We start from the raw sequence: 119,801 nt of genomic DNA, 5'->3' as shown, positions 1-119,801 counted from the left end.
GAGCATATCAAAGACGTTTTAAAGAAAATGGCAAGTGACAATCCTGAGCAGTATGAGTAACTTGTGTAAGTACTACAACCATCTTTATGAATACGGTCGCAGATCACTATAGCCTTACGTTCTTACGTTGGCTCTGAGGTGAGGTGAGGTGAAATTGGGTTTAACGTCGTGCTTGAGAATATTTCGCTCATATGACGACGTGCATGCGTGTGTATATGTGTATGTGCGGCTGCTTGTACTAGCCCAGACTGAAGCTGGTTTTATAGTGCTAGCTCACTGAGATACCATGCCGCGGTGAAGCATTGAGTTTAAGCATATGAGTTGTCATCCAGGACTTGATTTCCCCCGTGCAGTTTGTGAGTTGAATACCCCACTCAGACACATTATACTGACTCCGGGACGACCAGTCCTTGTTGTACCCATAAATGCCGAGCGCCAGGCAGGGACCAACAAGTACCATATTTTAACGTCTTTTGGTATGACGCGTTTGGGGATGGAACCCGCGACCTTCCGCTCTCCGGGCGGACGCTCTAACCACTACACCACGGAGGCGGTCCGTTGGCTCTGAGGGTAGGGTAGGGATGAAGTTACAGGCATATTTTGGCCTGCTGATAGTATGACATCAATACGGTTACAGCACGAACACATGCACGCGTGGACACACGCTCTAGAAGCCCATTGGTGACCGATCATTGACGTATAGTCCTACTTAAGACTGTTTACAAGTCCAGAGTATCGATTAGTATAGTGGCCTCTACACACACGAGGATCAGTGCTGTGACACGGAAACATGATTTGTGGTGTAATCATTAGCTTAGTATAGTTGCAACAGCTATACAGGTCCCGCTGTCCAAACACCGTCCGCTGTCTCCATCACGTTCCAAATTGGAATGAATCTATATTAAGGATGGGTTTACCAGCTTCAGTACGCAACCCAATATTACCCAACCCTCTCTTGCCTTTATGTAAATGTGTGCGTGTAAAATTGTATGCATTACTTCTGAAAAAAGTAGGAAGACTGCCCTCAAAATCGACCGTCATATTATACAAATAGAAATTTGGGGAATAGAACAGTCGGACTTGATCGAAAAGATACAGTTGTATGCTTTTATCAGCTTTTGGGGGTACAATCAGGGGCGAAATATACCATGGTAAACGGTAAATGTGGCATATTCCCTCTGTATGTTTTAAGTTGTCTAAGAGCGATAAAATACAGGTTGAAAATACTTAATGTGTCATCATCCATATACCCCAGAAAATGTTATAATATACTGACTGACTGACTGAGTTTGGTTTTACGCCGCTTTTAGCAATATTCCAGCAACATCACGGCGGGGGACACCACAAATGGGCTTCACACAGTGTGCCCATGTGGGGATTCGAACCCGGGTCTTCGGCGTGACCAGCCAACGCTTTAACCATTAGGCTACCCCACCGCCCCGTTATAATATAATGCTCCTATATGATAGTCATGGAAACGGGTGGGATTCAAAGAATAAGTCTCGCTAAACAAATGTAGTTGTGGTTAAATTTGGTTGCAGCAAAATGCAGACATGCTTGATTTTTTAAGCCGTTTTGAACGGACCCTGAAAGACATGTATATCAACAAGTGACACGACTCATTAACTTCCTCTCGCAGTGCCAACCGTTATCTATCAAACCTAGTTTTTCCGTAGATTTAGGAAGGGTTTCGAGCAGAGCTCTCACGATATCGTTGTAACACACATGAGCTTTCCGCTGAAGTTGGCCTACATGTAGGCATTTTAAGGGAGCACAGACTCTGTAGACATTGAAAATATAGCTTTGCTGAAGGCGAATATCACGTCCAACTTGTATATCCAATCTACATAATGACATTAGAAAAAATACATGAAGGTGTATTTCTATTTCAATCCAAATGTTGACAAATATCGTACATTAATGACACGTTATTCTGACAATACTATCAGGAATTTATCTGTGTACACATTTCATGAAATGAATTTAAGAAATGTAACAATTTAGTGGATTTGTAACACATCCCAGATTATGTATCATTGACCTGTGACCTTATCAGCCTAAAAAATATTAAATAGTGATTCTACAAATACGCAGATTATGGAGATAATTCTGGTTCAGCTTCTACCGTTACCCACCAGGCGCGAAGCAAGCCAGTTTTTTCGTGTAAGCCCGATAGGTTGCAAAGCTTTATATCCAGATAGTATTGAGGGCTTGTACAACCTTACCAACAATCAAGTGTAAGCCCGGGCTTTTTTTCATAATGGTAGCTACGCCCTGACCCACCAACATAATCCCGGGATCCGAAAGTTATCTCGTGAAGCTCCAAGACTTCCGCGATGACCAATGGATCTGAATATAACAGACAGATCCCAGTGTAAGTAACATTTTACGACTGCTTCACACAGTTGTTCACTAGCATGCTTTACTTTCAAATTACAGATTGCTGGCTCCGACGAACCAAGAATATGGAAATATGGAACACAGAATATAAATACGAGAACTGCCTTTTTCTCATCCCTACTATGTTTGTTAGCAAAGAATAAACCCAAAATAAATCGATGCAGGAGGGGAAGTAATTTGGACATGGTTTTCTACAAAACATCGTTTTAGTAGATTTCAAGTCATTGATTTCATGCTGTACCATCACAGGACCTGTCGATGCAAGATTCATTTCAATAACAAGACGAATTACTCAAAGGACAACCACTGTGTTTGGAAAATGCATGCATTAATGTTCTGTTACACCCTTTCTTGGCGACCCTCTTCCAGGAACCATAGGTTGGAAATTGTCCAGTACTGATGTAATTATCAGCAGATTGTTGGAGTAAATACTTCTGAAGTAATCTGTAAACCTCTGGTACAAATCTTTTGCAGTTGTAGCCACTCTGTGATGGTATTTGAGCATCCTGGAGGTAAGTATCTTATGTGGCAGGAGTTGTTTGTTCATTGTTATCAGTTTCCCAAAGAATATCAGTTTCTTGGTGTCTATGTCAGCTTCAAGTGGTAGGAGACCGAGCAAGCCAAGGCATACATCAGTTCGGGTTCGTCTGGGGAGATCCTGGATGCACTTAACAACGTGTCTAAAGGCTCTTTCAAGAAACTTATACTCCGTATCAGTTAGTGAACACCAGAATTCACACCCATGCAATGCTTTTGGGGTCGACACAGACTTCATGCAATCAACCCCTCATGACAGAGCCCGACCACCTGATCCACTGTCGTCGCTTCCCACAATGAATAACCTGCTGTGGACTTATTCTAACAAGAGTCGTCAAGAATACCTGCACAGCGGTTTGATTAGAACGGTCGGATTATTTGACAACGGTCGGATGAGAACACGCTTTTGTAGGGAGAGTAGACAATGCGTTTTGGACAACGATGAAAACATGAGATTAATATTGTGACGGAGCATCCGGGAAAACACCTGAAAGACGACGAAGGACAATCCATGCAGGATAACAATAGCTCATGTACAAGATGAACGTTTGTGTATGTATGCATAGACGGATCCAGAGTGGGGGTGCAGGGGTGCGCACCCCACCCCTATTGTTCTGAAAATTATCAAATGACCATTGAAACTCTCATGAAAACGGGTGAAAATGAACTGTAGTAGTTCGCGTTCAACTGATTGCGAGTGGTGTTGTGATCCCGAGATATTCGTTACTGTTTATGCTCGTTTCTTATATAACGCAATCAAATGCATCTAATACAACGGTATGATAGTTCCGATCAAGAAAACGACACAGAGCGGAATGGAATCGTCCTAGGGTATGTTTCTGTATTCTGATTTTGGCTGGGGTACGTTTCTGTATTCCTGGGTACACATCTGTAGTACAACCCCTTAAGCCCAACTATACTATGGTATTACAAAATATGTGTATGCAGTTTACAGAACATTGTGACTGTTTATATTTCGAACGTTTTGGCAATGAAATATCTGCTCAAATTTCTGCTCAAAGAACTAGGGAAAAGAGCTCACGACAGGGGATGTAGGTTCAAACCTTCATGCAATGTTCAATAGACATAGTTAAATATATTTAAACCCCAAAACAATTCCTTTTTCGTCTGTCAATGCACGTAGATAACGCTGATTGCATTACGTGACCAACACCACGGGGATCAGTAATGGAGAAGACCAGTGACGTCACCACTATCACGATGGTCAAGTAATAATGTCAGAACCACCTCGGAGGCAGACATCGTTACAGTCTAAAGATGGCCGTTTACACCGATAAGACGCCCAGACTTCACCGCGTGTAATGTGTCATGCTCACCCTCTCAGTGGTTGATGGCCAACTGACAGCTGCAATCTGGCAGAGAGTTCTCCAAGCGATACACTCTTACTTACTTGTGCGGTAATGAAACTCACCCGAAGGCAGCTAGGGTTTTGCCATGCGATTATCATTTCCCATTCGTGCACCGTCTGTAGTCAGATGCTGATATGCCACTGCTGGGTCAAGATGCAACTTGTTTGGAAGTAAGCCAATGTGAGCGGCAGGAGATGATATCACACTCTACATCTCTAATTAGTTACAAATCATAATATTCGTAACGCCTATCTCTACATTACCCTTTTGGAAAGACTCTTCAAGGTGTTCTTTGGTTCAAGGTTCCTGTTCGAAAACCAAAACAGACATGAACAGCCTTTCGTAGCGAATAAACTTATATTGAATGTCTCAGATGAAAATATTAAACTTTTGGGGTTAAATTGTTTTATGCTCAACACAATTCTTTCTTGTTGTGCCAATTACACGGCATTTATTATCATCTGCTTGAACATGGTCTTGGCGACGACGTGAAGAACTATGAGAGACATAATGTATAGAGAACGGGTGATTCTTCCCTTCCCGCTTCTATTCATAAAACGTTTTACATAAACTGACGTACAAAAGAAAGTACACACCCGGTGCTTTTGGATTACTTTCCAAATAGCGATGTAAATGTTTTGAAAAGAGTTTTTACAGTGATATATAAGTCACAGACTTTCCTAATATGTTGCCCAAACACCCCAGATATCGTGCCCAATTGCGCAGTTGCCAGTCAACATCACAACGCTTTTCAAATGATCCCAAAACACCAGATATGTACTTTCTACAGTTTATGTAGTGTTGAGTTGAGTTGAGTTGGGTTTTGCGTCACATCGGCATTATTCCAGCCATATAGTGACGAGAACAAGTTTGCATTAATAAACATTGTAAGTACATACTCGGAATGAGTTTTATTTCAAAAACATATATTCATTACATTGTCATTAAAAAGCAGAAAAAGTCATAGCATCAAATTTAAAGGCAGGCAATTTGTTAGTCACATTTAACAGTTACAATTTATGATAGTTACATTTCACAGTTACAATTTATGATACAGATCAGTTTCCCTCAGGTAGTTCACTATGAGATGAGCGCTCACGCGGGAGAACAGATATTTTAGGTATGTTGCATCATAATGTGAGTCCCTTGCAGACGATAAGTCCACGCATTCAAGCAGAATATGCTTGATGGTGAAAACCTCATCGCAAGAGACACACGTGGGGGGTCCATCCCCATCCGTTTTCAGCAGATAGTCATGAGTAAATCGACTGTGGCCAATACGACATCGTCGTAAAATTACCTCATCACGTCTTGACTGAACACCCAAGTAGGTGACTTTCCTTATGTTTCCAAAATTCGAGGTATAAGTACAATTTGTATCCTATGAAAATGTCAAGTATAAAGTTAAGGAATAGGTGAGGTATTGGTTTGAAGTTGATAGACTGTTACGCAAATGACTGCCAGTTACTGTTTTTGACACATATGAGAATGCACCAGACCGTTTGGCTTTGAAACTGCTGAAAGGACACATTTAATCAAAGGTGATTACCTTTCCTCCATGAATACATTTATGTATAGGTGTAACACTGATATTAATAAGAAAGTAAGATATTAATGTCAGAGGAAACTTGAAATGTGAAAATGATACACTGATAGACAGACATCAATCACACTGTACCAAAACCTATGATCTGAAGAGTGAATCCTCTGCTTTAACCTTTATTCCACAATTGGCAAGTTCCGTTTTACAAATTGTAACGTCAAGGTTGGGTATGTATAGCCACATCAAGAACCGTAATTAGAGCCCACCAGAATGGGTATAGTCGCATCAAGAACCGTAATTAGCCCACAAGCATGGGTATAGCTACATCAAGAACCGTAATTAGAGCCCACCAGCATGGGTATAGTCGCATCAAGAACCGTAAATAGCCCACCAGCATGGGTATAGCCACATCAAGAACCGTAATTAGAGCCCACCATCATGGGTATAGTCGCATCAAGAACCGTAATTACAGCCCACCAGCCTGGGTATAGTCGCATCAAGAACCGTAATTGGCCCACCAGGATGGGTATAGTCGCATCAAGAACCGTAATTGGCCCACCAGGATGGGCATAGTCGCATCAAAAACCGTAATTACAGCCCGCCAGCATGGGTACAGTCGCATCAAGAACCATAATTGGCCCACCAGGACGGGTATAGTCGCATCAAGAACCGTATTTACCCCACCAGCATGGGTATAGTCGCATCAAGAACCGTAATTGGTCCACCAGGATGGGTATTGTCGCATCGAAAAACGTAATTGGACCACCAGGATGGGTATAGTCGCATCAAGAACCGTAATTGGTCCACCAGGATGGGTATTGTCGCATCGAAAAACGTAATTGGCCCACCAGGATGGGTATAGTTGCATCAAGAACCGTAATTAGCCCACCAGGATGGGTATAGTTGCATCAAAAAACGTAATGAGAGCCGATCAACCTGGGTATAGCCACATCAAGAACCGTATTTAGAGCCCACCAGAATACGTATAGTCGCATCAAGTACCGTCATTTAAGCCCACCAGCATAGATATAGTCGCATCACGTACCGTCATTAATTAGAGGCCACCAGAATAGGTCTAGCCGCATCAAGAACCGTATTTAGAGCCCAACAGCATGGGTATAGTCGCATCAAGTACAGTCATCAGAGCCCACCAGCATGGGTATATCCGCATCAAGAATCGTATTGAGAGCCCACCAGCATGGGTATAGTTGCATCAAGTACCATCATCAGAGCCCACCAGCATGGATATAGTTGCATCAAAAACTGTAATTACAGCCCACCAGCATGGGTACACCTGCATCAAGAACCTATTTAGAGCCCACCAGCATGGGTATAGTCGCATCAAAAACCGTAATTAGAACCCACCACCATGGGTATAGTCGCATCAAGAACCGTAATTAGAACCCACCACCATGGGTATAGTCGCATCAAGAACCGTGATAAGAGCCCAACAGCATGGGTATATCCGCATCAAGAATCGTATTTAGAGCCCATCAGAATGGGTACACCTGCATCAAGAACCGTAATTAGAGCCCACCAGCATGGGTATATCCTCATCAAGAATCGTATTGAGAGCCCACCAGTATGGGTATAGTCGCATCAAAGAACCGTCATTTAGAGCCCACCAGCATCGATATAGTCGCATCAAAAACTGTAAATACAGCCCATCAGAATGGGTACACCTGCATCAAGAACCTATTTAGAGCCCACCAGCATGGGTATAGCTGCATCAAGAACCTATTTAGAGCCCACCAGCATGGGTATAGTCGCATCAAGAACCGTAATTAGAGCCCACCAGCATGGGTATAGTCGCATCAAGAACCGTAATTAGAACCCACCAGCATGGGTATAGTCGCATCAAGAACCGTAATTAGAGCCCACCAGCATGGGTATAGCCGCATCAAGAACCGTAATTAGAGCCCACCAGCATGGGTATAGTCGCATCAAGAACCGTAATTAGAGCCCACCAGCATGGGTATAGTCGCATCAAGAACCGTAATTAGAGCCCACCAGCATGGGTATAGTCGCATCAAGAACCGTAATTAGAGCCCACCAGCATGGGTATAGTCGCATCAAGAACCGTAATTACAGCCCGCCAGCATGGGTATAGTCGCATCAAGAACCGTAATTGGCCCACCAGGATGGGTATAGTCGCATCAAGAACCGTATTTACCCCACCAGCATGGGTATAGTCGCATCAAGAACCGTAATTGGTCCACCAGGATGGGTATTGTCGCATCGAAAAACGTAATTGGACCACCAGGATGGGTATAGTCGCATCAAGAACCGTAATTGGTCCACCAGGATGGGTATTGTCGCATCGAAAAACGTAATTGGCCCACCAGGATGGGTATAGTCGCATCAAGAACCGTAATTAGCCCACCAGGATGGGTATAGTTGCATCAAAAACCATAATTAGAGCCCACCAGCATGGGTATAGCCACACCAAGAACCGTATTTAGAGCCCACCAGAATACGTATAGTCGCATCAAGTACCGTCATTAGAGCCCACCAGCATAGATATAGTCGCATCACGAACCGTCATTAATTAGAGGCCACCAGAATAGGTCTAGCCGCATCAAGAACCGTATTTAGAGCCCACCAGCATGGGTATAGTCGCATCAAGTACAGTCATCAGAGCCCACCAGCATGGGTATATCCGCATCAAGAATCGTATTGAGAGCCCACCAGCATGGGTATAGTTGCATCAAGTACCATCATCAGAGCCCACCAGCATGGATATAGTTGCATCAAGAACCGTAATTACAGCCCACCAGCATGGGTATACCTGCATCAAGAACCTATTTAGAGCCCACCAGCATGGGTATAGTCGCATCAAGAACCGTAATTAGAGCCCACCAGCATGGGTATAGTCGCATCAAGAACCGTAATTAGAACCCACCAGCATGGGTATAGTCGCATCAAGAACCGTGATTAGAGCCCACCAGCATGGGTATATCCGCATCAAGAACCGTATTTAGAGCCCACCAGAATGGGTACACCTGCATCAAGAACCGTAATTAGAGCCCACCAGCATGGGTATATCCTCATCAAGAATCGTATTGAGAGCCCACCAGTATGGGTATAGTCGCATCAAGTACCGTCATCAGAGCCCACCAGCATCGATATAGTCGCATCAAAAACTGTAAATACAGCCCATCAGAATGGGTACACCTGCATCAAGAACCTATTTATAGCCCACCAGCATGGGTATAGCTGCATCAAGAACCTATTTAGAGCCCACCAGCATGGGTATAGTCGCATCAAAAACCGTAATTAGAACCCACCACCATGGGTATAGTCGCATCAAGAACCGTAATTAGAACCCACCACCATGGGTATAGTCGCATCAAGAACCGTGATAAGAGCCCAACAGCATGGGTATATCCGCATCAAGAATCGTATTTAGAGCCCATCAGAATGGGTACACCTGCATCAAGAACCGTAATTAGAGCCCACCAGCATGGGTATATCCTCATCAAGAATCGTATTGAGAGCCCACCAGTATGGGTATAGTCGCATCAAGTACCGTCATCAGAGCCCACCAGCACCGATATAGTCGCATAACTGTAAATACAGCCCACCAGCATGGGTATAGCATGGGTATAGCTGCATCAAGAACCGTAATTAGAGCCCACCAGCATGGGTATAGCTGCATCCGTGTTTAGAACCCACCACCATGGGTATGGTCGGGAACCCATAGTAAGCTGCATCAAGAACCGTATTTAGAGCCCACCAGCATGGGTATAGCTGCATCAAGAACCGTAATTAGAGCCCACCAGCATGGGTATAGCTGCATCAAGAACCGTAATTAGAGCCCACCAGCATGGGTATAGCTGCATCAAGAACCATCAATGGGACCTGTAACCTAGACCCCACCAGCATGGGTATAATTAGAGCCCACCAGCATGGGCATCAAGAACCGTAATTAGAGCCCACCAGCATGGGTATAGCCGCATCAAGAACCGTAATTAGAGCCCACCAGCATGGGTATAGCTGCATCAAGAACCGTAATTAGAGCCCACCAGCATTGGGATAGCTGCATCAAGAACCGTAATTAGAGCCCACCAGCATTGGGTATAGCTGCATCAAGAACCGTAATTAGAGTCCACCAGCATTGGTATAGTCGCATCAAGAACCGTCATCAGAGCCCACCAGAATAGGTATAGCCGCATCAAGAACTGTAATTACAGCCCACCAGCATCGGTACAGCTGTATCAAGAACTGTATTTAGACCCCACCAGCATGGGTATTGCTGCATCTACAACTGTAATTACAGCCCACCAGCATCGGTACAGCTGTATCAAGAACTGTATTTAGACCCCACCAGAATAGGTATAGCCGCATCAAGAACTGTAATTACAGCCCACCAGCATCGGTACAGCTGTATCAAGAACTGTATTTAGACCCCACCAGCATGGGTATTGCTGCATCTACAACTGTAATTACAGCCCACCAGCATCGGTACAGCTGTATCAAGAACTGTATTTAAAGCCCACCAGAACAGGTATAGCTGCATCTACTACCGTAATTAAAACCCACGGTACAGCTGTATCAAGAACTGTATTTAGAGCCCACCAGAATAGGTATAGCCGCATCAAGAACGTACCGTCATGGGAGCGAAGCTTATGCTGGAACCTACGACCTGTAGATACAAGTGATCTGCAAGTGGCTAAGTGACCAGCAGAAAAATTAAACCCACTAACAGACAAAAATGTCCTTCCAAATTGCACATACAACGTAAGCATTTCCAGTTGTCCATCACACAGGTGAGGACAGGTGAAATAGACGATACATCTGGTCTTTCTTTACAACTTACATTTTACCTGAAATAGCATACGTTTGCTTGCACAATAAATGAATCTGAAAACATCACAACTTGAGCTCCACGAACAAATACAAAAATGCAATCTTACCAAAATGGGCAAATACAAAATATGATTAATGTGTTATTAAATGTAAGCCAACTATTTTAAGACACGGAAGGTACATTCAGTATACACTAGCTAATACATTTTGGTCATCCGTACATATATGTCTTAATAACGGAGTGACAGTATAATAATATAATTTCTGTTATTTTCTCCTCGTGCCATCACTCAGGTATAGTTCGTAAATCATAAAACAGAATTTAAAAGAATAACTCATTAGCTGCAATGATAAATAGTTGACGATGAATTCGATGCGTCCACCAAAGCAAAAGCTGAGTGCAGAGTTACAAAACAAACCAACAAACAAACCTTAGCAAAAGCCGAACTTGAAATTTTCAATCCAAAAAGCCTTTCCACTTATCACGAGATGTCAGTAATTGAATGAAGCGGACCATGAATATCTTCTAAATTATCAGCCTCGCTTGAAAACGTGCGTCTCATTTTCTAACCCACCACATCAGGTTTATATCTCTCGCTATGCGGGTTTTCTGGCAGGATAAACAACGAAAGTGCAAATGTACACCATATGCATATGTAAAACCTGTTCTAACAAAGAAGCATATGTTCTCCTTTCTAACACCAACTTCAACCTTCACCCAGATTCCTAACGTAATCCAATACCCCATTAGGGCCTACATATGCCTTACATTAGGAAAATACACTACAAGTGAATTTTGCAAGGTTGCACTTAAGTGAAGAGTGTGTTGCCTACTTTTATGATAATGATTATATGAAGTATATGTTAAGATACAATTCAGTAATTACAGCGGGGGATTTCTAACGACCTTGACCCAGGCTATATATACATGTATAGTCTCTGTTATGTGGTGATTTACAGGTCTGCTTCATTCATCACAGAGGTTTGTCTTCGGGCTCACCGAGTTTTACTGTACCACTTTATAAGCCAAACATCACGTGTTGTCTCTCACGCAGACGCTGGGGTCTCTTAGTGGCACGCTTTCTTGTAAATGTACATGTACATATAATTAATGTCCTCACCACACGGGTACAATGTGTACAATGCTCGGTAGTATAACACTCACTCACTCACTCACTCACTCACTCACTCACTCAATCGCTCACTCACTCACTCACTCACTCAATCACTCACTCACTCACTCACTCACTCACTCACTCACTCACTCGGCCCGTGAAGATCCGGGGTAGATGAGTCTTCAGCAACCCACGCTTGCCACAAAAGGCGACTATGCTTGTCGTAAGAGGCGACTAACGGGATCGGGTGGTCAGGCTCGCTGACTTGGTTGACACATGTAATCGGTTCCCAATTGCGCAGATCGATGCTCATGCTGTTGATCACTGGATTGTCTCGTCCAGACTCGATTATTTAGAGACCGCCGCCATATAGCTGGAATATTGTTGAGTGCGGCGTAAAACTAAACTCACTCACTCACTCACTCACTCACTCACAAAGCAATACATTTAAGTCTAACCTTACCTGAATAATATTTATGTTCAGCTTGTGACTATTAAACATGCCCTAACCCTACATGCAGATAATCAAAACAATGCTAAACTTTAGAAAAGAAATATTTCATTACAACCTCGTCGGTCCGTGTTTATTCTTTACCTGGTGAAGGTCAGTCACATTCTGGCTACCGTGATACAAGTGGACTATCGTTGATCGTAATGAGACGGCTCTTAATTGGAGCCCCTTCTTGAATGTGTGTCAATATGGTTTTATTAAGAGCCGACAAAGTAGGGTTTTCTGTATCAGCTTGGCAGGGTGGTGATTTGTGATTCCACAGGTTATCAGTCTGGTTCGCCTGGCTCCGAGTTAATCTTTAACTGACTCATCAATTGTCGAGATACCGCCACCACTAACATGTCACTCGCTGAACCCATCCAGGACGATTCGTAAAAGCACATCGTAAAAATCATGGACTTTATGGCTGTAGAGGGAGACTTGTGTTGCACGAACTAGTTGCTCTTACCAGTACAGTTGCATGTGTTTTCAACGTCGACATGTATACTGCCGGTAACTGTATATGCAACAGATGGTAAACTTGTATATTGTTGAATTTCAAAACATTATACGGTATGTAATTCAATATGCGTTGCTCTTTATTGACACGTGCACATATAAACAACTTACTTTTGATGCAAAATTACTTGCACTAATATCCATATTTCATACTTTCATTTTCACCAGTGCTGCATATTGAAACCATGGTATGAATACCTAACTGGGAGAGACGGTAGAGTGTGTTGTATATGTAAGTCAATATATTACACATTGTTTACAAGAGCGCCGGAAAGCAAGTTTGGATTCAACAAGGCACGGCTGAACTGCGCACGATGTGATCAATAACATCTGTTTAAGTGTCTGTATATACCTCGACGTACATATTGTCTTAAAAGTCCATAAATATCCAGAACGAGTCTTGAGCCAAGTGTATAGACGATATGGTAAAGGAAAGAAGAAAATGCGGAGAAATATAAGAAGATACGTCAGACTGAATAAAAGCATCTCTCTCTCACACACACACACACACCATACAAGTCTCACACGCACACCACACACAGACTGTCTCTACCGTACCGCACACATACTCTCACACACGCACACCACTCACACACACAACACACACAGACTCTCACATACACAACACACAGACTCTCTCTCACTCACACACCACACACATACTCTCTCACAACACACACTCTCTCACACACACACACACACACAGACAGACTCTCTCACACACACCACACAGACTCTCTCAAACACACACAACACACACACAGACTCTCACACATACACACAACACACACAGACTCTCTCTTTCTCTCTCTATTACTCTCACACTTGGACTTTCTCTCTCCTCACACACACACACACACACACAAAAATCAACGCAAGCACATATAAATACGTACATTTTCAAATTCGAATATACATTTTCGAAGCTAATTTGCAATACGTCAATCTGTCCGACCACGAATCACACACACTCAAACATATTTGCGGTTCCACCCAATACCTAACCAACCCGAACGTCTCCGTGGTAGTCACCCAACTAACCCAAACACCCCTCACTAATGACTTGCTTGATACCACGTGACTGTCACTACTGACGTCACTGCATGCAGTATTTACGTTTCCCCTAGATGCATATTTAACCTACATGACACTGTGCCAGTCATCGAGTAATGTCCTGACACTGGAACAACTAAAAGTACAGGAAATTCGGTCAACTGGCAATCATATCGGATAATAGTGCTGTTTGTGTGCTTCAAACACTGGGCTCAACTGCAGCGAATGTGAAATGGTGCCATGATAAAATAGAATGATGCTTGTCCTTTAAACATCATCTACCTTCCAGCATCCCAACACCCTCACCACAGGACGTTGTCTCCACCCACAACACACGATGTTGTCTCCACCATCACCCCACGACGTTGTCTCCACCATCACCTCACGGCGTTGTCTCCACCCACACCCTCAACACACGACGTTGTCTCCACCCACAACACACGACGTTATCTCCACCGTCAACACATGACGTTTTCGCCATCCACACCACGCGACGTAGTCTCCACCCTCAACACATGACGTTATTTCCACTCACAACACACGTCGTTGTCTCAACCCTCAAAACACGACGTTATCACCACCCTCAAGAGACGACTTTGTTTCCACCCACAACACACGAAGTTGTCTTCACCCTCAACACATGACGTTATCTCTACCCACAACAAACAACGTTACCTCCACCCTCAACACATGACGTTATACACCCACAACATACGACTTTGTCACCACCATCAACACATGACGTTGTCTCCACCATCACCTCACGACGTGATCTCCACCCTCAACACACGACGTTATCCACCCGCAACACACGACGTTGTTTCCACCCTCAACACATGACGTTGTCTCCACCATCACCTCACGACGTGATCTCCACCCTCAACACACGACGTTATCTCCACCCGCAACACACGACGTTGTTTCCACCCTCAACACATGACGTTGTCTCCACCATCACCACACGACGTTATCTCCACCCACAACTCACGACGTTATCTCCCAACACATGACGCAACTCTCCACGACGTCAACACCCGACGTTGTCCACCCACACCACACGACTCCACCCTCAACACATGACGTTATTTACGTTTCCATCCACACCACACGTTGTCTCAAACCACCTCACCAAACACGATTCCCGTTAACACCACGACTTTGTTTCCACCCCAACACACGAAGTTGTCTTCACCCTCAACACATGACGTTATCTCTACCCACAACAAACAACGTTACTCCTCCACCCTCAACCCTCACATGACGTTATACACCCACAACATACGACTTTTGTCACCCACCAGTTGTCAACACATGACGTTGTCTCCACCATCACCTCACGACGTGATCTCCACCCTCAACACACGACGTTATCTCCACCCGCAACACACGACGTTGTTTCCACCCTCAACACATGACGTTGTCTCCACCATCACCTCACGACGTGATCTCCACCCTCAACACACGACGTTATCTCCACCCGCAACACACGACGTTGTTTCCACCCTCAACACATGACGTTGTCTCCACCATCACCTCACGACGTTATCTCCACCCGCAACTCACGACGTCATCTCCACCCACAACACACGACGTTATCTCCACCGTCAACACATGACGTTTTCGCCATCCACACCACGCGACGTAGTCTCCACCCTCAACACATGACGTTATTTCCACTCACAACACACGTCGTTGTCTCACAACGTCGTTGTCTCAACCCTTAAACACGACGTTATCACCACCCTCAAGAGACGACTTTGTTTCCACCCACAACACACGAAGTTGTCTTCACCCTCAACACATGACGTTATCTCTACCCACAACAAACAACGTTACCTCCACCCTCAACACATGACGTTATACACCCACAACATACGACTTTGTCACTACCATCAACACATGACGTTGTCTCCACCATCACCTCACGACGTGATCTCCACCCTCAACACACGACGTTATCTCCACCCGCAACACACGACGTTGTTTCCACCCTCAACACATGACGTTGTCTCCACCATCACCTCGCGACGTTATCTCCACCCGCAACTCACGACGTCATCTCCACCCACAACACATGACGTTATCTCCACCGTCAACACTTGACGTTGTCGCCACCCACACCACGCGACGTAGTCTCCACCCTCAACACATGACGTTATTTCCACTCACAACACACGTCGTTGTCTCAACCCTCAAAACACGACGTTAACACCACCCTCAAGAGACGACTTTGTTTCCACCCACAACACACGAAGTTGTCTTCACCCTCAACACATGACGTTATCTCTACCCACAACAAACAACGTTACCTCCACCCTCAACACATGACGTTATACACCCACAACATACGACTTTGTCACCACCCTAAACACATGACGTTGTCTCCACCATCACCTCACGACGTGATCTCCACCCTCAACACACGACGTTATCTCCACCCGCAACACACGACGTTGTTTCCACCCTCAACACATGACGTTGTCTCCACCATCACCTCACGACGTTATCTCCACCCGCAACACACGACGTTGTTTCCACCCTCAACACATGACGTTGTCTCCACCATCACCTCACGACGTTATCTCCACCCGCAACTCACGACGTCATCTCCAGACACAACACACGACGTGATCTCCACCCGCAACTCACGACGTCATCTCCAGACACAACACACGACGTTGTCTCCACCATCACCTCACGACGTTGTCTCCACCCTCATCACACGACGTTATCTCCACCCGCAACTCACGACGTTGTTTCCACCCTCAACACATGACGTTGTCTCCACCGTCAACACATGACGTTGTCGCCATCCACACCACGCGACGTAGTCTCCACCCTCAACATATGACGTTATTTCCACTCACAACACACGTCGTTGTCTCCACCCTCAAAACACGACGTTATCACCACCCTCAAGAGACGACTTTGTTTCCACCCACAACACACGAAGTTGTCTTCACCCTCAACACATGACGTTATCTCTACCCACAACAAACAACGTTACCTCCACCCTCAACACATGACGTTATACACCCACAACATACGACGTTGTCTCTACCCTCAACACACGACGTTGTCTCTACCCTCAACACATGACGTTGTCTCCACCCTCAATACACGACGTTGTCTCCACCCACAACACATGACGTTGTCTCCACCCTCAATACACGACGTTGTCTCCACCCTCAACACATGAAGTTATCTCCACCCACAACGCACGTCACTGCATCCACCCTCAACACCCGACGTTATCTACACACACTAACCGACGTAGTCTCCACCCTCAACACATGACGTTATCTCTACTTATAACACGTCATTGTCTCCACCCTCAACACCCGACCTTATCTCCACCCACAACACACGTCATTGTCTCCACCCTCAACACCCGACCTTATCTCCACCCACAACACACGTCATTGTCTCTACCCTCAACACACGACGTTGTCTCCACCCTCAACACACGACGTTGTCTCCACTCTCAACACATGACGTTATCTCTACCCACAACAAACAACGTTACCTCCACCATCAACACACGTCGTGGTCTCCACCATCAACACATGATGTTATGTCAACCCACAACACGCGGCATTGTCTCCACCCTCAACACATGACGTGATCTTCACCCACAACACACGGCATTGCCTCCACCTCAACGCTCGACGTTGTCTCTACCCACAACACACGACGTTGTCTCCACCCTCAACACACGACGTTGTCTCCACCCTCTACCCATGACGTTGTCTCCACCCTCAACATATGGCATTGTCTCCACCCTCAACACATGACGTTGTCTCTTCCCCCTACCAATGACGTTATCTCCACTCACAACACACGATATTGTTGCCACCCACAACAAACGACGTTGTCTCCACCCACAACGTTGTCTCCACCCTCAACACACGACGTTGTCTCCAGCCTCAACACACGGCATTGTCTCCACTCTCAACACACGACGTTGTCCCCACCCTCAACACACGGCATTGTCTCCACTCTCAACACACGACGTTGTCTCCACCCTCAACACACGGCATTGACTCCTTCCTCAACACACAACGTTGTCTCCACTACCCACACCGCTGCTCTGACAAACATGTTATTTATTAACGTCGACGAATACCCATCATTTTTGGATAACACGTTTCCGCTCCATCGAGAGCTTCCTGTCCTGACGAAAACAGAAGTGTTTACACGAGCATTGGTTTCCTGTGTTGCGAAACAACGGGTTCCTGCACTTCCAGAGCGAGAGCGTCTATACAATATGAATTCTCATGACTTTCATAAAATTGATATGACGCCCGTGCCAGTGAAATAATACCAGTATTGCCCATTATTTCACAATATATAATCTATTTCAGATTCCTGACAGAACAATTAGAGGGAAACCAGTGGTGAGGAATGTGAGTTGTTTTAGTGACGCACAGGCAAATTTTACAAACTGGGTAATTTTTAATCACGTGGATGATAAATCAACGTATTACTCACTCCTGAAGAGATCTCCCGTTTAATAACAATAAACCTATATTAGGGACCCGTTCAAAAGTTCCATGACGCATAATATTCTTATTTCCTTACGGTAAGGGATGTGTGTGTGCGTGCGTGCTTGCGTTGCGTGCGTGCGTGCGTGCGTGCGTGCGTGCGTGCGTGCGTGCGTGCGTGCGTGTGTGTGTGTGTGAAGTTTTCCAACCAGAATATACAGAATGGTATTTAAGCATGTCTGTCTTCATGACAGTGTGGTTTTGAGTTTTACATGGAATTTAACATTTCTCTCAGCAATAAACTTTTGAACTTGTCCCTTTCACAGAGTTTAAAAACATCACGGGACGGGATTACTTTTGGCCCCTCGGATGAAAAATAACGGTGTAATATAACGGTATGAATACGGTTTCGTTTAACGATTTGTATACAGAACAGGGCGGTTAACAGGAACTGGTTGCCACGCACAGATATAAACAGTGGAGACAGGATAGGCCATCATTCGGTTAGTTATAGACTGGTAAAGATCCGGGTTAGAATTGGTCTTAAGTAACCCATCCTTGTCGTAAGGGCTACTAACGGGATCGGGTGGTCAGACTCGCTGACTTGGCTGACACATGTCATCGTATCCCATTTGCGTAGGTCGATGCTTGTGATGTTAATCACTGGATTGTCTGGTCCAGAACCGATTATTTACAGACCGCCGTCATATTGTTGGAATATTGCCGAGTGCGGCGTTATGAGCGTGTATATTTGCGTCAGTGTGTATCGTTTTGTCTTTTTTCCTCTGCGGAATAGAACTGGCTAGACTTGAGTTTGTTTTCAGAAAATATATTACACAATCAAGGTGCAGAACTAGGCATTGGCGGATCCAAAGGGGTGTCAGGGGGTTCGAGTCCTCCCTTTTCAAAATGACTAAAGACCACATTGAAGTTAATGTTTTGCATTGGCAGAGCCAGGGGTGGTTCGGTTCCAACCCACCCCCAGCCCCACCCCCCTCCTGTGAATATTCCTGGATCCGCCTATGCTACGGTTTCACCCAAATGATCCGTTCCCTACATCCTTCTGGCGTCCATCTGTCGCTAATCTGACACACGGCCCGATATAACGGAAATAGTGCTCTATCTCCTTGGAATACGTAGATGAAGCGTATCGTTATCCTACATAAGCCTCTCATAGTGTCTGAACACAGATCAGTCGTACAAGCGAATATTAGGACGCCGGGTAACGCTGAACTCGTTATTAGGCCAATATTAGGGACTTGATGTTAGGTTGCCTTTGTATTCAGTAGTATCAGGCTATCTTCTTATAGTCGACTTCTCGATATTTAGACCAACGCAGGAGAATTTAATATATATACGCTTTTTGTTCAAACGTCATCAACACCGTGAATGGGTATAATCAACTCTTACACATGTGAGCGTGTACGAGAACATCGTGACCTAGCCAGCATGTACGCCCAGAGACCACAAAATAACTGCGTTGGGAGGAACGCATAAAACGTTCTAGGAAAGAAGAGAAACAAATGTACAGACCCTCGCCTTTAGGCGACAACAACTTGCAACATGATCACACATTCTAAGGAATGATTTCACACCCGAGATCCGCTAATTAAAACTTGTTTAATCCGGACGCTTAATTACTAATACCAGGATAGTCCGGATTGACGGTGTGTGCTGCATTAATTAGTCTGTGTACAACGTTAGCTTTTCGGCAGGTTACCTGAACAAATCAAACAGTTAGCTTAAAACATTGCAGAATTAAAATACGTTTAACCTATGTCATTCGACATCGTCAGACTGTTTACAATGAATAATGACTCTCCCCCACCCCGCAAAGGGAGAGATAACTAGCGCTATCTAGCTGTTGTTTACATCGTGTCATACGTTGGTATCGTAGTTGTTACAAGTATGGGACAACCTATTGTAATCTGCTAGGCGTTATCACTCCACACAAGCAATGATTACAATGGATGAAATTAAGCTACTCACTGTCATAGATACAGACTAAGGTGACGATGGGTCAATATACTAGACACACGAAGGGTTGACTTACGATCCTATCGCAAATAAAGTCAAGCAAATTAGAGCTATATTTTACACAGAACATATGAAGTGAAATCGTAATCGTAAACACGAGTCACATAGGTAAGCATGAACCACCGGGCCCCCAAGTAGATACACCTATTGAAAACAGGATTTGACACCACAATTACAAACGTTAGGGACCGTTCATAATTTTATTTTATTTTAATTTTGTTCGTGTGTGTGTGTGTGTGTGTGTGTGTGTGTATGTGTGATATGGGAAGGGGGGCAGCTATGATTTTGTTCATGATAACATTCCCCAAATTATGCTTAAAGTTCATGTGGTGTGGGCGGGATCAATGATGTGTGTACATGACATGTGTGTGGTGTGGGGGTTACTTTCGTATATAAATTTTAGGGGTTGATTCACATTGTACATGCATCTCCATAAAAGTCATCATCACACCCTACACACCCCAACCCACCCCCAACCATAAATTATGAACGTTCCCTTATCTAAACGGGGCGGTGGGGTAGCGGGGTAGCCTAGTGGTTAAAGCGTTCGCCCGTCATGCCGATATTGCTGGGGTGTTGCTAAAAGCGGCGTAAAACCCAACTCACTCAATAATCAAAACGTCATTAGGCAGAAAGCAGTTGCCGAAACAGGGCAAACCTAATGTCCAAACGATACCTGTGGCACTTTCTATCAAATACGTCACAATCGAATAACCTGTTTCAGTCTTAGCCACCATGAAGGACGGATGTAAACTTTCTTTTGCCCGGCAGTTTACGTGATTGAAATGACCGGAAGTAGATACACTGACGGACAAAAGAAATTGTATCAACAATACGGGTAGTTGTTGTGTACTGCTCGTGAAAATACATGACCCTCATGGACTGACACATAGGGTCATATAGTCAGTTTGACGTCACTGCATTCCAGTATTTTGGAGATTATAGTTACTCTGTATGCATTGACCTGGAACGACCACGGTCACCTGGCTTTCGTCGCACACCACGCTTCATTAGAGGTCAGATTACTTGACTCGATATTCAGCGCCATTTTTTCTTGAGTATTATGTCACGTGTTACACTGATGCTAAGTCTCTGAATGAGTGAGTGAGTTTAGTTTTACGCCGCACTCAGAAATATTCCAGCTATATGGCGGCGGTCTGTAAATAATCGAGTCAGGACCAGGCAATCCAATGATCAACAGCATGAGCATCGATCTGCGCAATTGGAAACCGATGACATGTGTCAACCAAACCAGCGAGCCTGACCACCCGATCCCGTTAGTCGCCTCTTACGACAAGCATGGGTTACTGAAGGCTCATTCGAACCTTCTGCTAAGTCTCTGAAAATGTACAATTTGGATAGAAACGCATGAGTCCCAGTAAAGTAGGATATTTTCCTGGATCTGAAGGAAAACTAGACTTTGCAATATTTAGGGCTGTTGCATTACAGGTCGGGCTGAGTACAAGGGAAAGTTATATATGATTTAGCGAGTGTGAAGGCGAGTCGTGTCTGTTTGTGGGAGGATTAGGTCGTGTTCTCTATCACGATGAAGATGGTACCAGGATGTGCACATGCCAGGAGGCCAACCGGCCATTGAAAATATTGACACTATTAAAATTGACGTACTGACGTATCACCACATGAATACATGCATCACCACATGCAGGCTTTGAAGTATTGCTGCGTTTGATGCCGTACTGTTGCATGGGGTGGCTCACTGACGTAGTCTTGCCCATGGTGACGTACTGTTGCATGTGGTGACGTACTTCTGCTCGTGGTGACCACTTGCTGCATTTGATGCCGTACTGCTGCTTTTGATGATGCAATGATTTATGTGATCTTGAAACGCGTTCTGCAAGGATACACAAAACCTGTGCCGATGTGACCTTGTGTTGTAAGATCAGACAAAAGCAACAGGTTTCGTCCTGTCCGGAACCCAGATCCCAGCCCAAGGCATTACAGCGTGACCTCCAAATGGTAAACTCGTCTGGACATAACACCAGCCTGTGCATTCCTCCCGGTTGTGATAAACACACGTACGTACTCTCTACCATCCGCTCTGAAGCGCTGGAACCTGCTCTCACCAGCAACATGACTCTACCAGCAGTCTGTTCTACCATCGCTGTACGGTATACACTTGAGTCTTATAATTAGACCTTGGTGTTGAGGTCTAAAGTGATCCCCAAGAAAGGTCAATGGACCCGGATACCACTGAGGCGCTGTAGTGTGAATACGATGAAGCGGCTCACAACGTCCTGGAGTAGTTGATTGATTTGACCCTGACCACTGCCACCTATGGGGCAGGATACACTCACCTTTCCACAAACACCTGGTATCAGCATTATTTGATAGTGATTCATAAACACATGACCATGATATATGCGATGCCTATGTTTGGTATGCAGGTCTGTCTATGGTAAACAAAAGCAAACGAAGCAAACTTGTACTTCAGCTAGGAAAATATGCAATGTTAAATATGATAATCTAAGTGTAATGTATGAGGAAAGAGTAACTAAGAAACCACTGGAAATTGCCTCTGCCAGGACTCATTACCTCAACAAGGTACACATATTTAAGCAACCCTTTCTTAAGACTACCCGTGAAGGTCCGGGTTAGAATGAACCTTCAGTAACCCATGCTTGTCGTAAGAGGCAACTAACAGTATCGGGTGGTCAGGCTCGCTGACTGGATTGACACATGTCATCGGTTCCCAATTGCGTAGATCGATGTTCATGCTTTTGATCCCTGGATTGTCTGTTCCAGATCCGATTATTTACAGACCGCCGCCATATAGCTGGAATATTGCTGAGTACGGCGTAAAACTCAACTCACTCACTCACTTTCTTAAGACTAAGAGATTCCCGGAGTATCCCTTATCCCTTGAAGTATAAGAGTCTTAAGCGTGAAGTCTAATTTATAGACTTTGTAATTATTTTTCATTTTAGCATCAATTTAATGTAATAATTGTCCTCTGCTTGCTACAAACACACACACGTGTGTGTGTGTGAGAGAGAGAGTGTGTGTGTGTATGTGCGTGCGTGTTATCTTAATGACGTTGTGCAATTTGTGTTAATGTGTATTTACAATGTGTATTTTACAATCTAATTTAATTATTCCCTAGCCTGTGATACAAAACAAATTTCTCTTTGAGATAATAAAGTATTATTCTATTCTACAGTGTACCCTGTTTTCAGCGGAGATTTCTTAATAGGGTTTTTCATCGCTTTTATTGTGCATGTAGATAAGCACATGTTCTTAATATGAACTGGGGCTGTGTGGTATCCTTGTGGTTAAAGCGTTGGCTCGTCACGCCGAAGGCCCGAGTTCGATTCCCCACTTGGGTACAATGTGTGAAACCCATTTCTGGTGTCCTCCGCCGTGATATTGCTGGAATATTGTTAAAAGTGGCGCAAAACCTAAACTCACTCACTAATACGGAACCCTGTATAGCTTGATAAAGTGCTTAGCTTGTATGTGGATGGGAATACATGATAGTCGGGGGACGGGGTAAAGACTTTGTTGCTATATAATCAGGAGTGATTGTGGCGCTTTCTATATGTTGATGTCGTTTTAATATTACTATTTGGCCATACTTAAATAGTCATGCAAACATATATACCAATGGGAATACGAAATATATTCACCCATATTCAGTTACAGCCATATGCATACCAAACACGCTGTGCTCTTGGTGGCTTTGTGGAGTGTTTCGTGTGGATTCACAAGTTGAAGCTATGGCTAAAAGTTCACCAGAAATCAGTTCGAAAAAGGACTTGGTGTGAAAGGAACAAACAACAAAGCAATGTGATATAAAATTTAATTAGAATTGTATTCTAAAATTAATCAAGTTTACAATTTAATACAAATCACTACAAAGTATTGCAGTGGCAATACAGATTCAGAGGCAGTATGTTACACTAGCCGTGACAGTAGCGAGACAGAGATGGTGATATTCACCTCACTGGCAAGTTTCAACACTAGGCCTTGGCTGAGTATCCGCTAGCATGGTCGCAACACAATTGTGGTCTTCCTGTAACTTGAGATCTAATGTGATATGTGAGGCAAGAGTTCCCTTAGAAAAAGACTCCAGAAGATTCTCCAACTCCCTTGCTCAGAATGTAGTGGAAATATCTATAGGGTTGTAGTACCTTGCAGTACCTTCCAGACCTGTCTTATTACGACACAAGTCTAAATATAGAAGTGACTAGCTGCCCTTCACTGACTATCCACTCGTACAATGTATTACACTTGGAACACCGTTACACAAGAAATAACACTACATATGAAGAAATAAACTATTATTCAACTACTTGGAAATATAATCATCTGTTTCTATCCAGGGAACGTCACGCTTCGGCTGAAAGAGCTTTTTCCTTCACAATGTTCCGTGGGTTGGTCCTGGGTTCGAATCTCAGAATCCCTGATTATGACTTATATTTGGTCTCTCTGCTCAACATGAGAGATAAACAAACCCCACAAGACCCTCGTAACCTTGAACTTTCCTCCCTGATTAAATTGAAGATGTAACTGATGTAACGTGTTGATGTAACTGCTTGTTTAAGCAGTTTTAACCCTCATTGTTGGGGGCGCTGCGGTAGCCTATAGTGGTTAATGCATTCGTTCTTCACGCCAAAGACGTGGGTTCTGGTGTCCCCTGCCGTGATATTGCTGGAATATAGCGGCGTAAAACCATACTTACTCACTCACTCACTCGAGGCGGCACACGTATATTCTGCGTACTAAGACGTACAGGTAAAATCGTCCCTGTAGATGAGATCAGAGGGCGGTGCTAGATCTGTCGCACGAAGAAATACCACAGCGGACAGGTAAAACTGCTTTGAACTCAGGTGCGGTCAATTTTCCGCACTAAGTAATAGTGATATACTGATAACTGACTTGGCTGTTTATCTCAAATCCAGCATCCAATATTATTCCATGAAGGAAATGTACTTACAATAGTTTTATATGTGTTATGTGTTCAGTTGTAAGTTTCTGTATGTTTATCAAAACAAAACTGAATGTTTTCATGTGTACGCGTGACACCTCGTGACCCAGTGACCGTGTTTGCAGCGTTTACACAACTCGCACAATAACAGCGATAACGGACAACACTGGCGGCCTTGCTAAAACTCGGTGGTCACACGCCACTTCACCTTTTCACCCTAGTTTATCACTCGCAACTTAGTTCCTAGAAGACCAAACCGTATCACCTGGACTCCCCAAACCCTAACTGTGGGTTCCAGAAATTATAGATATTAAAAGCGAAGAGTTGGTGAACATTTCGAATTTGACAGTAGATATGGAACTGTTATTGTTTTTGTTTTGTTTGGTGTTTGACGCCGCGGTCATCAATATTCCAGCTCTATGGCTGTAAATAATCGAGTCTGGACCAGACAATCCAGTGATCAACAGCATGAGTCATATTACTGAGTGCTATGTTAAACCACATCGAGGAAAACCGCAGTAAAACAACAGCTCGAAACAACGCTGGTTTCTGACGCACGGATTAGGAGTCTATCGTCATCAGCTACACATATTGCGGTGTGCAGAGATAATCCTAATCCCCACCTATTCCACTCAGACCAGTACTTGTTACCCCACATGGAGCTGTATTATTCCTTAATGACAAAAAATCAGCTCACACCAGTTTAATGTGATGACTAGTGCTCAGAACGCGCAACCCTGTTTCCATATGCAACACGTGACGCCCATTCGGTGTGTCATGCAATGAATTTAGCTGAATGTGTAATGCAATACATACACAATGCATGCCATGTTGATTCTTCCATGCCTATCCCGCTAAAGGATCAACTGTCTACGTATAAAATAAACAGTGCACACAATGAAAATAATGATGTAAATTGAGAAAGAGAATACCATAAACATAAATTTTAAGGGTCTGCCTTCACCCAAATCATCCTCTGATACCTACTAGTATATTTCTGGGGTTCAACAACGATTGTTTAGAAAAATGGTTGTTTCCTCTTTCAGTCAAAGAATCATTTTGACTGATGCAGGATAAATCATTTCCAAAGCAATGATAGTTTATATACCATCTTCGTCAGGAAATTGTTTCCCGAAGCACAAGAGACCAGAGTGCCTCAAGAGCTAATTGTGTAAGGTGGGTCGATTGAGCCTGAACTTAGCTGGGCATGTTTCGTTACCCACAACACGAATGTCACTGGACAAAATAAAATTGTATTGGCTTCTGACCTGAGAACGGGTGCATGCAATCACGTTAACAGATGTGTGATATATTTGACAGGAGTAAAACCTCGTGAAATCAGGAGTACTGTGTCAAGGTCCTTTTGTTTGTTTGTTTGTTTGTTGGTTGGTTGTTTGTTTAACTCCACACTCAACAATATTCCAGCTGTATATGACGACGGCCTATAACTAATCTAGTCTGGGCCAGACAATCCCGTGATTGACATCATAAGCATCGATCTACGCAACTGGGATACGATTAAACGCACGAACTAAATCAACCACCCAATCCCGTTAGTCGCCTCTTAAGACAAGAACGGTTTACTGAAGATCAATTCTGACCTGGATATTCACGGGTTTAGTGAAGTTCCTTCATGTGTAGATACAAATCGAACAGAACATATTGTTTATATTTACACTTAAATCGCTGTTACTTGGGGCATATCAAAATGGCATATACCTATTCAAGGCAGCGTTGTTGACAAGGTCTACTGAGATACTTTCCTCCATATTACATTTACAAGACATTTACTGAGTCGCCCTCTAGATGTACGTCATATATATTAACTCACTCTGCACAAAATATACTCATGACAATAATGGTTGTCACCCCACCCCCCACCCCCACACCCCATGCAACCAACCAACCACCCACTCCACCCTCCCTCCAATTAAAAAATTGAAGGGGTGACAACCATTATTGGCATGAGTATAGTTTGTGGTTTTATCAAACTACGTAGATTATTAACATCTGAATCCATCTTCTTAACGTCTTATTGTGCACAACCCATCGCGGTATATTACATCATATTACACAACAGGACACTAAATCAATAATGACGTGCTGAGAGTAGACATTGTCGAACAGTTTAACTCTTCATGTTTGGACTATTGTTTTCTTAAGCGTGGAATATCTGCTGTTTCACACCACCTCCCACAAACTAAATATATACATAATGATGCTTTTGAAAAGTAAACAGTATATATATAAACAGCAACCAGACCATGCAAATACATTAATCCTATTCATATTCGTCATAACAGCCTACGAGTCAGGCGATGTTTGATTATATAGGTCAACAAGCACCACCCTTGTGATCGACTTATGCATACAAGCTGTAACTTGAATCAAGCCAGATCACTATCTTTTGCTGTCGACAATGGTTAACTGCGAGATAATCTTCTGTAATAATATCTGGCGTTGTTTAAGGTCAATACTAAATTTTCGCTCGGTTAGACCCAGCTACTCAATAGAATCCCCGTAACTACGCTCTGGCCACTCCCCACAAATGCTGCCATCTGATTGGCTGAAAAATGTAGTCAGAGTTGATGGGGTGAAGGTCGCGCAAGCACACGATGTATACAAACAGAAGCTGTCTAACTGGAGGCAAGTGAATGTAATAGCGCTTACCGATAGATGTAACCCTATGTAATTCATAGCGGGGACAGGCACTTATTGGTAAGTACTAACATTGTATATACCATCTGTCTAAAATATTGTTTTAATTGAATAATATTACAGGCAAACAAACAAGGACGCATGTTATATATATATATATATATATATACTTGTATATATATATATACATGTATACAACTCAATTGTTGACGTAATCCATCAAGGTGTTTATATAGAACTCCTGCTGTCAACAAGTTTCCGTTTTATTCTGATTGTCTGTTATTTGTATTTTTCACAACTGTTTCCTAATTTTATCTGTAGGAACTGAGATGGGTAGTTACATCGATATGTCACGTATAAATGCTACATATAAACAGTAATACTACATATCGTGTCCCCCCAATGATAATACGTCACCTTGATATATATTTTTGAAAATTCAAATCAGACAATGACAGCTCTGAATGTTTCATTTCTACTTCATATCTGTTCGCATATACTGTAATTGCCATGTAGGTACTTACAAGTCGGTATTCTTCTAACACACACATATACACACACACGCGCGCGCGCACACACACACACTAAACGATTTTTAAATATTTTTTTCTCTCTGTTTTGTTTTTCTTTTGTCGTTTGTTTTGTCAGAAAGGCCACACCCAACACTATTCCACTTGTATATTAGTAATCCATCTGGTCATATGGGATACGGTGACTTGCTCGCGTCGGCGGGTCTGATCATCCATCCGGTTACTCGCTGCTAACGACAAGCATGAGTTGCTGAACCAATTCTAACCAGATCTTCAAGGGCCTGCCTTAGTCACGCACACGTGACACACAGTATGTAGGCAACATCAATATTCCTGTGACGTATACTTACATACTGACTCGTGCAATGGAGTTTTCACATATTCACATTAAAGTCTACGTGAACGCTGATTGACCCTGAACAATGGTCATAATTGCTGATCCCAGCTGGCACTGGAAGGCGGATATAAACACAGCTTGTGTAACCTCCGTATATAGACCAACACCTAGTCTCAGTATGTATGTATGTATGTATGTGTGTGTGTGTGTGTGTGTGTGTGTGTGTGTGTGTGTATGTGTGTGTGCGTGCGTGCGTGCGTGCGTTATTTTGACAGCAACATGTTACTACGTTTCAATTGAAAGGGAGCACTATTGAGATGGGAGATTCCTGAATCGTATTTCGTTCGTTAAGAGTTCTAGTATTACTGTTAGAACTTGGCGGAAGGGTACTGATATAGATTCAGGGGCTATGGGAGAGCAGATTATCTCTGTACACAACGATGTCACATATCGATATGTACTAATATATCAACATTCACACCCAGTACACGCCCCGCTTTACACGCCCCGCTTTACACGCCTGCGAACATGCTGCATGTGATGTACATGGATGTAATTGAGCCAATCCCCGTCAGAATACCCTTTCAAATAGATCATATATACTTTTATTCCTCCAAGGGAGAGTTTGGTACATAAGTAATATGAAGTTTAGGTATTTATACAACAAACATTGGCATAAAAGCATGCATTACGTGAGGATTCACCAAAATAGGAAAATTTAGAATACCGCCAAAAAAGGATTAATGAATCGTTGGAGACAAACATGTAATGTATATACATGAAATGGCGGAGTCACCAGACAGTAGATACAAAAGAAAATATTCAGTTTCAGTTGCAGTGTTTCTTATCACTATAACGCACCGTTTGAACGTGCCTGTTACCCCCGTTTCCCTCCCGCGTTGAGTAACATAAAAACAAACCGCGTCAGTACTCCATTAACCGACTTCGAGGCGATAGATGGTGTTCTGACTACAGAATTATACGTCACTTATGTTTGCCCACTAGCACAAACCAGAATCCGACAGGTTACGTAACCCGAGATAACACGAGCAATGTTGTCTATATATACTATAGAGCTGGCGTTAACCAGATATTCAGAGCACGTGTTGAATCTGACGCTATTTGTCTGGCTTTACCTGATGGGTTCCCCACGGCGCTGAAACACAGATGGGGAAATGAGGAAGACTTGACTCTTCTGACAAACAGAAGCAAAGGTCATCGAAACCCGTTTGTCCAGACGCCACTGCATATGCACAGTGGTTATTTCACAGTAAGTGTGGGTTGTGTACGACAGTAGTGAATGACGCATCGTCAAGTGTAGATCCATTAGTAGAAATAAATCCGTTATCAGCGAGGTCGCAGAGCGGCGATAACCGCATTCCAAGCAGTGCACGTGTACCGATAGACTAATGCTTAGTCTCTGAATATATATAAGTTTGATAGTAACAAACAAGCCCATTTAAATTGAAAAGGAGCCCCGGGGAGACCAGAGATTCAGAACCTGAACCTGAGGAAATCTAGACTTGCTTTATTTAGGGCTTTAGCACTGCAGAGAGGGCTTAGCAGTAGAGAAAATAGTGTGGTTCAGACTAGTGTACCGAATGTAAGACGGTTGTGTCTTGGCAGGACAGAAGCTATATATCACGAGTGGTGTCAGGCAGAACTGAGGCAGTGTATCACGGAACATGCACTATGATACAACGGTCTCTTCTATACATGTCAGTTTGTTGTATAACTCACACAGCATATAGTTTATCGGCAGTCTATACATTTTCAAATCTAGACAAAACTATCCAGTGATTGACGTCCCAAGCATCGAAAATGTATATAACGCTAAACGTAAGCATGAAGGTATGTTGTCCATGTCAGGGTCTTAGCACTATATGAACACTTTGTAGTTTTTTATATAGTGCTATGACCCAGGCAGAGGAAAATATATATAGACCTTGATGCTAGTCTTCTGAGTTAGAGGCATCTGTGCATCGATCTACGGAAATGGGATACCATGACATACATAAACTCGCGACCCCGACCACCTGATCCCGTTAGTCTCTTGCGACAATTCATGGGTTGATGAAGATCAATTCTAACCCGGATCTTCACCGGGCTCTCTACATATTTAAGCTGTACATGTATAATGGACTCTGCTCTTTATTCCACAATATTTAACAAGGTATTGATAAAACTAGGCCAGGAAAACTTGCAATACAGTCACTCAAAGAATCACGTTCATGTACAAAAACGATATGTTGAACTGCATCCGTGCTATACAGCATGTCTCGGCCGTCTATTACATAGCATGACGATGTTTTATGTTGCATGGGGGTGTCTTGTCCGCTTAACAGACACACATAAATAATTTATTTGGAAGGATGTTTAGAATTGTCTGGCTTAGAAATGGAGGGAGGTGCAGCATAATATATTATCTCTCTAACGGAATCTGCTGGTCAGGCTAGCTGACTTGGTTGACACATGTCATGGTATCCAATTTGCGTAGATCGATGCTCATGCTGTTGATCACTGAATTGTCTGGTCCTCGATTATTTACAGACCGCCGCAATACAGCTGGAATATTGCTGAGTGCGGCGTAAAACAACAAACAAACAACTCTGTGCTTCATGTAAAATTTCACAGACGTTATAGAAACGTTATTAGGTTGCAAATTGTCGCGAAAAAAACACCACAAACTTGAGGTCCCAATGCAGCTAATATACCCAAGTCATATACAACAAAACAGTTGTTCTTTGTATCAGGTTAGCCACCACCAGACATGGGTGTATAGTTTTGTCTGACAGTTTACATGATTTCACGAATGTATGAAACATGCCAATATAATGATAACTACCATCTGTATTTCCTAATGAGCGAGTCAGTTCTATTTTATTCCATTACCAGCAATATTCCAGTAAAGTCGGGGCAGTCTATACATATCAAGCCTGGATTAGCAAACTAGTGGTTGATAGGATGATGACTGGGACGGAATGACTAGCTAGTAGATTCTATGGTTAAATGTTGACCATAATATATGTTATAAGTTGGAATAACTGTGTGACATTTTGTGACGGTATTTATGGCTATATCCGGCGCGTGCTGTGTCTATGGACGTGGTTATGAATGGTTATCCATATATGGACGAGCCATGTGGTGTTTATATAGATATTATTACGAACAAGTGTGTCATACGACTTATACGAAACGAGTATGAAATTTTGTATAGCGAGAGCGAGGGCAATACACAGTTTTGCATGAGTTTCGTATAAGTCGTGTGGCACACTTGCGAGAGTAATGATTTCTTTATTATCCATTTTATTCATGTACATTTGTGCAGTAAAACACGGTAAGCAGGTGTGGCTGCCCTGTTTATTGACGTCACGTTTAATTGTTTAATGGCGGCACACTGGTCACAAACGACGAAATACAGAAACAATTGTTGCTAGGCAAAAGAGATATGTGCACATGTGCACGTATGATATATGTATATGATACTGGTTGTAATACGAGTGACTGGACTGAAGCAAAGCCGACACAATGCTCCACTTACAATAGGTAAGTGCTTTGTCTGGCACCGCGTCAAACCAAGCACGGCGTTACACGGTGCATGCACATTCACACATATTATTAAATAATATGAAATACTCTACGTGTCGCGCTGACCGCTTAGTGAACAGATGACATTTAAATGACCTCGGCGAATGTGGATGCAAACAGAACGTAAGGTGATGAAGGTTACACACGTGGTATACATCATCTTCGTTGGCAACATTCTCAGTGGGTAAAACAAGCCGTGTAGCGATAATCTGTATCACGCCTGTAGTATACACACTCATACATACTACAGCAGTGTCTGTAGCAGCGCCATGCATACTCACTTAATGGCCGAGATAGCCTTGCTCCAAGGACGTACTGGGTGCTAAGTACATGCATGTATGGTAATTCTATCCTTAAAAGAGGCAAGTCCTGTTATTTATATATTTTTTAGAAATTATCATGTAAACTATTAATTATTACCTTAGAGACTTGTGCAAGTCTAGGGCCGAGATATCACAATACCTTACATCTCAGGGGATTTCCTATACAGAACTACCCTGATTTCTCTGATGCCAATAAATACATTATGGACTTTTTGTGATAATATATAAGAGAATACTTGTTTAATCTGGGTGTGATATGGTAAAAGCCCGGATAGGTAGCGTTATGAATTATAGAAATGTAATTTTACTGAAAATCAGGAACGACAACAGGTGTTCACGTAATCTGTCTCACAGTCCCTGAACCACATTATTTTCCCTACTGCCCAGCCCTGCCTGCAATGCTTATATATAAGCTTTAAATGAAGCAAGTCTAGATTTCACCAGATCCTGGTTCTCCCAACTCACAGGGGCTCCTTTTCAATTTAAATTGGTTTATTTGTTGCTATCAAAATTATATATATTCAGGGACTACGCGTTAGTCTAGTGTTCGCGTAAGGGATAGCCATTGTATTCCTGCCGGTAGCACACACAGTTTAAGACCATTGGTTAATAAAGTTGTATAGGAGATTATTATATACAAATGAAATGGATGAGATATTTCAGAAAATGTACCAATTCGGTATGCATGCAATACGATTATGTATTTACATATGGTAATTGTACATTAAGCAGGATGTCATACTGGGCGTTTTTTAACTTGGGAACATATGTAATCTACCTCATACCTTTAGTGCAGCAAGTTCAATATTATTAAAAACACACATAAGTGAGTATCATCTGTAGGAGTTCCATACACCTGAAGCTGTGGTGGTTGTAGATCCCTTCCTCCACATCGTGCTGACCCCGCTGTGACGCCCCGGTAGTCAGGCCGTCACGTGATGCGTAACGCCACCTGAATGACGTGATTGTGTAGGCCATACCACGTCAACTTTGGCTACACCGCGGTGACTATGCATAAAAGTGTACATTTAAAGAACAACGTCGTTAAATCTATTATTTGAGCTCGATCACATTAACCATGCCATCTTTCCAAGTCAACTTGAACGTTTTAAAGAAATAACGTTAATTAACGTCCATTATGACCTATAGACTATACTATTCCACTAAAACAACAGAACGAATAAACTTTGTAAGAATTTAGTTCAACCAACTTCTTACCGTGGAAGTTTAAATTGAATAGTATATTTAACGGCTGCGCAAAGTACGAGATCTGAAGTATACTGCTGGATTGTTATGTCGCTAAGTGACTGTAACTATAGGGTGTACAGTAGTGGTGTTCCGATTGATTTAAATAATCGAAGATTGGTCGCAGTGACCAAACGACCAAGCAATCGATCACATTTTTCATAATCGAACATAAACGATTTTGGAACTACTGTTTTAGTCTTTGAAATACTTGACAATGGAACATATCGTTGAAGTTGTCAGGGCCTGAAAATGTGTTTAATTCTTAGAACACTCACTTCACTAACTGACTAACCATGACTGAATATTTCATGAAGACTCCGGGAAGTTTATGTTCATGATATATTAGTCATCACTTTAAAGTAGCAAGTTGCATCATGTTATACATATCTGCAATAACAACTTGGATAGGAAAATCTGAAAAATGACGCTAACCAATTTTTGTCGATGATTGTTCGTTGGTAATGAAGCAATCATCAATTGTGAGATTTACAGTGGACTATTTAACACTTGGAATCGTGGGTGCGTTACGTCGACTTCGGGAATGCCATTTATTTGGATATCTGCACATAACGACTACTCACAAGGAGCTGATGAACAGTCGGTTCTTGCATATTACATATTACATATTACATATTGGGGCGGTGGGGTTACCTACTGGTTAACCCGTTAAATTCCTCGTCACGCCGAAGGCCCGGGTTCAATTTCCCACATGGATACAATATGTGATAATACTGGAATATTGCTAAAAGCGGCGTAAAAACTCAGTCAGTCAGTCACTCAGACCTTTTCAATTTAAATTGGTTTATTTGTTGCTATCAAAATTATATATATTCAGGGACTAAGCGTTAGTCTAGTGTTCGCGTACAAGATAGCCATGGTATTCCTGCGGGTAGCACACACAGTGTGCCAGTTTAAGACCATTGGTTAATAAAGTTGTATGGGAGATTATTATATACAAATGAAATGGACGAGACATTTCAGAAAATGTACCAATTCGGTATGTATGCAATACTATTATGTATTTATATATGGTAATTGTACATTAAGCAGGATGTCATACTGGGCGTTTTTTAACTTGGGAACATATGTAATCTACCTCATACCTTTAGTGCAGCAAGTTCAATATTATTAAAAAAACACACATAAGTGAGTATCATCTGTAGGAGTTCCATACACCTGAAGCTGTGGTGGTTGTAGATCCCTTCCTCCACATCGTGCTGACCCCGCTGTGACGTCCCGGTAGTCAGGCCGTCACGTGATACGTAACGTCACCTGAATGACGTGATTGTGTAGGCTATACCACGTCAACTTTGGCTACACCGCGGTGACTATGCATAAAAGTGTACATTTAAAGAACAACGTCGTTAAATCTATTATTTGAGCTCGATCACATTAACCATGCCATCTTTCAAAGTCAACTTGAACGTTTTAAAGAAATAACGTTAATTAACGTCCATTATGACCTGTATACTATACTATTCCACTAAAACAACAGAACGAATAAACTTTGTAAGAATTTAGTTCAACCAACTTCTTACCGTGGAAGTTTAAATTGAATAGTATATTTAACGGCTGCGCGAAGTACGAGATCTGAAGTATCTTGCTGGATTGTTATGTCGCTAAGTGACTGTAACTATAGGGTGTACAGTAGTGGTGTTCCGATTGATTTAAATAATCGAAGATTGGTCGCAGTGACCAAACGACCAAGCAATCGATCACATTTTTCATAATCGAACATAAACGATTTTGGAACTACTGTTTTAGTCTTTGAAATACTTGACAATGGAACATATCGTTGAAGTTGTCAGGGCCTGAAAATGTGTTTAATTCTTAGAACACTCACTTCACTAACTGACTAACCATGACTGAATATTTCATGAAGACTCCGGGAAGTTTATGTTCATGATATATTAGTCATCACTTTAAAGTAGCAAGTTGCATCATGTTATACATATCTGCAATAACAACTTGGATAGGAAAATCTGAAAAATGACGCTAACCAATTTTTGTCGATGATTGTTCGTTGGTAATGAAGCAATCATCAATTGTGAGATTTACAGTGGACTATTTAACACTTGGAATCGTGGGTGCGTTACGTCGACTTCGGGAATGCCATTTATTTGGATATCTGCACATAACGACTACTCACAAGGAGCTGATGAACAGTCGGTTCTTGCATATTACATATTACATATTACATATTGGGGCGGTGGGGTTACCTACTGGTTAACCCGTTAAATTCCTCGTCACGCCGAAGGCCCGGGTTCAATTTCCCACATGGATACAATATGTGATAATACTGGAATATTGCTAAAAGCGGCGTAAAACCCAACTCACTCACTCACTTACTCACTCATATTACAATTGTAAACTTTGGCATCACATAATACATATGGTTAAATGAAAGAATCTGGTGTTCTTAACTCCCTTTGTGTAGTATATACAGCGTGACGTAAGTTAGAGACTAACTGACATCACCAGCAAGGCATGTAACCTTGATTACATAACGTCCAGGTGTTCACCATGCAGGGAGGCGATTTGGGGTCAGTTGCGGTGGTGGTAGTGGCTGAGGGAGGGGATGGTGGTATAGGGAGGGGGTCCTGTGTACACTTGCCGACGTATTTACATGTCATTGTGTCGTCATTGTCGTGCATGGCTACCTTTTTAAAACTTCGTGAACAGTGTCCCCATTATGTACTGAACATTAGCTGAACAAATTATGATTTAATAGAACCCGGGTATCTGCTGGCCATATGTCACTGATGACTCGCCTCCATTATATATAGAAGACATCCGGTGTAACTGCATCTCGGGGAAAACGCTCGTGTGCTAAACCACCCATGTACGTGTCTCGCTCGAATTTCTAAGGAAAAGACAAACAGTCTGTGAGACTGGCGAGTTGACAGAATGGCTGATTGGGCATACAACGTTTAGGGGGACACTCTGACTGTAGGTCGGGGGTGGAGGATATTGAAGGAGTTTCAACCATATCTGTTTTGACAGTGTATATTATAAGTGTTGACAAAAATCAGTGATTTTCACGATATATATTTTTTCTGTCGTGGCGATCAGAATGAAGGTCTCCATATCAAGCCGTTTGTCAGTATTGTCTATATCTTGGCGTGGACCTGTTGTTGGAGGTTCCAGCCTGTGTGAGTCAAGGGAATGTTTAAGTTGGAGTCATACAAGGTCCGGTTCAGTATAGCGTATCTATTTTAGACATAACTGCGCAACTTCTCGCGGTTATCTAATTAAATCATATGATGTATTATATTGGCCGTAGCCCATCCAAAGTGAAATGCACGCATAATCATGGCAGCTGTTTAATAATTAATTATGTGAAAACAGGAAATCGATCTGTAGAATGTCCAAACTGTATGAGAGCATTCGTAGAGTTAATTGTTCTCGTCGTCTTTATGTTCATTCGTTAAAGAACTCCCCCGCTGCGATGTCTCGTTAGAACAGTGTCCCGTATTGAACCTACTGTATAAGCTGGCGGTTGGGTAGCCTAGTGGTTAAAGATTTCGTTCGTCACGCCTAAGAACCGGGTTCGATTCCCCACATGGTTTCATTGTGTGAAGCCATTTCTGGTGAACCCGCCGTGATATTGCTGGAATATTGCTAAAAGCATCGTAAAACTAAACTCACTCACTCACTCACTCCATCATAAGCGCCGTATAACGAGAAACGAGGATCTTGGGGTGATACTGTCAATCACTTGTTCATCTGACAAAGAGTTGATACAATTCCAAAAGGCGCCCTGATGTACAGCGGTAACATCACTAACTGATTCGTAAAGTAACACCCACGGAAGGTTCATTTGTTTGATATTTAACCCTGTACATATACCTGTGGTCATTGTTTCGGCCCCGCATTTCGACCCCAGGTGACCCGGGACAACCTGAAATGGTCACGTCTTAACCCCACGTGGGTCACGTGACCAGTCTTCACTGACAAAGGAAATCTGCATCAGTGACACTGGTCATGTGAATATCTGGGTGGATCATTTCATGCTATCGCATCATGATAATAGAAACTATGTACATGAACTGATAATTGCTATATATAGATATGTTCCTTAGATTACAGGAGCACACACACGCGCGCGCGGTTATAAATATGTGTGATGGTAATAATACTCGGGCGCGTTACATGATCAAAACACTGACGTCACTCATGTGGTCTTTCCTATATACATGTATATTCCAATGATATATATATTTAGAGAGAGAGAATTTCACAAATACAGAGAGAGGGAGAAATTAAAACAACAACAATTAAAACATAATTGGCAATCTCAAGGGATAGGAACATGGTAAGATCGACAATGACAAGAAATCGAAAATATTGACCGATGAGCTGGTAAATCTGCTTGTATCACCGTTGCCCATGCCTCAATCGACACGTCGAAAATGCAATGTCATTACCGCAATGCAGTCACCTGCACCGAGGAAGTAGATCCACGCAGTACGCACATGTCTATTGCCGTGCATGACTCAGCCGATAGTCGGACGACCGTCACCTGATGTGGTGCCCGACCAGGTGGCTCCGCGTAATCACAGGTATACAGCTTTTATTCATCGAGAGAGAAAACATGTTGTCAAAGAGGGCGGGTTATTTATAACTTGTGAATTATCGAAACCTGGCTTCGTCAATCAGGAAGTACATGTGTCATATGTTACGTGATGATCCAAATTAATTCGGTTCAAGTAAATTAAGCAACATGTCATCTTCTCCTATTAATTATTTACAGAGTATTTTGACTTGTAAGATATTCAGATATGACATTGTATCTATAGATACATACTTCAGTAATCTACATCAGTCGTCAAAATTATTAAAAGTCCAAATTTCAGTTTCAAAATATGCCTTCTCAAAGTCAACGGTATTGAATAAATACGATTAAAAGATTTATATAACAACGCAAGACAAATAGGTCGATGCAAGCCTTGAAATCAATAAAGCCAACTCAAACCAGTGAACTAGGAAAGTGTAACGTGGTTACTATATTTAGAACATGTTGGTATATAGACAATATTAAACCTACTTATCGGCCAATGAGATAGAAGATATGTGCACCTAGAGGTCCCTCAACTTTGGCCCTGCATCTAATTTCGAGATCAACCAATCGTGTTCCGTATAAGCGTTGGCCCTTTTTCTACAGTCTGTTTCGAAATGTTCTCAATGTAATGATTGGTAAAGAGAAACCTTTTTTTATACGATATAAGGTAGAGCTGTAACTGAATGCTACTTTAACAAACACATGTTTAAAATCACTGGCTCCATATACTTTCTTCGCCCTAAAAGGAAGTTGTAGTTATTCCGAAGAGAAAGAGCTATGAATAAATATATGACCTTTGACCGTAGTCACATGATCAGCTGATCATCTCATTTCAATATGGAGGCTTTTGCCGGGCAGTCTGACAGATCAGACCATGCCATGGTAGTGTAGACCTAAATACGCAGATGTTTTATGTCCGGAAGTAGGAACATATTGCATGAATTAGACATTATGTAATCGCCTGATCCTGTTTCTTTGACTTCTGTGGACTGTGGTAAGTTATGAAAGCTGTATTTTATTAAGACGCCATGCGACATTTCGCGGAAATTATGTTGTCTGTCAAATGGAGACATGAATTACACGTTTACCGTTACGTTTGTATTTATGGTGTATGTTCATATTTATACTCAGTTCCAACACTTTTATGTTTCGATTGGTCCTTTTAATGTAAGGGTTCCAAGTAAAACGCTGTTATAATTTTCTTTCACGAACTGTACAGTACACAGACATAGATCTTATAATCAGCGAGGCAAATTCACTCGTGGTCAATCATCAGTGATCACGATATATGTATTCGTTCTATATACTGCTATTTGCTTTCATGATGTGACAGTGTTATTCCGAAAGGTAATTCATATGTCTGTAAAGGAGCTGATATATTTGGACGTTGTTTAATCTTTTCATGTGAAGGAATGAACAAAGAAAGTGCAAAGGTCACTCGTGTCTTCATTTCTTGACAGTGGTCATGTTTACGTATTGTGCCTTTGTGCCTTTGTGTTTCACTCTTCGGACCGTGGTCAGCAGAATCACTTATGTTTGCCTCAGTCACACAGTCTGATTACTTGGAAATCTCATTAATATATTTTTATATATACACCAATGGTCACAAGGCAATACTATTAGTAATTAAAAAAGCGTAATGATGACATTTGTATTTTGGTCAAGTTCTCATGACAGTAAACATACTTTTCTATACTACACTCCACATTTTAGGAGCTTTGTTATTCTTTGTATTTTTGTTATGTTCATGTCTACAGAATAAGACAATTCTTGTTAGTGAAAATATTAACAGATTTTTAACCACTTGTTGACTAATTGAAATGTTGACCTTAGGCTGGGCATATTTTGCATACTGTTATTTCATTATGTATAGATCTATTACACATTAAAGCTTTCAAAGGCCTACATTGTCTTCAATCTAAGTTGTTAACCATAATGCTGTAAATTGATAGATGTGACTTAGTTAACATTCTAGTTTGTGCTGGAGAACCCTTGAAGGTCTGGATTAGAATTGGTTTTCAGCAACCCATGCTTGTTGAAAGAAGCGACTTTCGCAGGATAGGGTGGTCAGACTTGCTGACTTCATTGACACGCCATTGTATCCCAATAGCATAGATCGTGCGTATGCTGTTGATCACTGGATTGTCTGGTCCAAACTCGATTATTTACAAACTGTCATCATTTAGCTTGAATATTGCTGAGTGCGGCGTTGAACAACATTTAAAATGCATAAATTTATTGTGCTGTGAGACTTCGACAATGTGCATGTGATATAAATGCTATTCATCTTTTCAGAGTGTGATAGGAACTTCAACATCTGTCCTGTGTGAATAAATCTCTACAGAATGAGTCTTGGTTTTGTTGGCCGGCTGTTCTCTGGGATTAGAGGATATTACAATGAAATCAATGGTGCTACACTCACTGGTGCAATTGATGTCCTAATAGTGGAGCAAGAGGATGGAACGTATTTGTCATCACCATTCCATGTTCGTTTTGGAAAGATGGGTGTTCTGCGGTCAAGAGAGAAAGTGGTAGGGAAATAAAAAGTTTTTTCAGGATACCTGTACTTACTGCTGCTGGGCACTGTTAATACAATGTTATGTCGATTCCTGAAAAGATCAGCATCATTTGTCATTATGAGTTTTCATTAGAGTTTATAGTAATAAATTCATATGTACTGGGCAGACTATCAGCCATTAAAATACACCTGGTTTTCTCAAGTTACAAATATTTAATTTGCTTATAGCAGTAGTATTTCCATCTATGTATCTGTAAAATTGTCTCTACATGATGAATACATTTGGACTGTTAAATGAACAATTAATATGGTTTCATGTATTAATGATAATAAAGTTAAGGCAATCTTTGAAACAGGTTGATATTGAGATCAATGGTGAAGTGGTTGACCTGCATATGAAACTTGGGGAGGCAGGAGAGGCATTCTTTGTCCAACAAGTTTGTGAGCAGTCAGAGGTAAGAGAAAACTAGATGTTTCAAGTTATGTGTTGTCATGTTTCTAACCAACATGTTCTGTGGTATTCACTTATTTGTAGAACATGATTATATTTTAATAAAATGAATATGACTTTTCTGCTTGTTATAATTACTGTGGTACTATGCTAATGATGTCTGAATAACATTGTTATGTATTGAAACTGTGATTTAAGACCATTACAGAGCAGAACCAGTTACGTTTTTTTCCACAGTTATGTTCATGTCAAACATTAAATGTATTCCAAGGAGACAGCATTTTCATTCTGTGACTATGTTACCACCCTCTTCTAGGAATTCCCTGAATATCTGGCAACATCACCGATTCCCTCCTCAATGGCGCTGATGATGGATGGTGTTCAGGGACTGAAGCTCCAGGCACAGCAGTCCGATGAGGCCAAGGTCACCGAGTGGCAGCAGAGGTCACTCCATGGAGCTATTCCTGAGAACACAGAGGACGAAACGTCCATCATTCACACAATATCATTGAAAGACCTCAAGAGTGATAGCTCACATGATGAGCTGTCATCTGCGGGCAAACAGAGGCGAAAAGTTTACACAAAGAAGAAGCAAAAGTCAGGAAAAGCCTCCCCAAGAGCTCATCTAACTGGATCTGATCAAGACGGAGTTTTCGAGATGGACACATCGGAGTCCTCTGATGATGAGCTCAAGAAGCTTTCTGTCATGTCGAAGAGTCTCAGTATGCCGTTACCCCAGTCAGCAGAGGACAAACCCCACATCAAGAGCTGGAGGAAGAGTTCAACTATTGAGGCATTTATGCATCCTTTGAGTGAGCCAGAAATGGACCCTGCAGATCCTAACAGGTAAGCTTATGTTTACACTATTTACAGGGTAAACTTGCACAAAACAATCTTGATGCCATTGTGATCATATTCCCATAACCCTCCTACTGTGATATAGACTCAGGAGAATCTATTGCAAAGATAGTCTTGCAAGTGGGACCTGTACCATAGAAAGTTAGTAAAAAGTACTGGCTCTCTTCTTGCTGAACAGTAAGTAGAACTTCTATTGATAGTTTGTTCGAGAGCCAAGTACTGACTTTTGATAATGTATCAGCACATATATGTTATAGTGTTCCTGTGATTCCAAGGCAAGGTCTCTAAAACTCAAACTACAAGTAAGAAGTTGTTAATGAGGACTGGGTTGGCAACAATCGGTGACCTGGTTGACTGCATGTCATAATGACCCACGTGCATGGATTGTTGTCATACCATCAACCACTGGTTTGTGTGGACCGGATTGATTGACTGTCATTCATGGTATTATTCCAGCCCACTTCCATCACGCTGCTCGAGCCCCAAGAGTGACACTGAGGTTGATATTCAGCGTGTAGAAGACTCACAGCGGTCACTGCTGATGGAGGATAGTGGGACATGGGAGTGGGGAGCCTTTCCTACACCCCCAACATCTGAACTGAATGTTCCAAAAACTGACAGTCAGGTTAAAGAGGAGGAGGGTGAGTTAACAGTCACCACTTTCCACTATTTTACTGCTCTCAAAATGGATTCAAAACTGGTTGAGTTTAAAAAAGAGATACCTTTGCTGATAAGTGTCATGTCATAGTGACTTTGGTATTGATGTTAAATTGTGCAAACATTCTAAAATTCCAAAGGAGGTCACCATATTTTTGTGGAAATTAGAGGTTGGTCAGAATTCAGTCTTGTCACTGCCATGTATATACAGAAAGGCAAGCCATTTTTCTTGACAGTCAGTGTCGAAAGGAAGTTTTAATGTTGAAGATCTTCATTAAGTTTGGAATAGTAACCGGATTATGTTCTGACACAGTCATGAAACATGAATTTTGAAACCATTATGGTAAACAAAATTAGCAGTTGCAAATAACTGCCAAAAGAATATGAAACCCATGATAATTGTAACTATAAGCAGTAGTTTTATATTATGTTTTGTTACCATGGTTACAGCCTCTAAGCAGCAGGGTGGTGGTCTGTTCAAGTTATGGAAGAAGACGCCAGACAAGGACATAAAAAAAGCGACAAAAGAGATCTACCTGGATGAACTGACTCTAGAAGACCCAGAGATGGCCAAAATATACCTGGGTACACCTAAAGGGTAGGTACTCCTGATGGGAAAATCCTATTGGTCAGTGGTGGCACCATATAGGAGACTGGACAGTTGGTAGTTGCATGTTCTGGAGAGACATGATGAGGTGCAGTGGACCAAACAATTATGATAGTCTGTGTTGCTTTGCTTCTTTTGTTTGCTAAACACAGGTTTAAGTTTCCCTGCATAACTGTTGTTTGTTTGGACATATAAAGTTAGCCCTGGTGACTTGGTTCCAGGTTCCAGTCAATCAAGGAGAAAGAAGATGACACAGAATCTGGCCGCGGACCTTCACTGCCCCAGTCTCCACATTCTGTAGAGGGAGCCATTGGTGGACCATCGGTTAGCTTCCTTCAGTCCGAGGTTCGCCATCTTGGTCGAGTGTCACTGTCGCTCTGTGGTGGCCTTAGTGACCCCGATGGTGTCAACCTTGACAAGTTCATGCAGAAGGTTGTGACCTTTGATGACCTCAGTGAGAACCCAAATATGATCGCCAACCCTGACTTGGTGGTCAAAGTGGACGATGCGTATGTATCATTCAGCGATGATTTGAGTTTCTGGTTAATGGAATATTAAGTCATGGTTCCCTTAAAGGTCACATGCAACGTAAAACACAACTTTGCAGATTCTGATACCTTTCGGTATGGACTTACCGAAACAAATCATCAAAATGCAAATTCAACTTATGAAGTTGAAAAATAACGCGATGAAAAAAAACGTGCGAAATTGGAGTTCAAACGATTCACTAATTTTCCCCCAGCACTTGGGGGAATTCAAGTGGTTTCAAAAGCTGGGCTGCGCTCATAGCACATGCGCAGTGAAATAGGTTCGCGCAGCTTGGAAGCGGGTTGTTCGGTGAAGGCTTTGGTGTGAGCTATTTTTCTAATGTTTTGTTGATATTTCACAGGCGCGAGCTTTTTATATGTTATGACAGTAGATTACCGATTTAACTGTTTATATAATTTCATTTGTCTATTTCACCACACATTCTTCTTACCGAGTCACTTTCTCAGTTCGATACTTAAAAGCAATGTCATTATTTAGCTTTGACAGAATTTCTAACTGTGATATAGATATGTCGTTGTCACAGTCAAAACTCAATGTCTGTTTTGTTGACACCTATGTGTCTGCCTGCCTGTCTGCTAATGACAATATTCAATACACAACTTCGATCACTGACCACATGCAATTTGAACCTATCAGGCTATACACCATAAACAAAACGCATTGATTTATGGCCCGAGTTCGGTCGCTGTCACATTATGTAATTACACAGACAGGCAGGTGTGATTCTTGTACACATGACATGTTATGATGTCTGTTGACTGCAAAATGTTATACACAAAAAATGAGCATGTATTTACAAAACGCAACATCTCTATATATACACACACAAGAGGGCATCTGCAAATGAACCAGCCGTTACACTTAAGTGCACACCCACCCGCTCTGACTTGGTTCGGTATCGCGGCGACTCGTTTCTTGTAAAGTAAACCCAAGTACAAAATATTGCACTTTTGATTTGCGATTGTACGCTTATAATTTTGTTTATATGTTTTTTCATAATCAGCAATGTATATTATATGTCATGAATAAGTGATAATTCTGTTTTAATTATGTTTGATTTTTTGGTTGCATGTGACCTTTAAGCTCAGTCAATACACAGTAAAAGTTGTTTCCTCTCAAACAAATTGTGTGCTGATTTCATATAAAGGCTTACTTAAGAGCTTTTTTTGTTTGTAGGCTTTCTTGGCATTACTGTGAAATATCAAAGATAATCATTAACAGAACATTTCTACATGCCCTCCCTGTTGATGTTACCATAGTGACTCTGTATATTTCCAGATATTTCAACTGGGCAACCGCCTCGCCAATGATTTTATCACAGATGGTCTTCCGACAAGATCTACCAGAGGTACTTACTTCCATTGCCTGCTTCAGCTCACTATTAATAACTACAATTGTTTATCATTTTTATGGACCGCCTCCGTGGTGTAGTGGTTAGAGCGTCCGCCCGGAGAGCGGAAGGTCGCGGGTTCGATCCCCGACCATTATACCAAAAGACGTTAAAATATGGTACTTGTTGGTCCCTGCCTGGCGCTCGGCATTAATTGGTACAACAAGGACTGGTCGGCTCTATAATGTGTCTGAGTGGGGTATTCATGCTTCTCTGCGGCATGGTGTCTCAGTGGGCTAGCACTATAAAACCAGTTAAGTCTGGGCTAGTACAAGCAGCCGCACATCCACATACACACGCATGCACGTCGTCATATGAGCGAAATATTCTCAAGCACAACGATAAACCTAATTCACCTCACCTATCATTTTTATGGGGACAGTGGGGTAGCCTAATGGTTAAAGCGTCCTCTCGTCACACTGAAAGCCCAGGTTCTATTCCCCACATGGGTACAATGTGTGAAGCCCATTTCTGGTGTCCCCCACCATGATATTGCTGGAATATTGCTAAAAGCTGTATAAAACCATACTCACTCACTCACTCACTCACTATCATTTTTATGTGACATGAGAAGAGTGGTTAATATGAATTGATGGTTTACATGAAAGAAAATATAGTGAATGGATGTTTTTAACATGATCAAACTCATCAAAGACCTGTTTACCAGAATACCATGTGTATGATAATGTGTAAGTAGTTGTTTATGAAGTATTATCTTGTTTCAGAGTACGAGTCAAACACTGATCAAAGAGCACATGCCAAAGAAGGAGAAGAAGAAGGGTTATTCCTGGTTCTCATGGCGACGTGGTGATAGTGCTGTACCCCCCTCGTCTGCTTCCAGTGCTTCAGAGCTCAACATAGACACATCCTCCAACAAGTCTGTGAGTACTCTCTGTACATCTGCATACGTCTGCTAACATGCTGAAGCTGCCTAGAGGCCAAACAATGTCAGGTTGACATCAGGTCAATTTGTCTTCAAATAATCTTTCTGGTTTTTAGGCAGGCTGAAAGATACTTTTGAAATAAATAGTTTCATTCAAGCACAGCATGTTTTATTTCAACCTTTGTGTAATTCAGGGCTCGATTTAAGAGATGTTAACTTACTTGCACTGGGTGCAACCTAAGATAAAAACCTACTTGCACCAGCCCAATTCCAGTTGCACTGCTTTTATTGGAATATGTAATGAAAGAAATATGCTATGAATTATTTAGATGTTTTATTCAGAGGTTTACCCACTCAAAATTGACTTGCACCTGGTGCAAGTTAGACTAATAACAAGGCTGCACTTTGTAATATTAGGTTGCACCAGTGCAAGTATCAAAGCACTAAATCGAGCCCTGTAATTGTATGGTGATCTCATCCATATATCTTACAAATGATGTAGTGATATTATACTGATATTGCCTGTGTGTGACTCTTGAAGGAAAGAAATGTTCTTGTACAGATACCTCAGTGAAAATCGCTGTTGCCATGGTTACAGTTCCTGAAAGTTTACAACCAGATAGCTTCTGTTTTAAACACTGCTTTCTATATCACAATGTCAGGCTGTTGGCTGTGACTGTGAGGTGCCAGTTCCCTGAATGTAGTTTGTATATTTTGTCAGAACCTGAGTGATGTTGGCAGTCCCCCTACAAGTCCCCCTCCCAGTGTAACAAGCACTCCACGCAAGGTTAAGAAGGACAGCAATGCTGAAGGGTAGGTTCACAGAACTGTCTTATCTTTGTAACACCCACAGAATATTGCCATGTTTCCCTGGAAATGTTTTCCATTTCTTGGCAATATGGTTTCCTGGGCATTATGAAAGGTACATTCCTGAGACTGACCCATCATATTCTGACTGTATTAGTGATGTTCACTTACACCCTCAGTAGGGGCGATGGGGTAGTCTAGTGGTTAAAGCGTTGGCTCATCACGCCGAAGACCCGGGTTCGAATCCCCACATGGGTACAGTGAGTGAAGCCCATTGCTGGAATATTGCTAAAAGCAGCGTAAAACCAAACTCAGTCAGTGAGTACACCCTCAGTAGAACCTGAAGCTGAATTGATTTAGGCAGATAATGACTATTATGATCAACTCTCTGACTTCAGTCTAGAAGAGCACCACACCTCCAGTGAACCAGACACCGACCACTCAGAGAAGGACAGCATTGGCAGTCCAAAGACTAGTACTGTGGAACCCAGCATTGCCAAACCTAGTGTTGTTGAAACTAGTAGTCCCAAGAGTCTGACCCCGGGGAGCCCTCGGTCAGGGAGCGTCAGTCCTAGCTCCCGGGCCAGCAGTGTCAAGAGTGACCACAGTGGTCACAGTGTTAAGAGTGACAGTGCTTTTAGCATGAGTGCCAAGAGTGATGTGATAGCCAGTGTTAGTGCCAAGATAGAGGAACAAACTGCCAAGAATGAAGCCAAATCTGATGATGAGGAATCTTTCAGGCCTGATAAATTTAAGAAGACACTCAGGCTTTCATCAGAACAGATTGTAAGTACATGTACTTGTTTTATACTGACATGGTTCATTGTGTTTGAAGATTTGTAATGATGATAATTTTATTATAACCTTTGACTTGAGTGTAGTGACGTAGTAGGTGTCTCTACAGTTAAGACAATAGAGTTGCTTCCCTTGCTGATCATGGCTTAGATCCTGGATTCTGCCTGATCCTAATCCTTGATCTCAACACCATATTCATGCAACTGTGCAGACTTGCATCCCTAAAGCATGAAGGAATCCTTTGATCATGAGCTCTAAAGATTGTCTTTAAAAACATTCTTTGTTTGTCAGAACCATATCCATCCTCATTGGTTTCACCATAATGGTAAACGTCTGAGACATGTGTCACTGCTAGCTTTCCATCCACATATAGATAACACACCCAGATATGCCTGAAAAATCCTGTTCAGCACAGGGTTGAATATAACTTGATCACTCCAAGATTTGAATCTAACCATCTCTTTGTCACTTCAGAGCAAGCTGAAATTAAAGGAGGGTCAGAATGAAATATCCTTCTCCGTGACAACACAGTACCAAGGCACAACACGCTGTTCATCTCACATCTACCTGTGGAAATACAGTGACCACATTGTGGTGTCCGATATCGATGGAACTATCACAAAGTAAGATCAACTGGTGACACAACTACAAGTATTGCTGTAGTATCTCATCTGCGAGTTGCAGACATAACTTGTGGAATGGTCTACTATCACTTGTATATAACAATAGTGCAGTTTGTGGTATTCAGCAAAGTGTTGGAGACAATATATTCAATCAGTGATGGGCCAAATGTTGTTAGACCTCAGCCAGTGTTATTAAAGTCTTGTCAATCATAGGGGCGCTGGGTTAAAGCCTAGTGGTTAAAACGTTTGCTTGCCATGCCGAAAATCTGGCTTCGATTCCCCACATAAGTATAATGTGTAAACATTTCTGGTGTCCCCGTCAGTGATGTAGCTGGAATATTGCTAAAAGCGGCGTAAAACAGCAACTCAGTCAGTATTATGTGTAAAACCCATTTTCGGTGTCCACTGCCGTGATATTGCTGGAATATTGCTAAAAGCTGCGTAAAACTGTACTCACTCCCTCACTTGTCAATCCTAATTGTTCCAAAGGTCTTGTCACACCCTGACAGTCATTGTGCCATCATCTTCTCCCATACATGTAGTTTCTGTTGCATGAGAGACGTTTAGATCACACATGGTTTGCTTGATTACAGGTCTGATGTCCTGGGTCAGATACTGCCCATTTTAGGTCGAGACTGGTCACAGTCTGGAGTAGCATCGCTCTTCACAAGGATACAGAAGAATGGCTACAAGTTGCTGTACCTCTCTGCTCGAGCTATAGGCCAGTCCCGTATCACCAAGGAACTGCTGAGAGGCATTAAGCAAGGGGAGCTGGTTCTTCCTGAAGGGCCGCTGCTGCTCAACCCAACGTCTCTCATCAGTGCTTTCCATAGGTCAGTATGTTTTGGCAACCTGTTAGAATTTTTCGTCTGGAAAATCTTTCTCTTAGAATTGTGGATTAACAACATCCACTGTGCACCTTTTAATTGAGAACACAAAATTTGTGAAAAATTTTGGTTCCAAGGTTTGTTTGTTAATGTTGCAGTCTGTAAAATGGTGGTGGTCATGTTAATGTTAACTACAGAATCAAACCTCCAGGTTATGGTGATGTGTTGAGTCTGACCTCCCAAAGTCATTGAGTCTGACTTCCCAGAGTCATTGAGTCTGACTTCCCAAAGTCATTGAGTCTGACTTCCCAAAGTCATTGAGTCTGACTTCCCAAAGTCATTGAGTCTGACTTCCCAAAGTCATTGAGTCTGACTTCCCAAAGTCATTGAGTCTGACTTCCCAAAGTCATTGAGTCTGACTTCCCAAAGTCATTGAGTCTGACCTCCCAAAGTCATTGAGTCTGACTTCCCAAAGCCATTGAGTCTGACCTCCCAAAGGTTTTGGTTGTTTCTAGTAGCAGGCCCCATATCAGGTGTACCCTGTCGTGATGATGCAGGAATATTACTAAAACTAGTAAAAGCGGCGTAAACCAAACTCACTCACTCACTGTAGTGGCAGGCATAGGTAATCACAGTACCATAAAGGAACATGATTCTGAATGCCTCATGTACCTGCTCTACCAATGACAGATATGACTACAATGAGAACTGGTTTGTGTGCATATGTGGTATGACAGTTTGTCATTGTAACCTATTAACTAGATGTCATGCTATCGCCCACATGTTATGACACATGTCACTGCAATGATAATTTAGATCATTGCTGGGTAAGACTACAGAATACTGGATACCTTCCGCCATCTTTGAAAGCATGCAAATTTACTTAGGGTTAGGGTAAGGTTAGGGTAAAGTTTAGGGTTAGCATAAGGTTTAGGGCTAGGGTTTGGGTTAGGGTAAAGTTTAGGGCTAGGGTTAGGGTTAGGGTGACATGACAGTAAACAATAATGCTGGTAGGTATCCGGTATTCTGTAGGTGTATCCATTGCTGACAACAACACCAATCATATACACACACATACTTATACTTATACTACTTATAATACTGTCAATAGTCATTGCTTGTGTGAGAAGGGATAGTTAAGCCAAGTATTTTCTTGTTTGTTGTAGGGAGGTTATCACGAAAAAGCCTGAAGAGTTCAAGATCAGCTGTTTGAAGGATATTAATGCCCTGTTCACTCGAAGCCCGTTCTATGCAGGATTTGGCAACAAGATTAATGTAAGTTGAAATATTTTTATATAATTTTTTAATATAAATCTGACATCATATTTGAGATTCCCCTGCTATATAATGCAGATCCCTTGAGTTGAAAATGTTTTTTCATTTTTGTTTTTTTACAATGCTTGTTGTGTCAACAGGATTTCTTTTTCTTTTAGGATGTTTGGGCATACAGAGCTCTCAACATCCCCAATTTTCGTATCTTTACAATCAACCATCGTGGAGAGCTGCGTCATGAGCTGTCAAACACGTTCCAGTCATCGTAAGTTGTCATTCTTATGACTATGTAGAACAGGACCGCCTCTGTGGTCTGTTTAAATGAGTCTACACAATGCTTATATTCTGTTAAGAAATTGACACTTGAAAGATAGTTTTGGGGATCACAGAACCATGGTAATTTCACTTTAGTTAGTTGGTTCTATTGTTTCAGTTACACCCGAATGAGTGACGTCGTAGACCACTTCTTCCCCCCGGTGGAAAAGTCTCAGGCATGTCTGGAAGAATTCAGTTCTGTGAGTTTCTGGAGGGAACCACTGCCTCCCATTGATCTTGAACTGGTTGATGAAACAAAAGTAGGCAAAGGCGATGGTCGAAAAGTGGAAGCAAAGAAGGAAATCAAGAGATGACCACTAGGGACAGCCCCACTACCCAGAATGGGCTCCATGGATCGGGTTGATAGTAAGACTCGACGGTCAGTGTGGACGTTACCACTGCCTTTTATGTCCTAGTGTAGTTCATCATCATTACTTTTGTCTCTTGGACATTGTGTAGCCAGTGGATGCTGGTCATCCTTTGACCTAAAATGAACCATCAGTTTTGGTCAGCAAAATGGTGACAATGATCCCAAGTGTCTCTTCTGATGAAACAAGAACATGAAGGTGACAGACGCCCCAGGAAGCTCATCAAGGAGAGGCCGAGGATGAGTCTCATCTCCTGTCTAGCTTGAGATTGTACAAACCTCATTGGACTTGTCATACCAGTCCAGCTGAACAAATAGAAGATAACATTGTACAGCCAACCCACATCCTGATCACCTTCGATGCAAGTCAAGAAAGCCAGGTCACTGAACACTTCCAATCCCTGGGCTGTCATTTTATTGACATCCTAATTGTGTTCCTTCACCAGTTCTAGTCCGTGGTCAAGCATTTAATTGTATACTAATCAAAGTATCTGGTCCAGATTGTTAGTATAGTTTTACATAATGATGTCACTGCTTGATGTAGCATTGCACACGGTCTATGCAAAGGTGCACTTCAACGGTTGATGGAAACACACTAGACAATCAATCTTCCGGGATGTTAGAGACACATGTTAGAGATATGTTGTGAGTGATAATAGCATTACCTATAGCTGTATATACATATTCCCACACCAGTGATACAACGTTTACCCTGTGATACAAAACGTGCCAGGCTGTGACAAGCTGTCTCTTCATCTTTCAAGCATGATGAGAATGCCATCTGATCTGTATTGTTTTCTTATGCTAACACACCTAAATGATTTACTCATATCATCTTGTCAGATATGCTATGATTACCCAGATGTGGGATTCCACCACAAACATTGTTTTTAAAATTTACTAATCTAGAGTTACTTCCCTTCATGTGAAGAAGTAGCCATAACATACATGAAGCATTCCCATTTGACTGAAGGAGAGTTATCTCCCTTTGCCAAATATATTTTCCGAATGCCCTTGAGACGAACTAACAGCTGACCAATGTCATTAACAATGCAACCCTGACCAAAACAAAGTCTCCAAAGATGACCATCATACCTCATTAGAGTAATGGTTACCATGGTTACTAACATGTTACAAAATGAGTGTTGAAGCTGAGAGGCAATTGAATGATACAACCAAATGATGTATTAATTACTATATGTACATTGTAAACTTTGTAAGTCTTTAAGCCCATACAAACAAAGTATGTTCAGAAAATGTAGCAGCATAATGTCTGCCGTGAAACCATTCTCTGTTTCTATGTTTCTTCATATTCAAATCATGATATTAGCTGTCATAGCCATGTACTTAGTTCAATATATAATCATTGTTCCCATGTCAAAGCAAAGAGTCGCTTAATGTTTGAACATTATGTGGTCGATGCACCCAGAGTGACCAGACCGAGAAGTTGTGATGTAATTGCACTATTGGTGTGATGCGGCCAAAGACTGTTTTTTCAGTAACATGTCGATTGTGATACTCCATGTGACTGCTCAATGTCTGTCTTAAATGGCGCGTGGATGTTTCAGTATGAAGCACCTCCCTTGAAAATAGATCTCCCTCAGCAGTCTGAGCATGTTGAGGAAGTAAGAGTTATCCCCCCTGCAATCAGCATTGTGCTATCTGTGATTGGTGTTTCATCTCATTGCTCATGCACACGACAGCATTTCATCATAGTAGACGTTATTTTTATATCCTTGAAGTATTACAGTTGTATATGTTCATCTAACCATAGATGTAATAGATGAAGCTCCTGAGTGTAGGGATTGCCCTGTGTGGTCACTGTGGTGATGTTTCACAGCCTGCATGACTGTATCCCCAGTTGATGTGACGATATAGCAAGTGTGGTTAGCTGTATGAGGATGCTACCTGTGGGGTGATGAGAAGGATAATAAATGTCATGCTATGGTTACTTCATCCTTCTCTCATCTCTTAAGTGTTTGAAATAACCACTTTATGTGTAATATGAATGCAAGATTTACTCGATATTTGGTTAACATGCATCTAATTATCATTCATCTAATGGTAGCACTCGTCATGAATAGCTGCAAAAATGCTGATGCGGCATAAACCAATATTCACAATGCACTCTAATGGCAACTGAATAGAAGTGATCTGTAGTGAGTATATGCTGATGCTGTTGCTACAATGTCTTGCCATTCTTGTCTCCCGAAGTGATACTATGTCTGATTCATCTGTCTCAAGTTGCTGGGACTTGTGTGTGTTTACATAATTCACGCAAAGCACAGTATTTATTGTTCATCCTATTTGTGACTTGCAAGGAAAGCATGCATACATCAGTGTGTGAATCATTGAAGTTTCATTATTTTGTCCACATTATGATTTGTTCCTCATTGATAGGTAATTCTTGACATCAGTGACCTACCATCAGTGTAGTTGATTGTACACTCAGTGAGAAGCAGCTGATCTCATTTGTTAACGTGGTGGTAACCTGGTGATACTTCATTTTGTCCATGTGTAGTCCCATCTTTCATTGAGACACCATGACACCACGTCATCCTGTATAGAATTACCATCCATCACTTGATTAATCACGTTTTCTTTCTACACAAACTTGCATTTCTCCTGTGGTAGAAATTTACAGTATGTTCACTTTTCTTGTAATCCAGCTGAGACAAACTCAGTATTTTTAGCAAGAGTGTTTTTCTGACCGGATGGTTTTGTTTTCCTTTGTCTATACGTATTCACCGCTAACTGTAAATAGTGTGCTTCTAGTGCTATGTTATAACTGTGAAGGGTTTCTTAGTATGTTTGCCTTTGTAGAAATATATGCATACATATAGTGAAACCTTGTTAATCTGGATGACAACGCTAAAGTGGAATCATCTGGATTAAAGCTCCACATCATCAAGTGATGTATCAGAGCTGTAAATATATAGATTTTACCCAATCAAATCATCTGGAAGGCGAGGTTACCTGACCAACAAGGTTTCACTATAATCTTATCTGTACATATCATGAAAGTATAGATACACTATCATCTTCATAATACCTACACCTCTGTATACTGGACAGGAACCCAGGGAGTAGATGGGCTGATTCAGTGCATTTAACTGAAAAATATATTTTACATGTTCTCAAATTTGACTTGGGCATTCCTTGATTGTATTTATCTTCTGTATTTCCCAAAGGATTAGATACTTTCAGAACAGCTGATCAGTCACAATGGCGCTGTGATGTGTGGTTTGCCTGTCCTGTTTGTATAGGTGTAGGGACATTAGCAGGAACGGAGACTGAAGCCTGATAATTATCACAGTATTACTTTTCAAGTAATATTATAAAACAAAATTTTGAAATAGTGAAAACTAATAATTGAACTCACTATCCTTTCATAAGGACATGCAAGATATATTTTTATCAAAATTATTAATCATAAACATGCTAAATTTGATAAAATTTATAAAAAAGGTAAAATTAAGAAATGTTTCTAAATATCTCTTTGCTTATATTTTATTAAGGCATCACTTTTGGAAAATTGCTGCTTGCTTCTTTGTATATTATCACCCAAAATTCAAAAGAAGAGATATCAGTGTGTTCTGAAAGGGAATTCTGCATGACAGTTTAGTAAGTTTGCAAGTATGTGGAATAGCTTGATCATTTTAATTTAGGTCATGGGGTAATCACATTCCTAGGCTAGTGTATCTGGCTTGTGCAACCCGTGTTGGGTGTGCACTGCTGCACTCTTGGCATGCTGTGGACTGTGCATAATGTCCCTAGTTCTAGGGGATGCTGATTGCCTGTGTTCTCCTCTATCAACATCTCATCATGTGTATATGTGATCATCCATAAATGTGTTATTGACTATTTTGTTATTAAGTGCGACTAGAATTATCTGGTTATGATACTGTTATTTTGTTTCAGCTGATGGTGTATGTTTTATGTACCCATATGAATAAATGAACTATTATGAAGTAGTGGTTCTGTTGTGACAACGTTGAATGAATTGGGCAAGTTTTGATATTTGACCTACCGGTGGTCTGACTTACGAATCAGAGCCTTCCTGCACTGAACGATCTTAGCAACAATTATTGTAAATACTTAAGTATCCTAGTGTGTCCTCTGTCTGAGGACCCTTTAAAACAATCAGCATTTAAGGGACCAATCATAATTATTGGTTGGGGGGTTGGTGATGATGTTTTTAACGGAGGGGGGCAACCATTTTGTTCTGGGGTGGGGGTGTTCAGCAATTTTGAACACACGTACTAGGGGGTGGGTCAGCAATTTTGTACATAAAAATATGTTTAAAAGTTATGCTTAGAATTTATGGGAGGGGAGGGGGGTCATTGATTTTGTACATGATATGCAGGGGGGGTCACTTATATTGTACATAAAATTGGAGGGGGGGTCTGTCATTCACATTGTACATGCTTCTCCATAAAAATCATCATCACCCCCCCTTAGCCATAAATAATGAACAGTCCCTAAGCAAAAGTGGATTTCCGCATGTAATGTGCAATCTCTATGGTGTACAACACTCCAGTGTGTCAATGTCAGGTCACTGAACCGCCATGAGCACTGTACTGAACAATGAGTACAAGACCCTGTGTTCAGAACAATATGTCAGTGTGATGGAATTACTGCAATGTTGTAACAGATGCCATTGATGGTACACTTCAACTTTCCAAAGGTGATGCGATGTGTGTTTGATGTAAGATATCCACCTTACACCCAAACTCTTAACAATCATACCGGTTCACGATCTGCAAGTGAATAAGACTTTGGTATGGCAGATGTAAGGTTGATTGCGAGTGTCTTAGATCATCTGAGGTTGCCCTAGGCATAACTTTATGGTCGGAGACACCGTGTCAAATCAGTTTAACTGGCAGGCCTGTATATATTTTAGTCTGGTCCAGGTAAACCAAAGGTTGACTGCATGAGCAACCACCGGGAGACCCATCAGTCAGAGAGAATCCATATGTTAAACTTATTTAAGCATGGGATATTGGGGATATATTCTGACATTAGAATCCTCCCCGAAGGAATGATCTATTTCAACAAAATTTTGTCGTCATTATGTATATACAGTTCATACCAAAAGTTGACCATAAACCCACAGGCCCTCGTGTCTTTGCGAGGATTAAAGATTTTATAAAATACATACAAAAAATTGAGATGACCCCTGACTCGAAATGCATCATAGTACAATACATCATGACAAGGCCGGACACTTCTGTGCACCCTACCTGACTGTTTTGCCGATCGCTACGCTACCATTGCATACAATCGATTAAAATTTAATGTAGACATAATCATGGATGATTGGCCTAACGAGCACCACTCATGACACCTACCAATTCTTTATTGTTATTTCTGCAAGTCGATTGAAACCCGATTTTGACTCAACTATAGTGTAGTGTAGAGAAAGGGCAGGAATTTTTCTGCTCTTCTTTCAATATGGATGATAGAGATCAATAGTCATGAACTAAATATTAATTATCAATAAATATCAGAGGAATGACTGTGTGCAAACATGCAAAAAATGTTAACAACAAAATCAAAACATTTGGGAGCAGTAAATTATTTTTGAATAGAATACAAACAAAACCAGTGTTTGGAACATGATTTGAAACAGCCCATGAATACAGATGGGTTTTTTGAGCTGTGTGTGAAAACAAAAACTTAATTCATAGCAAGTTTATGCAAGATATTATTGATGACACAATTTTCATATGAAATAAAGAGTCATTCTGACTATCAATCCTTTCCGCCAACACACTGGATGGTCTGTTTTATGCTTACATTGTATCCTCACAACAGGCTCTCTGAACAAACATTTGCAAACTGAACAAGTGACTTGGTTTAGTGCCACTGTTGAACTTTATTCCAGGTATGTAACAAACCTAGTAACTTCATCAGTGTTGTTCGAACCCATGATCAGTTTCTGGTGTGTCCAAGGGCCAACTGTGATGATTGGGACGCCCGTGCCACAACAAAGTATTTGAAAGTATCAAATGAAAATAATTGGGAAAGTCACAATCACAGATGCTTACTTTCACTGTAATACAGTTGACAAAATCAGAAGGTTGTTACTGTGATTTGAAACCCTACTTATCATAGCATGTCATGGTAGAATGAAGTTCTGAGCCAAACACAAAGCAACACTAATTAGATAAATATATACAAATTTTATTTACAAATGAAAGCACAGTCATTCTGTTTTTACAGTAGTTGTACAACATGTTGGTAATATATATTATGACCTATGACTGCCCATGTACACATACAAAATATTCACATTGCACAAAGTACTGATAGTGACTATATTACAATCAACTGAAAATATCAGGATATATGGTCTGCAATCATGCACCAGACATATCATTATCTCACTGTTACACTGGTTCAAACGCTATCATATTTAGCACAGAGCTGAAAATGGCATTTACAGCTTAATGATAACACAGTCTGGCTTGTATTTATCAAGTCTAGCAAATTCTGCATTCAACAAAAAACAATGTATGCGGGGCGGATCCAGAATTTCGGAGAATGGGGGTGCACATAAATCAGGAGGTCCAAAGGTTAGGGGGAAATGCTCCTCAGGGAAATTATGGGGGGGGAGGAAAGAGGGAGAGAGAGAGAGTAACTCTGCATTAAACCATAATAGTAGTGCTCGCTGATAACTGGTCACAGTATGAGTGTGTGAAGTGGAGTGAAACATCAGCAATATTCCAGCTGAACTGGCTACCCATGAATAATCAACACTGGACCCGACGAACTGTATTAAAGCTGATACACATATCCAGTCCATGTTTGCTACTAGTACCTGCTGTAGACTTATTACTACAGAATACAGAATTCATAAACATAAAATACAGTATTGATACCCATGAAGTCTGGTCCAGACTGGATTATTTACAGGCTACTGTAATATTGCTGGAATATTGTTGAGTGCAGTTTTAAACAACAAACAAAAATAAATATTTGTTCCATATTTATGAATACAATATTCTACATTTAAACTGCAAAATACAGTATTTGTAACTGCAATGTGTACAGAAATAGCATTTTCTGTATCCATAAAAATGAAACAAAATAATCTGCTGAATTCAGATTAATAACTGAAGTGCATATATCATGTGTAACTGTTGGTTGCTCTAATTAATAACTGGAATATCTGATGATACAGCATAAAGCAGCATTCACCCACTCACTCACTCACTATGACTGAGGTATACTTAATTCATAACACAAGTCTACAAGGTCATGCATAAATTACAAGATCAATACATTTCAAATCACATGATCAAAGGTCATATTCCAACATCATCTTAACATCATCTTAACATGTTACACTGTACAAGTACACACTATTGACGTAAGTATGATGCAAAATGACATGTCCTGTCCCTTATGACAAGCACAAACTCAAGTTTGGCACAAAAGATTTACTGGCAGCCTGACAAAGCAATACACCTTTGTATTGCCATAGGAGGCTCATCTGCACAAAGCTGTCTCAGCAATCAGAACTCAACTTCTTTCAGTGGCGGTACCACTGCTTTGTGCATGTAGGCCTGTGTTTACTGTTGGACATACAGCAACACAGTATCCCCATTCCACAGTTGATTCACAGCACTACAAATCTTCATCAATATAAGAATGATGTAAAGATGTATGGAAAGCTTACCAATGTGCTTACCGGTATTTACATAAATGTAATATGGTGTCTCCTCCGAAACTGGTGTTGTGATATGAAGAAATGAAAACTACTTCCAATAAAGATTTTGGTATATCACAACCTTTGTATCCTAGCAAGAACTGTATATGTATTGCCCTTTACGTCTAACCCATTGATCAGATACAAGAAATAATTAAATCTGCATTGTGCAAAATGACGAACATTGAAAACTTTGAGCACATATTCTATTGAAAAAGAATAATGTTTGTCTACAGAGACAGAACTGTCTGAAGTAGCAAGAAACTGTACAGTGAAGACCTAGTAAATATTCTCTAATTGTAACATTGTTTCCATTTTTGAACTATATTACTTGATTTGGAAGATGTCATAAAAGCATATCTTAGTCTTCATTGATAGGACCCTGCCCCTGGATGCTGAAAGTAACTCAAGTCTAAATAAAAACTGCTTAAATCTGTCATTTTCATCTGAAGATCCCAGAGCCTGCACACTGGAAACACTATCACATATACTATATACAAAATAAGTTGAATAACACCCTGGCTCTTTCACATTACTGTTGATAATTACATCATGACAGAATAATCATAGACTAATACAAAACAAACACACGTTTAACTTTTGAGTAGAAAATATCGCCCCTAACTTCAAACCCTCAGTTCTAATTTTGACAAAGTTGTTTTTGGACCTAAAGGTAAGTATTTGCATTCAATCCTAGGTTCATTCTGTCTGTAAGAAGTGTCTGTATGCTGTATACTCAGCAGTGACAGTGTGAGCCATAGTCAGTTTCTCGACTTTCTACATCACTGCTTTGTGATGGTTAAGTTGTAGCAGTGTAGTGATTCAGTGAAATATTGACTGCATTTCCCCATTGTGAGATGGCCTACAGTTGATCATATGGACAGACACAATGACATAACTTCTGTATGCTTACCTTTACCTTAATACACCTTGCACAAACACTGTCACAAGGAACTTTACCTTAATACACCTTGCACAAACACTGTCACAAGGAACTTTACCTTAATACACCTTGCACAAACACTGTCACAAGGAACTTTACCTTAATACACCTTGCACAAACACTGTCACAAGGAACTTTACCTTAATACACCTTGCACAAACACTGTCACAAGGAACTTTACCAAAATACACCTTGCACAAACACTGTCACAAGGAACTTTACCAAAATACACCTTGCACAAACACTGTCACAAGGAACTTTACCAAAATACACCTTGCACAAACACTGTCACAAGGAATTTATTTGAGAATTCAGGATGACTTGAAGATATGCTGTTGAGTACATGATTCTGAAAGTATTGCGATCGTTGAGTTCATGTGTTGGAACAGTTTCAAATCATAACAATAGCAGCAAATATGTGTTGCATGGTGTAGCTGATAATCATGAGACTGATATGAAAATAATAACTAAACATATCAATAACAATCATACATTCAATTAACGTTTCTTGCAGGATCCAGAACTAATAATGTACATCATTGCAATGTAGGGCAATATATTTGTAGAAAGTTACCTCTCAAGACATGAGCTTATGGTATGGTATCAAAACTAACTGATAGATGTGCATCATTTCACTCTCTCAACACTGCCAACTGCAACAGATAGCAACATTGATTTTCTTGATATTCATTTTCTCTGACCAATTCTGCTCAGTATGACATGACCACTGCTTGGCTCTCACCTACTCCACACTGTCAGCAGAATGTCCTACAGCCTGCACTGGAAATCACTGTCTCGGATTCAGTCAAGGCAGAATGGCATCACTGGATCTTACTGGCAATGCCATTAGAATGAACAAGTTCTGTTGAGTTGAGGTGCCCACTGCCAAGCTCCTGCTTCTGCCGGACATCAAACACTTCCTGTATTGCGTGGCGGAAACAGTGGAAGTTGTAGTCGATGATACCTGCAACAGGACCTGTGTCAAGGAAATACACTCACAAACTGTTTTACAATAGAAAACATGATGTTGGTTGGATTGTTGTTTAACGCCACGCTCAGCAATATTCCAGCAATATAGAGGCGGTCTGTAAATAATCGAGTCTGGACCAGACAATCCAGTGATCAGCATCATGAGCATTGATCTGAGATACGATGACATGTGTCAACCAAGTCAGCGAGCCTGACCACCTGATCCCGTCAGTCGCCTCTTATGACAAGCATGGGCTACTTATGACAAGCATGGGCTACTGAAGACCAATTCTATCCCGCATCTAAAAAACATAAGGCTGTGCTAATCTCTTTTCACAGACTTTTATCCATAAAACGTGTCATGTATTCACTTTCAGACTGTTTTACAATAGAAATCATAAGGCTCAACTCAGTTGTAATGAAGTCCATTTTGTTGGTATATCTACATCTGGTAATCTATCCTCACCTTGTCTCTCAAAGCTGTCCTCTCTGAGGATGCAGACCAGAGCTAGGTATCTGTTCACCTCTCTCAGATACAAGATGGTGTTGGTGTTCAGCTTAATGATGGCTGCGGACTGGTTGTCAAAGGCTCCATCGTCTCGAATACTGGAAGTAAAATGTTTACTCATCACCATGCTTGTAGAGAGTTAACACCGCTTTAAACAGTATTCCAGTTACATCACACTGTGTCACCTTAATCTGGAAGGAAACCACCAGTGATGCAGCTCTCAAATGCTTACCACTTTAGCATAACCCCCGAGCATGCTGATGGTGCTGACAAACCTAGAAACATAGCCTGGGTAAATCGGGGTTCAAACCCACAACCACAGTTGGCATGTCCAAGGGATACAACTCAGTGAGTGAGTGAGTATGGTTTAATGTCGCTTTTAGCAATATTCCAGCAACATCACGGCTGTGGACACCAGAAATGGGCTTAACACATTGTACCCATGTGGGGAATCGACCCCAGGCCTTCGGCGTGACAAGCGAACACTTTCACCACTAGGCTACCCCACTGCCCGGGATACAACTCAGAACAAAGAATTGCATCACCTTAGACAAAACAGGTTATAAAGAATTCCATAAATATTAACATAGCCTATTAAAATCTTGAAAGTAAGAGGACAAAAAGGACAAAAAGGAAAAAAAGTAGAAAAAATGATTAAAACAAAGTATAAGAAAGCTTCAAGGAAATCTATTAACATTTTCCATTTGTCAGTCAACAAGATCAATGAAGAATTGTTTGTGAATTTCCTGATACAAATAATAAATACACTACACTCTCATTTTACAGGGAGTCACTTAGCAAATACTGAAAGAGTAGTCATGGTAACAAACTTACCACCATCACGCACCATATCTTTTGTATTTTCTTCACATGCCATACAAAGATACAGTTGAAGTATTTAATGGACAAAAATGTTGAAAACATTTCACATACCATGCATTCTGGCATGGTGGTGGAAGCTGACAATGACATGACTGTGATTTCTCTACTTACACAAGGGGGTAGATACTTCCTTGTTAGTGAATCATTCATAAAATACTTCTTATCATGCTTATTGGTTAGTTTAATCACTCAAATGCCACTCAAATAAGTTAGTTTAACCATGCATGACTAAAATGACACACTGAAGGAATACTGAAGCAGTAAAAATCTAGAAGCCAAGCCTGTCTTAAAGAAATGGCATCATGAAAACACAGTCCATATACACTATCACACAGTCAGTGTGCGAAATAGCCACTAGCCCGCTAGCCCGTGGCTAGTAAACATCCAGTCGGGCCAGTAAATCTCCACAGTCACTGGCCAGGCTGGCTAGTGAATTTTCATGGGGTCAATTTTTAAATATATCACTCTATCGGACTTGTTAAGTTATAATACACTTTTAAATCATGCAAGATTATGGCCGGATAAATAATGGCATTTTCTCGTTTTGTTATCTTTTCCTTAATTTCTACATTTAAATTTGGGGCTAGTGAATTATTTTGTGGGCTAGTAACTTTCAGGCATAGTTAGCCCGACTCGCTGGCAAAATTTGGAAACTATTTCGTACACTGCACACAGTCCTAAGTTACCATACATTTCATGACGATCAATGGCAGGCCAGGTGTATTTTGAGGCAACACATTTTATCAGGATTACAATATATTTCCTTTAATGTCAGGTAACTGTAGACTCTCCAATTACTATATTACTATATACACATGCATATTAAAAAAGCTCAAGCATGCACAACTTGAACAATCTGACTTACTATGTCATAGATTATATATCATGTATATTTCCTATCTATCCCAGTGTCCATCATGCTTTTAACTATTAGGCTTATGTCAACACCAGGAAGGCAACAGCTGCATCAGTTCCTGCATAAGCCAGATAAGTATATGCATACATTGTTGTATCGGCAGGATTCCCGTAACCATGGTGATACAAGGGAGGGCACAAAAGCATTTAAGGCATACATGGTGTATATCGATAGGAGGCTCTGCTGAGGGAATATGGTTCCTTATTTCAAAACAATGTCTTTATGAGTGAGTGAGTGTAGTTTTACGCTGCACTCAGCAATATTCCAGCTAGATGGCGGCAGTCTGTAAATAATCGAGTCTGGACCAGACAATCCAGTTATCAAAAGCATGAGCATCGATCTGCACAATGGGGAACCGATGACATGTGTCAACCAAGTCAGTGAACCTGACCACCCGATCCCGTTAAGACAAGAATGGGTTACTGAAGATCAATATTCTAACCCGGACCTTCTCGGGGTCTCTTTATAATTAATCTTAACAGAAGTTGGATGATCTAATGAACTGAGCCACTGAAGACTTCAAGAAACGAAGTATATTTCCTTTCCACAGGATTGAATGTTATTTTATATCTTGGCCCAGGTGAATATTTTAAATTTATCTTTACCATTTGTTCTGGTTTTGTTACAAACTATAATTTCAAGTATGCCTGTGCAGGATTATGATCAGAACTGTCAAAATAACTACAAATTAAAGGGAAGGGTTTGTGGTCACTGTTTGCAATAGCATATTAAGGTTCAGTGCATTTAACACCCACTTAAATCATGAAGTTACTCAATCTGAACAGTTAAAGAGTCATAAGTTTCTTCATGACCAGAGGAAAATGATCTGGTCGTAATATGTGTCAAGATTTTCAACAACATTATTCTGTATGTGATTTAGTTGATGGTCCAATATATCACTGGTCTAGAGGTTTCCAACATACAGTCAAATCCCGATGAGTCGAATCGCTGGGGACCAAGTAATAAATTCGACTTATCGATGTATTCGAGACATAGGTATGTCTATGAGGGTAGAAAAAAAGATGATCCAGTCCTAATTCCTCCGCCTAAGCATTTGTTTATCTAATGATTTCCCTATCACTAATAGGGGCACCTTAACAGTTCCAGTCTGATTAGCACAGACAGTGATTTCCGTAAAATCACTAATCTGCCTTTTGAACTCACCCGTCAATGGCAGAAAGGTGTGAGCCGCGCTGGTTTGTTAATTGGATCAGTTTGCTACACCAATCAACTTCTCATTGACTGACTTCGGCTTATGTCTACAAGATTGCTGTTGTTTGAATCTCATGGGACCAAATTTCCTTCTCGAGTTATCGTGTGTATTTATGAGACGAATTTGTGTAACCGGTATTCAAATGATGACAACTATAACAGGGAATGGTCAGGACCGACAGGTACTTCGTGTTATGCATAATATTCGAGACACCGGCATTCGACTCATCGGAATTTGACTGTATATCTACAGTACACAAACAAAAACATGCAAGAATGCCTAGCTGCCTTGTGATACTGACTAGAATATTGTGCTCAACTATATACACTCTAATTTCCTAAAGACTAATTCTATCAAATATATTTTCACTGTATTGAAATAGGACACCTCAATTTACCTTCACCTTCGTATTATATGCAGTAATGCCAATACACTTATCTAAGTTTATATGCAGTAATGCCAATACACTTATCTAATTTCAAATGTGAATAGTGGTTGATATGTTACTGTGTTGCACACGACATGAGCAAGCAGGAAAGGCAGATTGGTGCTTTTTTGACCGTATTCAGCAAACTGTGAAGATTCATACAATTATATTGAGAAGCAAAATGTGAATTCTATTTAAAGGATTACCGAGACAGAACAATGTCTGTGACACTGAAACATAATACCATAAAAGAGTTAAAATACTAAGAGATCACGTAATAGTGTATTTATTACCTAGCCAGTATGGTATCCGTCACACTGAAATGTACAACACAGTAATGATTACAGCAACTCACGGACACAATGCATATAAACAGCAAGCATGCAGTTCCAGTCAGAGACAACCTGGAACAAATCTTCAACTCAAACTAATCAAATTAAGCCATTTGCTTGTGAGAGATTGTATAACAGAAACAATAAATCAGACATTAGTGTTTGCTCCAATGCTCAAAGATTTAGGGACATCCCATTACAGGCCATAACAGAAAGACCTTTCGTGAACTTTGACAGAATAATGAAATTACCTACAGGAAGTAGGCATCAGACAATCAGAAAGCATCTTTCTTTACCTTTTCGGCACAGTTTCAAAATGGCAACTTCCATTCCAGACTATGCATCGAAAATTCGTTTTTGAATTGAAATTTGAAATTTGAAAACTGAAAAACAGAACATTGTGGAATGTCAAGCCTGTCTGTCAGTTGTCTGAGATTGTAAGGCAGTACTTATCACAGTCTCTTCTGTAACATGTTATTCTAAAGAAGCTGCCGACAACACAAAACTGTCATTCAGAATGCTCTATATGAATCTTTTCTAGGTTGCATGATTATAGAATACATAAGGCATTAACTTTAACGATCTCAGTGACATTGTTTTGCTGAAAGGTCGTTCTGACGAGCCCTTATTTGGATGATCAATCTTTGTATAGCAGTAATCAAAGCAATCACATCTGCCTTGAATGAAGACACACACCATGCAACTTTCAAGATCAAAGCACAGAGCTGAAATGATACACCCAAGTCACGAGACATATCATGATCACGACATACCATGTTGTAGAGAAAGAGACCATAAACATGGCAAAACACTCAGTTTTCATGTGAAATGGATTAAAATTTTTATAAAATGCCTGTTTGACATTCAAACAACAATCTTTAACAATCACATTGATACTGGATTTCATCATGTTCATATGCTCAGCATGTTCAGAAAAGCCAAACATTGAGGCCATTCTATTTACTGTATCCTGTGCACAGAATGTTTAATACCAAAACCATTAAAGTGTGTAATATCATGATGCCCAAAGGAGTCATTTCAGCCTCATGCCCCTGACCAACAGTGCAGACCATCCCAACATGCTTTATCTTTTTACGACAAGTACGACATTACTTACCCGTATATACAGGACACATCAATGACGACATCAATCATATCACAACAGAGCTCATAGCACTGCATATCCACAGGAGAACTGTCTGTGGCTATGTAGATTTTACTGACAACATCAAACAGAAATGCCTTCTCTATGCCTGAGTTCTGCAAAGAAAAGAGTAAGAGACTGAATTCTGGTTCCATTTCAGTGCTTCTGACTGCTTGGGGTTCTCAGAGCGGCATAAAATCAATCACCTTCCAGGGCTCCAGATAATTTTTCAACATCAGGAGTAAGTACTCCTTATTTTTTCAATATAGGAGTACTGGAAAAACTTAGAGTGCATTTCGATTACAGAATGGAATTTAATGGAGTATCAGTAAGCTTCTGTTTCATTTCATATATGCACCACAACATTGCTTCTCTTGTGTAAACAGGTAGGAAAAACACTAAAACAAAAAAAATTCAGTCTATAAAGGATTCTAAGACCGTACACCATTGCTGTGGTGCGTATCTGCTACGTTTTCTAAATTATTTCCTACCCGTATCGTGCATATATTTTATCCATACATACGCCGATGCGGCTCTTATCTGGAGCCCTGCCTTCACATGGTTATCCAATTAATCATAAGATATGACACTAACACACTGAAGGTCGGACAATACCCTGTCTGTCCAGTGGTCATATCCACCTAGTTTGCAACTACAGTTGGACAAGTTTGGTTGGTTGGTTGGTTGGTTTGTTCTTTAACAGTGCACTCAGCAATATTTCAGCTATATGATGGCAGCCTGAAAATAATTGAGTCTGGACCAGACAATTCAGTGATCAACATCATGAGCATCAATCTACACAAATGGGATACAATGACATGTGCCAATCAAGTCAGCGAGCCTGACCACCTGAGCCCGTTAGTCGCCTCTTACAAGAAGCACGGGTTGCTGAAGACCAATTCTAACCTGGATCTTTGTCGCGACAGTTGGACAAGTGGTTCATGTGAAACAGCTAGACTTTCATAAAGAAAAGATCCACTGTATTTTCTCTAGTCCCAGACTAATGGCCTAGCTGCTGTGTCTATCCCTGTCCTGAGTGAATGTTGTTTTATATTTGGCAATATTCAAGCAATAGGAAAACAGCCTGTACTAATCTAGCCAGACAGACATGAGTTGACAGCATGACACAAACATTTGTGTTTCTTGTCAAATGTCACATTCAGCAATATTGCTGCAGCTGCAGTCCCTGTCATCAGGCTACAATGACATCACCGAGTCTGACCACCTCATCCATTGAGCTACCTCCAGCAACCAGCACAGGAGTGAGTTAGTTAGTGAGTGAGTGAGTTTAGTTTTACATCGCTTTTAGCAATATTCCAGCAATATCATGGCGGGGACACCAGAAATGGGCTTCACATATTGCACCCATGTGGGGATCGAACCCGGGTCTTGGTGTAACAAGCAAACGCTTTAGCCACTAGGCTACCCCACCGCCAGTCCCCACCAGTACAGGATACTGGGAAGCAAATCTTACCTGTCATTTTAACAATGTGACACAGATCATATATGTAACCATGGAAACCTATCCCTTTTATCTTTTCTTTCACAAGGCTAAGCTAATGAGAAAACATTCAGTCATGGATACAACAATGACATACTTACTGATATAAGAATATTAAGGAGGTTTTCTAACACTGGTAACTGAGGAATCAGTTTCTGTACAACTTTGCTGAATGCCTCAAATATTGAATGATCGTAGATACTTGTGAGATGAAAGCTGAAAGACAAAGAAACAATCAACACACTGTAGCACTAGAATTGAGTTTGTGCATGCTGTAATAAAATACAACACTTTTAAAGATTTCTGAAGACAACACACCTACTAGCACTAAGTGTTTGCCTGCACTCAATACTTTATCATGTTCATATCTATATCTTCATATGAGGTGTTGTCCACCGCATCTTCAGTCATCCATAGCCTCATCCATGGACTTATCAACGAGATACAGAACATCTGGTATTCTAATAAATATCTGATCAAAACTTCGTACTTTTAATAATGCTGACATCTTAAAAACTTGATTACGTTAATAAGTTGGGATTTACTGAGCATTAGCGTAAGTCAACTGAAGTGGTTTCACACACAAGGAATTAAACCCAGATGTTGTAAGACTTCAACCATTAGCGCAAGTCCACTGAAGTGGTTTCACACACAAGGAATTAAACCCAGATGTTGTAAGACTTCAACCATTAGCGCAAGTCCACTGAAGTGGTTTCACACACAAGGAATTGAACCCAGATGTTGTAAGACTTCAACCACTAGGCTACACACATCATCACATTGCCCACCTAAGATGAACACTTTCTAGCCCTGTGTCCTGCAGATCGTCTGATGCTCGCTGGTGGATGTCTCGCTGAGTCTCAATCTTGTGGTCATCAGACAGTCCATCAACTTTATGAATAAACACTTCAAACTTGATCTTGGGGTTGATCTTGTAGGCTCTGGACACTGTTGAGTGCAGCCTAGAGAGAGCCTCCATGTAGTCATCCTGCAAACCAGGGTTAACTCAACATCATCCATCTTCTCATTCCTGAAGCTCAACAGTCAATGAAATAACACTGCAAAAAGGGCTCCTGACCTTCGTGTCCTGAAGTATTTACTCACATGTTATCAACCATGTGAGGGTAGTTATGGGGCTATTTGGTATTCAAGACACTATAATAATAATAGTAGATTTGTATTGCGCTTTTCCATACTTGGATATTATGCTCAAAGCGTAAACATATTGCACTATCAATACACAGTGATATATGTGTAAGTTACAAAACTACAAGATTATGTAACACATCTTTGCATCATTCACTGTATTTCATGATGGCTGTATTCAGTCAGTAAGAAGAAAAAGTACTGTACAGGTGTGCACCCAAGCTGTGACAGCCACCCTGGGCAGTTACAAGCAACTCATCATCAGTAATTCCAATAATCAACCTAGTCTGTATTCAAGACACTATCAATACAACAGTGATATATGTGGATGTTACATCTTTGCATCATTCACTGTATTTCATGATTTCATGAATACATGATGGCTGTATTCAGTCAGTAAGAAGAAAAAGTACTGTACAGGTGTGCACACAAGCTGTGACAGCCACCCTGGGCAGTTACAAGCAACTCATCATCAGTAGTTCAAATAATCAACCTAGTCTGACCTCTGTGTCAAAATGATAGACTTCTTCACAGGTTGTTGTGCGAGCAACATTAGTCAGGAAGTTAAGTTAGTACAAAGTCCTAGTTCACCGTTTCCCTACCCAAGTACTACCTGTGAAAGTTCTGCAGAGTGCCCCCGATCTGATGTAGTTCATATGTAGGGGTTTGGGAGACACAGTGACCGAGTAGGTTAAACGTAAGCACTCACAGGCTTATATAAATATAGGGAAAAGGGTGAACAAGATGTCAGCCTGATGGAAAATAAACAAGTGTTTGCCACTGATATGGCAATGTCCCCCGCCGCTAAAGAATGGAATATCTATATTTACTACTTTTTATTTTGTGGTCACATACAAGATGCCTGAAATGACTGGTGTCTGCATAATCACCCAATGTAGGCTGTCAACATACTTGAAAACATTTGGTGCGATGTTTTATGAGATATCGCGTTTAAATAAGTTTGAAAAGTGTGGTGACCGTTAAGATAAGGTCAAGGTCACCCAAATTGACTGGTGTCTGCATAATCCCTTAATGTAGGCTGTCACCAAATTTCAAGACATTGGGTATAACAGTCAATGAGATATCGCGTTAACAAGAGTTAGAAAAGTGGTCAAAGTGTCGTGGTGACCTTGAAAATAAGGTAAAGGTCACCCAAATCGACTGGTGTCTGTGTAATCCCCTAATGTAGGTTATCACAAAATTTCAAGACATTGGGTACAACAGTTCATGAGATATCGTGTTAACAAGAATCGGGACGTATGTACGTACGGACGCCGCTGAATACATAGTCCCCCGTTCCGCGTTGCGGCTGGGGACAATAAAGTGTCCTCCTCCTGTGCTTGACCACAGGAGCACACTTTCTATTTTCCATGAAAATCATTGTAAATTAGACATGCACAATACAACATCAATTGAAAGACTTCCAGAAAGACGCCTAGGTACACTACTGACAAGCACTGATTCATCACAAGGAGTAGAAGCTATTCTGTCATGGAATCTCCCTCCCCTTCCCCCTCTCCTAGATAAACAGAATAGGATCAAGTGTTTAGTCAACAGCTCAAGAGCTGTGTCAATCAAGTAGGTTAATTGAAGTATCGTGGGATTACTGAAACGTACTTGAGCATCTATGACGAATATTAAAGCACCACATCCTCCAAAGATGTTCTCCGAATCAAATGTGGGATCAAAGAAGTCAATGTGACCGGGCAGATCCCAGATCTGGAACTGTACAAAGGAGCTGTTGGACACATCTGAAACAAGGACATGACAAACAAATCAGGGAAAATCATTGTCGAAGGTATTGTGCCAGATCTTCTACAACAGCAGATTATGGTCCCCGTTTTTGCCTTACAGCCACTCAGGTATCATGATACATGTCATCAGACTGACTTTCACACTATAGTACTGTCGGAAAAAGAAAAAAAAACGTTTTTTAGCTGTTACTCTGTATCCCTACAATTGCAAATAGCATATGTCGAAATAACCCACATCGGCCTAACTGGGATGGCGTTCAGTGGGATGCGTAATAGGATACCCAGAAAAGCACGTTTACTCATAAAATTGGGCAAAACTTAGAAAAAATACGAATAGCTGCTTAAAACAATAGATCAGACTATAGATGGCAATAAGGTCGCTCGGCCAGGTATGATGACGGACCGTCGACACACCGAGCATGAAATGCATGTGCTGCCTACAGGCACAAGGGGTCATCTCAAAGATTTTCAATGCGTTTTCTTGTGTGTTGAATATGTCTCAAATATTGATTAACATCTAACGTGTCTTTTTTTCATAAAGTTTATGTTGAGATATGTAAAACAGTATGATGCCCATAGAAAGGCTTAAATCAGCCATCGTATTAAATGTCTCAAAATATATAGGTAGCATGGCCACCCGAAGATCGACAGGACTGGATATTATTTGTAAATTGTTACTTCCCCAGTTTAATTCCCTTAAAGGATTATCTTATCTTAGCTGATATCTCTATCCCCCAGCCCGACCCCAACAATCGTCTGCGACATCCGACCTCGTTTTGCTTTTGAGACGACCCCCCATGTCTGTTTGTTTTTATAGTGGTAGTGAGACTCCATAGTAGCTACTTCCTTAAGAGTTTCACAAGTAAAAATATTACTGTGTACGTCAGCTATCATTTCTAATGAAGCTAAGTCTAATTTCAAAATGACTAAAAAAAATCATTTGTAATACAATATCATCGCACACTAATTTGCATAAAGCCAAGGTCTGTTCCAAATAAGTCGACTTGTTCATTTCTGCACTAATCTCTCCTCAGTAAAGTCCCTTTTTGACGTTTCCTATCTCCCTACCACCGACTGTAGTTAGGCCAAACTTAGTTGTACAGATATTTCACACTTTCACATATTAACTACATAAATTGTGAAGTCAGTTTTCTAAGAATTAAACACGTTTTCAGGCCCTGACAACTTCTAAGATATGTTCCATTTTCAAGTGTTGCAAAGACTAAAACATTAGTTCCAAAATCGTTTCTGTTCGATTATGAGAAAATGTGATCGATTGCTTGGTCGTTTGGTCACTGCGACCAATCTTCGATTATTTCAATTAATCGGAACACCACTAGACAACACCAGTATTCAGTATAGACCTCAGTATTCTCTGCTATGCTAAAGCAGTGTTGTGACAACATCCTATCTGAAACTCACCATCTTTGACAATCTTGTTGGTACTTTCCAGAAACAATGTTTCATTGGGGGACACTTTGTGAAAGACAACTTTCTGAATGGAAGACTTGCCGCTCCTGCAGTGACAATCAAAATATAACCATGTGAAACACAAAGTCAGTCAGCTAGTTGTGTCTACATATTGCCAATTATACTACAAGACATCACATGCTGAAAATATAGTGATTAAAATAAACAAAGATTATAGGCATGATAAGCATGTTTATATACCAAAATATATCATTAACATGATTAATACCAGGATGTCCTCATTTTCAAGGCATTAGATTAATGTTGTATTTTCATTTAAGATGTTATGCCATTAATTCCATTGCATGCAAACAATCCAGTGTTTTTATCTTTGATCTGTGAGATTCAAATTTGGACAGGAAGTCAGTGCAGACTTAGGATTTCACTTAGAACATATAGATATAATATAAGAAGTTCAAATCCATAATCAACTCTCTCCAGTGTTACTACCAGCTGTGAAACCTGTACACAATGTACTCCTTTATAGTTCACTTTTGTGAATTTTTTTTAGACCAGACCAATTTTATTTCTTTTTTTATGGATCCGCCGGTCATATTTTGTCAAGAATAAGAATAAAATAAAAGTTAACTTTCCCCAATCCAAAAATTAAATCCTAATGTTAATGTGATATATGTAAAATACTCTTGAAATCATTGTGAAACCTGAACGCACTCAACTTATTTTTAGTTGATATAAACAAACCAAAAGAGTTAACATGGAAACTTATGTTTTTTTGGTTTGACTGGTGATTTTTTCCCCCTCCTGCCTTTAGGTTTTCTGATGACAAAAATCCGTAAAACAGAAATAAAATTGGTCTGGCCTTAGGTAGAAATGTCAACATGGCAAGTACAGATCACAGGCCCTTTCAAATTTGTTGATGCTGGTAGACATTGTAGATGTCACATGTTACGTGTCACTTGATACGTGCAACAGATGATTACAACAAAAAAGGTAGATTCAGCTAACAAATCAATAACAATATTAACATCCATACTGTGACATTTACCCAGTATTTCAAGGAGTTATATAAATTGTATAAGCCTGTCAAGGAGACCAAAATGGTCAACACAATGAGTTACAAAACATTATGAAATGTCTGTGGTAAGTTTCCTTAAAAATGTTTCAAGACTTTGTTTTCAATCCACTTGACCCTAAAAAAAGAACATTGATAATTTTGTCAGCTTCTTGTTTCTGATCTTGCTCTTGAAAGATGTCACATGTGGTTGAGTGTGGTAATGTTGGCATAGGTTAAGCCTATCAGAAAATACTTTTTCACCCTGCTGGGGAATTATCTCAGTGAAAGTAACAGAACAATCGGACCGTCTTCATCATACTGATGCTTCTTTAATTTAAAATTAAAATGTATTTCCATGGTTCATTTGTAGACACTGTTACTTTGAACTGAGTAAATATTCAGAGGGAGAAAGATTCTCCAAAAATATGGGTTTTTGAAGACCAATTCTAACCTGATCTTCACACGTCTCTTGAAACATTGTGCCAGTGCAGCGAATCAAACATTCAGAATGACTTTCAGCAAGTTTACATGGTCAACCAAAAGAAAACAACTGATCCTACCTTCGCAGTCCCATCAATAATATCCTTGGTTTTTCTTCCGCTGCTGCCGCCACACCATCAACTTCATTTTCATCTGGTCCATACCCGAAACCCTTTGGGAATGACCCAACAAAGTTTCCTGCTGTATCGTCGTCAGCATAAGACTAGAAGAGAACATTGAGAGCACTAAACATTATCAGATATCAAATACAGACTGTTTTTAAACTGCTTTGCTTTTTACAATTCTGAAAGTAACAATAAAGGCAAGATATTTTATTGATGACTACTTCTGTATTTTGTTCGGATGCCATCTATAGACAATAAGGGAAATAAGAAGTTGTCTTCCATAAAATGTCAGTTTCAGAATTAGTCATGATAGAAAGCAGTTCACCTCATGACCCATGTTTTATCAATAAATAAATAAACGAATGAACGATTTAGAGAGTGCCTTGATAAATAAAACTATAGTACTCAGCAGTAAGCCTCAGGATGCATGATGTGCTCTTCACAGTAATCACTTAACCATGTTTCAATGAAGGCACCATTTCCAAAACTCTCAACAAAATAAAAAAGACCAGTGTACAGCACATAGCCCCACCACAAATGTTTCACAAACTTTTAGTCACTGGTGTTCATTGATCAAATACAAACTACAGGTGACCAAGAAAGTCAGATTTATCAAAGATTGGCAGGCACATTTAGTAAAAAATCATGATAAAACTAGCTTGTTTAGTGTTTACACGTTCAAAAATGTTCTGAGAAATAAGGAAATGTTCTATTCCAGTTCACTGATATGTAAATGCTTAAATTGTTAGAAATGGAGTCAGAAACAGTGCATTCTTGTGATCTGCTTTTTATTATCATTCATTTCTCATCATGTCAACAGACAATGACCTTCCTAAAAGATCTGAGAATACAAGGTTGTGGATTCCCTGATTTGCCACTGCCTGTTTGATTTCCAGGTATGTTACTTGTGAAATGGTATCAAATTTGGAATATTATGTTGCTATTTCTTGACAAGCCTCCATCTGCCAGACTTTTAGGAGTGAATGAGTTGGGTTTCACGCCGCTTTCAGCAATATTCCAAGAATATCACGTTGGGGAGCCCAGATTTTTGGGTTTCACTCAAGTTTCCTATAGTACACTTAATAATGCTGAACGGGTTGTTGTTGGCACGGGTTATAGCTGAAACGGCCCCAAGTCGAAACGGCCCCAAATTGGCTAAAACGGCCCCAAATGTTTTGGCTGAAATGGCCCCATGACTAAACGGCCCCAAGTTAAAACAGCCCCATATTTGCCAAAATGGCCCCAAAATAATCAGTTTTATTTCAATGTGTGTCCTTAGTCATAAATGATAGATCAAAATGCATATTTTTCAATTACTTATTAAATTAATTAACTTTGACATTTTCATCATGATTTTCTTCTGTTTAAATGGCCATGAGGCCAATAATACATGTGGAAGCTATGAATCAAACGAACTGAATAATGTACAGATCGTCTAACAATATACACTAGAATTTAAGTTTGACAAATAAAACATTAGATTTCAGAATCAGAATTCAAATTGTTAAAAAAACATCCATACCATGAAGTCACACATACAGTCATTAAAATAACATTGAAGTAGCAGTTTCTCTGTTGAGTGAATCCTGACAGCGCTGGTGTTTTGACAAACATTAGCAATAGTACATAAATGAATATAATAAAATATGTCTATGAACTCAAGACTATGGCATAGTGTTCTCCGTGTCAATGATATACAGTATTTATTGATGGGGATAGATGGTTACTGTACATTCACAATGACACAACGCTGTGTGGTTTTGCAATAAGACCGTCGGAAAAACATGCTCTAAAATCCATGCAACTACAAGGACAGTTACTTCAAGCGTAAACATTCAAAGCAATGTACAGTTTCAACACAACTCCATATGAAATGTACAGTTTGAATTTTCGGCGATAACTGAAAAATACTGGACATAAAAGCCTAAACTCTAAATGAAGACCTAAAACCACTATTTCTAAGAAAAAAGTCGTGTTTGCTGATGAGGTTGTCATATTTCGTGTTGAAACGATCATTTTCCGCGATTCTTGATTCGACACTCAGGAGGGTGTCCTCGCTTAACACACAATTGCAATAAATAGAGAGGGTGTCAAGCAATTACAGAGAGAACCATTGGAAGTTTCTTGTCTGTGTCGTTATTCTATTTAATACCCATTATGTAACTTCATATTACACTAAAATTGAAAACAAATACATGGTCAAGCACGTTAATGGTACTGCTGTGTGTGCCGCAAGGAGTGTATTGTTAGGACTTTTTTCTGTTTTCAATATATGTTATAGTCAATGTAAATGCTCCAATATATTTCACGTCTTTTTTTGGCAATTGTAAGGGGTCATTTCAAGCAATCTCTGGCTGTTTTCACTTAGCAACATCGGGGCCGTTTTGCACAGGGTCCGTTTTAGCCAATTTGGGGCCGTTTTAGCCAAGCAAAATTGGGGCCGTTATGCAATGGGGCCGTTTTAGCCTGATCCCGTTGGCACGGGTACTACAGGTATTTATCATAGCCAAAATCAGCTTATAGAAATGTACCCTAGAACTAGTCAATCCTAGAACTAGTCATTTCCGCATTGAATCAGAACTATCATGCTGTTGTATGAGACAAATATCTTGCGATGCACATTACCACTCACAATCAGCTGAATTGGAATAACCACATATGGTTTCGGTTTGGGGCTGAGGAATATGGACTTGTTGGTTGTTTAGAGTATCGGGTACGTGTCTGGATTTTGAGTATGTTTAGGATACATTTCTGTACATGTATACAAAAACATAATTTGGGTACATATTTGTAGCATACTGGTGCCAACAATGACCCCTTCAGCCCTAATAACAACATGTATCCACAAACACAATTCAGAAACTACAAATCTAATTGAACTGTTTTCAGTGAATACTATATGCTGTACTAAATTGTACTGATAGCTTATATATTAAATATCCATATGAGCAATATAAACCTTGCACCAGATAAAAGAGATCGGAATTTTGTTGATATATGATAATGTTAAGTTGTCAAACTTAATTATACGTTATATTTAAATTCATAATTAATTATTAATGCATCACTTAACTGTCAACTGTTCATCTGTGGACTTAAAGACGTTTCACAAACATTGCAATAGTAGACTCTGCTCTGCCACTTCGTGACTGAAGGACTGAACAACACCAACATGGACAAGGTGTGTAACTTAGTGTCTTACTTATATGGAGCGGTCAGTCCAATATATCAGTCAGAACAGTGTCTAAACACTCGACCTGATCGCATGATGTGTAAACAACACAGATGCGTCACAAGACTGGTTAATGGAACCACACTGTGTCACTCGATCCAAAATAAACTTGTCGCGTGACCATATCAGGTGCTTGGAAACAACAATACCAAACAGCTAAAACAATTAATTAATTGATTGTGTATCTAATGCCAAATACACCCCCTGTCAGGCAAACAAACACCACTGCTGTCAGTGCTTGCTATCATAGAAAGGACCTAAAAACACATCACTGACATTCTCCTATCCTTACCATCGTTCGCCATTAACAATATCATGTGACTTTTCTGTACTCTCTAAACTAAAGGCAACGCCTAAAAGTATCACCAAATGCTCATATAATAAATAATTTTGTACACAATAACACTTGTCACTTTATACCCAACATGTTGTGAATAAATGGTTTAACATCTCTGAAAATGACACTTTGAAGCGTTTAAACATATAAATCATTCTATTTAGAGAGTATTTTAAGGCTCAGCCTGGCATTGTTCACTTCGTTCTCGCTTAACGATGTAATAATATAAATCGCGGGCCCCATTCCGAGTCTTGGCGAGATTCTTAAACAATTATTCAACGAGGAACAGTTCTCTGTTTCAGAGCTGCGAATATATTATTTTCCCTTCTCTTTATTTTTATTTGTTAACGATTCACTTTGTATTGTACCAACCCTGATATCATTTTGCATAGATCTATGGAGCGTGAACACAATAGAGAATACTAAACGATGTCCCGTGTAATACCATATTTATGAAACGAGTGAATGGTTTGGTATCTAACGAGCGAAAGCGAGTTAGATACCAATACCATTTACGAGTTTCATAAATATGGTATTACACGGGACATAGTTTAGTATTTTATTTATTACTCACCCAACATTAGCAAAATAATATCGAGCGAAGTACTTCTTTCCTAAGAATTCAAGGAGTATGATGACTGTCAGCTTTCCACGAGTCAAGCAAGGTCTAATACCATTAGCATTATGACGTCATAACTGTAAACCACCTTGACGTCATACGTACGGCATCACGCGATGTTATTACACAATGCAGCTAACATCACCGGTGGAAACATTACGTTTATGTTTTACTACGGTTAAAATGTCTAATAACATTGTAAAATTATAAAACAGTGTTCTAATATGCCTAGCGGTTAGAACAATAGAAAAAAAAATACATTATCCGAAATTCTAAGATGCCTAGCTGTTAGAACAATCGAAAAAAAAATACATTATGAGACAATAAAGGTATAGTTTTTTAATGACGTAACAATTGAATGACGTTATCCCGTCACTGCGCCATTCTAGTGTGCCCCCTCGTAATCGAATTATTTTACATTACGTCACAATGTAAGTGACGTCACGATGCATGTCAGTTGTCATCGCCTCGTACGGCCTCCTACAGTAAACTACTCCGTTGCATCCCGTTTCTTGCTTTGCAGTTGCTTCACGCAGCTAACATCACTGGTGGAAACATTACGTTTATGTTTTCCGACGGTTAAAATGTCTCAATTCGACTCACAAGTTTTCAGCGACACGGTAACGTTCGCAATGTTTACATTCCCACAATGCAATCGTGGAATGTCGCTTGACTACTCCGCTTCATCTGGATGTACTGATCTAAACTTACGTTGGTAGAAGAAATGCGACGTTGATATTGCCCCATATGGTTTACGTTAATGACAGATGTAATTAAAATAATTCAGAGAAGATATTTAATCCGAACGTAAACCGTCATCAAACTGTTATCATTTGTTTTTTTCTGGTAACGTTCGTCTTAACGTAGGGGGCAGACACATCAATAGAACAGCGCACCAGTTAGCCCTGTGCGAGGATTCTTAATTTAGGTCACCGACACCGTCATTTGTTTTCTGCCTTAAATTAATCGTAGTTATCCTTAGAAAGTATTAAATTTAGCATCTTAGAAAGATGTAAAGTTCGCTCTACCCCAATGTGTTTTGTAATAAAAGTATAGTTTTGCCCTGAACTATTATAACATCAAAGCACTCGGACTACCGTCCTCGTGCTTTAATTATAATAGTTCAGGGCAAAACTATACTTTATTACAAAACACATTGGAGTAGAGCGAACTTTATTTCTTAAATAAAAGGTATAGTTTTTTGATGAAGTAACAATTGAATGACGTTATCCCGTCACTGCGCCATTCTAGTGTGCCCCCTCGTAATCGAACCATTTATATTACGTCACAATGTAAGCGACGTCACGATGCATGTCAGTTGTCATCGCCTCGTACGGCCTCCTACAGTAAACTACTCTGTTGCATCCCGTTTCTTGGTTTGCAGTTGCTTCACGCCCTGAACTATTATAACGTTAAAGCACTCGGACGCAAGCGTCCTCGTACTTTAACTATAATAGTTCAGGGCGAAAGTGTGTTTTATTACACTATATATGGTGGTAGAGCGAACTGTATTTCTTAAATATCTTCAACGGGTGAGTAAAGCCGATGTGCACTCTTTCCGCAATAACCGTGCAGCTGTACAAGGTAGTTTGTCATTCTAAACCCTAACCCTAAGGATTGTAAAGGGAGCCAGCGAGGGCTGCGCCCGGTAAAGTGCATTCTAGCCAGGTGCTGATCGCTTTTAATCCACATTACATTTATTTTCCTTTCCGTTCTGCCCTTTCTGCAATATAAAGCTCAAAGGGACCGGACCGTTCATAATTTATGGCTAGGGGAAGGGGTGGGTGCAATCACATTGTACATGTTTCTCCATATAAACAGGGAGACTATATGTTGTAGATTTTCCCTGATATAAATCACCCTCAGCCCCACCCCCATGAACGGTCCCGAAATGAAGTAAGTCTAGGTTTCCTCATGTTCAGGATCTCCAATCTCACGGGGCTCCTTTTTAATTTAAAAGGAATGATTTGTTACAAATAAAATGATATAGATTCAGAGACTAAACGTTAGTCTAACGGTGACTCTAAATGGGCGGTGTGACTTGAGATACAAATTAACTAATCCAGAAGCTCGATTATACAGACGAACGATGTAATATAAATGAGTTTCATCCTAGACTACTGATTGGTCCAAACTTGAGCGCCATTGAAGTGTGCTCGAGAGTCGAAAGTTTACACGTGCAGTGTATAATTGTAAACATCAATTTTGCAACATACACGTATTTCAATCAGGAATTTTACCATTTTGTTTGCACTGCAGAGACAGCGGTTGCACGATCAACGTGTGTGAGTGTCGCCCGAAATGCCAGGCGGCAAACGAAAAAAGCGAAGGATGGATTCAGATGTGGAGGATATGTCTGATGCCAGTGATGGTATGCAGTTTTCGGGTCTCTGTGCAAACCATGATTTAGCATAATGTGGAATATGTGTGAAGGTTGGGTCAACATAATATGAATTGGTATTGATAGCTGTTCGATACTATCTCAGATGAAACTTAGCCACAACGTTTATTAGGACTGATAAATTTTGATGTAGCCTGAAACTGCAACCCTAGTCACCCTGACTGGCAGTAGGTGCAGTAATTTTATTTGGAGACTGATTGCACCCTTTCGGTGTGCCTGAAGCCAGACCTTGTGATTGTCTAAGCTTACCTTTCATGCACTTTCCAACTGACAACATGATCAGACAATAACCATGAAACTGTTACTCTTTTATCGATGATCACAAAATATAATGTTTTTTCAGTGGAAACATCATCACCAAAAAAGAAAAGGAAAATTGAAGAGAAACTTTATGAAAGAAACAGATCAGGTAAAAACTTATATCAGATTACTACCAGTGCTGGTGGATTATTGTTTGAATAAGCTTTGTCTTTATACCAGCGCCTTTTTTTTTTGCTGCGTAGATATGTGCGCTATATAAATATCCAATAATAATAAATAATTACTATCTATTGAAAATTAACATGATTAAGATTGGATTAATTGCATTAATGCTGTGTATTTACATGCCACTCAAAGAAGGCATTTACATTATACATATTGTGAGTATGTCTCATCTCCAACTGCATTAGTTTTGTGTATTGTCTTTCACCATGTTCACTTAATCAGGTCTTAGTGTTGTCAGTCACCATTTTGATATCCTAAGTCTGTGTTGTCATTCAATGCAGTAAGTCTACATACTCACATTCAATGCATTAGGAATGTGTGTTGTCATTTGCTGCATTATGTCTTTGAGCTGTCATTCATTACATTAGGTGTGTGTGTGTCCTTCACGGGAAGAGTTCCTCCTGTTACCCCATCCCAAATAATATTTATTAATTCATATATACTAACATTATTAACAAGGCCTAATACAACATCTAGAGAACTCACAAAAATAATTAAAGCTCAAAACTTAATTACAATATATAGGGTTGAACCACGTTGTGTTACCTCTGTTAAACTGCGGAAGAAAGAAGTCAGGGAACGGAAGGAACTTTCCGAGCTGTCATTCATTACCTTAGTTCTGTGTGTTGTCATTCTCTGCATTAACTTGATGAAGTGTGTGTACTGTCACTCAATGCATTAAGTCTGTGTTATGTCAATCTCTGCATTAAGTCTGTGTGTTGTCAATCTCTGCATTAAGGTTGTGTGTTGTCAATCTCTGCATTAAGTCTGTGTGTTGTCAATCTCTGCATTAAGGTTGTGTGTTGTCAATTAAGTCTGTGTTGTCAATCTCTGTCTCTGCATTAAGTCTGTGTGTTGTCAATCTCTGCATTAAGGTTGTGTGTTGTCAATCTCTGCATTAAGTCTGTGTGTTGTCAATCTCTGCATTAAGGTTGTGTGTTGTCAATCTCTGCATTAAGGTTGTGTGTTGTCAATCTCTGCATTAAGGTTGTGTGTTGTCAATCTCTGCATTAAGGTTGTGTGTTGTCAATCTCTGCATTAAGGTTGTGTGTTGTCAATCTCTGCATTAAGGTTGTGTGTTGTCAATCTCTGCATTAAGGTTGTGTGTTGTCAATCTCTGCATTAAGGTTGTGTGTTGTCAATCTCTGCATTAAGGTTGTGTGTTGTCAATCTCTGCATTAAGGTTGTGTGTTGTCAATCTCTGCATTAAGGTTGTGTGTTGTCAATCTCTGCATTAAGGTTGTGTGTTGTCATTCTCTGCATTAGGTATGTGTGTTGTTATTGGCCTGTTTAGTTTTGCATTAGTCTAATGGTTCTGCCTCTTAAGCAGTTGTCTGCGTCCGTACACATCTTGCTCAAGGTTTTGTTACAGCTCTATGATATCTTTAGACCCAGCTGAATGGCCTGCTGAGGATATCCTGCAGCTGTTTGAGAGGATTGAACAAGTCCTTCCTAAGCCTGATGTGTTACGATACACGTTGTGTGGAAAAAATCAATTGGGAAGATGTGAAGTTTGGAGAGTACTCAAGCCAGGACTGTGCAGATGCGTTCAACTTGATGCTCAAAAGGGTAGGCATATGGTCATATCATTGTCATACCATGAAGTAACCATTAGCCAAATAGGCAGGGATTTACAGGAGCGCAAATTCCTGCGTCCTATATGTATAAAAATTGACAATGGATGCAACAAAAATTATTACTGCATCCACAGGCACTCAGAAAAAGTCCAAATACTTTTTGTAAATATTCCAATCAAGTGACAATAACTTATCACTGAGTTTGCTACTAGCTGGGTTATTGCATTATTTGCAATTCAATTACTGTAACAATGTGATGATCATCATACACAATATAATGACAGTATAGATAATAATATTTAAGTGTCTGGGACCCCCATTTTGTTATCCATAACCCCTGAAAATTACGAGTATGAGTCCCATGGACCCTCGAATACAGGACTACATGTAAATCCCTGAAGAGGGATCTGAGGCAGTTTGTATTACATGCATTTCGTCGTGTTTCTCATTCTTGCTGGGCTTTCATTACCATCTCTTCCTAAAAACAAATATTTGGCCTGTCTGATTATAAATCACCATGCAAAGACTCCTTGTTGTATTGGAAGAGTATTCAGGTAAGGAAAGTGGAACAAGGCCGAAGGCATGTTCTTTCTGTTGTATATCTCTCCACTTTGACTTCATCTTTATCATGTTTATGATAAAAGCATCTTTCTTCAGTGTAACAGAATGATGCTGTGAGTTTCATTAGACTTGACATCTAGCCTCTGAATATGCTGAAATGAAAATATTTAACAGAAAAACTATTATTTAGATATCTGGAAAAAAATAACCGAAAGGAGTCTCTTTTAACTGAATTAATATAGACTTGTCAAATATTATTGACTCGTATGGTTTTTAAAAATTATTTTACAAGGCTGTGAAGACTTGCTCTTTTGTAAAAATATCAATATGAATCACTCTAGACTAACAACTAGTCTCTGAAATGAACATATTTTACTGAAAAAAGTTCATAGTAAAAAAATATAAAATATAATGAAAAGGAGCCCTGAGACTTTCTTCATTTTCAGACTGAAGCTGAGAAAATCTAGACTTGCCACATTTTCTAGACTTGTGTGGGCTTTCTTGGATATATTTGCTTCAGGGTCTGTACAACAGACTAGAGTCACTCTTGATCAAGATGTAAAATTGTGAAGTAATGTTTGCAAATATGGAAATGTATGTCATAAATCATGAAATTAATATGAGTGCTGAACCATAATAGAAATATGTCGTGAAATTAATGTGAGTTGATCTTCTTTTAAAATGAAAAAACAACATGTGTCTGAGTATGATATGGTAATCAGTATTCATGGTAATGGCAGCTTGACTCATCATCTGCAGTTATTTTTATCATAGCTGAACTTTTGCCTCAATAATATGACAGAAGGATATTCCAAATCAGAGATATACATATTAAGGGAGATACAGCTGTTACAGGTCAGATGAACTGATAAGATTGTGATAAGTTGTTACTAGACTCAGTGCAATCTTTTGAATATAAATCAACACCTACAGATTAATGTTATGTAATCATCAAGTGTGGTGTCTCTGTAATCAGCATTACAACTCAAAATGGATGAACAGTGTTTAGCCTTCAGTTACATAATTAACATATTAAAAATAGAAATAAAATAAAAACAACAGTTAATTCAAGTTTTTGTATTTATTCTTTATTATATGACCAGAGGTAAGCCAGGATTTTGATGACCAAAAAAGCAGTCTGTAGAAGGGGTCGGCTTATCAACAAATTACATTTTCATCAAACTTATTTCTGGTAGTAGGAAAACAACATTGTATTGATTTGCATGAACGAACAAGATAAAATGACTTTACCAGTGAAAACATCAAATAAGCAATTAAACATTGGTAGACAAGATTGTTCACCTTTTCAGTTCTAATTTGTCTTTGCTAGGCGTTGTATTATATGCAGGGATTAAGATTAAAGTGTGTATTCGTCTCGTATACAGAGCTGGAAACAGCAATCAGTTGTGCACACGTTCCCTGCAATCTGTTGTTGATTTCTGGTCAACGAGATGAATTCTGATGCAGTGATTGGAAAAATATTAACTATCTGAAACTATTATTTTACCAAGAGAAATATATTCTAGCATTGTGTCATTCTAATTGTAGGTTTTTCTTCTATCAATGTGAAATATTTATAATCATAACTAAGGTTATATGACAGCAATTTGGTGTATTGTTAGCACTGTTGCCCCATTCTGAAGTATAACCTTGGTGTGCCAGGCTATATTTAGTTTGACACGAGGTTGTGATGTTTCGACCAATCCTTGAGCAAAAGAAATTACAAACGTCGCTGAACTGCTTGACATGCAGCACTTGATTGGCTGAAGCGAACCTACCGACCATACCATACATTAATCAATGCAAAACCGAAAATAGATATAGGTCAAGAAACCTCTTTGGGTATTTGTCATAAAATGATAGAGAATAATGAAACTGGTTTGGTTTAACAAATGGAAAAGTTTATCAACTTGATATGTGGTATTATTTGGTTATGAATATATTTACACAAAGACACATAGTCTGTACGTTTTGGATTTGTGATATGAAATTAATACTGGTTGAGTCACTGCATCCATGAGACCCATACATGTTGTGCAGGTGCGTTCAAACTCATACTTGTGTGTCCAAGAAGCAAAAACACACTCTTCAGCCAACACTGTAACTGCTTGATGGGTTTGTGGGAACAGTGTGACTTAAAACCAGATAAAAATGTGTTACCTCTTTCAAATCAGCCAATGATATTCATATTTGTTTTATTAACTAAATTCATGACATTATTTTCATTCTTTAAAGTAATATACCAAAGTTTTGACCTATTCCGTTTCATGGTGTTCCTGGTAATGGCTCGTCCAGAAGTTGAGCATGTACATTAAGACAACATGGTATTTTGTAGGATTTGCAAATATTGCTACAGCACTTTAAATAAGTATAACAAGCAATCGTACTTACTACAGTTACCCGGTAATCTGTTATGCAATGATAAGGAAATGTAATATGAAACAATTGGGAGGTTGTTATCTGTTTTCATAGTATTGATGGAGTTGAGTAAGGTTGTTATGTATGGGTATCCACGGAACTGAGACCCCATTGGTTGATTTGTTTCTTTCTTGTTTAATGCTGTAATCAGCAAAATTGTAAGCTATATGAAGTTGGTCTATAAATCATTGTGCCTGGAGCAAACAAACCAGTGATCAACATCATAATCATAAATCTATGTAACTGGAATACTATGACATGCATCAAGTTTATCATCAACCCATCACCAAGTTCAAGTTCCATCACCCAGTTCCATCACCCAGTTCCATCACCCAGTCTCTTATGTCACTTCTGACACGTATGGGATTCTGACCAAACAATTGTCATGGGTCTTTTGGTTGATTTGATGTTTTATGAATTCAAAGAAGCTGATGTGGTATAAGTGTGATCTAAGCAGGATATTGCTCTCCCTCTGGTAGGTTCGCCAGTACCAGACTGCCACAGACTATCTGAACAACATGAGGTGTATGTATGATAGGCATCCCAGGCTGTTACAAGGACAGGTGGTGAGTAGACGTGTAACAGTGTTATAGTCAGCAGCCCTAGGCTAGTGCTTTGTAGCTTTGCTTGAATGTGACTACTGGCACACTCTGTGTTTGAACCACAAGGTGATTGGACATCACAGGGACATCACATCTTATCTTACTTCACACATAAATGTCGTTTTCTCATTGGCTGACTGCTTTTCTCATATTTTCAATGTACCCCCCTTACAAGTGAGTAACATTTTCTACCTTATGGGAATGCCGAACTGTGGGAATTCATTTGGTTCTTTGTGTTAGTAATTCTTTATTTCAAATAATTGAGTCATGTTTGATGTGTGGAAATTGTCGATGTTTTACGAACACAAAATCCATGGAAGGGAATAACTCTTTTCTTGTCTGCTAGATTCTATGTCATCTGAAAATCTAGTATTGGCTAATTGTCTAACTCTTGTACTCCTAATGATCCGATACCCATGCTTCAAACAGTTCAAAATGAACATTAAGGCAATGGTATCCCAGCTCATTCACTTTTTCTTCGTATTTGTTTTCCAGCAACGCATGCCCAAAAAGCCAAGGAGTGTCTACTCTATGTTCATGCAAGAAAAGATTAAGAAACTACATAAAAAGAACCACAACATGAGCATGCCTGAAGTGATGAAGATCATTGCTGCACGATACAAAAATCTGTCTGCCAGGAAGAGGGTAAAGAATATCTTTTATTGAATCAATTCTTGTCAACCATTGATATATTTTGAGATTATCATACAAGTTACAAGGATTACATATGCTGATGAGTTCATAATACTTAACATTAAGCTCAATTAAGTTACCTTGTGCCTTTATTTTACCAAACATATCCTCAGCAGACATTGCTTGACGTATCTATCTAGCTGTCGGTGAGTTAGTTTAGTTTTACGCCACACTCAGAATTATTCCAGCTATGTGGCGCTGTCTGTAAATAATCGAGTCTGGACCAGACAATCCAGTGATCAACACCATGATCATTGAATTCTGCAATTGGGATACAAAGACGTGTGTCAACCAAGTCAGCGAGTCTGACCACCCAATCCCGTTAGTCGCTTCTTACGACAAGCTTGGGTTACTTAAGAACAGTTCTAACCCGGATCTTCATGGTTCCTGTAGCTGTGTTTTTACTTCTGATGTTGATGAGAGGATGAAGTTAGTAAAGCTAAGTGGTAATCCACCTGAACTCACCGTGTTTATCCAAACTCCACCAACAGGGCTCTAGATAAGAGCTGTATCGGCGTATGTGCGGATATAAAATATGCACAATACGGTAGGAAATAATTTAGAAAACGTAGCAGATGTGTATGGCCTTAGAATCATTTACAGACGTATATATCTGAAAAAGTATTGTTTTATCGTTTTTTTACCTGTTTACACAAGAGTAGCAATGTTGTGGTGCATATATGAAACGAAACACAAGTATCGGTAGATACTCCATTAAATTCCATTCTGTACTCTAAATGTACTCTTAAGGTTTTCCAGTACTCCTATATTGAAAAAATAAGGAGAAGGTACTCCTGATGTTGAAAAATTATCTGGAGCCCTGATATAGTCTGTAATGGGATTAGGTGTTCATTGAGTTGTGACTTCCACTTCTGTTTTCATTTCAGCAAAAGTATCAAGATCGATTCGACCAAAGCATTGAGGCTTATAAAGAAGAACTTGCCAAGTTCAAGTAAGTCTTGGGTTGTGTAGACTCTGGCATGTAACTATCACTTACTTGCACACTGACCCGTGAAGATCCAGGGTAGAATAGGTCTTGCCACAAAAGGCGACTATGCTTGTCGTAAGAGGCCACTAACGGGATCGGGTGGTCAGGCTCGCTGACTTGGTTGACACATGTCATCGGATCCTAATTGCGCAGATTGATGCTCATGGTGTTGATCACTGGATTGTCTGGTCCAGACTCGATTATTTACAGACCGCCACCATATACAGTCAAATCCCGATGAGTCGAATGCCGGTGTCTCGAATATTATATATAACTCGAAGTACCTGTCGGTCCCGACCATTCCCTTTTATAGTTGTCATCATTTGAATACCGGTTACACGAATTCGTCTCATAAATACACACGATGACTCGAGAAGAAAATTTGGTCCCATGAGATTCAAACAACAGCGATCTTGTATACATAAGCCGAAGTCAGTCAATGAGAAGTTGATTGGTGTAGCAAACTGATTCAATTAACAAACCAGAGCGGCTCACACCTTTCCGCCTTTGACAGGTGAGTTCAAAAGGCAGATTAGTGATTTTACGGAAATCACTGTCTGTGCTAACTGGAACTGATAAGGTGCCCCTATTAGTGATAGGGAAATCATTAGATAAACACATGTTTAGGCGGAGGAATTAGGACTGGATCATCTTTTTTTCTACCCTCATAGACATACCTATGTCTCGAATACATCGATAAGTCGAATTTATTACTTGGTCCCCAGAGATTCGACTCATCGGGATTTGACTGTAGCTGGAATATTGCTGAGTGCGGCGTAAAACTAAACTCACTCACTCACTACTTGCACCAAAGGTGTCACAAAGAGAAGGACGGCACACTGGACTGGCCCGCTAAGTCCCCATGACAACTGACTGTAGAGCATCTGTGGGATGCTCTCTGTTGGGAATGTATGCCAGCATCAGTTCATTGGTACCTTTAGTTTTGTTGGTACAATGTAAGTTTCTGTTGCAGGGAGGATTATCCAGAACTGGTTTCTGCTGAAATGAAGATGCCAAAATGTCCAACACCATTGTCTATGTTTTTCGAGGACAGAATAGCAAGGCTTATGGATGTCGACCCTGAGGTAAGTATCTACCTGAATATTTTCCTACACCTCTACATTAGATGCACTGGCGGGGCCTAGTGGTTAAAGCGTTGGCTCGTCACGCCAAAGACCCGGGTTCAATTCCCCACATGGGTACAATGTGTGAAGCCCATTTCTGGTGTCCCCCGCTGTGATATTGCTGGAATATTGTTAAAAGTGGCGTAAAACCACACTCACTCACTCACTAGATGCACTGACAAAGGAATGCCTTCAGTGAAACATTTGGAAACAAGACAAAAAATTCCTCCACGGACATCTGATATATTATGGTGGCTGTAGTGAGACAGAATGTTCTCACAAGGCAGTCTGAGTCAATGTACAAGTATTGGTAAGTCATGTATATTTTTAAACTTATCCTATCTCACGGTATGCACTTCTCTCTCTTGCTTCGACACTGAGTGGAACGATGTAAACTTTTCTCCCAAGGCCTCTCTTGTCCATTCGTCCATGCACTGCATGCTTCCCAGCCGTCAACCAATTCACTGTCTTCCTTCCAGCACGAGCCCTTTGTCATCGATGTCATCCTGTTGGGTGGCTGTTGAGCTTTCTGCCACCACCAGGCTACTTCCCTTCAGCTAGGATCACATCCGTCGAAGCCGTTCTTGATCCCGTCGTCATTCTTCTTCAAACAGTGGAAGGAATCGCACTAGTTCGCCGTATTCGTTGCAGGACCTTTGTGACATCCCTTCAGTCGTTTCGCCGACTGCTTCCCATTCTGCGAATAGGATGCTGTCTCCTGTGATCCAATGTGTTGTTTATCTGTTTCGCCGAAATCAACACATTCTTCGACCCACAGTTCACCGGATCGCATTTGCCCGACCGCACCTCTCCAGTCCGTCATTCCGCTGAACAGGCTTTCTATGAAACGGCATTCGCCGAACCAGCAATCCACAATTCAACATTCACCGAAACGGCATTCCACGAATCACGTTCACAAAAACGGCATCCCACGAATGGGCTGTTTACGAACGCTTTTCGCTAGATCGTACATCTCTTGGTGATTCGCCGAACTCAGTTGGCTCGCCTAGTGTTTCTTCTTCGATGAGGAAACATGGTTCACCCAACCGTTTGGATCAACGGCCTACCAATATTCGGATTTTCTCGCCAAAACGACCTGCTAAATCTCGTTTCGCCCACATCTATAAGATCTGTTTTACGGCGAATCCCCAGTGTTGTCTCGTACAACTACCAACACGGAAGATTCCCAGCCTACTGGTTCATCAGAGATTACCCTCCTTATGTCAGGGATGTCTGCCAGAAACTTAACCCAACGCATTCACCTCGTCGAACTTAACAACGCCATTGACCTGCTTTGTCAGATCGTTCTGTTTTCCTGTCATGGTTCGCTGAACTTATCCAAGTATCGTCACCGAACCGTTCTGGCAGGCTGGTTCGCCACGACATCACCGAACTGGGTTTTTTTTCAGCAAGGAATGGCTCATCTCGTTCGTCCGAACCACAACATCCCCGTACTTGTTTGGCAGACCGATCTGAACCTAATTACCGAACTAGTTCGTCAGGCCAATCGATTCACCACACCAGAACCAGATCAAATTGCCGTTCCAGATCTTACCTCGCTGAGCCAGATCACCGAACCGATCCAAATCACCAAACCGTACCAGATCGCAGATACAACAGCATTCGCCGATCTGACAGTGTTCGCCGAACCATCAATATTCACCAAATTGCCAGCATTCGCCGAACCATCCGTTCCTTGGATCTTGCTTTCCAGCTATACTGATCCACTGAATCAGTTCGATTCTGTGATTATATTCTGTCGTGTGATGTTACTTCCAACACTGCGTTTCTTCAGAAGGCACCTTGAGGTTCGGCGAATCAGTACCTACGCAGACGTTCAGACAACAGCCGCCTTTGAGATATAGCAATAATGTTGGTTCATTCGACACGCATGATCACTTGGTTCACCACCTACAGCTATCCAGTTAAAAAATCATACTCACTCACTCACTCATCTACAACTATCTTGAGTGAGATACCAGATGATCTACTTACTACATTCAATTTGAAGGCTCGGAACTTGTCAACACTGGTTTATTACATCCTCATCGAGGATCATCAGCTTGCATCTAGATACGGCCAATTATCCCAGCTATGAATTAAACTCTACCAGTTTTCAACACGATGTTAATATTCAGGGTATTTGTGATACGCTGAATTCCTCATCATGGAGTGGCATTTTATTATCATGAGAATCTGACCTTGGTTCTCCGGATTACCCTACGGCAGTAGGCAGTAGAAGTTTTTAGTCACATGACTTATCCCACCTGGTACCCCTTTTCAACCTGTTGAACGGAGGTAGTAGCTATGTCAGCAGCGCACACATTTATATTACGTCGGCACTTGACGTTCTGACGATCCCGGATCTCCAAGACTTCTACATGACAAGAGCTCATATCGTTCCAGATTTAATCTACCATCCGATCTTCACCGTGATGAATGATTTGGTTTAGGAATCTACCCTCCGGCGTAGATATCAGCTCTCCAACCACTTGTTTGTGCATTACCAGACAACCTTGCTATCCATGAGTATTGTATGACGCTTCTCATTTTATGAGTCCTGTTACTACAGACAACTCGTAACAGCATCATGATGTATCTCGGGGTGCAATCATGTCCTGGTTCGTCATCTTCATCACCCGTCCTTTTACATCACCAGCAAGCTTCTGAACAGATGGATCAAGTTTCTGCGCATGGTACCAACAGTGATGTCTTGTCAAGTAGCGAGCATCCCTTTGCCATTTTTTTATGGGTTGTGACTTTCCCAGTTAACCGAAGACCATGTTGTCCGGACTTTTGTCTTTGTTGCATTGTGGGTAACAATTGCAAATGGTGGACTACTGTTTGTTTACCGGAGAATTGTGATGTTTAGAGTGACTATGAAGTGCACTGACAGAATTGTCTTGGTCCCACACAACGGAAAACAACCCCAGCCTTTAATTGCCAGTGACGATGAACGGTGCCATTCCCAGTAAGAGTGATTATGTTGGGATTCGTCAGCCAGCCGAGAGAGACACCTTACCGAGGGTGTTAGAAACGTGCCAGAACACTTCAACTTTGGCAAGGGTTACTCGGTTTCTCTTCTTTACTCCAAACCCTCAGTTCAGAGGTCACTGCAGTCCCCAGGCACTTGTTTACTGCCTTCGTCTTCCCAACGAATGTTCCTGGGGTCGCCGGTCTTCTTTTACCTTCGTCATTCCGTCAACTTTGCGAATGTTCGGTAGATTCACGATCCCCATGCATCTAGTCTACAACATTTATCACTCCATCCTGCAGACCAACACTTCATTTCCAGGGCGGTGGTGTCTTGTACCACTTTATCCTTCTGGATGAGGGCCACCATTTTACAGGCTTATGCCTTCTCTGGATTACTGCCCTCGACATCTTCCAGTCTGCATGAGACACAGGCGTTAGCTTCTACTATGCCTCTGCACAGTAACTGCTCTCTCCACGCCATCATGGAATGGTGCTATTGGCAGTCTGACTCGGTCTTCTCCTCCCACTACTTGCGAGATATTTCGGTCAAGGACGTCCAAAGCCTGTACCAGTTTGGACCCATTGTTTTGGCACAACAGCTATCCACAGCCCAACAACGCAGATGAGGAACGGTACCACGCGGTTGCTGCTTCCCCGTATTTTCCTGAATATAAGTCTGAACTTGATGTCTGCCTTATGTTCTTATTGCTTATGGGTTAGAACTACTAATAATGCTATTCTGAACATATTAAGAAAGACATCGCTACCTATCACGTAAATCATGGAACGAGTATTGGACATATCGCGTGCTAGGTTATGGCCTCCATGACAAAAAATGCTTCACGCATATATTTTCACACATTAAGCATCGCGTGTGAAAGCGAGATGTAACTTGTCAGTGACTTGACTTACATTGCATGATCGCCAAAAAGAATGGAAATAGTAATTTTATATGTACGCTGACAACTTTTATGAATGTTATTGTTGATTTCCACTTTATTTAATGATTTCCTCGATGTTTGAAACATCGTTACTTTGCTCTTTGACAATGCTATTGTAGACCCGCTGCGGAAGCATAAACAAGAATCGTTGTTTGCAATAACATTTGCGCGCAAAAATAGTTTATAATTTTTAATTCTGCCGATAATATATGATCAGTTGAAATTCTAATAAAGAGATTTCAGACATTTTTATTTGATTTAAACAACATGAATGTGCATTCAGACACTGTACTTCACTTGGTCTTATGCTAAGACATGGAGATACTACCACCTCGGTGGTTGGATGAATCTGGGGCACAATGCTGTATCACGATGTGGATATTATTCCAGTTCCAGTGGTTTTCGTTGCATTCCAGCTCCGAAGTTGCCAGGCTCATCCTTTGACTAAGCTTATGTAAAGGAGTGAGGGTCAATTTGATGTTGACTGGAACTGAACTTTAAGACTGTGAGCTTTTTGAGTTGTGCTTCTCTTTTACCCGCCACTGGTCGGTGTGTGTGGGGGTCTTCTCAAAGAAGGGGCTGGCCCGATTGTTGTCTATGACTTTAATTTACAGGGGTACCTTGAAAATCGTGGACAAAGTGAGGCCTAACTCGCTGAGATGCGTCCTTCTGTTCTTCGGAGCTTGCTGCCAAACACTACATCACTCGGGAGCTCCCATCTCCCTGGGAGATGTTGTGCTTAGTAAGCCAAGGAGTTCAGGAGAACTCAGGAGCATAGGAGTTAGCTAGTCATAACAGGCCTCCCTTCTACGGTTGTTACAAGTCTACACAGTTTCTGCTGTTTGCACTGTCAAGACATAGGGCATCTGCGTCCCTGCCGTGCACACCGTGAGATAGGATAAGTTTAAAAATTTGAAAATTTTAACTATAAATTGTATATCTATATACCTATTCTATCTCAAGCGATGGATTCCCGCACAACCTCCCCGCTATGCAGATTATCCAAGACCAAGATTATCCAAGTGGCTCCAAGAATGAGAATGATGATTCAAAGGTCGTCACTTGGGTAGATAGTGGGGCGTGCTGCATGCTGTGGTTGACGGCTGGGAAGCTGTCTTATAAGGAGGGCAGCATGTAGTGCATGGGCCAATGGACAAGAGAGGCCTTGGGAGAAAAGTTTACATCGTTCCACTCAGTGTTGAAGCAAGAGAGAGAAGTGCATACCATGAGATAGGATAAGTATATAGATATACAATTTATAGTTAAAATTTTCAATAATACATTATGTTAAGTTATTGTAAAGATGATATATATGATATGGATATGGATATAGACTTTATGACACTATTTTCTGATTGTATGAGGTCTCATTTTCATAAGTGACTGAAATTTAGTAAAATATTTTAGCTGCCTTTGTGCTATCGCTCACATATTTTGATGAACATTATTGAAAGAATATACAATGAATACTTTGTTTAACCAGCATGTGTAATATCAGGATTATGTGATTACTGTGATCACATGATTACGGTCCTTTTTTGATGTTGAATGCCACATGATAAATTGCAAAACAAAACATTGTCAAGCATGGTTGTTTCCAGTATGTTAGACATAATGGTGTGCATTCGGCCCTGTTCGAAATTGAAATGACTTACTGACTGACTGAGTATGGTTTTATGCCGCGTTTAGCACTTTTCCAGCAATATCACGGCAGGGGACACCAGAAATGGGCTTCACACATTGTAACTATGTGGGGATTTGAACCCGAGACTTCGGCGTGACGAGCGAACGCTTTAACCACTAGGCTACCCCACCGCCCCGAAATTAAAATGAACTGTCCACTTCTGGAAAACTGTTTTTCCAGATAAATGAAGGATTTTCTGTAGTATGTATTCACAGAAATATCCGCTGGGCCAGAGGACCAGATATCTGTGATGTGTATAAACAGGAGTCCACTGTAGATTGAGGAGTTGTAGATAAACAGCTGGAATACAGTGTTTACTAGGAGTGATGATGGATGTGTGTTGCAGCTGAAACACAAGGAGGCCAGTGATACAGCAATGAGGAAATGGAAAAAGTTGAAGGAGAAGAAGTATTTGAAGTGGATCAGACGAGCAGTGAAAGCATTTGAAGAAGACTATAAGGTGGATATATATCTCTCACTCACTTGTACAATGACATATGCCACCGTTTCAAACAATAAACACACTTGTACAATGATATATGCCACCGTGTCAAACAATAAACACACTTGTACAATGATATATGCCACTGTGTCAAACAATAAACACACTTGTACAATGATATATGCCACTGTGTCAAACAATAAACACACTTGTACAATGATAAATTACACCGTGTCAAACAATAAACACACTTGTACAATGATATATGCCACCGTGTCAAACAATAAACACACTTGTACAATGATATATGCCACCGTGTCAAACAATAAACACACTTGTACAATGATATATGCCACCGTGTCAAACAATAAACACACTTGTACAATGATATATGCCACCGTGTCAAACAATAAACACACTTGTACAATGATATATTACACCGTGTCAAACAATCAAACAATCAAACAATAAACACACTTGTACAATGATAAATTACACCGTGTCAAACAATAAACACACTTGTACAATGATAAATTACACCGTGTCAAACAATAAACACACTTGTACAATGATAAATTACACTGTGTCAAACAATAAACACACTTGTACAATGATAAATTACACCGTGTCAAACAATAAGCACACTTGTACAATGATAAATAAACGTCAAACAATAAACACACTTGTACAATGATAAATGCCACACCAATAAATATGCACACCGTGTCAAACAATAAAACACACTTGTACAATGATAAATAATACACACACTTGTACAATGATAAGTTAACCGTGTCAAAACAATAAACACCTGTGTCAAACAATAAAACACACTTGTACAATGATAAATTACACCGTGTCAAACAATAAACACACTTACTTGAACAATCATTTATGCCACTCAGCCCCAATGTATGCCGGGGTCAAACCAGAGGATACACCCAGAGTTTGTCCCAAAGTCGACCTGTCTGAAGAAGTCAGAGCAGAACTTGTTTGAAATTGCCGAGGGGAAACCGATTAAACCGCCACAGTAAGTAGAAAGTATATAGTTTCAATTGCATGTGAGTTCTTTGTTTGTACTATACATATTCTGCAGAAGAAATGAGCCTTCCCACGATTATACTTGCCTTTCCAGTGAAAAAGAGAGAGAGAGAGAGGGAAAAAAAAGAGAGCCTCAACTAAACATGAACAGGACCGTCTCAAATTTTCCGAATCGTACGCGCTGTGCATCGAGTTTACGAAACTCATCGATAGGTATTGCATTTAGGCAATATTGAAATGTACATGCAGTGGTTCGAGTTTGCATAACTCTGCACATCGATAGGTGTCGCTGTTTTAGTGATAATATATGTCAATGCAGTGCTTTGATCTTGCGATGCAATAGTTCAGTGTTTAAACAGTAATTGTAAAGTCTAAATGTAATGCTCAATTTGAAAAATAGATTTTAAGATACAGTGAATTTACTCAGATGTATGGGACATATTTTTAAAACTTTTACCATGCAATCGGGCTGGCTAGCTGTAAATGTTGTCCGTCCGGCATAAATCTAGCAGTCGGGCGGTCGTATGGGCCATATTTCATATGCTGATAACAACTAATTTTTATCCCCCGCAACGCGTTTTGCGGGGGGTATTTAAATGGACTCCGTCCGTGCGTGCGTCCGTCCGTGCACATTTGTCTTTTCGGAGCAGAACTCTAAAACCGTTCACTATTTCTTCACCAAACTTGGCACATAGATAGATCTAGTGGTGTACTGGTGCCTTTTGGTAGTTTTGGAATTCTGAATAAAATATTTTTGGTGTTTCCATGGCAACAAGTTCAACTTAGAATGAAATTAGTGGTAGTGCTCTTTTCCGGAGCAGAACTCTAAAACCGTTCACTATTTCTTCACCAAACTTGGCACATAGATAGATCTGGTGGTGTACTGGTGCCTTTTGATAGTTTTGGAATTCTGAATAAAATATTTTTGGCGTTTCCATGGCAACAAGTTTGACTTAGACTGAAATTAGTGGTAGTTCTCTTTTCCAGAGCAGAACTCTAAAACGGTTCAAAATTTCTTCACCAAACTTGGCACATAGATAGATCTGGTGGTGTACTGGTGCCTTTTGGTAGTTTTGGAATTCTGAATAAAATATTTTTGGCTTTTCCATGGCAACAAGTTTGACTTAGCCTGAAATTGGTGGTAGTGCTCTTTTCCGGAGCAGAACTCTAAAACCGTTCACTATTTCTTCACCAAACTTGGCACATAGATTGGTCTGGTGGTGTACTGGTGCCTTTTGGTAGTTTTGGAATTCTGAATAAAATATTTTTGGCATTTCCATGGCAACAAGTTTGACTTAAACAGAAATTAGTGGTAGTGCTCTTTTCCGGAGCAGAACTCTAAAACCGTTCAATATTTCTTCACCAAACTTGGCACATACATTGATCTGGTGGTGTACTGGTGCCTTTTGGTAGTTTTGGATTTCTGAATAAAATATTTTTGGCATTTCCATGGCAACAAGTTTGACATAGACTGAAATTGGTGATAGTGCTCCTTTCTGAGCAGAACTTTTAAAACCTTTCACTACTCTCCTTCCACTTTTCTATATACACCTAAATATTTGACATAATCATAACTCGTAGACATAATCATACACGGGGATATGAATGACTTTGTCTTCTTGTACATATATATCTTCCATATAAAACATCACTGCATTTTTCATAAGAGTATTTTGTGAAACTAAGTAGGAAAACACTGATGACAATAATGAACTGCCCTTCACACCAGCTCTGGTACTCTCCTTCACACTAGCTTTAGCACTCTCTTCACACCAGCTTTAGCACTGTCCTTCACACCAGCTTTAGCACTCTCCTTCACACCAGCTTTAGCACTGTCCTTCACACCAGCTTTAGCACTGTCCTTCACACCAGCTTTAGCACTGTCCTTAACACCAGCTTTAGCACTGTCCTTCACACCAGCTTTAGCACTGTCCTTCACACTAGCTTTAGCACCGCTCTTCACACCAGTTTTGCCATGCTCCGCCGTTCACACCAGCTCAAGCACTGTCCTTCACACCAGCTCTGCCATGCACCGCCCTTGTGTTTTAGCATCAGCTATTTTGCATCAGTTGATTTACGTATATTCCCACCATAAATCAGGAAATAATATAGATGTCACACATCAGCGAGAGGCTAACATCTGTCAGCCAATTCATAAAGGTTTACTAGCACTTAGGTTGAATTGAAATAGAGTGTTGTGTTTTGTAGAAGTGGACTGGGAGCATACCAGAAAACTCGTTGGGCAGAGCTGAGAGACAGTGGGAAGAGCTTCAGTCATAATGGAAGGAAAATAATCTGTGAATGGAAACAGATGAGCCCCGAGGAGAAGGATGTCTATAACAAAGAGGTCAAACAGGTATGATCAAGTCTGTGATACAGATAAATGATGATGGTTATTCCATTTCTATGATATTTTCTATCACTCTATTTCTTTATGAGATAACATTAGCCCAGTGTGTCATGTGTGACCAGAGGCGTGTTCAACAGAACAATTACCCGCGAGTATTCGCGAATATCCTCTGCGAAAACGAAGTCTCGCGTACCCGCTAATACACATATGACCACTTTAGAGCAGTCACGCCTAGCGAGGCAAGATGGTGTCCCGTTTTGTAAATTTTTAACCTGTCCAGCTGCAAATGGAAGATAATTAATTCCAAGATGTTCACCATTATGCTGCTACCCAGCGCTAGTGGTGGGAATTGGTTGTGTTTTTATAATTGTTCATCAGTTACAATCGGATTGGCCCAACCGATCAATCATTGATTAATAATCGGTTAAATTAAATCACAAGAATACCCTCTAAATAGTAAATAATTTTTTCTTATCCTGACTCAGGATCTTTTGCTTATCTCCCTTTCCCTTGCGAATGGTAGTGGAAACACTTGAATCCCTTGAAGTTCCCGAAGCGGACGTAAAAATACACTCACGGTTGGGCAAGCACTGGCGTCCCTTATACGGCATTATATCCTTTTTATTAAGGTCCTATTCTTCAAAATTACGCTGTGTATGGATTTGGCAATAACTACTATATGTATTATATGTAAACATTTTGTAAATTTTCTTTGTATTTGTGTCATAATTTCATCATTATGTAACTTACATGAAATCTTGTACTGTTTGCAGGCACAGGTTATCCGTTGCTGATCCTCACCCCCAATGCCCTTCGTGCATTAAACCATGTTCTTCCAGCTTGTGCTGTACTTATTGTGTTGATTTATCAAATCTTCAAGTCACGGCTGATAAAACAGATCAGCCTGCAAACCGTATGTATGTTGCTTGCCCACTGCTGAAATTCATGATACTGGTGCTATGTTGAGTACGTTGCAGGGGCAGTCTGCTGGTACGGGTACCAAGAAGAGATCGACTACAATGCAGTTGACTCCAACTCAAGCTAAGAAAAAGACGTCGTCTTCTTCTACGTCGCAGAAGAAAGCATCTGTTACCAGATCAGAGGGTAAATCTACGAGGTCTAGTAAGTCAGCGCATCAGAAATCTTTCAACGCAGAGATATACCTCCGCATGAAGTAGACGTTTTTTGATGATCCCTAGTTACTTCTACCCGAAGTACCTACGAGATCGGCGACTCAATCGATTTCCACAACTACTAGATCGTCTCCTGCAATGGTCACAGCAGGCCAGCTGTTTGACGAACTACCACCAACTTCTCAACGGAGTGAAGTCGCGGCACACAACTCATCAGCGTTCGCGAACGCTTCTTCTACACCGCAGCAGCTTCAGTCAACGCAGAACTTGATCCGGGTGAAATTATGAGACAGTTCACCAACCAGATGATTGCCATGATGGAACGTAGGTTCGAGGAAGAAGCGAAGGCTCGTCGAAGCCTCTCATGTACTTACATCGTGCGCAAACCTACGGATCTGCACGAACCCATGGACCTGCGCGAACCTACTCCTCATAGAACTACGTTGACCTTTGCGAAGGTCTCCACAGTCGGACGACTCTATCATCTTGGAGGAGGATAGAAGACATGAGATGCCTACTCACCGTTCTACATATGCGAACCCACAACGTTTGAGAACATCGAAGGATCCATCTCCTACACCTAGCTGTTCTAGATCGAGATCTCATATCTCTCACAGATGTTCGCGAAGTCACTCATCACGAGACAGAGGTTCGCAAAGAGAAAGCTCATGTCACAGAGGTTCGCGAAGAGATGAATCTACAGATAGAGGTTCGCGAAGAGAGGACTCTCAAGACAGATGTTCGTGAAGGGAGGAATCTTCAGTTTGCGAAAGGTTGATGGATGTTCGAGAAGGGATACAGGTTCGCTGAAGGATGATTCGCGGAGGCATAGCTCTACCAATCAGGAGATAACTGATAAATAACCAGACTTCGTCTTCCCGGAATCAGAGGTTACAGCTTGGATAGCCAATGGTTTGAACTTGGAGTCTCCTTCTAGGGACAGATGAAGTCTACACTTATAAAATGCGTAATGACGACTTTGACTCGGTGACTATTCCTCTGATTGAACCTATATCCAAGGTACCTTCTAACCTATGCACAGTTTTGAGAAATCTGCAGACATCTACAAGGTTCGAGAACTCTCAGATCTACAGGCAGATAACAGCAACGCAGACATCTACAGGGTTCGCGAACCCTAGGGTTAACAAACCCTTACATCAACAGGCAGGATGTTGACGGCGACTCAACAAAATAAGATGTACAACATGTGCGATCTCTACAGTTTACAGCCTGCACAACTCTATAACCTGCACAAACCTTATACTTGTATAGGTTCAGTTTCGGATGACAACCTACGGATGCTGAGGTCTTATACCGGGCAGCAGATGGCCTGCGGTTATTGTAATTCACTCACTCACTCCAACCCAACAGAGACATACTGCATAAACGCTGATGATTTTGACTCCAATGTGATATCACCTATGAAGCCGATATCTTAAGTACTGGAGAACCTCAAGGCGACCTTTGTAAAGGGCTTAAGGTTAACAACGCCTTCAAGAAACCTTGAACGGACGTACAGATGATATTATTAACACTCAGCGTGGGGATTAGGATTTTATATCCTGTCAACTAGATTCAACATCGGTATTTCTTCAAGATCCATACAGACATACGTCTCGACAGCCTCCTTCGTCATGCTGGTTTATATTATCCACAATGGGAATACATGATTTATATCACTGAACAAGATTTTACACTTCGAGCAACCCCTATTCAAGAGGTTTATATGAGCGGCGTAGAATTACACGCGCTTTTACACCAACTAATTGCACCAGATTTTATGGAGGCCAACTTGCTACAACACCGGTGACATCATGCTTGAAGCTGATTGGTCCATGTCAGACAACGCCTCCCACTGTCAGAGCAGGCACAAGCAAGTTTACTGACTTGTAAACAAAACCGTGATATGGGGGAATACTTCATCGGCAGCCTTGGAAACAGTATACAACTACGGCCTCTTGTCATGGGAATCTAATAGATGTCTAGCCTTGACAGCAGCATAAACAATGTTTATTTTGGAAGTTGTCGCTGATAAAAGTAGGTATGAGTACCTGTCCCCGGCGATGCTACACTGGAGCCAGCCTTGCTATAAACAGACAACGCTTCGATGTATGCTGATCAACACAGATCGCCTGCGTATATAAGGGGAAGAATGATGTATCACTCAACAGAGGTTAGCACTTCCAAACCAAGCGCTATCGGCACCTATGATTATTCATGCAGCATCAGCACCTATCTGCAGCATCGTACACTGACGTGCCGGGTTATCTGGACGACGGCATACAGGTTTTTCAAAGTGCCAATCAACTCAGACAGCAGCTGAACTTCACAATTAAGTTGCTCACGCAACTAGGATGGCTAGTGAACCTGATGAAGTTGGAGTTAGAATCAAACAAGATCTTCAATTGCTGGGAATAAGAATGATGACAACACAGAATCGAATTGTGGTCCCAGAAGATCATTTGGCCATGATTCCACAAGCAGTCATCTCTCCGTTAACACTACGAACATGGCAATGTTTACTCGAGCTACTAACCTCGGCGCAGGACTTGACTCACACAGGAAGGTTACAACCAATCCCGCTGCAACGGTTCCTGACAAAACATCTGGACAGCGTCGACCCTATCTTGCTGCCAGACAATCTTAAGAGGTACCTACTGTCCACACAGACAACTCTTCAGTGGCATTCTCCATAAATCGGCAAGGATCTACCAGATCACCAAGCCTACTACAGCTCACATTCCAGTTGTTTGACATCACGGAGGAGGCAAACATCTGGATAAAGGCGTTTTACATACCCGGAGCAAAGAACGTGCTTGCAGACGCTCTCTCCCGACCACTGCACCCATCACCTACGGAATGGATGCTCCATCCAGAAGCATTTCAGCTCATCATAAGGGAAATAGGATCCCCATGCATTGACCTGTTTGCCACGAGGTTCAACAAACAACTACAGACGTTTGTTTCACCAGTTTCAGATCCTCAAGCCTTGGCAACAGATGCACTGAACATATCATGGGAAGGACTAAACGCTTATGCGTTTCCACCACTGATATTACTACCAAAAGTACTGTTGAAGATCAAACAGACGCAGGCGCTACAACTGACTTTGGTCGCGCCATACTGGCCAGTGAGAGTATGGTTCCTAGACCTAATAGAAGATCTCGGAAGTCCAACAATCAAGTTACCAGATTGGCCGAACCTACTCATACATCCGCACACCAAGCAAGTCCACGGGAACCCAACACTGTTCCAGCTACACGTGTGGACCATATCAAAACATGTTTGAAGAAAAGAGGATACTCCACCAGGGCAGCCAAGGCAGTAATGCTAGCGTTACACAGATCTACTCGTAACCTGTATGATGACAAGTGGCTGAAGTTTGAGACTTATGCAAGGCGGAAAGGCTTCATTGCTATGAAAGCTACTCATCCTCAAGTGGCGGAATACCTGTGTCATCTTAGACAGACTAGACATCTGAAGGTTCGACATTATCTACATACCTCGCTGCCATCAGTACAGTGATTGCCATGAAAACAGGCATCAAGTTGACGAAAGTACCAGAATTACTTGCTCTGCTGAGATCTTTTAAACTGGAGGACCAGCAAAAGAAGTTCAGAGCTCCGGCCTGGGATCTGAATGTAATTCTACGTCATCTTACAAGTGATGCCTACGAACCTTTAGACCAGACTACCTTCGAGTTGCTGACACAGAAGACTCTGTTCCTGCTTGCGCTAGCCACGGCAGCTCGAATATCAGAGATACATGCTGGACTTTGGTCGAAACCAGATTCGACACGGGGCAACATGTTGCAGTTCATCTAGGACTTAGATGGGACTTCATTGCCAGAACTAACTACCTAGTCAGCCAGATAGACAGTTCCACGTACCAGCGCTATCTACAATCCTCGGACCAGAGGATATAGAGGACCTATCTTTGTGTCCGGTCAGAACCCTGAAGATGTACAAGGAGACGAAAATTCAAGCGCCTGTTCATCCCATTATCCACAGAGACATCAGCAGAAGTCTCAAGAATGACCATATTGTTCTGGATGAGAGCCGTCATATTGAGAGCCTATAAAGCAGGAGGACTAGAACCTCCTAGAGCTTCCAACCCACACGAAAGTCAGAGCACTGGCGTCAACATTGGCTCTGCACGGAAATTGCTCTATATCAGCAATTATGGAGGGCTGCTTTTGGAAGTCAGGATACAGTGTTTGCCAACCACTACCTCCGAGACATAGCCACTGAAGACGTCTCAGGCATTCACCAATTTGGGCCTCTCGTTGCAGCACAGCAACTAACGGTTCCTTAAAGGCGCTGAGTTGGAAAATCTCACCCTTTATCACGTTGACTTGTTGATAACTTTTACTAAGGTAAAGTATTAGTTTAGTCTAAGACAGGCTTGCATGAGTGATTAAAGATCCTGTATGGGTAAAGATCTTACCTGTACGTGAAGGGTCCGCAACTCATTTATGATAAAGATCTTATCATAATCTATGGGTTGTTATAAGATATCTAGTAATAAGAAGATACTAGTTTATCTGAAGCCACATGAATCAAGGTGATTCAACTTGTCTGAGATGGAAGTAAGACAAGAAAGTGGTCCCCCCTGAGTTATAACGGAAGTTGGAAGAATAGGATCTCGGAAATGCCGTTTCGCAGTTCCCATGGGGGGGATACAAGACGTATCTAAGGACAGATGATGAATCCAGGAAGTGGCTTGACCCACCACCAATCTGTCGGATTTTATAAGCAAAAGATCATGAGTCAGGATAAGAAAACATATGTAATTTTTCCAGTAAAATTGATATTTTTATACTTATCCTGACTCATGACGAGAAGCCCTCCCAACCTCCCTGCTGGAAACACTGAGGATTTCACAGCAGATCCAAGTGCTTTGACAGAAAAATCAGGAGAGAGTGACAAGAAAGGCTGGTCACATGACTGTTTACGTGGGCGCAGGAAAGGGCAAAAGGGAGGTAACTCGTGGGTGAGTGTATTTTTAAGTCCGCTTCGGGAACTTCAAGGGATTCAAGTGTTCCACTACCATTCGCAAGGGAAAGGGAGATAAGCAAAAGATCATGAGTCAGGATAAGTATAAAAATATCAATTTTACTTGAAAAATTACATTATTACTCAAGGTCATGTGTTTGTTATTGTCTCAGACTTCTGAAGGTAAGCAAGTACAGTTCAGAGACAGATGGTTGAACATGTAGAAGTACACAAAAGAAAAGAATTTTTTGTTCTTTTATGGTTTATTATTTACCATCAACAGCATCAATTACCAACCATTCAACAAACACCAGATCTTGTCAGATGTCATAAAAACACTACATGACTAAAATGCGCCTTGAAGTGTAGTTGACAGAAAATGGATGACGAGGCGGTAATCAGTTTGTGATTATTGAGAATTGGTGCTGTCACGGTTGGAGCGAAAAGCGTACCCTCATGAACATGGTAAGCGGAAGTTGTATGCGCATGGAATGAGGTGAAATACACATGACAGTTTGTTGTGATCACAAGCTCCAATAAATATTACATTTAGCAAAACAATATATGTGTATGTATCCACTTTCTGTCAACTACACTTCATTTCGAGGCTTGAGTAGACACAATATGATTGTGATTTCTGTGAATAATGCGGATAGAAGTTATAATTATCGGTAACTGCCAGTTGTCTTGTGGTCTGAGTTGGGTATTCATTACTGTTTTCGTAAAAATTATTACCGACAATTGATTATGAAATTTTGCAATCGATTGTCGCGTCTGGAAAGGGTAACCAATCAATTTTTTATTATAATCGATCATCGGAACACCACTACCCAGCGCCCACAGGAGATGCCTTACTGGTGAGGTTTTAGGTCGTGAAAGGTTTTCGTAATATTTGCCGTCCAGTACTGCTTAGGATATATATTAGTCAGTGGACAGAAGTGTTTGCCTGCAGAAGTGTTTTCCCATACACAAAAGTATTTGTGATTGGACGTAATGTCCGTACACTTGCTTATCAATTTGGTGTTGGTGAAATAATTGTCATTTAGTTCATTTTTGCAGGATGAGTTTGAAATTTTACAGTTAATTAGAAAGTCATCTCAGGCACACGAACACAATTTTCACAGATTTGTCTGTTCAACATTACCCACGTGGAAGCTCTATGTTCGTGCTAAAATGATTCCTCACACTGGTACCAAATTTTACAAAGGTTTATCTTAAAGTAACTGTTTTTAAATCATTTTACCTACACCAATTGAAATTCACTGACGGGTGTAGGCCTAACTTAAGTAGACCTCCAGATTTTGAAATTCAAATTCAATGAATCGTAACAAATTGAATATTTCTGGTAGCGAAAAAGACATTTGTGCATTTCATTTTTCGACGCCATCTTGGAAACTACTAGCCAGCCAATGCCCCGTTCAGCAGCCGTTCGCGTGTACATGTTGAACATGCCTCTGGCTGCACCATCTTGTCCCAATAGCATTCATCTGTGTGCATGTTATCAACCACCGGTTTGATTTACCCAGTTTTGATTATTGTCACTGTGAGAATACATTTAATGAAAACTTTAAGAAAATCGTCACGTTTGATGACCTGTCTTTGGGTCCACTTTGTAATGACCTGTCTCTGTCACCCCTGTGTGATGACCTGTCTCTGGGTCCACTGTGTAATGGCCTGTCTCTGTCACCCACTGTGTAATGGCCTGTCTCTGGGTCCACTGTGTAATGGCCTGTCTCTGGGTCCACTGTGTAATGACCTGTCTCTGGGTCCACTGTGTAATGGCCTGTCTCTGGGTCCACTGTGTAATGGCCTGTCTCTGGGTCCACTGTGTAATGGCCTGTCTCTGGGTCCACTGTGTAATGGCCTGTCTCTGGGTCCACTGTGTAATGACCTGTCTCCTGGTCCCACTGTGTAATGGCCTGTCTCTGGCTCCCTCTGTGTCTCTGGCTCCACTGTGTAATGACCTGTCTCTGTCTCCACTGTGTAATGGCCTGTCTCTGGCTCCACTGTGTAATGGCCTGTCTCTGGCTCCACTGTGTAATGGCCTGTCTCTGTCCTCTGACCTGTCTCTGGCTCTGTGTAATGGCCTGTCTCTGGCTCCACTGACGGTAATGCTGTCTCTACAGTAATGGCCTTGGCTCCACCTGTGTAATGGCCTAATGCTGCTCCAGAAGGGTAATGGCTGCTGCTCCACTGTCTCTGTAATATCTTCAGGTCTGTGTGGCTTCAAGATGATAACTAGCAGAACAAAGTGTCTCTGGCTCCACGCTCAGTGTGATTGCTGCAGTCTAATGAGTCCAGTGGATGTAACTTTATATTCGGCCTGTAATGTCTAGTTTCACTGTTAGGGGTAGTCTTGTCATGCTTGTTCAGGAACCCCTGATTAATGAGTTCAGTTTTCTCACTTTTAGCAAAACTGTGTAAGAACAGGGGACACTAGAAATGGGCACATTGTGTAATGACCTGTCGGTTTTGGCCTGTCACCCCTGTTTAGCTTCTCATGATGATGTAAAAGTCTAGCTCATGGTGCACTGATGTAATGAGATGATCAGAATAGAGAACAAGTACAGTATCTTTTTCCCCTTAGAGATTTTGTAATTGGCCTGTAATCATGGACTAATCCACTGTCCAAACAAACCTTGGTGCTGTCTCTTTCACCCCCCATAAAGCGAACCATGCTTAATGACATGACTTGTCTCTGGGTCGAATCGGTCCTTTAGTTTAACAAAGAGTCGCGTTTAGTTCCCCAAATAGTACTTTTCGATACATCATATGAGTTAGTTTAGTTTTCAATTCCACTGCGCAACAAACGTATCTTCCAGATGCTACAGAACAATCAAGTACATAATCATGCGTTAGTGGCTCCAGGACTTCCCATAATTTCAAACACAGATTATATTTGTAGATTACTTAGCTTGACCTGTCTCAACTCATACGAATCAAAGTATCCTGCTTTCTTGTCTTGAATATTGCTCTATTTGTTGTGGTGGTTCCAGACGAGCAGTGACGACGTCAATGGTGATGTTGCTGATGATGTTGATGGTACATCTAGAGTAAAGGACGGCAATGCTAATGGCATTAAGGTTAGTGAATCTGAAGTTGCATCAGTGATACAAAAGTTCAAACATTTAGCCTTGCGGAAATTACAGGTTTAAAGGGAGACATTTGGGACGAGGTAGCATAACCGTATACTACTGTAGATAAGCCGATTGGTCGAGGTCCTAACTCGACCTGTCCCTATGCTGGTGCCTGTTACAGAGGCCCAGATAAGCTACGTATCCGGGTAAAATCCGCATAGAAAATGTCAAATTATGCATTGAAAAATAATTGTTGCGTACCGATTACGCATTTAAAATGTTAGATACGCAAAATGTTTAAAACAAATGCGTACAGAATATATTTATAAAAAATTGCTTGCGTAATGAAAAAGACATTGATTGCTATCAAGTTGTACTGTTAGTATAGGATGAGTGATTTTTTATGACATCATTTCCATTATATTTAAGTTGGTTTTGATTAGGTATGACATAAGGCAGAACATACCTGCTTAGTAAACTTACTCAATGACATAATACTTAGGTGAGTAATATGACTGAAATACATATTTGAAAGCAACGGAAAATGAAATACCCACTCAACATTCAAAATACCCTCTCCAAAACAATACAGTGGGTACAATACCCACATCATTCTCTTCCCACAGAGGTTACTTGTCATATCTTCCTACCAACCTCTGTTCTAATACGGCCATATTTCTTGGTTCTCGTAAAATCCCCTAGCGGCAAAAGATCGCAACACGAATTATCTCCCTTCTTTCTATCCAATCAGAACACGTGTTACATCAACTTAGATTCAACTTGACTAACACAAGCAAATGTGAGGCCGCAAATATTCCCCATGTGCCGGGGAATTGTGTTGATGTTACACACAAGACGTTTAATGGCTACCTTGTCCGTTGTCAACGAGGGCGATGGAGACGCCACTGATCCGCCATAACATGACTGAGTTCTGTCTAGAAGAAACGTTTGCGCATCGCGCAGGGGAAGATGTTTAGTTTTTCTCGAAGCATACGGAAATTACCGAGGCCTTGCTATTGATCACTTTTGAAACAACGTTGCTGATTGCACAACTAAATCTGATTACCTCCAATCACGAGTCTTAAATGCTCACACCATGAAAGGGCCGTATTAGAACAGAGGTTACGTAGGAAGATATGACAGGAGTAACCTCTGTGGGAAGAGAATGTACCCACATGAGCTAAATCTTATCTGGAGCTCTGCTGTTATAGCTTTATTATCCCCTACCAGAAAGTGGGAAGGGGATATACGTCAGGTCATAGGTAGGGAAACCAAATGTGGTATGTGTTTTCAGGACATGAATGCCTTGATGGAGTTCACAAATGGAAACCTTATTACTATTTGTAGCAGAGTTATGGCCCTTATCATGCATTTCTTGACTTAGTGCACGGTATCCCCAATGGAAACAGATTTTCTCAGTAACCGTTATAGATAGGGAAACCAAATGTGGTATGTGTTTTCAGGACATGAATGTCATGGTATAGTTAAAAACCAGGAACAAAATGGAATATTGATGACCATGTCTTCTTGTTTCGAGTTAAATTGCCTTATTTACATGACAGTCACTGACAGTGACTGAGACTGTAAAACGTGGGCCATGTAACACAAAGCCTTATATAGAATGGACTGTTTTGTCAGTCTTATATAAGCTGAAAGTTTGGTTAATTACCGGGACTACAGTTTCTATGAATTCATGCAATGTATCAGAGTATTACTTACACGTGACTAGTCACATGACAAAACAGGTTGAGGTATTTATTCTTCACCTGGGTAGTCAGGTAGCCTCCCCTTGATGTATTGTCAACATGGGCGGATCCAGGAATTTTGAAAAGGGGGGTTCGAACCCTCTGAACCCCCCATTTGGCTCTGCCAACGTAAAAAAATCTTCAATGTGGTCTTAAAGTCATTTTCGGGGTGGGTGGGTTTGGACACACCGCGACGCACTACGCGACGCACGCCTTAGCACACACACACAGAGAGAGAGAGAGGATCCGCCAATGGTCAATCTGGTGTTGTTTCATATTCACAGTTGTCTATGCAGCCGCTGAGGTCAGCTCTGTCCTACTACATTGAGGAGCAGTGCAAGGAACTGATTGGTAATGACTCCGACACCAGTGAGTCCGACCTCACAGTCTCGCTTACCAAGAAGTTCAAGACACTCCCTGAAGAGGACAAGGTACAAAACTGACTGAAGATATATATTTAATATATGATGCTGTAGATAACCCACAGCCTTGAAGTGTTCATGCGTCAGGATACTGGTGTATTCTGACATTGATATACTGTGGTGGTTTTTCTAACCTGACAATTTGCCTTTCAGTTTCATTTCAGGCTTTTGCTCATGTATTTAAAGGTTTGAACAGTGGTTTTTGCTATTTGACTTGCTCTCAAAACATTCAGGGGTCGAACCGTGAAGATTCGGGGTAGAATAGGTCTTCAGCAACCCATTCTTGTCATAAAAGGCGACTATGCTTGTCGTAAAAGGCGACTAACGGGATCGGGCGGTCTGGCTCGCTGACTTCGTTGACACGTGTCATCGGTTCCCAATTGCGCAGATCGATGCTCATGCTGTGGATCACTGGATTGTCTGGTCCAGACTCGATTATTTAGAGACTGCCGCCATATAGCTGGAATATTGCTGAGTGCAGCGTAAAACTAAACTCACTCACTCACTCATTCAGGGGTCACCCCATTTGGATATGATTACAAGATATTCGCACATTACCATTTATGTACAGAATCTTATTCCAAGTTAGTGGTTGACAAAACGGACAAACTTTAATGCAGGTGAACAACTTCTTCTGTGGAACAAATGATATGTTATGCAGTTTGAATGACGTATGATTTATTAACTCATAATTTTGTCAGGGCTTTTTATTATTATAAGCCAAAATGTACTTCAAAGTGGCATGGTGGCCCAGTAGTCTTGGGATCTATTCTGACTTGGTATTTTCCTATTTTCAGGACAAATATCGCAAGATGGCCGAAAACCAGAGGAAACAGACCCTGATGACTAGTTTCATGTGAGTTGGAATTGATAAACATGATTGGTTGACAAACATCTAGAGCAGTGGGGTAGCAGACTGTATATTATGATAAACACCCTAGATCAATTCATTTCCATAGTAGAGTGAGATTTTGAAACATACAGCAGAGAATAGGACTGGGACGATTCACAGATGCATCGGGACATTTAAGTTTGATGCAGCTAACGTATCGTCGACTGGTGTATCGATTTAGAGAAAAATACGCAAGTATGATGGAGTTACTTGTTTGTTTATTACAATAGTGATATTGTTAAACACAAATACCTTGAAATATATCATTTTAAATCTTGATATCATGTAATTCTTTCAAGGTGTATGTATCGTGATACGTATCGTATCGGATCGCAGGTAAAATATCGCGATATGTAACGTATCGTGACATAGTGTATCGTCCCAGCCCTAGCAGAGAATAGTCATTCGATCAAATCATCATGTGTAAGTTGGGAAGAGGGGGTAGCCCAGTGGTTAAAGCATTCGCTCGTCACGTGGAAGGTCCAGGTTCAATCCACACATGGGTGAAATGTGTGAAGCCCATTTCTGTTGTCCACCACTGTGATATTGCCGGACTATTCTGTTTTCGCAGTTGGAAAAAAGGCTCTGTGTTCCTAAAACACATAGCCCTTGGAATTTTGTGTGTGCATGCACGCATCCCGAGCATTTCAGAGCATTTTATCATCATTCGCATGTCAAATTAGTAGAGAAAAACTTTATTTTATTTTGTTGTTTCCTTGGGGAAAATGGTTACCTGTTGTGTTTCACGAACCATCAGTTCACATGTCCACAAGTTGTTATTCAACGAGTTTTACAGTTTTATAAAGAATTTTGGGAGGTGTGGCACACAACGCGTGACTAGAAAAGCTCCGAACAGCGAATAACTAGATAAGGTATGAATCTGTGACATATACGGTTCAGAGGTTTGCATGCCATCTGGCGAGAACACTGTTCATAAACCTGGCGAATTCTTTAACATCACCATGGCAAAACCTATGATGTTGCATTTCAGTATAATGAGAATGAAAGCAGTAATTTAGAAATGTAACTACCCAGAACACAAAATGCAAGTTCTAGTCGATTTTGGTGACCTTCACTTAATTTTCAAGGTCATGGCGACACTTTGATGATTTCAGAAAGTTAACCTGCATGTAAAGATTGTCAGCGAGATATCTCAAGAACCATTCACTGGACTTTCTTTTTTTTTGACACCAAGCTTCATCTAGGGAAGGTGCAAGTTCTAGTCGATTTTGGTGACCTTCACATAATTTTCAAGGTCATGGCAACACTTTGAAGACTTCAGCATGTTAACCTGCATGTAAAGATTGTCAGCGAGATATCTCAAGAACAGTTCACTGGATATTCTTCATAGACTATCAAGACTTCCCTTGTTTTGAATAAGCCATTTCTTTATTACTATTTTTGCATATTTCATACACTAAGACATTCATGTCAAGGTCAAAGTGAGTCTTGAAAATATTTGTGCGTTTGAACAACTACAGAGCAAGATATCAAGATAGGTTGACTGGTCATGTTTTTGTTGACATTTACCTTCATCTTAAATTACGACCTTCACTTTCATTACTTTTTAAGTTTGATTTGATAATTTGCGGCGGGGGATTATGTCACCTTAGTGACAATGCTTGTTTTACCATGTAACTGATTGATCCCGTGATTCCATTTGTTGTTTGTAGTGGGGTACATCATGGATATTGATACCAATGCTGTAGGGCCTGGTTTACGAAGAACTTGTACATGTTGTGTGTGGGTTTCTTAGATATCAAGGCTGTTTGTTTGCTGTTTTCAGATCAGCATCACTCAAATCTAAACCTAAACCACTAAGGTATGTATCTGTATTCCTCTATAGAAGATCCATGAAGTATGTTGTGACTTGTTGGCATCATAAACCTCTTATACAAGCCAAAATATTATGGATGTCAACTTCTTGTTTATTCTATACACAACGTTTCTGGGCCTTGTATAGAATAACAAGAAGTTGACATCCATAATATTTTGTCTTATACTTGAATACCAACTTCTATATGCCTCCCAAGAACCTCATAAACCTCTTATTCTCTGAAACTGCTGCATTTATGAGGTTTGAACAGGCGTTTCCACAAATTATGACAAGTAAAGTTATTATTTTTCAAATGTGATGTTTACTATGGCTGCAAGGATCTCAGAAACCACAGGACAAGTTTGCTTCAAATCCTCATTTGTTACCACCAATAGTGGCACCTGGATTCGTTGAGGAGGTTTGAATCTATTTTTAAAATGGCTGTCTGTAGTATTATGTAGTAGTATTGATTGCAGTCAACTGTCAAGATATATTTCATGATGAAAGGTAGATTTAAAAGATTATGATTGTTTTGTAATGTTTTCAGTGACAATGGTGCAGCCAAAAATAAAGTGATGAAATCATTTCCTGGCGAACCTGCTAAACCTCCGATGTAAGTAGCTGGGTTTCATATATGAAGCTTCCGTCAGGATTGTTGTAGTCAGTATGTATTTGTGCAGTTTTTAAGACAGAATGGATGGACCGTATGACCAAGCAGTCGGCACCATTTTCTAAAACTGAATCAACTGCTTTGCCCCAATTTTTCAAGTCTTGCGATTGTTTTGTTCTGGAATAGGTTTATTCAGTATTTGTTAATTACAACTTGTAAATGAGAGGAGAGAAAGAGGGAGGCTCGTATCTTGTTAGAATTGTGTTTTGCAAAGTTGGTCTGTTCAGTTACATACCTCAATTAAGCATGCCAGAAACAGAAAGTTTGTGTGTATATGAATCCAGATTTTGCTCTGATTATGTTCTAGTGCTGTCAGCATGCCCGTGAGAATAAAAAAAATGGTAAATGTCTCAGATCTGTGTAACTTAAGTCTTTCCTTACACATGTAACTAAACCATTCTCCTTCAGTAGTTTAAGAACTTCAGTGGTTGTGTTGACTTGCAGGAGTGGCTACAGCCTATTCTCCAAAAAGCTGCTTTCCGAGCTGACAGAAGTGCCCAGCAATGAGAGGATGGGTGTCATTGGGCAGAGGTGGAAACAGTTGTCTGAGGAGGAAAAGGCTGCCTTCTCTAACAAGGCCAAAAAGAAAATGAAGAAATATGTCACAGAGGTGGAAAACTTTAAAGAGGTGAGCAGTGAGAGATAAGGATCTTGAAATAGGAATGGAAAAATTAGTAAAAGCCGGTTAAAATAAGACTCTGTGAACTAACATGATGTGTACACATGGACAAAACCATCGCATACCAAATGTTTTAAACTATAATACTTATTTCATTTTCTGCATGTCCTATTTTCGTGTTTGCTTTTGTTTACAAAGTTAATTTGTAACACAGAAACTGAAATTGATTATGTATTGACATGTTTTGCATCTGAACCATGGCAACACTTTTTTGATTACCCTTTCTGTTGCTGCCTCTGCCTTTCTGAATCAAAAGATTTGACCAAGCCCCAGATTAAACAATGTTCATGTAATGGTATGACAGAAGGAATTTATGGTCTCTTGGATGTTTTCAAATTTGATCTTGTCATGGAGATATTATCCAAGATTTGTGGTTATTTCTAACATTTGTTGTGGTTTATAGTGAAGTGATCCCCAGATCATTGAGGGTAGCCAGGTTTTTCTGTTCCTGCATGTGTAAATAGTACTCAAAGTGTATGGCCATGTCAGAGGACAGTTCATGCATGTTTTCGAACAGATATTTAACGTTGTTAGACTGCTATTTGAGGATGTCAGTTGTTAGGCTTACCTAATGAAGTAAACATCTTCTGTATTGTAATGAACACTAGATGAACCAATTATTGGTATCAGGGCTTTTATGTGACACCACTTTGCTAAGGTTTCATTTTAGCCAACAATTGAAAGAATGTAAGAAATTGGTGTGAGAACTGAGGACTTCCAACATGACGGGGCCAAGGATACCTTCAGTCCTGTATTTGAGGGTCCCTGGGACTCATGCTTATAATTTTCAGAAGTCCTGGACAACAAAATGGGGGTCCCATACACTTAAATATTATTACTTACTGTTATTGTATGGTGCATCATGATCAACACTTTAATTGTTACAGTAATGAAATTACAAATGATACCATAACTCAGCTAGTAGCAAACTCAGCGATAACTTATTGTTACTTGATTGGAATTTTCACAAATGTATTTAGACTTTTTCTGCATCCCTGTGGATGCACTAATAAATTTCGTTGCGTCCATTGTCAATTTTTTTGCATATAAGGCGCTGGAATTCGTATCTGTTTTCCTGTAAATCCTGCAAAGGGTGATATATGGTCAGTGAGACCTACTGGGGATAGTTTGTGACCCTGTATCTGTTTTCCTATGGATGATCATCTTTCTGGATCATCAGGAGGACACAGCACGTCTTTGGTATATGTCCGTCTGCATCTGGAATTCCAACGTTCCTGAACCATCGGTCATGAGCACACCCCTCAGTGCCTCCATCCCTGGACCGGTTCCACCTTAACAACATACACATAACCAAACAGAGCCGAGAGAGGTTGAAGCACTGGACTGTATAACACTATCATCTGGCTCTTTCTTTATGCCACAGACAGCAGCAGGAGTATCAAGTACAGTGTATCCATCTCGATCCAGCAACTGCCGGTGGTACTGGTAGATCAGGGAGGGCAGTATCATCCTTGGGCTCATCCTTCACATCAACCAGTTCCTGAAAATATACAGATTACAAAAAAAACTGATAATTCAAGAAGTAAAAAACTGAATAAAGGTTGTAATAAATGAACCTTTCAAACCTTTTCTGAACATTTGAAATTACATTTTATAAAATTTAGAATTGAAATTTGAGATTAACAATTTAACATATTCTTTTAATCAAGTTGATAACTTTTGAAATTTGACGGTGTGGCACAAATCATCTATATTTGAGATTTAATTTGTGAAATAGTATGTGGACATACCAGGTGACGTCTGTCACAATATTCTGCAACACATGTAGCCAGTTCAGCAAACACTGTTGCTTTCTGGTCTTCATTCAAGAATGGAAGAGTCTTGAACCTAGGATCCATCGCAGATGACTGACGAAGGACCTGCTGCACTTCTGGTTTGGTATATCACTTGTTTAAATCTACCTCAACTGCATGCTTTACATCTTTGACAAGAGGAGAATCGTCATCCTTGGGGGTCATCTGGGTTTTTATGAGATACAGCATTGGAGCAACAATGGAAATTGTAGGCACTTTTTCATCACACAATACCTCTGTTGCTCTCTTCAGGAGTCCCAAAAGTTCAAGAAGTACATGTAGTTCCAAATTTCTGACATCACTTTCAGTGAGTGTACTGATGTCACTCTCTTTCCTCTGGATATCTTTGGAAACTAATGTGGCATATATTGCTGGCTGAAGCTGGAGATAACTCAGTAGCATATCGAAAGTGCTGTTCCATCAGGTGGGCACATCAATTTTCAGCTTTGTCTTTGGCAAATCAAGACGATCCTGGTTTGTTGACAGGAGGACCAAAGCCACAGTGCTTTGGTGGAAGAAACCAACAAGTTTCCTCACTCTTGACAATAAAGTACTCACTTTCGGAACTTTCAAGCCACGTTGAGTGGCCAGGTTCAGCGTATGTGCAAAGCAGTAGACGTGGGGCCTTAATTCTGCAACTTCAGCAGCAACACCCATATTAGCTGCATTATCAGTAACCAAAGCTGGGTCCTTGTCAGCAATGCCCCACTCTTCCACAGCATCCTTAAGCACTTTCCCAATATTCACTCCAGTATGACTTTCCTCAATGACCCTGGTCTGTAGAACATGTGACACAAGCTCCCAAGCACTGGAGATATGTTGGCTTGTAATGGTAATGTATCCTTGTGTGGCACGGCTGGTCCAACCATCAGTGGTGAGTGCTACCCTTTCACTTGTTTTCAAATCAGCCAAAACTGAAGATTTGTTTTCTTCATACAGTTTGGGAATGATAGTCTGAGACACAGTTTTTCTGTTTTGCAATTGGTATCGGGGATCTAAAACGTGAACAAAATTAATAAAAATACCTCATTTTCCACAATGGAAAAAGGTTGCATGCCTTTGATAATGTAATATGTCAATGCTTTGGTTATCCCATTTGATCGATCACTGGAAAGATTTCCGACCGTAAACCCCGTGGTTTTTTTTATCATTCTATGCCTAAGATTTTATAGTAAGAATAGATGTTTAGTTATAGAAAGCCTACCCTAACCCTAAACCTAACAATGCTAAATCTTAACCCCTTGAAATCATAATAACCAGAATACATTTCATACTCTTACCCGATCACTTCCAGGGGAATATATGTGGGAATGTTCAAACATTTGCGGTATTTTTCCACTTGCACTGACTTTCCGTTTGTTGTCAGTCACGATGTCAGTCTTTGTAACACGATCGTATTCCAGGGGGTGGTGCCTTTTCAAGTGTGTCGACATGTTTGTCGTGTTTCCTCGATAAGTTGCTATCACATCACACAAGGTGCATGCCACTTGAGTTTTATCTCTCGATAGTAAAAAAGTGCTGTTGTTGTTGAGTTAGATGCTTTGGAGGTCGCCTTCGCCGGTTGGCATGTCGGCAGACCTATCCCTCCTTGGGAAAAGCTGCTTCCACACCTTGCTTTTATATCCTGCACCAGGCTTCAAAAACACCGCGTAGTCAGCGGCCATTTTCCTGTGCGCATGCGAGAAGTGCTGAAATCTCGTGAGATTCAACGTCGCCTAGAGTCGCAAAATTCGCGATGATGTATGAATAAACCAATTCAAATGTAGGTGACCTTTTAGCAAGTATATATCGTCGGTGAATCGATACACATGGATCGTATCGTCTGATTTTAATATCACGATTATTCAAGTATCGATATATCGTCACAACTCTAAGTCTTACTGACACAAACTTCTTTTGACTTTAAGATGGCTACACGCAAGAGACACAAGAGACGGTCTGCAAAGTTGGATATAGAATACCAGATCTGAGATGGTACATGATTGTGGGAGGAAGACAGCATCATGCCTTGACCATACAACAGCGAAGCATGGTGGAAACGACATGCTTCATTCTGTTGGTACATCCAAGGATGAATGTTCGGATGAAGATAAATGTTTGAGTCTGAGGAGAGTGTCGTTGGATAACAATGAGTACTGTGATGGAAAGGATTTAAGCTCATGCTGTGCTAATCTTGCATGTCTCTGTTCAGATATGTCTGATGGACAGCTAGATACTGGATCTTCCTGCTGTCATGTCTCTAAGGACACAGCACTGCCTCCCTCCATCATCGTCCAGTGTAGAAACATCTACAGGACCATCAGGCATGGTGGCACAACAGTTCACAGAGAGTTAGTTGGAAGACTCCTTGCACAGCTCTCTGTAACACAAGGGGAGGCAAGGGCAGTGGAAGCTGCCACCAGGGGCCAGTCTGCATGTGAGGCCTGGTACTACCACCGACGAGGAAGGATTACTGCTTCCAACTTTGCTAAAGTTGTTGACTGTGTGAAGTTTAAATACAAAAAGGTATCGGTTGTGAAGAAACTTCTGGAAGACATCCGCTACCCTACTTCAACATGGGGCCTTAAACATGAGAAAACTGCAGTGGATGCTTACAAAAGCAGGATCTCCAGTTACCATGATAACCTGAAGGTAAACCACTGTGGTTTTGTGATCAACCCCAAATTCCCACACTTGGGTGCTTCTCCAGATTCCCTGGTAGAATGTGTGTGTTGTGGAGTGGGTGTGGTAGAGGTGAAATGTCCATTTCCTGCTTTGAGACCACGCTCAACCTCCAAGTGTTCCTTCCACTTCCTGGACCCCCACCAGAAGGCCATGCCCCTCTGTGCCAGCTCCCTGCCACATGACCACGCCTATTATTGTCAAGTCCAGGGGCAGATGGCAGTGTGTGATGTGCAGTACTGCGACTTTGTCTGCTGGACACCCAGTGACATTCACGTTGAACGGATCATCCGTGATGAGCATTTCATTCATAGCATCAAGCAGGACTTGGACTCCTTTTATGAAGGCAGTATGATTCCAGCTATCCTGTCCTTGGAGGAGGACTTAGAATGAACAAAATTAATGTTAGGACGTATCGTGTATAGGGATCATCTGTTGCTTGTAAGATGATGGTGGGCACCGAATTGTTACAACTAGATCTCAAGTGTGATACAGATACCACAGCACATTGATGAGAAATACCGTGTATATGTGCATTTGGATGGTGTTGTAAGTATTGACAGACAGATTTTAGGGGTGGGCATAAGGTCGTTAGTATTATGCCAAATATATAACACTACCACACTAAGGCAGTATTTATCAGTTGTAAACCCTTTTTATGCTTGAACAGTGATGAATAATTTGGAGTAACCTGACTGTAATTTCTAGTAAACATGAAGTCATTTCAAACATATAAAGGTTGATTTGACGTGTACGTTGTGTGATTGTGTATTTCAGACTCTCTCGCCCTCTGAGTTGGAGACCTTCGAGCAGGTGCTTGCTAACAGAGGAGGAAAGAAGAAGGCCCCTGCCCAAATTATGACAGTCAAGATGTTTAAATAATGTACATCACATGTACTATGAGTACAGTTTGCAATGTTATTGTTACCTCAATGCCACACGGTCCTGTATAGTGTTATTTTGTGCCCAGTTCAGACGGTGGATTTATGGTGCTTAACCGTCCATGTTACGAGGTGGGCAGAGGTGCTGCGTTTTGTATTGAGGAGGTTAGGCTTTTAGTTGTGGCAGGATCCACTAGTTGTTTGTTTGAATCCAAGATGATTATAGTCTTCTTCGTCTGCATCAGAAAATCAGCTGTCTCATGATCAAACCCATAATTTAGGAAAAAAACATGTATAATCTGTGTTTTTGACACATCATTCACATGTGATAATGTTATTATCATTTCATAAAGTTTTGATCCTTTCTTAATTTACCAGATATGTAGATTCTGTGGTACAAAATTCCATTTAGCATAGTATGCTGAACCTTTTAGGCCAGACCAATCTTATTTCTTGTTTTATGGATTTTTTGTCCTCAGAAAACCTAAAGGCAGGAGGGAAAAAAATAAAAATAAGATCACCAGTCAAAGTAATATTCCT

General features: G+C 40.8%; 4 protein-coding genes and 2 long non-coding RNA genes across 12 annotated transcripts in view; 4 read left to right on the top strand and 2 right to left on the bottom strand.

Annotated features, from left to right (window-relative positions):
* Positions 1-4,955: 4,955 nt before the first annotated feature.
* LOC124286268 lies at positions 4,956-22,809 on the bottom strand. The gene is made up of 3 exons (XR_006900994.1): positions 22,799-22,809; positions 21,683-21,685; positions 4,956-5,091 (listed from the first exon to the last, which is right to left on the bottom strand). It is a non-coding gene; the product is annotated as an uncharacterized LOC124286268 (long non-coding RNA).
* Positions 22,810-27,923: 5,114 nt separating this feature from the next.
* Positions 27,924-55,437, top strand: LOC124286265 (phosphatidate phosphatase LPIN3-like). 3 transcript variants are annotated; one of them, XM_046722613.1, is made up of 16 exons: positions 27,924-28,020; positions 40,843-41,078; positions 41,422-41,520; positions 41,833-42,362; positions 42,831-43,015; positions 43,482-43,629; positions 43,860-44,147; positions 45,466-45,535; positions 46,303-46,458; positions 47,182-47,273; positions 47,666-48,053; positions 48,537-48,685; positions 49,279-49,518; positions 50,679-50,787; positions 50,946-51,049; positions 51,218-55,437. In XM_046722613.1, exons 2-16 carry the CDS (start codon positions 40,893-40,895, stop codon positions 51,411-51,413), a joined length of 2,940 nt encoding a protein of 979 aa, XP_046578569.1. In that variant the 5' UTR covers positions 27,924-28,020; positions 40,843-40,892; the 3' UTR covers positions 51,414-55,437. The 3 variants fall into 3 exon arrangements, with proteins under 3 accessions (XP_046578569.1, XP_046578570.1, XP_046578568.1); XM_046722614.1 differs by lacking the exon at positions 27,924-28,020 and adding an exon at positions 38,465-38,548; XM_046722612.1 differs by lacking the exon at positions 27,924-28,020 and adding an exon at positions 39,372-39,541.
* Positions 55,438-57,631: 2,194 nt separating this feature from the next.
* On the bottom strand, positions 57,632-77,563 carry LOC124286234 (ras-related GTP-binding protein C-like). Of its 5 annotated transcripts, none has more exons than XM_046722574.1 (11): positions 77,530-77,563; positions 73,961-74,103; positions 72,338-72,432; positions 70,779-70,912; positions 68,804-69,003; positions 68,117-68,231; positions 66,488-66,630; positions 65,332-65,355; positions 61,559-61,698; positions 60,259-61,099; positions 57,632-60,093 (listed from the first exon to the last, which is right to left on the bottom strand). In XM_046722574.1, the coding sequence occupies exons 1-10, from the start codon at positions 77,530-77,532 to the stop codon at positions 60,945-60,947; spliced, it is 1,152 nt and encodes a 383-aa protein (XP_046578530.1). In that variant the 5' UTR covers positions 77,533-77,563; the 3' UTR covers positions 57,632-60,093; positions 60,259-60,944. The 5 variants fall into 5 exon arrangements, with proteins under 5 accessions (XP_046578530.1, XP_046578532.1, XP_046578531.1 ...); XM_046722576.1 differs by having other exon boundaries at positions 60,259-61,087; XM_046722575.1 differs by lacking the exon at positions 65,332-65,355 and adding an exon at positions 65,245-65,268.
* Positions 69,995-72,985, top strand: LOC124286235. Its single transcript, XR_006900992.1, has 3 exons — positions 69,995-70,007; positions 71,950-71,953; positions 72,897-72,985. It is a non-coding gene; the product is annotated as an uncharacterized LOC124286235 (long non-coding RNA).
* A 2,770-nt stretch (positions 77,564-80,333) lies between the features above and the next one.
* Positions 80,334-98,489, top strand: LOC124286245 (nucleolar transcription factor 1-like). The gene is made up of 10 exons (XM_046722589.1): positions 80,334-80,564; positions 80,938-81,003; positions 82,470-82,649; positions 86,116-86,202; positions 86,734-86,883; positions 87,819-87,883; positions 88,893-89,004; positions 94,991-95,104; positions 95,992-96,116; positions 98,336-98,489. Exons 1-10 carry the CDS (start codon positions 80,535-80,537, stop codon positions 98,487-98,489), a joined length of 1,083 nt encoding a protein of 360 aa, XP_046578545.1. The 5' UTR covers positions 80,334-80,534.
* Positions 98,490-106,763: 8,274 nt separating this feature from the next.
* Positions 106,764-119,801, top strand: part of LOC124286243 (nucleolar transcription factor 1-like) — a 15,123-nt gene continuing 2,085 nt past the window's right edge. The window contains exons 1-8 of the mRNA XM_046722587.1: positions 106,764-106,805; positions 107,601-107,687; positions 109,711-109,857; positions 110,646-110,704; positions 112,527-112,562; positions 113,104-113,169; positions 113,671-113,854; positions 119,158-119,801. The exon at positions 119,158-119,801 is cut by the window's right edge and continues 2,085 nt beyond it. Coding sequence (XP_046578543.1) covers positions 106,764-106,805; positions 107,601-107,687; positions 109,711-109,857; positions 110,646-110,704; positions 112,527-112,562; positions 113,104-113,169; positions 113,671-113,854; positions 119,158-119,262 — 726 coding nt within the window. The 3' untranslated portion in view covers positions 119,263-119,801. The remainder of the gene's footprint in view (positions 106,806-107,600; positions 107,688-109,710; positions 109,858-110,645; positions 110,705-112,526; positions 112,563-113,103; positions 113,170-113,670; positions 113,855-119,157) is intronic.

Source organism: Haliotis rubra, unplaced genomic scaffold (genome assembly GCF_003918875.1).
Source record: "Haliotis rubra isolate DU_JTF1 unplaced genomic scaffold, ASM391887v1 Scf38, whole genome shotgun sequence".
Lineage (NCBI taxonomy): Eukaryota > Metazoa > Mollusca > Gastropoda > Lepetellida > Haliotidae > Haliotis > Haliotis rubra.
Note: the sequence above shows the minus strand (reverse complement) of the source record. Positions and strands in the feature narration are given on the sequence as shown.

Excerpts from the sequence above, each read along its gene's own strand:
- LOC124286265 (XM_046722613.1), top strand. The coding sequence starts at position 40,893 with ATGAGTCTTGGTTTTGTTGGCCGGCTGTTCTCTGGGATTAGAGGATAT. Across the intron at positions 41,079-41,421 it reads TGCGGTCAAGAGAGAAAGTG|GTTGATATTGAGATCAATGG; the intron begins GTAGGGAAATAA and ends TCTTTGAAACAG. Across the intron at positions 43,016-43,481 it reads TCAGGTTAAAGAGGAGGAGG|CCTCTAAGCAGCAGGGTGGT; the intron begins GTGAGTTAACAG and ends CCATGGTTACAG.
- LOC124286234 (XM_046722574.1), bottom strand. Across the intron at positions 65,356-66,487 it reads GATGTGTCCTGTATATACGG|TGTGACGGATACCATACTGG; the intron begins GTAAGTAATGTC and ends TGTACATTTCAG. Across the intron at positions 61,100-61,558 it reads GGACAGCTTTGAGAGACAAG|GTCCTGTTGCAGGTATCATC; the intron begins GTGAGGATAGAT and ends TCCTTGACACAG.
- LOC124286245 (XM_046722589.1), top strand. The coding sequence starts at position 80,535 with ATGTGGAGGATATGTCTGATGCCAGTGATG. Across the intron at positions 86,884-87,818 it reads ATCTGTCTGCCAGGAAGAGG|CAAAAGTATCAAGATCGATT; the intron begins GTAAAGAATATC and ends TTTTCATTTCAG. Across the intron at positions 95,105-95,991 it reads CATTTGAAGAAGACTATAAG|CCCCAATGTATGCCGGGGTC; the intron begins GTGGATATATAT and ends TATGCCACTCAG.